The 139,831-nt window shown below is 59.1% G+C and overlaps 2 protein-coding genes across 2 annotated transcripts; one reads left to right on the forward strand and one right to left on the reverse strand.

Moving 5' to 3' along the window:
- The first annotated feature begins 19,557 nt into the window (after nt 1–19,557).
- SLC29A4 (solute carrier family 29 member 4) lies at nt 19,558–31,245 on the forward strand. The gene is made up of 10 exons (XM_052635788.1): nt 19,558–19,831; nt 22,834–22,959; nt 23,246–23,359; nt 23,816–23,944; nt 26,419–26,493; nt 27,887–28,134; nt 28,819–28,954; nt 29,059–29,246; nt 29,892–30,132; nt 31,103–31,245. Exons 1-10 carry the CDS (start codon nt 19,558–19,560, stop codon nt 31,243–31,245), a joined length of 1,674 nt encoding a protein of 557 aa, XP_052491748.1.
- Nucleotides 31,246–35,058: 3,813 nt separating this feature from the next.
- Nucleotides 35,059–113,789, reverse strand: TNRC18 (trinucleotide repeat containing 18). The gene is made up of 29 exons (XM_052655233.1): nt 113,603–113,789; nt 94,616–94,771; nt 92,082–92,207; nt 89,896–91,632; nt 82,445–82,547; nt 81,996–82,201; nt 81,319–81,465; nt 80,682–80,872; nt 79,004–79,433; nt 76,500–77,489; nt 70,329–70,504; nt 69,769–69,905; nt 69,468–69,596; nt 67,849–68,020; nt 65,999–66,359; nt 62,429–62,704; nt 57,932–58,174; nt 51,758–52,176; nt 48,022–48,174; nt 47,635–47,776; nt 45,859–45,976; nt 45,361–45,436; nt 45,064–45,172; nt 42,448–42,564; nt 42,005–42,169; nt 40,368–41,674; nt 36,967–37,203; nt 36,788–36,862; nt 35,059–36,458 (listed from the first exon to the last, which is right to left on the reverse strand). The coding sequence occupies exons 1-29, from the start codon at nt 113,787–113,789 to the stop codon at nt 36,252–36,254; spliced, it is 8,892 nt and encodes a 2,963-aa protein (XP_052511193.1). The 3' UTR covers nt 35,059–36,251.
- Between the last annotated feature and the right edge of the window lie 26,042 nt (nt 113,790–139,831).

Below are 139,831 nucleotides of genomic sequence, written 5' to 3' on the forward strand. Positions count from 1 at the left end.
TCCACGTTGTCATGGCGTTGACAGTACAGATAAGAATCAAAGCAACCAGAACAGACTGGAAGGGCTCTGTTATAACTCGAAGACGCCTCAGGCTCTCTCCTCTCTCTACAGAATATTCTAGATGAGACCCCCACCACTCTGAATGCACCCTCTCAAGTCCTGAAAGAGCGTCCCTTCTTGAGGTGAGCCTCCAGCTCCCCCAGCGTTGTGTCTGACCGTCTGACTGCCCCCTGGCAGCCCTGTGACCCGCGCTGGGCCAACCAGGATTCTCCCCTGACTTGGCCCAGGGGAACGGGCAAGGGTCAGGCGTCTTGGGAGGGGACAGTGGTGGCCGTGAGCCGGAAGCTGTGGGCGGCCAGAGATGGACCCTCACCCTTGCTGCCAGGATTCTTGTCCCTGATTCCAACCGCTTCCAAGGCCCAGCTCCACCCACCCTGGCCCCGGCCCCGGTTTGATTACATGAGCTGGGCTGACATCCCCTGAAACTTCCCGAGTTCTGATCTGGGCCCCCAGCTCGGCCCAGCCCAGCCTGCCCCGTGCAGCCGGAGGTGAGGTGTCCCTTCCACACACTGACCCATTTCCTGGCTTCAGCGTCACCTCCTTAGGAGTCTTCCCTGAACGCCAGTCCACGAACCGACTCCAGCATCCTCCACCGTGTTTAGTGGAAGTTGTCACCACAGAAGAGAGAGACCCACTTGTGTTCATCTGCTCCCTGTTACTGCGAAAGCCACGAGGGCAGAGGCCTCGTCTGTCTGCATTGATCGGGACCCCTGGCGCTGCACATTTCAGAAACCCAGTTCCAGCTGCCTTGAGCAAGACAGCGAACGCATGGTTTGGTAGCTGGGGCATCTCCAGAGATGTCGCCAGGCCTCTGGGGCTCTGTCCATCCATCAGCCTCTCTGTGCAGCCCTTTCACGCTTGCAGCCGGGGTACAGTGGTCACAGAGGCCACGGAACAATCTCCCCAGGCAGGGAGCCCTCTCCCACATCCACGTGACCGGGCTCAGAGGGGCTTCAGTCTCCTGGTCACTGCTGAGTGAGTCACCACAGCTTGGGGTTGGAGCATCATGGTTGACCCGCTGTCACGGGACTGGTTCAGTGGAAAGACATAAGGTCACTTAGGGGCTCCTCCAGCTGAAGGACAGCCGTCGTATTCTCTACAATGACCATGTGACTCTCCAGCGCCCACACCGGCTGCATAGGTTTGGCCCACATGTGCACTGGACTGACTGCGTCCTCCTAGACTCAGCGGAAACCCTAACCCCGGGTGTGATGGTGTCAGGAGGTGGGGCCTCTGCGGCCATCAGGTCACGAGGGTGGCGCCCTTGTGAATGGGACTTGTTGTTGTTTTTGTTTAATCGCTCAGTCGGGTCCGACTCTTTGCGACCCCATGGACTGTAGCCCGCCAGGCTCCTCTGTCCATGGGATTTCCTATGCAAGAATACTGGAGTGGCTGGCCATTTCCTTCTCCAGGGGATCTTCCCCACCCAGGGCCTGAACCTGAGTCTCCTGCGTTGGCAGGCAGATTCTTTACCACTGAGCCACCTGGGAAGGCTCCAAGAATGGGATTAGTGCCCTTATGAAAGGGACCCCAAAAGAACCCCAGAGGGCCCCCTCACCCCTTCCCGCACGTGGGACTCAGGGAGAAGCCATCGTCTATGAACCAAGAGCAGACACGGGACAAGCCGCCCGCACCCTGACCTTGGACTTCAGCCTCCAGAACCGCAAGATATACATCTCTGTTGCTTAAGCCTCCCAGCCTGTGTGATCCTGTTAGAGCCGCCTGAGCGTCTGTGACTGATTGGAAGGCGGGTAAAGGAGTGAACACATAGCTGGCTCCTCCTTGCCCACCTCCAGCTCTCAGGGAGGCCTCGGGGGACCCGCAGACCTGCTCCGCTGTGACCCGGGACGCAGGGCTCAGCCCCCGCTTACCAGCGGGAGAACCCGAGCCCAGTTAGCGGAGGTCATGTCTGTCCTGGTCTGGACGCGGGTTGGAAGAGAATCTCCAGACCCAGAGTATTTCAGAAAGGAGTGAGTTTATTAAGAACTGAGAGCAGAGATAATGAGGGCACCGTCAGCTGACCTCCCACCAGTCCCGGGAGAGCCGACCTCCTTCATGGGTTAGTAGCCGATGTTTACAGTCTCAGGACAAAGAAAATTTCTGTCGGAAGGGTGGCATCAGGAGATGAGTGAGGGTGGGTGTTTTTACCTAATACAGGGTTAGGAAGCTGGCCAGATTCGATCAGGGGAGCCCATGGCAACGGTTGCTATGGGGCTCAGTCAGATCCAGAGGCGACCCTGGTGTGGGGCTTTGCACCTGTGACCTCGGCACAGGGCCCCACAGCGCTGTCAGCACTCCAGGGCCCGTGGCCTTGCATGCCTTCCCAGAGCTGGAAAGAAAGCCAGGCCGGGGCTGGGGGCTGGGGTCGCCGACCTCCGGGGCCATCAGTGCAGGAGGTCACAGGAGAGAGCACAACTGGGAAAGAAGCCGGGGGCTCCGCTCCAAGGGGACGTGTCCTGCGATGCTCAGGCAGGGGAGGGGGAGCCAGCAAACCCAGAGCGGAGCGCGCAGGCAGAGACGACGGCCCAGGGCAGGCCTGGAGAGGTGTCTGGGCATGGGGAGCTGGGGGTGGAAGGCCTGCTGGGAGAAGACGGGGTGCGGGGCGGGCTGACCATGGCTACGCCCAGAGGGGACTCCAGATGGTGCCCGAGCAGCTTGTGGCCCGTAAGATGGTAAGATAGCCCTGGCTGGTGGTTCAGAGGATCAAGACTCCACCCGCCCTGGCCCCGACAGCCCACTGTCTCATGGGTGCAACGACCAAGGCCGGGGTCAAGGCGTGACCTGCCCACGATCACAGGCTGCGAAGCTGAGAGAGAGAGCGCCCCAGAGACCCTCCTGGGCGGCTGCCACCTCCCCTCAAACTGGAGAAGCCACAGCTCCCTGGGCCCCCGGGGGCTCGGAAGGCAGCCACCGCCATCAATTATTAAACATCCCTTAAAAGCCCAAGAAAACTGAGAGGGGCTGAGACAGGGCAGGCTGGAAGCGATCAGACCCCACGCGGCCTTCGGCTAAAAAGGGAAAATTAGGCCCGTGTTGGGGTGTGGCGTCAACCCACAAACCTCAGAAGCTGGGAGCTCCCAGGTTTGAGCCTCCCTGGGCGAAGGACAAACCTGCTGAGAATGGAATTTTGCAAACCATGGGAGGGTGTCCGGGTTTCCTGCGTCCCTGTGACACCCTGAGACCAAGGTGCTGTGACATGTGACCCCCATGTCAGCCACATGGGTTGGCGGGTGGGCGGAGGCCTTGTCTGAATCCTCCGCCCTCTTGGGCTCCACAGACAAATGCCCGAGGACCCAGAGATGAATGTTTGGTCAAGGTCAGGGCTTGCTCTTTCTTTTTCCTTATTTTTTGGCTGCTCCACGGTAAAGAATCAGCCTGCCACGCAGAAGCTGCTGGAGAGGTGGGTTCAATCCCTGGGTCAGGAAGATCCCCCTGGAGGAGGACACGGCAACCCGCTCCAGTAAGTTTCTCTGCCTGGGAAATCCCACGGACAGAGGAGCCTGGCGGGCCACAGTCCATGGGGATGCAAAGAGTTGGACAGGACTGAGCAACTGAGCACTCACACACATGAGGTCGTGAAAGTGGGCCATCAGGAGAGAGATCCTTCGAGAAGGAGGAGGTTAGGGCAGACACACGGAAGCATGACCCGGTGAGGACCCAGGGAGAAGACAGCCGTGGGCAGCCAAGGAGAGAGGTCTCAGGGGAGACTGACCCTGCTGACACCTTGATCTTGGACTCAGCCTCCAGAAGTGTGAGATCACAAGCTTTGTTGTTTAAGCTGCCCGAACTGTAGTACTTGGTCACAGCGGCTCTAGGACACAAATGCACAGCAGACATCTATTGTCTGTCCCGAGGAAGGCTCTGGTGGGCCAGACTCAGGCCATATGCCCGTCCCCACCCAACCACCGTGCTCCAGTGGGTGCTGTCTGTGACCGGCCCCCTGCTGTGTGACCAGGGGCAGTGGGACGGGGAAGCTCTCTGAACCAACACACACTGTGGCAACCCCAGCCCACCCCCAACATTTCAGGGCCTGCAGACCACCATCGACCCCTTCCTTTACAGGCGGATGAATGGAGACACAGATCAAGGTCACCCAGAGAGTCAAGGACAAGTCTGGGCTTTCTCTGGGAAAGCCTGAATCCTATTAAGTCCTTAAACGCATTATCAGGGGACCTACGTGCATTGAGTTCCTTAATCCTCCAAGAGGGTTAGGAGAATTCAGCCAAGATAAGCTCCTTCCAGGGACAAAACACCGCCCTCCCCCAGCACTTGCTTCTGGGAGCTGGCACCAGCCCCTGGAGGATAGAGGCCCTGCCGCAAACACCCCTGGGCCTAAGGATGCTACCGCCCATAATAAGAGCCACCACAAACAGCAGAGGTGTTCTGAGCCCACCAAGCCTTCCCCAAGGACAAGGCGTTCTGGGCTGGGAACCCACGAAAGAAGGTGTGGAGTCCGTAATTCCCAGTCAGACCTGCTCCTCAATGTGCAGGGACTGAGGCAGGGGTCAACTAGGGGAAACAGAGCCAGCGTAAGGCAGACGTCTCCAACTTCGTAAGGACCTGGAAGGCCAGGTATGAGTGGAGCTCCCTGCCAGGATGTGGGTGGGCAGGTGGCACTGTGTTGACCTCCAACCTCTGGACCCTGATCCTGGCCAACCCCAGCGGGTGAAACACGACACGTGTGTGAAACCAGGCATCGCAGGCTGTGTGCACACACACGCAGGGGTCCCCTGGGTCCCCCCCAGGTCTCAGGGTCCACACACCATCCATGCGGCCGATCATCAGGGGCCTAGGACTGCTCAGACAGGGGGAGCCAGGGAGTGGCCTGGGTCAGGGGTCCCTGACCGGAGCTTAGGAGAGGTTCTCCTTGGCAGTGTCCGCCTGGCAGAATCTGGGAGTGAAGAGTGAGGTGGATGGAGCTGGTGGCGGCCAGCCCTAAGGACCTCGAGAGCCTGGCTAAGGAGCTTGGGTTTGTCCTGAGGGCAGGTGGGAGCCATAGAAGGCTCTGGAGCCATGAGTAGCACAGTCAGCTTTATGCTGGGAGGGACGCCACAGGCAGAAGAGACGGGGGTGCAGAGCAGTGGCCAGGGGCCAAGGAGACGGATGGAGAGGGGACCCCGGGCTGGAGTCCAGGGCTCAGGAGTCAGGGATGTGTTGAGGGACCCTCAGAGGAGAGGACTGTAAGACCCTAGACGTGGGGTGGGGGTGGGAGGGAAAGAGCGGTGTGCTGGGACACCTTAACAACTGGCTCTCTGGGGTGACAAGCCCTGACCTGTAGCCTCTGCCAACGCACCCGCCTGGGCCGATTTCAGGGCACCCACACGCCGTCATGGAAAAGAGTCGGCAAGAGCAATGCGGTAACCCACCTGGACGTTCCCGCCGTCCAGATATAGTGGACATGGTCTCAGAAGCTTGCTGTTGTTGCTGTGCGGTCGCTAAGTTGTGTCTGACTCTTTTGAGACCCCACAGGGTGCAGCCCGCCAGGCTTCTCTGTCCATGAGATTCTCCAGGCAAGAATACAGAGTGGGTTGCCGTTCTCTCCTCCAGAGGATCTTCCCAACCCAGAGATCGCACCCACGCCTCTGGCGTCTCCTGCGCTAGCAGGTGGATTCTTTACCACCGAGCCGTCTCTGGCATCTCCTGCACTGGCAGGTGGATTCCTTACCACCGAGCCGTCTCTGGCGTCTCCTGCGCTGGCAGGTGGATTCTTTACCACCGAGCCCCTGGGAAGCCCCGAGGGTGTGGTGCCTTGATGGTTGTTGTTCCCTTGCTCAGTCATGTCCGACTCTTTGTGACACCATGGACTGCAGCACGCCAGGCTTCCCTGTCCTTCACCATTACCCGGGGTTTACTCAAACTCAAGTCCATCGAGTCAGTGATGCCATCCAACCATTTCATCCTCTGTCACCCCCTTCTCCTCCTGCCCTCAATCTTTCCCAGCATCAGGGCTTTTTCCCAGTGAGTCAGCTCTTCTCATCAGGTGGCCGAAGTATTGGCGCTTCAGCTTCAGCACCGTTTAATTAATTTTTAACAATGGCTGAGTTCAACAACCGTCGAGCAGAATTTCCTAAGAAGGTAATTGTCGGCTTGCAGAGCTGCCAGGAGCACCTCCAGCACGGCGCTGGGAAGCTGGAGTGTGCAACCTAGAAGTTTCCCTCACTAAGTTATTGGTGGGGTAGGGGGTGGGGGTATGGAGGACTGTGCCCATTGCCCTCCAAGGACCACCTCCAGCCTCGTCCCCTGCCTGAGGGACCGCCTGGCCCCAGATGCCAACCACGCCCACAGATGCAGATGCGCGCCCCTGGTGGAGACCCCGCAGCCCAGCCCACACCCCCTACGTGCTCTGAGAGCCCCAGCGGCTCCTCTCCCCACCTGCTGCACCGCAAGGGGAGGGGGACCCCCAGCTTCAGTCTGCCCTGGCTGTGGTCCCCCCACCCTGCAGGCTGAATATTCTCCAATTGCCCAGGGGGAGGGGTATCTGCCACCACCAGACCACGCCAGACACTGGTCAGCTGTCACAAGCCCTCTGCGCTGAAGCTGTTACCCTCAACAAAGCAGCCCCAGGGAAACGAACTGGACTTGGACAGACTTGGACACAAGTCTGCCCCGGGAGGGACAGCCCAGCCTCACCAAGGAGTCCTGCTCACCTGGCGCCGGCTTCGTGCAATCTGTTGTTTTATTGTTGGTTCTGCAGATCATGGTCAAGAGCCCCAGTGGCAGGCTTGACGGCCGTCACAGGTGACTAGCGCAGTTAGCTGCGGTGACACAGATACTGCTGCCAGCCCATTTTACAGACGGGGCACAGAGCTCAGCTCAGCAAGGCTAAGGAATGTCACAGGTCCCACGGCTGGGAGGTGGAAGACTCAGGTCAAACCCAGATTTGTCTGATGGCAAGGCTCAAACCCAGGCTTCACAGGTGGCTCAGAGGTAAAGAATCTGCCTGCCAGTACAGGAGACATGAGACACAGGTTCGATCCCTGGGTCGGGAAGATCCCCTGGAGGAGGGCATGGCGACCCACCCCAGGATTCCCGCCTGGAGAATCCCATGGACAGAGGAGCCCGGTGGGCTACAGTCCAGGGGGTCGCAAAGAGTTGGACACGACTGAACGACTTAGCACGCATACACACAAAAGCTCAAATCTAGCCTCTCTGCTCTCCCGAGCAGGGGCAATGACAAGGCATGGCGGGGCGCCGCGTGCCGCAGGCCACGGTCTCTGGGGATCTTAACAAGCAGCGAAACTGTCCGGGGATGAGGCGGGTATTGATAAGTCCCTCCCTCTCTCTGTCTGCATCCCCATCTCTATTGCCATCTCTGAAACATCCTAGTCAATGACCTCACCCCCCTTACAGGGACCCCCGCCCCCTCCAACACTGCTTAGAGAGCGGTCTAGACAGATGCTCTCCTGGATGGATAATCCATCCATCCAAGGAGAGGTGTACCTTGCTTGGTTGACTTTTCTGGATCAGTGAATTACCATCTTTATAATCAGAGGAGACAATAAAGCTATTTTCAGCTCGGGAACAAATGAGTGCAGTGGCAAATCCAACCCCAAAGTCTGGTGCCGGGGAGGCCGACTCTGTCCTCGTGGCTGGCAGCCTCCCCCTGCCGGGGAGGGGCCCGTCTACACGGCGAGGACGAGCGAGGCAGGCAGGAAGCCTTCAGGAGTGCCAAGGCTGGATGGGCCCCCCTCAACGTTACCGGGGCAGGTCCTGAGAGGGTGGGGGCGCAGCAGCCTGCAGGGCCCCAGGGCACCCTGCACGGCTCTGCTGGGTACGGAAGCCCCGGAGACTGACTGCTCGGGTGTTTTCTCAGCACATGGGAACAGATGGCTCCAACTCCCACCCACGGAAGCCAAACATTTCCCTGGTTACCCTGCTAATTTGCTCACAAGGCTCCTCTTGTAAATAGAGAGTACAAAGGCTCCTTCGCGCCGCGTGTCTGACGAGCAAATTCTGACTCCACGGGGGAGAGGCCTCAGAGAGAGCACAGCAAAGTCCCAGGTAAGCCCCAGGTAAGGCCAGGCGTGGGCCAGGTGTGGTCCAGGCGTGGCCAGGAGCGTTGGCCATTCAGGGCCATTTTCCTGCCACTCCCCAGAGCCTGGCTGGGAAAACTTGGGCCAGCCTGTGGCACATGTTTCCTCATCTGATCTGTGAAATGGGCGTGTTGATGGCAAGGGACCCGGATGCAAGCCATCACGGGTGCTCCAGGAATCCGAGGATCCGGGAGTCTGGTCGCCCTGCCTGCCTTCCTCTGGGGTCAGCTTGGTGGCCCCAGGGTCCAGTGTCACTCTGTCCCCAACCCCAGTGGTAGCTGGTTCATCCAGACCCTTTTACTGACCGAGACCTTCTCCAAACCCAGCCCCGAGGCTCAGAGACGGGCTGACTCCTTGAGGCGTCTCAGCTTGGGCAAATGTTCGACCCTGGGCAAACGCCTTCCCTCCCCTGGGCCTCACCCCCATCTGTATACTCGGGAGTCCTCAAGCCTCCTTCAGAGGCCATGAGGGTCCAGTGATCCCCAGTGAGTGCCCAGGGTCACCCCCAATATGCCCAAGCCAGGGGGAGGCTCCGGGCGCAAGGAACAGTGGTGCTGAGCCTTTGTGGGTGGATAGCAGTTGGCGGGATGGGGAGGGTTGTGTGGACGGGGGTGGAGGGAACTAGGTGGGCAAAAGCTTGGGCAAAGAGTCGCCTTGTTGTTGGGGGAGGGGAAGCCTCAGGAAATTGGGTGTGGCTGGGACCTCAAGGGAGGAGCTGGGGGGTGGGCGGGAGCGTCATGGCGAGTGGCTCAGAGCTGCAGGAGGCAGAGATCAGAGCTTGGGGTGCAGCAGCCAGCCCAGGGTCCGCCAAGGCTTCCATCCCCCACCGTCCTCAGTGGCTGTAATGAAGAGCTCTTCCAGCTAAAAGCTCCTGGAGCCTGGCCAGCAGCTGCTGCCGCCCTGGCCAGCCTCCAGCAGGGCCCCAGGGAGCCTTTATGCCTGCTCACTGCCTGGCCTGAGGTGTCCTGAGGGGCGGACCCCAAGATGCCACTGATGGCTTGGGGCCCTGGTCCCGGAAGCCTGGCCCCCAGGGCGCCTCCCTCTGATCTCCAACCCCAGGGGTCTGGGGGGGCTCTGGGGAGCAGTGTGCCCCCACCCAGGACAGACAGGGGTGGCTGAGAAGGGACAGCATCTGCCTGGCCTTGCTGTGTGACTTGAGCAAGGCAACTGGCCTCGCTGAGCCAGGCCCCTCCCCTCCTAGACTCACTGTGAGGATCTGAGCAATGACCTTGGCCCAGGACCGGCTCCTAGTGCTATCAGTGCCAACCTCCCCCGACCCCGCCAACCCTGTCCTGCTCACCACCACACACGCCATCCCTGCCCTCCTAGGAGAGAATCCTGGGGGTTTATTTATTCAAGTTGCCTTTTTAGCCCAGAGGGTTGGGTCTCATTTTCTCTAAGTTGACACCACGATGCTCAAAGGCAGAGCACAGCCAGGGATGAGCTGAAGGCGCGCGTCCCAGCCTGCAAGGCTCGGGCGGGGGGTCCCGGCCAGCCCAGGGGGCCTTTCTGCCCAGGTCAGAAGCCTGGTGCCGGGGCCTGCCCTGAGGTGACCGACACCACCCATGTCCTGGGGTCACTGTGAGCGTGGAATCCGGCTCGTGTATGGCATGACTGTGCAAAGACACCCTGTTCCCTCACCCCCACCTCCCCACTGCCCCACTGGCTTCCCCAGCTCTCAAAGGGGGCTCCCGGGCCCCTGCACAAATTAGAGGAGGTGAGAGGGGAGGTGCCCCGGGGGGAGACCCTCGCCCCTCCGCCGTCTGTGGAGGCCTGGCCCTGCCCAGCATGGCAGCTGGTGGGCCCGGGTCAGCGCCCAGCCTCTGTCTGGGGGACCTTCTGTCTGCCTCTCCCTCCCCAGCCCTTCTCACCGGTCTCTGCCTGACTCTTGGCTGCATGTCCCAGTCAATGGGAAGATTCTAATGGGCTTTAAGTTAATAAGTTGAAAATAAATTAGGTTTGGGCTCTGCGGGAAGCAGATGGACTGGAAGAGCCCTGGCAGGGGTGGGGCGGGGTGGGGAAGGGGCGTGGCGGGGCGCACCACGGGGGGGGGCCCCTTCTCCTCCCCCGCCGGCATCCCAGTGCATCACTGAAAATATTCTCAACATAAGGAAGAGGCGGAAGAATCATGCTGGGGCCCCCCAGCGGCCCCCCAGAGGAGCCTGCCTGGACCCCACTCTATTTCTGAGAGTACAACTCTCCACCCCCTCTCCACCCAGCAACCCACCTTCCTTCAACGCAGTCCAAAGCCAACTGCAGACACCGGGACACTTCGCCCCCACACCTGCAGAGCGGTAGCTAGAGGTCAATATTTGGGGATTTTTCAGACAAAATTTACCAACAGTGGAAGGCACGAATCTAAAGTGAACATTTGCTGAGTTTTGACAGATGGACATGTTGGAGTAGCCAAATCTCTATCAAAATAGAGAGCATGGCTCACCCTGATGCCTCCCCCTCCCCAAGGGTAAGCCTCGACTGGATCACTGGGCATTCATCTTGTCTATTCTAGAATTTCATGTGAATGGAGCCACACGACGGAGCTCTGCACCTATCTTTCCTGTGTCTGTCTTTTCCATTCAGCATAACTGCTCCTGATGTCATCCGGTTACTGGGGGGAGCAGCAGCGTGCCCCTTTTCATTCCTGAGTAGGAGCCCATGGTAGGGCTGGACCACAGCCTATTTAACCATCTTCCCTTGCAAGGCCCCGGACTGTTCGCAGTTTTCTACTATTATGCATAAAATGTGTATCTGCCTTTTTGTGGACATTTATTTTTGAGATTACCTTGAGTCCGTCCCTCCCTCCAAAAAAACCAAGCCCACTCTGTAGCCGGAGGGGACAGGAAAATACCCCAATACACCTGCTGGTCTTTGGGTTGAGCACATCCCCGCAACACGGAGTCCCACTGGGGGGCCATGGTGGTCTAGGAGGCACCTACTCCCTGGGAAGGGATGGACAGTGAGTGGGCAGGCTTGGTAGCTGTTGTCACTGCAAAGGTGGGAGTTATTCTAAAACATCCACCTTGGGCCCAAAGTGCGTCCCCCGAGATTCATGCACAAGGGCACCCACCTGGAGGGTTGGTTAGATAGGCCACCAGCAGGAACAAACCCAAGAGCCTCCAGGAAAGCCATCACCCTAGGGAAAGATCAAATGTAGAGTATTGCCAACAAAACACGGTCTTGGGTCAAGCAAAATCTCAAAGTACCATTGTCAGGGGTAAACGATGTGGTTAAGAAATATTTAAGGGGACTTCCCTGGTGGTTCAGTGGCTGAGACTCGGTACTCCCAAGGCAGAGGGCCCCAGTTCGATCCCTAGTCAGGGAACTAGATCATACATGCTGCCACTGAGATCAAAGATACTGTATGTCTCAACTAAGACCTAAATATTTAAGGTAGCGGCTTGAGATGTTCTCAGTTAGATGAAAAAGCTTCTAAGAATCCTAAAAGCAGGCACCTCAGACTTTCTCTGTTAGACTAGAGAGCTTCTAAAAATGGTGGGGACCTTGTTCCTCAGCCTAGCACTGAGAGATATGTGGGTGTGGCTTTTACCTATTAATAGTGGAACGGATTACAATTTGATACATAGGAAGCCCACAGCATTTTTTTTTTATATCAGACTGGGCTGAGCAGCTGAGCCAAATCTCTGCTTCTGGGACAGAGCCCACTAGCCTACCCACCTTCCCACCCATTCGTGACGTGTGGGGAAGGTTACAGGGTGGGCTCTGGGTGTTACCCCTGCAGACCCTGAGGGATCCTGGGAGAGTCAGTACGAGCAGGTCAGCTTTCAGGAAGCTCGCTCTGTCCGTCTCGCGAGCTGGGTCGGAGGGCACAGTGGGGGAGGCCAGGAGACCAGGGAGGAGGCCCTGGTAGCATTCCCCTGACAGGTGACTTTGCAAGGAGCTCTCGAGGCCGCTGAGAGCAGCTCCCAGCGCTTGTCGAGCGCAGGCCGGGCAGGGGCCTTGGTCCCCAGCGGTGGCAGCTGCTGGTCACTCTGGGGCATGAAGCAGACCCCACCCCGGCCTCTCCCTGCGCCAACTCGCGCCTTCACGAGCCTGGGTGACAGCACAGGGGTGACGGCGGCCCCTCCCTCAGCCCCTGCCACAGCCCGTCACCTGCTTGTTCCAGGAGGCCTTAATTGGCTGCGTTTTTCAGCCTGGCAGATGGCGTTTCTCCAAGGGAAGGCTACTCACAGGGATGGGAGGACAGGCATCGACGAGCAGGGTCTTTGCTGCCGTCAGCGAGGCTGGGGTGTCGTCGGCAGTGACAGCGGGCCAGGCCCTGGGGCTCACCCAGCCTGGCACCCCCACAGAGAACACTTTCCTGGGTCCTGCCACTCACCCCCGAACCCTCAGGAGGCACAGCCAAAGACTCGGCTCTGACCCGATGGCTGGGGGCCTCTCTGGGCCTCAGTCTGCCCGCGGGTAGGATGGAGATGGCTCAGGGGTCCCCGGCACAGGGCAGCTGGCGGGGAGGGGGAAGGAGGTCTGTGAGTGTGCACTGAGGTCTCAGCAAGTGTCGGTGCCCCCTCCCTGGTGCAGCGTGTTGGGTATTTCACTCCTCACAATCGTCCTTCCAGTTCTCCTTTTCCAGGTGAGACACAGAGAGGGGCGGTGCGTGGCCTCAGGCCACTCAGCAGGGAGGCTGAGCTCTCGCCAGCTGCTGAGGGCTGGGGGTCCCCGTGGGGGAAATGAAGTCTTCCTATCTTCCTCAGAGGGTGAAGCAAGGTCCTTGGGCATGAGACCCACGGCATGGTGCACAGCAAGGAGGCATTCAAGAGCAGGGCAGAGGGCGCAGCGCGAGCCAGTGTATCAGTTATCACAGCCACAGCCATGCCGCGTAACAAACACCCTCCAGAGGCCAGTGGCGTAGACAGGAGGTGTGTGTGGGCTTCACATGAGCCCTACGGAGCTTGTGGCTGGACTGACCCTGAGGAAGGGTCCTGATATGGCAAGCTGTGGGAGTGGCCTGGCCCCACTCAATCCCGAGCCCTATTCAAATGCATCCGCCTCTCCCAGGCCCACTGGAGCCCCCACAACACAGCCCTGACCACCCCCACAATATCACCAGCTCCTGCTAAGGTCCTCTGGACACGAGCAACATCAGTCAACCTCCCAGACCTTGGCCCTCATCTAAACCCTGAAGTCTCTCCCCTGTCTTAGCAAACTGAAACTTCTCTTAGCAAATAGAAAAGGCAGGGGACTTTCCTGAAGAGCCAGTGGTTAGGACTCCAGGGTTCCACCCACAGGGAACCTGGTCAGGGAACTAAGATCCTGCATGCCCTGCAGCCTAACCAAAAACAAAGTCAGGAATATAAAGATGGTGATGCCTCTCCAGTCCCCACATTCAGTGGCGACTACGGTTTAACATTCTGCTGCGTCTCCTTCTAGTCTGTCCTCTATGCAGAATACATATACTGTGTGCAAACCGTGTATCGGGCTTGTCCAAATAATGTGAAAAATTCAGTGTACAAGAGGGGACAGTAAAAAAATCAGTGTTCTTTCTCTGATCCCGCCCCCCACCATCTCCTTTCTCAGAAGCAATCGCTATTTGGTAATATTTTATTACGGTGTTATGCTGATATTCACAGGTGAGGCTCGCCTATTATTTTCTTAGAGAACCGTGTTCTTCAGGTTCACCAGGCTCTTTCTTTTCTCCTGTGCTCTGAAAGGATGACGTCGCACTGTGGCTCTCCTTTCTTTAAAAGTTGGGTGGAATTCCGTAATTTTGTGAAACTGCCCACACCTGGGGTTTGGGAGCAGAGAAGACATAGTTCTTTAACAAAATTCTCTATTTCTTCTCCAGTAAATGTTCTATTTAGATCTGATTTCTCATTTGATGGCAGCTTGTCTGCTCATTTTTATTTTCCCAGAAAATCATTTTATCCAGTTTTTCTAATCTGGGCCACAAAGTGCCAAGTATCTTTTGTATTTCTTCCCACTTCCTGTTTATATGTCACTTGCTTTCACATGGCCAGTTTCCACACTAAACGGTACATCCTAGTGGTGACAAATTATTCCACTAGTTTTCTTGTCTTGTTTTCAAATGTAACAATCATGTCATCTGTCTTCTCCATGATGAATAATCTTTATCTTCTCTTCTTGGATAACAAGACTATTTGCAATGTCTGGCTATTATGGCGAATGTTTTTGTTTAGAAAGCCTTTTCTGTATTTTTAGAATTATTTCCTTAGGCTAGATTTTCCAAATCAAAGGCATCTTTTTAAAGGCAATTTACTTTCTGGGAGGATTGTTCCAATTCACACACCCCTACCCCAGGAATCTAGGCTTAAAAACCTTCTCCGACTAAAACACTCCAGGGACTTTCCTGGCAGTCCCGCGGTTAGGACTCCTTGCTTCCACTGCAGGGGATATGGGTTTGATACCTGATCAGGAACTAAGATCCCACATGCGGCTCAGTGTGGCCAAAATAAAGAAATAAGACACGCCAGGGGCTCCAACAGAACCCCCCCTCAGGCTGGTTTCTGCCCTCTGCCCCTCTTCTTCCCCCCCGGAGTGGCTTCTCACTTTCTCTGTTCCAGGTACACTGACCTTCTTTCTGTTCTTGAATAGAATGAGGTTTTCTGGCCTCGGGCTGTGCACTGGCTGTTCCCTCTGCCCAGAGCACCCTTCCCGCAAACCTTCCCCCCAGAGGCAAGTCTCTCCCACCCAGTGTCACCTTCTCAGAGCGGCCTTCACTGACCTCTAGACAATAACGCCCACCCACCCCCGTAGGCACATGCCGCTGTCTCCCCCACCACTGTCTCTCTGTCTTCCAGGCATTTGGAGCTTCCAGAAATGATTGCACCTGCTTATTGCCTGTGAAACCCCATGGAGGCAGGGACCCTGATGGGTTCCCTGCACCTGGAACAATGTCTCACAGGCACCAAATAATTTTTCCTTGCACCAGGGCAGCTCCACCAGGGCCTCCTGCATTGGCCCTTTCAAAGCTCGAGAGCCCTGGGAGACACCAGGCTCATTAACTCTGAGATTAACGACTTTGAACAACTGGCCCTGTCTCCCAGCCCACCCTCTGCTCACCAGAGGTGGGTCACCAGACAGGAGGAGAGGCTAGTCTGGTGGGGAGTGAGGGAATGGCATCCAGGTAGGAACTTGGCATGGTCTCTGCCAGGCACCTGTGTGGATCCCTCCTGGGGGGCTCAGCCCTGAGTGGAGGGCTTCCCACGGGCAGGTTCATCCACCTCCCACCTCTCCTCCCCTTGAGGTTGGACGCCTCTCCTGACAAGGAATTTTCCCTCCCTTCTCCCGGCATGCTGGGCTCCTCCCAGGTCACAAATGAGCAAACCGAGGCTCCCAGAGAGGTGCGCACAGAGACCAACAGCCCTGGGGGGGTTGTAAGTCCATCCACCTGGGAGGAAACTGAGGCTCCGAGATGGGAAGCCGCCTCCGCAGCGCCTGATCCCAAGCAAGCGAGCAGGAGGACCCCAGGGCAGGAGTGGGGACGGAGGCTGCAGAAGCCCTAGACCTGCTTGGAATGCACAGGGCCTCCTGCTCGCGGACTCCTACTCATCCTTCAAAACTTGAATCTGGTCACCGGGTGACCTGTCCCACCCACTCTTCAAGCACCACAGGCCTCCCACGTGAGGGACCCAAGTTGGGGTGGTGAAGGGGGAAGAGGGGATGGGGAGCGGAGTGGGCCTGGGCACCCAGGCAGGGAGGTGGGCACGGGCAGTGGTAGCTAGATCAGCCGCAGGTCACCCCGAGGTCGCCGGGGCGGGGGTGCCCCCAGACCTCAGTCTCCGCCCCTCCTCCTCCCCGCGGGCTCGGAGGGCGTGGGGGAGGGAGGAGGGGAAGGGGCGGGGCTCCGTGCGGGGGGCGGGCCGGGGCGGAGCGCGGGGTCCCCCGCTGTGCTCGCCGCGGCCGCTGCGCCCCCCGGACGCGCTCGCCGCCGACCCGGGGGCGGCGGACCGGGACCCGCGGAGGACGCCGGCCGCGCCGGGCCCGAGGCGGGGTGCGGGGAGCGGGACGCAGCGGGCTGGGGCGCGGGCGCCCAGGGGTCCCGGCGCGGGGGCGTCGGGCGCGGGCGGGGCCGGGCTCCCCGAGGACCCCCCCCACCCCCAGACCGGACCGGACCGAGGTAAGCGGCCATCGCGAGGGCGGCGGGCTGGGCGCGGGCCGGCCGGGACGCAGGGACCTGTCGGAGCCTTTGTCTGAGGCGCGCGCGGCCCGGCTCCGTGCTTCCCCCCCACTCCGCGCCGGCTCCGGCCGCCGAGTCCAGGGGCGCGGACCCCGGGCACCCCGGGCACCCCGGGACCCTCATCCTCCCACCTCATCCCGGGATGAGCGGGCTCCCACGCGCACCCTGTCCAGCCTCCGGACCGGGCCAACCCGCCACCAGCCCCTCTAGGAGCGCAGGACCCAGACCCGGGAAGCGGAGAGTGGCCGGCGGCTCCAGGCCCTGCCCGGCCGGGCGCCACGTCCTCCCCGGGCACATCCCAGCATCCTTCCAGCTGAAGTTCCTCCCTGGAAGTTCCTCTGCCCTACCGCGCCCCTACCCCTGCCCGCCCCCTCCCAGCTCTTAGGAGAGCGGCTGAAAGAGGTGGGGCCTGCGCCCAGAGGTCACCTCCCAGGGGTCCTACCGTCTGTCCTTCGCCCAGGAGCGCCGGCCTGCGAAGCGACTGCGTTGCTGTGGGGCTGGTCTCGCCGAGGGAGCCGGGGCTGGGGGCACTGCAGCACCAAGGCCAGGGGCCAGGGGCGGGGCCAGGCACCCCGGACCGGCTGGCGCCTGTGGCCGGTTGGCCAATGCATTTGCGCCAGCCTCCTACTCTGCTCCAGGTAGGGGGTGGCCCGAGGGCCTGGAAACCCACTTTCCTGTGGGCAGAACCACCAGGGAGGACTTTGGGCCAGTCTGGAAGGCTTGGCTGTGGAAAGAGCAGTAGAGAACTCACAGGCTGGCTCAGATAGGGGGTCTGGGTCCAGGGCCAGGCAAGGGCGTCCAGCTAGCCAGGGCCAGGGGCTCACAGGAGCCTGAGGCCCCAGGGAGACTAGCCGGCTGGCTTTCCAAGCAGATCCCAGGCTCCCTGTGCCCTCTGGCTGGAGCGCAGCCCCTGAGGGGGGTCGGCCTGGCCTTGGGGTTCACACACCCAGAGCCTTCACAGTGCCCTGGGGGCACAGTTAGAACTCAGTTGCCTCTGAAATGGGGGGAGCCAAAGGCTGTCGGCCTGGCAGGGCTCCAGAACACGCTGTGTGGCCCCTGGACCTGGCTCTCTGTGCCTCAGCCTCTCTTTCTGCGAAGTGGGGGCCTTCAGGTCTGCTGGGGTGTGGAGAAGACCCCTGTGCCCCTGTGCCTGTCCATAAAGTTTAAAGCGGGACCCAAGGAGGAGGGGCCGGGGGAAGAGCTAGGCTCAGGCCTGCCTGTGTGGGGTGGAGCTGGGTATGGGGGGGGTCTGGGGGGACGGCTTGGAGACTTGCAGCCCAGGAGAGGGAGGGGCAGCCCCCTCCAGCCAACCCCCCTTGCCCTGCCAACATGAGAGGTCATATCGGGGGTCCTGGAGCCACTGAGCACCTCCCAGGAGGGGGCCTGGAGGAGCACAAGGGCACAGTGGCCCAGGCAATGTGAGTGGCGGCTGCCCGTCTCGCCTGCAGAGCGTCTGGGAGCAGTGGGGTGGCCTCCTGGCTCCATGCGGAGCACGTCCGCCTCCCGGGTGGTGTGGCTTCTCGGCCAGGCTGAAACCTCAGCACAGAGGCCGGGCGTGTCCCGGGCGCCACGTCTGTCTCAGGAACACAGGCCAGGGCGTCGGAAGCGGACATCCTCCAAGGCTGGAGGGAGAGGTGCTTGTCGTTGCAGACCCTGTCCTGGGCCCACCTGGGAGGCTGGGTGGCTGGGGGACCCAGGGTGTCCAAGCCTCCAGGGCAAGACCCTGCCCAGAGCCACAGCCTTTCACTCCCAGACTGAGCTCCATCCTGAGTCCTGTTCGGCTCCCCAGCTCCGGATGTGGCAGGAGGTCCAGGGCTGAGCCTGGAGGGGGGTCACGCCTGGCTTCCCGGGTCCCCCAACACACATTGCTCCTGGGTGCCCATCTGCCGGTCAGCCTCCAGCCGGCAGGGACAGAATTTCCCCAAGCCCCACCTGGAAGCAAAGAAGGCTCCAGACTCTGAGACCCCAGCTAAAACTCTCTATGGGGAGCAAAGAAGCGGGGGGAGCCCACCGGAGGCTGGGGAGCAGGTAGGCAGGCGGGGCTGCTGGAGGAAAGGAGATGAACCAGGCAGAGGCGGGGATGGGCGTGGCTATGGGCCAAGCTCAGAGAGAGTCAGAGCAGCCGTGGGCACATGGGGTCCCTCGGGGAGCGGTCCCTCTCCCCGCTGCTTCTGTGGGTGCCCTGACCCATGGGGGAGGGAATCAGGAAGTAGGGGCGCCACACTCAGTGCCCAATGCTGCCACATCCCATCTCTGTCTCCGGTTCCCTACAATGAGTGTGTATCCTCTTCACAATCAGATAAATGATTAAAGGTTGTTACAAAAACAAACTGGTCAGTATTTTAGGGAAAAAAGCTAGACACCGAACTTCTCCAATGGTGCTGGAGAAGACTCTTGAGAGTCCCTTGGACAGCAAGGAGTTCAAACCAGTCCATCCTAAAGGAAATGAGTCTTGAATATTCTTTGGAAGGACTGATGCTGAAGCTGAAACTTCAACCCTTTGGCCACCTGATGGGAAGAACCGACTGATTGGAAAAGATCCTGATGCTGGGAAAGATTGAAGGCGGGAGGAAAAGGGGGCGACAGAGGATGAGATGGTTGGCTGGCATCACTGATGTGATGGACATGAGTTTGAACAAACTCTGGGAGATGGTGAAGGACAGGGGAGCCTGGCATGCTGCAGTCCATGGGGTCACAAAGAGTCGGACTCGACTGAGCGGCTGAACAACAACGTCCATTGAGGATCAGTTAGCTCCTTTCCTCCAAAGATACAGATTTGAACTGAGGCAAGAGCCAGAGAGGAAGGGCTTCCCGCCACCCCACGGGGCTGGCCCCACAGCTGCCTGTGAGACTGGGGTGGCGGGACAGAGGAGCTGTTCACCCAGGAACGTTCATTTTCATCAGCTATCAAATGAGTGGATGTTGGAACCTCCTCCCAGAAGGCAGTGGTTCATGGTACACACGAGCGCCGCACTGGCACACAGAGTGCTCGAACCACCCCTCCCCCCCCACCGCATCTGTTTCCCTCTCAACCGTACCCGCCGCCGCCGCCGCCCTCATGCAGTCCTCCAGTCTTGTTCCCTGCTGCAGCCGGGGAGCATCTTAAGACACAAGTTACGTGACATCACGTGTCCGCTTAGGTTTGCGTCCAGCACACTGTTTCAAGATGGGCGGGATAAGGACTCTGCAGTTTCAGTACTGAGGGCCCAGGTTCAGTCCCTGGGCGGGGAGCTAAGATCACATAAGCCATGTGGCATGGCAAAAAAAGGAAAGAGAGAGAGAAAAAAAAAAAGAGATGAATAGAGAGGACAGATGGCCCTGGGGGGCGCGGGCCTGGCAGCAGGGCAGTGGGGCAGTGGTCCTCTCCTGGGCTCCCCATCCGGCCTCCTTTGCTTTCTCTGCAGAGCAGCCACCAGGGACTCGGTGGGTAGCCAGCGCCCCCGGGAGGCCAGCATGGCGAGCACGCCGCACGGGAGCGTGGTGATGAGCTTCAGCTTCGACAGTGGCCACCTGGAGGAAGCGGCGGCCGGGGCCACCCAGGCCCAGGGTGGTAGGACCAGGAGCATCCCGATTTTCACGGACTCTGGTGAGTGAGGGGCAGCGGAGGGTCGGCCTTGGGAGTCCTCCCGAGCCTTCCTGGGATGGGGAGCCTCGGTGGGGGGGGGTCACTGAGCCCGGGGGCGCACTGGTCTGGATGGATTAGACCTGCTGCAGTGACAAAGGAGCCCACGGTCCCGGTGCCTTCACCAGCGCCGTGTGTCCAGGCGTGTTCAGGGAAGCCTCCGTCTTAATGTGGGCTTCCACGGGGGCAGGTGCACTGACCCGTGTGCAGACTTCTGTCTGCAGGCGACGTATGTTGTGTTGGCCACGTTCATTAGCCAGAGCCAGCCTTGCTTCACTTCAGCGAAGTACCCAAAAAGACTGATGTGAGATGCCAGGAGCCTGTTTACTCCCTGAATGTGTGTCCTAGGGCAAAGACCTCAACCTCTCTGAGCCTCGGGTTCCCTCGGTGGAGGGAATAGGCAGACTTGCAGAGTGGGCAGCATGCGGGTCTGGAGGCAAGCAGATTTGGGTTCCAAAGAGCTCCCGTCTCTTTGTCTGCTCAGGGACCTTAGGCAAGTCATGAAAACACACTAACCCTTTCCCCAGAGGCTGCAAAGTCCTGGTGCGTTGATGTTCACACCTTTTCTTTGCTCCCCGAAACTTAAATACTGAGATGCAGAGTTAACTGTTACGAGCACACCTTATGTTGGATGATACAGGGGTGAGAAAGTGAATAAAATAAGAGCATTTGACTACTGTAGCCTGCCAGGCTCCTCTGTCCATGGAATTCTCCAGGCACGAACACTGGAGTGGGCAGCCATTCTCTTCTCCAGGGGATCTTCCCGACCCAGGAATCGAACCCAGGTCTCCCACGTTGCAGGCGGGTGCTTTACCGTCTGTGCCACCAGGGAAGCCCTAACACGCATACACACACGTGCTCAGATCAGAATGAGGAAGAAATGCCTGAGCAGCCAGTCCTGTCTGCCTAGTCACACGACTGTAGCCGGTATTTATAACTCCTTTCTCCCACCCCCCACCCCGTATTCCCTGTGCCCTCCAGCAGCACCTTAGCCAGTCAGGGCTCTTTTCCTGAAGGCTCTGGAGCGCTAGCAGTCCTGCTAGACTTGGGTTGGTGTCGTTTTCCATGGACTGTATCACGTAGAGTGGACATCCTGAGAGAGGCCGTAAGGAATCTCCCGTCTTCCAGACCCACACATCTGGGAGCACCCGGATGTCCCGGACGGTCAGGATCAGCCCCCCTGCCCCCAGTGGGCACAGCAGTTCTGTCCTCTGCAGGATCACTGTGTCTTGGGGTGGAGCCATCCCGCCCTTTAGAAGGAAGCCCCCTGCGCCAGTGGAGCCTGGAGACATGGGGTGGGGAGCGAGCGTTCTGCTGTTGTTCAGTCCCTCAGTCGTGTCCGGCTCTTTGCGACCCCATGGACTTCAGCACACCAGGTTTCCCTGTCTTTCATCATCTCTCAGAGTCTGCTCAAACTCATGTCCATCAAGTCAGTGATACCATCCAACCGTCTCATCCTCTGTCGCCGCCTTCTCTTCCTTCCCTCAATCTTTCCCAACATCAGGGTCTTTTCCAGTGAGTCAGCTCTTTGCATCAGATTGCCAAAGGATTGGAGCTTCAGCTTCCGCGTCAGTCCTTCCAATGAATATTCAGGACTGATTTCCTTTAGGATTGGCTGGTTTGATCTCCTTGCAGTCCAAGGGGCTCTCAAAACTCTTTCCAGCACTGCAGTTTGACAGCATCAATATCACTAGTTAGGGGACCTCTGCAGGTTGTAGTGATTCCGCCTGCTCTAACTTCCACCGTGGTTCGTGGGTATGAGAACACTAACTCTAGGAGAGCCAGCCCCATATATTGGACACGGACTTAGAGTGTAGACAGCCTCCCAGAGAACACTGTCTCAGCCCCACTAGTTCTTGACACCCAGCTGGCCCTGTCCTGAGTCCGCAAAAAGCCATTTCAGCATTCTGTCCAGCTAGGCGCTTCGGCGGCCACGATGATGAGGGTTACGGAGGCGGAGAGGGTCGCGGAGACGGTGGTGAGGGTCAGGGGGGTCGGGAGGGTCACGGAGGCGGAGAGGGTCGTGGAGGCGGTCAGGGTCGTGGAGGCGGTTGGGGTTGCGGAGGTGGTGGGGGTCGTGGCAGCGGTCAGAGTCGCGGAGGCGGTAGCCTCTTGGTGCCGGCGGCGGTGGGGGTCGTGGAGGCAGCGGGGGTCGCGGAGGTGGCGGTGGGGGTCGTGGAGGCAGCGGGGTCACGGAGGTGGAGAGGGTCACAGAGGCGGAGAGGGTCACGGTGGCGGCGTGGGTCACGGTGGCGGCGGGGTTCGCGGAGGTGGCGGGGGTCGCGGAGGCGGCGGGGGGTCGCGGAGGCGGCGGGGGTCGGGAGGTGGTGGCCTCTTGGTGCTGGGCGGTGGCGTGGTGAGGGCTGCTCTGGCCTGGCGTGGGTGGTTGTGGATCTGGTGGCTGCGATGGTGATGACTCTGGCGACAGCGGCCGTGAGGGTGGACAGTGGCCCGGTGACCGTGGCCCTGGCTCTAGTGGCTGTGAGGTGATGCCAGCAGCCGTGATGCACAGCTGGCTCTGCCAGCCTCGGCCCTGGGATGGAGAGCCATGGCGACTGCCGCCCGGGTGAGGAGGGACCACGGTACAGTGGTGGTGGTGGTGGTGGTCCGATGGTGGCAGCAGCCACAGTGTTTTGTGACTTTCGATACTGGCCGTGCTGGCAGGGGTGTGGGCGGCCGCGGCCACAGGGATGGAGAGTGCCCACCGTCGGCGTGGCTTCAGGGGCTGAATGCGGCAGGCGTGGCCATGCTGATGGCGGTCACGGTGGCGGCTTCGGTGGCAGGGACACCAGATGGTGGGATGCCGCATCTGCGTTCGGTGACACTGAGTGGCTACGGCTGTGCTGGTCACAGAGGGGGGTGGCGTGGTTCACCGTGCCCGTGGCGGCGGCCTGCAGCCCAGCCTGGTGGCCACTGCCACGCACGGGCCTGTCCGCCTCTCGCCCGAAGTCTGGGTTTGTTGGCAGAGGAGCCGGTGCCTGACGACCGCTACCACGCCATCTACTTCGCGATGCTGCTGGCTGGCGTGGGCTTCCTGCTGCCCTACAACAGCTTCATCACCGACGTGGACTACCTGCATCACAAGTACCCAGGTGGGCCCCAGCTGCGCCCTGCCGTCCCCGCTGCCCTGCTCGCTCGGCTCGGGCCTGCTGCCTCCAGAAACCCTCAGGCAGCACCCTGCTCTGGGGGCCCATTGTCTTCAAACTCTAGCTCGGCTGTGAATTGCTTGCTGTGTGACCCCAGGGCAGCCCCTCGCCCTCTCTGGGCCGTTAGCCCCTTTGGGGCAGAGGGAGGAAGCAGTGCTCTGTGGGGGCAGGTGCAGTGGGCGGGGCTCCTTTGAGCCCCGGCTGCCCCCCCAGCGCCCCCCACCGCCCGCAGGAACCTCGATTGTGTTTGACATGAGCCTCACCTACATCCTGGTGGCGCTGGTGGCCGTGCTCCTGAACAACGCGCTGGTGGAGAGACTGAGCTTGCACACGAGGATCACCGCGGGTACGCTGCCCGCTGCCCACCGGCTCCCAGCCTCCCCTCTGGCCACCACGCGCCCCTCCATTCCCTGCGCCTCACTCTCCTTGTCAGTCAGATGGGTGCGCCTCCTCCTAGGAAAGGAAAACCAGGTTGGGCTCGTGGGGTGCAGCGCATGCTGGCATGATGCCCGTACCTGGGGAGGCTGCTGTGTGCCCCACATGTGTTCTGGGGCCCTTGCTCTCCCTTGCTTTTTCTCTACCATTTGTCTCCATGGTAACATTCAGCTTCAAAGTCCAGCTCAAAAGGCGCCTCCTCCAGGAAGTCTTCCAGGTGCCCCTCTGAGAGCTCTAAGATGTCCTGCCCTCGCAGTCCTAAGGGGAACAGCAGAGAGAGAGCACTCAGACCTGGCCCTGTGTGGGGGTGAGGGGGCTCCCCCAGCCCACTGCTCACTGCTCTTCGCTCTGGCCTCTCCCCACCCAGGTTACCTCTTAGCCCTGGGCCCCCTCCTCTTTATCAGCATCTGCGACGTTTGGCTGCAGCTCTTCTCTAGGGACCAGGCTTACGCCATCAACTTGGCCGCTGTGGGCACCGTGGCCTTCGGCTGCACAGGTAGGGCCAGGGGGCTGAGGTGGGTTGAGTTGTGTGCTGGGGGAGTGTTATACAGGGTGAGCCAGGCTCAGGGCTGGTGTGTGTTCACATGCACACGGGTGTGTCCACTTTCACACATCACACACTGCACACTCACAGGGCTGTGTGCGCTGGGCACGCAGTGTCGGAGCACCCGTGCCGCGCACATGTCCACACGCCCAAGTCTTATGTGGGCATTAAGGCACCTCCCTGGTTTTCTCAGGCATCAGCTGTGCTTCACAAACTCTCAGGCATATATTTCCGTGTCAGTGTTTCTCTTGGGCAGTAGCTTTCCAATTTTTTTTTAAAAAAAGCTTTTTATTTTGAAACTATTTCACACTTGTGAAAAGTTGCAAGAATAATATAACGAGTTCGCATATACCTTTCACCTTATTGTTGTTCAGTTGCTAAGTCACGTCCAACTCTTTGCGATCCCGTTGAGGGCAGCAGGCCAGGCTTCCCTGCCCTTCACTATCGCCTCGATTCACCAGTCGTTAATATTTTGCCACAAATGCTTTCTTTCCTTCTCTGGCTTTCTCTGTCTCTCCCCACTTCTAAAGTAGCTGTTATGTATAAATTTCCCCGTTCAGTTCAGTTCAGTCGCTGAGTCGTGTCCAACTCTTTGCAACCCCATGAATTGCAGCACGCCAGGCCTCCCAGTCCATCACCAACTCCCAGAGTTTACCCAAACTCACGTCCATCGAGTCGGTGATGCCATCCAGCCATCTCATCCTCTGTCGTCCCCTTCTCCTCCTGCCCCCAATCCCTCCCAGCATCAGGGTCTTTTCCAGTGAGTCAACTCTTCGCGTGAGGTGGCCAAAGTATTGGAGTTTCAGCTTTAGCATCAGTCCTTCCAAAGAACACCCAGGAGTGATCTTTAGAATGGACTGGTTGGATCTCCTTGCAGTCCAAGGGACTCTTAAAGAGTCTTCTCCAACACCACAGTTCCAAAGCATCAATTCTTCGGCGCTCAGCTTTCTTCACAGTCCAACTCTCTCACATCCATACATGACCACTGGAAAAACCATAGCCTTGACTAGACAGACCTTTGTTGGCAAAGTAGTGTCTCTGCTTTTGAATATGCTATCTAGGTTGGTCATAACTTTCCTTCCAAGGAGTAAGAGTCTTTTAATTTCATGGCTGCAATCACCGTACATATATATAAATGTAAAATAATGAACGTTTTCTCTTTAAACCATTCAGGAGTTACTCCAGACGTCATCACACTTTTTGCCATAATACTAACAGTTCAGGGTGTTTCACTATAGTAACAGTAAACCTAAGACGTTTCCCCTAGAACCGTGCCTACAATTGCCCAAATCAGGACACTGCACACTGACACCACACTGTCATCGAATCTATAACCCATGTTCAGATTTCACAGGCTGTCCCTATAATGTCCTCTATAAGTTTTGTCTTTCTGGCCCAGGACCACGTGCTGCATTACTGGTCTTTAATCCAAGTGGCCTTCAGTCTTCCTCTTTTACGGCAGCAATGTTTGCAAAGGTCCAGGCCAGTAGTTTTGTTGATCACGACTTCCATGAAGAAATGCATTTCACATTATGACTCAGCAAACGTGTGTGTGTGTGTGTGTGTGTGTTTATAAATGGAATCAAGGCTTTGTGAAATCATATTCTCAATCCAGGTTTTGTACACAGGTCTGCTCTATTTTTAAAAAAATCCTGGTGACAACCACGAGATCCTAGGTTGCCAGTCCTGCTCCGGGGCTTCCTTCTAGACGTGGAGTCATTAGACTGTAGGGTGTGAGCCAGGGTGGCTTTATCATCCCCAGAGGCTGCTGCAGTTCTGTCTTCAAATATATATATACTTGCTTGCACCGGGTCTTAGTTGTGGTGGGTGGGTTCTCTTAATAGTTCCCTGACCAGGAATTGAACCCAGGCCCCCTGGATTGGGAGCGTGGAGTCTTAGCCACTGGACCACCAGGGAAGTCCCTGCACTTGTGTCTTATTGGTCAGGATGAGAGAGGTTATGCTTGGTAACAAATGAGCCCAGAAATCTCAGTGGCTTCGCAGAGCCAGTCTTACTCCTGACTCTTGCTACACATCCAGCCTGTCCCTGGGGGACCTTCCACACTCGCTGGTACTGACGGTGGCGCTCCATTTGTAACACGTGGCCTTGTCTGTAGCTGCCCCTGAGGGGAAGAAAAAAAGACTGGAAGGCCAGGTGGGCTTTTCCTGCCTGGTCCCGGAGTGATGTGTGTCATTTCTGCTTGGCTTTCAGTGATCAGAGGAGGTGGGGGAGCCTGGCTCGCCCAGGGTGGGGACACGGAAGGCAGGCAGTGCTGTTCCCGCCACCCTGCACAGTGGCTGGGCCACATCCCTCTGCCCCCAGCGGTGTTCATGTCCTTTCCCTGCCCCTGCCAATACAAGTGTTCTTGAACTTCTGAACAGGGGATAAGTGGTGTCTCATGGTGACCGCTTTCTCTCTCTCTCAAGTGCAGCAATCCAGCTTCTACGGGTACACAGGGATGCTGCCCAAGAGGTACACGCAGGGGGTGATGACAGGGGAGAGTGAGTATCTGCAGACCCCAGGAGTGGGCGCTGGGCTTTCTGGGCTCTGAGACCCTCTCCCTGGGACTGAGGTGGGGCTCAGGAGCCCTGGGCACATGGGGCAGGGACGCCTGGCTGGAAGCAGGAGCGGGGCTCCCAGACGAGGAATGTGGCTGTGACGGGCATGGCCTCCTTGGTGTGCGGTCCTCCGGGACGTGAGGCAGAGGTGGGTCTAGAGTTTCTCGGAGCGCCTGTGTGAGGCATGCGCTTTGTGTCTGTGTGTGCATGTGTGTGTGCGTGTGTGGGGTCAGCCCATCCACACACGTGATGTCAAGTGCCGTCCCTCAGCACCAGGCTCTCCTCGTAGCCCCAGACCCGTGAGCCACCGCCGCTTGGCATCTCAGACTCACTACCCCAAGCCCACCGTGTCATTTCCCAGGGCCTCAGTGAACTGCACCCCCACACTCAAACCTGAAAGTTACTCAGCACCCCATGCTTCTGCAAGTTGTGTGGGCCTGCCTGCCTGCCCTCCGGCTGAGCCCTTCTCTCCAGCCCCCGGTCCAGGCAGCTGACCCCCTCATGCGGTGCCCCCCTTCCGCACAGCTGCAGCTCCACCCTCCACCCAGCCCCAAGCAGCAGGGGCCCCCAGGAAGGTACCTGGCCTGCTGTGACTCCCCACCCACCTGGTTCCAAGCCCACAACTTCCTTTCAGCTCCTCAAATAGAAACACGCAGAGCTCATGCCAGCCCCCTGCCAGGGATGCTCGCCCTGCCCTCTTCCCCCATCTGTACCCCCAAATCCTGGTGTTCTTCTATGCGACCTTGGGGTCTCTCCCCTCCAGCCTCATAAGGAAAGGGCCTGTGTGCACCGTCCCCACTGTGTCCTCAGGGCGGGGCGGTACTAGGCACACAGCAGGCACTCCATCTATGCTTCCAGTCGGGCGGGAGAGGGTGTGAGCAGGCGGCGGGCTGGGGAGGGGCGGTCTGCGTGGATGCATCCTGTGGGCAAGTCTTAGGGCTGCGGTTTAGCTTGTGGGGCGGGGCCGAGCGGGAGGGCGGGGCCGGGCGGCGGGGCGGGGGCCGGGCGGGGCCGGGCGGGGCCGGGCCGGGCCGGGCGGGGCCGGGGCCGGGCGGGAGGGCGGGGGCGGGGCCGGGCGGGAGGGCGGGGGCGGGGCCGGGCGGGAGGGCGGGGGCGGGGCCGGGCGGGAGGGCGGGGCCGGGGCCGGGCGGGAGGGCGGGGCCGGGCGGGAGGGCGGGGGCGGGGCCGGGCGGGAGGGCGGGGGCGGGGCCGGGCGGGAGGGCGGGGGCGGGGCCGGGCGGGAGGGCGGGGGCGGGGCCGGGCGGGAGGGCGGGGGCGGGGCCGGGCGGGAGGGCGGGGGCGGGGCCGGGCGGGTGTCACGGCCCCTCCTCCGCAGGCACGGCGGGAGTGATGGTCTCGCTGAGCCGCATCCTCACCAAGCTGCTGCTGCCGGACGAGCGGGCCGGCACGCTCATCTTCTTCCTGGTCTCCGCGGGCCTGGAGCTGCTCTGCTTCCTGCTGCACCTGCTGGTGCGGGGCAGCCGCTTCGTGCTCTACCACACGGCGCGGCCCCGCCACTGCCGCCCGAGCCGCAGGGCCGGCTACCGCGTGCACCACGACGTGGCCGCCGAGGACGTGCACTTTGTAAGTCGCAAGGTCGGGGTCTGGGGGCTCCGGGCACGGCCGCCACCCTGTCCCAGCCGCGGCTCCCCTCCCGCTGTCGTCTCAAGCTCCAACTCCTTCTGTGGCCTGAGGCCCTTTCTCACGGGCCCTCCTTCCTCACGTGGACCACGGTTCCAGTCCCCGGCGGCACACATGTCTGGGTCCTGAGCCCCCTCTGGCTATGACAGCCCACCCCTGAGGCCCTAACACTTCCCCCCACCCCACCCCGCCCACGCCGGCTGTGATGTGGACCACACCTGCGGCCTGAGGTCCGTGCAGAGCCGTCCTGGGGGCTGGGGCGCGCTCTGGTGGCGGCAGGGCCGCCTAGCCCGTAGAGGGCCCAGGGATGGCAGGTGTGGGGGCTAGGCACAGGGGAGCCGGGGAGCCGCCCAGGAGGAGGGCAGGGCAAGGGGAGCCAGAATGTTCTCAAAGGAGTTGTTCCCGCGAGTCGCCCTCACTGGGCCCTGGGCTGGGGACACAACAGTGAGCCAGAGACCGGCCCACTGGAGGCCCCCCTGATGGTCAGGGAGGTTCCCCAGATGGCTCTGGGCTGGGACCTGACCCGTGCGGCCGGAAGGGCGTGGGGGGTGGAGGGGAGCACAGACCCAGAGGCTCGGAGGCGGGGACCCGCACGCAAATCCCGTCCCCCTTCCGTCCTCCCTCCAGGAGCACCAGGGCCCAGCGCTGGCCAACGGCGGGTCCCCGAAGGACAGCCCGGCCCACGAGGTGACGGGCGGGTGCGCCTACACGCGCTTCGACGTGCCTCGGCCAAGGATCAGGCGCAGCTGGCCCTCCTTCCGAGGTGGGCGGGCCGGGCCCGGTGTCGGGTCTGCGCGCGGGGCGGGGCGGCTGCTCCGGCGGGTGCTCCTGGACTCAACGCCCTCTAACCCCGCCGGCCGCCAACAGCCCTGCTCCTGCATCGCTACGTGGTGGCCCGCATCATCTGGGCGGACATGCTCTCCATCGCCGTGACCTACTTCATCACGCTGTGCCTGTTCCCGGGTCTCGAGTCTGAGATCCGCCACTGCATCCTGGGCGAGTGGCTGCCCATCCTCCTGATGGCAGTGTTCAACCTCTCTGACTTCGTGGGCAAGGTGGGCGCCGCCCCGGGGGAGGGGAGGGTGCCCCCAGTTGAAGATGCACGTGGCTCCGGGTGGGGAGGGTGGGAGCAAGCCATGGACCAGACCAGGGGCAAGAGGAGGGGCAGGTGGCACTGGCCCCGGGCTCACTGGTGAGGGGTCTCTGGTAGCACAGGTGTGGACACACGCAAGGGGGCAGGAGCACCCAGAACTGGCTAGCCTGTCATTGGGCTTTTCTAGAGGAACACAAGGCTCAGAGAGGGAGAGCCATCTGCCCGCAGTCACACAGCGGGGAGGTCTGAGAAACTCTGAGCCAAGCTTAGGTAGCGGGTCCAGCTGCCGCTGCTTCCTGCAAAGTGATACAGGTGGGCCTGACTCCTTGGGCTGCTGTGTCCTTGTTTCTCAAACGGGGTCACGAGCTCACCTGGTGAGGGCGCTGTGAGAACTGACGCCAGGACACGACTCGTGTTTAGCTGGGTGCTGAGCACACTGAGCACACCGCAAGGCCTGTGTGTCGCCATAGTGAGGGGTTTGGTTGGTTTCTGGAGGCAAAAATGGGAAAGGACAGGGACACGGCCTGAGCCGGGAGCGTCCAGGGACAGGAGTGGGTCTGGAGAGGCGAGGGCAGAGACTGGGGCCCACAGGTCCGTCTCCCTGCAGATCCTGGCGGCGCTGCCCATGGACTGGCGGGGCACCCACCTGCTGGCCTGCTCCTGCCTCCGCGTGGTCTTCATCCCCCTCTTCATCCTCTGCGTCTATCCCAGCGGCACACCCGCCCTCCGCCACCCGGCCTGGCCCTGCGTCCTCTCCCTCCTCATGGGCATCAGCAATGGCTACTTTGGCAGCGTGCCCATGATCCTGGCGGCGGGCAAAGTGGGCCCCAAGCAGCGGGAGCTGGCAGGTAAGGCGCCCCCCTCGGCCCACTTCCTGTGAGACTGTCCACCGCCAGGCAGGGAAACCCAGGCCGGTAGAAGTCAAGGCCACACCGCAAGCAGTTGTGTTTGGGTCCCAGCGACGAGTCAGCTCGCAGCGCGTAGGCTGGGACGTTCGTCAGCCCCCTTCCTCATCTGTCCCATGACGGCTCCGTGAGCCCCTGCCTCGAGGCAGGCACTGTCCTAGGCTCCAGGGACACAGCGACGATAGACGCAGTCCCTGTGCTGATGGGTTGACCGTGAGAGCCGACAGAGCACACAAAGATGCGCTGTGCTGGAGGAACGCAAAGCAGTGATGGGACGGAGGAGTCGGGGTCGGGCCTCACGGTGGAAGCAGGGCAGTCTGGCAAGGCATCACTGGGGAGGCGGCTTGAACAGAGCCCTGGAGGAAGGCGTGAGGGGCCAGCCACGTGAAGGTGCAAAGGAAGTGGCGGGACTAGTATGTGCAAAGGCCCCCGGGGGCCAGGGACGTGGCGGGAAGAGGTGGGGGGAGCCTGGAAGGAAGCGCTGGTTCTGGGATCTGTTTTGACTGTAGGGCCTGCAGGGCCAGCTGACTGACTGGGAGATGGAGCATGAGAAGGGGGCGGGGGTGTGGTCAAGAAGGACTCCCAAGTTTGGGCCTGTTTCCAAGGGCAGGAAGGCTGGACGGTTGTCAAGTGAGACAGAGAGGGGGCTGAGTGGGGAAGGGGCACTGGAGGTGGGTTCTGGTCAGGGTACCTGTGGGAAGCCCGGTGGACACTCCAGGTCATCCTTGACAAGGTGGGAGGCTGGAGAGGAGGTGCAGGCCAGGCTGGGCTGCCCAGCACATTCCGTCAAGGTGGGGCAGCCCTTGGGCGGCAGGAGCTGGCCGTGGTCACCAAATCACCCCCTGAGGAGCAGGGCTTCGGCTCCAGCGCGGGCTCTGGCCCCCCACCCGCTGAGGCCCGGTCCTGCCCGCAGGGAACACCATGACCGTGTCCTACATGACGGGGCTGACGCTGGGCTCGGCCGTGGCCTACTGCACCTACAGCCTCACGAGGGACGCCCACCGGAGCTGCCTGCGCCCCTCCGCCGCCAACGCCTCCTTCCCGGCCGGCCTCTGAGCCCCACCCGGGAAGGGCCGCCGGGACTCCCCCCATCCCTGCCTGTAGTGCCTGGGGGCGCCCAGCCGCCTCCCTGTGCCGAAGCCACCACCTTCTCCTGGCGCTCCGGCCCCAGGGCTCCGCCCGGCTCTCGGACATGCTGCCCCGGGTGCGGCTGTGCTCCGCGCTCCGTCTCACACCTGCCCCCGCCCCCCACCCGTCTGGCGGGCCCTGCTCTGTGGGGTTACTCACAGCCATCCCCGCCCGGGAGAGCAGACCGCCAGCCCGTGTCCCCTCCTGGGTCCGCTCTGAGGGCCCCACAGCCCTGACCCCACTGTCCGCGGCACCTCCTCCTCCACTGGGGACCCCGCTCCCACAGGCTTCCCCCCACACCCCCGCTACAAGGGAGCTGCAGCCTGGGTGCGCCCACCCCGCGCCAGCACCACCCAGGCACCCTGGTACCCCCCTGACGCCACAGGCCTAGGGGTCTGTCTGCCCAGGGAGCCCGGTCGACCTCCCTGTTTCCTCCAGCCACCTGTGGTACAGGAGGGGACAGTTTGAGAGCCACAAGCAGGGCCCACAGCCTGGCTGGAGTCACATCCCCTGACCTAGGCCTTGAGCCCTGTCCAGAGAGGGACAGATGTGCCCAGGGGTCCCTGGCAAATAGAAGGGGGGCTGTCCCTCCAGAACCAGGCTGGCTCAGCGCCCCTAGCTGGGGGGATTCCCTGGGCATCCTGGCAGCAGCGGGCTTCTCCAGGGGCAGGACAGGCGCCCTCCCACCCCCTCCGGGTCCCGTCCACCTGTCAGTCCACTGACTGTACCGCACTGGCCATTAAAGATGAAGGCAGAGCCTCTGCCCCACCACCGCCTCCAAGTCACGTCTGTGCTGCTGCCGTCTCTGCCCGCCGGGGGGGAGGAGGGGTCCTGGTGGGGCAAGGCTGGCAGCGACTGGGACCAGTCTTCCCCGCACGCACGTGGCGGGCCCAGGGTGGATCTGTGAGGAGGGGCGCAGACAGGATGCACCCTGCGCTTTCAAGGGCGCTTGGTGCCCTTTAGCCCCAGGGTGGTCAGAGGGGGCGGCTGGCGCCCACTGGAAACGGGGGCGGAGAAGGCCCGGCAGCTCGGCCGTCGTCCGGGGTCAGAGCGAGGAAGCGGGCGGGGGGCGTTCTGGGGTCAGGCCTCGGCTCTGTCGCTGACAGACTGTGCCTGGAGCAGATTCCTCCGCTGTTCTGTGTCTGTCTCCCCAGAGCCGGGTCGGGCTACTCTCTGACGTGGGCGCATGGGAGGAGGGTTGGGGAGGCGGGGACCCGGCCGAGCCCACGCGGGGCGATGCCACAGGGTCTGCTCCTCAGGGCTCCGGGGAGGGGAGGAGGAGGAGGGATGGGGGATGGGGGAGCGCGCACCAGCCCATGACTGTTTCTCTAAAGCGCGAGGACCATCCTGGATGGAGGAGCCCATCCCCGGCTCTGCAGACGCTGAGCTCGCCGCCTTCGCCATCGGCGCACCATACTCTCCACGCATCGCCCTCAAACAGCAGAGCCATCCGTGTCCCATGCACGTCCGGTGCGCTGGGGCGCTGGGCGGGGGCCCGTGGGGTCCAGCCTGAGCTGCCCAGGGCCGGGTGGGGGGGCGCCGGGGTCAGCGGCAAGACCCTGGCCCAGCCTCCCGTGAACCTGGCAAGAATGCGGCCTCTCCATCTCGCGCTGGCGCAGGGCCCCGCAGAGCGCCAGCGCCCTCGCTCTCTCTTCCAGAGTGGCTGCAGCTGGGAGCACTCAGCTCCATAGGTTTTTGGGTTTTTTGGCTGCGCGGGTCGTCGTTGCAGTTCAGGGTCTCCGTTGCTGCGCGTGGAGACCTACAGTTGCAGGGCCTACTCTCTAGGTGCAGTGCGCAGGTTGCTTGGTGCAGAGCACGGGCTCATTAGTTGCGGAGCGTGGGCTTAGTTGCCCCGAGGCATGTGGGATCTAGTTCCCTGGGCAGGGATCGAAACTGCGTCCCTTGAATTGCAAGGTGGATTTTTAACCACTGGGCCAACAGGGAAGTCCCTAAGGTAATTATCGCTATTTTCTTATAGCCCTCTTGCTAATTGCCTGGGAGTTGCATTTTATAGGTCTCTTTTTTAAACTTCTTTTGTTGTGATTTGATGCTTGTTTTTAATGTTTGTATTCCTTTTTGTGTGTGTATTATAGATTTTGGGTGCTTTTTTTCAGCTTTAACATTTTTATTGAAGTATAGTTGACTTGCAGTGTGTTAATTTCTGCTGTACAGCAAAGCAATTCAGTGAATATCTTTTAACATTCTTCCCATTATAATCACAGAATACTGCAGTTACCTGTGCTGTACAGTAGGACCTTGTCACTTATCCATTCTCTATGTAAAAGCTTACGTCTGCCAACCCTAACCTGCCACTCGGCAACCATCAGTCTGTTCTCTATGTCTATGACTGTTTCACAGTTTCATTTGTCATATTTCAGATTCCATGTGATATCATGACATTTCGCTACAAATGGCATTACTTCATTCTTTTTTACGCGTGAGCAGCATTCCATTGCATGTGTGGACCACATCGTTATTCATTCATCTGGCGATGGACATTTAGCTTGTCCCCATGTCCTGCCTGTTGTGAACAGTGCTATGAACATAGGCGTGCATGTGCCTTTGAGTTCTAGAGTTTTGTCTGAATCCATGCCCGGGAGTGGAATTGCTGCATGTGTGGCGTGTGCCCCCTGCTGGGTGAGGCTGGCCCGAGGCTGCAGCCAGCTTCCTGGAGGGCAGGGCCAGAGGCTGGCGCCCAGGAGCTGGGCTCTGCTGGCCTCAGGTCCGCAGGCCACCTGTCCGCTGATGGGCCGGGCTGCGTCCCCCACCCAGTTAGTTGTTCAGGAGGCGGTGTCCTAGCACTGGGGTGTGCAGACTGTTGGGTAGGACCAGCTCTTGGAGGGGGTGCCCCACGGCTGTGCGCACCAGCATCCACGTGGTTGGAGTGCCCAAGAATGGCTGCTGCCCGTGTCTGTGTCCCCAGGGTGAGCCATAGCTGCCCACCCCCTGCCTCCCCAGGAGACCTGCCCCCCGCCAAGATGTGGGAGACCTGGCCAATCTCCCGTCAAGGTATGGCTTTCTCCCCCAAAGCCTGGAGCACAACAGATTCCGTGTGTGCCCTTTAAGGGTGAAGTTTCTCCCCCTAGCCTGTGGAACTCCCAAAATTAAGCCTTGCTGGCCTTCAAAGCCAGATGCTGGGGGACGTGTCTGCCCGGTGTAGGACCCCGAGCAGGGGAGCCTGGTGTGCAGCTCAGAGGCTCACTCCTGCAGGGGTCTTTCTTCTCCAGTGCATGGCTCAGCCCCTGGCGGTGTGGAGTGGGCTGTAGTGCACATCCACCCCTCCTGCCTGTCTCACTGGGGTTCCTTCTTTGCATCTTCAGTTGCAGATCTTTCTGGCAGGTCCTGGTCCTTTTCACTGATGACTGTCCCGCAGAGTTGTGATGTTGGTGTGCTCACGGGTTATGCTCTGCCATTTTGGCCCACTCCAGCCTGGCCGGGAGAACTCTGCACTGACGGACGCAGGCCAGCCTCCGCCCGGTAGCCACTGACCGTGTCTGCTGACCAGCGTCAGCGAGGACAGCGTCGGTGCGGCTCAGGAACTTTCCATCTCCACTAGACTGTCGCTCGCCAACAGTCGCAGGCGGCCGGTGGCTGCTCTCCTCCTCCTGGAAATGTCAGCCTCCCTCCAGGAGCTGCATCCCAATGCCAGGCCCACCCCAGGCCCTGAAATGAACCACGCCAGACAACCGTACTTTTCCAATTATAGCTTTTTCTTTTTTCTTTTTTTTTTTTTTTATGAAAAAGATCACACAGAATTCGCCAACAAACAAAATTCCAAAAGAAACTTAAAAAAAATGGAAAACAATAATTCCCCCAAAAAACAAAACCGAAGTCTGGCTTTTCCTTCCCTTAAGATTGTCTGGACGAGGCCTCCCGTCCCCTGGAAGGCGCGGGGGCTGCTAAGTGCTTTCGTGGGCTGAACGGGGCGTCTCCCCTCTCAGCCTCTGCTCTCCCTAGGTCCTTCTCTATCGTGGGGGCAAGTACAGTACAACTGGGCCGGGGGCGGGTGGGGGGTGTGCTTGGGACAGGAGGGGGGCCCGTGAAGCAGGGTGCTAGACACTCACAATCTAACAGGAAATAAAAAATAATATTCTGCACGTCAGAATGTGTTCGCTTTTTTTTTTTATAATTTCGTAGCTATTTTTTCACAGTTTTAAAAAGTTTATATTTATATATATTTATATATATTTATCTTTATATATATAATTAAAAAGTTGACTCCATTTAAAGGCGTATGATACAGGGGAGAGTCTCTTGGTACAATAAAACTGTACAGGCTAAGAACTGCCGCCTCCCTGCGGGCATGGGGACGAGGCTTCAGCACCATGGGCTTGTCTGTAGTGTGAGGGTCTGGACCGGTGGGTGGGCCCTCCCCGGGGCCTCAGGGCATGCAGCCCCCTCCCCCTGGCGCCTGGCCAATGCTGCTGGACCACCCCCCCATCTGGCTCTACTCCCCGAGTCCAGGCCATCCTGAGAGGGTGGAGGGTGGAGGCTGGACCCCAGGCAGGCCCGGCCAGGTCAGTGAGGCTGGGGGCAGGAGGCCAGCCCGGCCCCGCGGTGGGAGGCTCAGGGTAGGCGCTGTGCTGAGGGGGCTGGGCACCAGGAGGACCCACCAGTGGTGGGAACCTCCGAGCAAGCATGAGTCTGGTTGCTCAGACACCCCCTCCCACCAAATCCCCAGCTGGCATCGGCCTGAGGGTCCTGGGGCCTGGCCTGGCCAAGTGCTTACAAGGTGCTGGGGGGCCCCGAGGGGCCAGCAGAGCCATACCCTGATTGCTGAGAGGGGAGGGGGTCTGGACGTGTGCACATGTGAGCACGCACGTGCATGCATACGGGCACACACATGTACACACTTACGCGCTGGGGAGTCCACGGGCACCCCTGCATGCACACAGCCTGCGCACGCGGCCGCCAAGCCCGGGCGGGCCGCCGGCTCAGCAGAGCACGGGCACGCCGTCGGTGGAGAAGATCATGCCAGTGGTGGGCTCGTAGGTGCCCGCCAGGTAGTACAGGCCCTCGCTGTCCTGGTGCTTCTTGGTCTGGAGCATTTGCTCATACTGCTCCAGGCCCACCACCAGGCACTTGTGCGACACCGTCTGCACGTCGTTCTCGTCCACGTGCGAGGACTGGTACAGGGCGCGCTGTGGGCACACGGCGGCATCAGGGGGCGGCGGGCGAGAGGGGAGCCCCGGAGAGAACCCAAGAAACACGGCGGGCGTAGGAGGAAGGCGGCCGGAGACCCAGAGAGAGCCCCTGGGACAGGGACACAGGCAGAGGCGGAGAGCGCCCCAGAGACGGACAGAGAGATACAGAGACTGAGATATCAGGGAAGGGACAGACGCACAGAGACCCAGGGACCTGAGGAAGACGACAGCAAGGGCGACAGAGGCGGAGACCGGACAGCAGTCAGAGAAGCGGGTGGGAGCCCGAGTGGGCGGGGTCACGGGAGGCCCCACCCCCGCGCTCCTACCTCCATGAAGTCCTTCCTCTGGCTGGAGGCCCGCAGGGAGGCAGGGAGGCTGCGGCCGGACTTCTGGTCCCAGGGCTGTGTGCACAGACAAGGGGCTGCTGTGAGCCTGGGCCCGGCCTTGCCTGACCCCTGGCCCCTAACCCGGCCCCCAGGCCCCAGAGCGGGGCAGCCCGGCCCACCTGGCCCTCGTGGAGGCGCTTGCCCGGGCTGGTCTCCTCGGGGTGGTAGAACCACTTGACGCGGACCACCATGTTGCTGCCCCAGGACTCCCACATGCTCTGGATGCGGCCGATGTAGGGCAGGTTGGGGCGGCCGGCCGACAGGAAGACGGCGCAGTCCCCGATGCGGATCATCTCCTTGCCACGCACAATGGCCTTGTAGAAGAGCTTGCGGGCCTTGCCCTTCATGCCGCGGCGCTGCAGGCGGGCAGGTGGGTCAGGGCGGGTGCGCCACCCCCACCCCAGGCCCTGGGTTCTGCAGTGGCAGTGCAGGGCGAGAGGCCCCTGCCTGCCCTGTTCGGGAGCCCTGGCTCACCCCCGCGGCAGAGTGGGCCTCCAAAGGGACTTTACGTGAACTAAGACTCCGTGCTAAGAGCCGGGTCGGCGGAGGGCCCCAGGATGCACCCCCCCCCCCCCCCCCCCACGAGCTACAGCGCTGCAGACACCACACCTACTGCTGAGTCCCAGCAGGACCCCCACTCCTCCCGCGGGGTCCTGACACCAGCCTCTGAGGCAGAGCCGGCCCCTGCTGACCTCCAACTTTCAGACAGGGATGGGGAGGTCGCCCCAGCCCCGTGCTCTCTGCTCCACTGGACACAGATTCCACTCAACACTCCCAGAGCTCATCACCCTCCGGGCAGCCTCAACCTGCATACACCACCCTGAGCAGCGAGCAGTGCCGGGTCTCTGCACCAGTGGGCTCTACCAAGAGCCAGGGAGGGAGGCCTGGGCAGTGTCAACTTCCAGGCACAGCCGACTGCCCCCCACATTACCCCAGGAAAGCCACTGACAGAGATCATACCTTGGCCAACAGGATCCAGCCCTGGGCTGGTGGCTGGACTGGATTTCTCTTAATTCTCTCAACAAACACTCCCTGACGCCCTCTCAGCGCTCCTGCTGGGACAGGCCAGTGTGCCCCCAGCTCCAGCGCTGGGACAGGCCGGTATGCAGGCTCCAAGGAGTCAGCAGACCGGCCATCGGAGCCCAAACTCTGCCCCAGGCAGCCCCGCGACCAGTCACTGGCCCCAGGCCAACGCTGCCCAGAAGCCAGGCCGGCGCAGCTCTGCTCTGCCCTCCAGTGGAGCCCGCGCGCCTTCCCTTCAAACCGAGTCGTAAAACCCGCCTGTCCCTTCTCGGATTGGCCACTAGGCGGCGCCAAAGGTGTGGGGTTTTTTTGTGTGTGTGTGTAAACAAGGAAAACCTGCATCCTAGTTTCCTACCTCACGGGGCTGGCCCTTTTCTATTTTTAATTCACTGAGTCCCTGGTGAGACTTTTTTGTTTGTTTGTTTAGCCACATAACAGCATGTGAGATCTTTGTCCTCGACCAAGGATCGAAGCTGTGCACCCTGCGGTGGAAGCAGGGAGTCCTAACCACGGGACGAGGAGGGAAGCCCCTGGCAGACTTTCTTACCTGTTCTGTAAACCGCTCAAAGTGTTTTCAGCTCAAGGCATGTTACAAACTGATTCAAGGTGAGATGGATGGCTAAGACCTCTAAGCCGGCTCATCTCTGACGGCAAGTATGTCAGGCCTCCATGGCTACCTTCTTCAGACTCAGCGATGCCCCCTTGATCCATGGAGTGCCTAGTGGGGCTGACCCCGCCCCTGTGGCCAACACGGGACCTGATCTGGCCAATCCAAACAGCCCACCCTCCTTCTGGCCACTGTGATTGGCTCGGAGTGTGCTCAGGCCCTAAGCCAAAGAGGCTCCACCCACTTTCCCTGGAACCCTAATTTTTAAAAAAAGATCCTTCCTTCCCACTGTCACTTCTGAGCTAGCAGGTCAGCTGAAAGCTACGGGGCTGACTACTGCCAAGAGGAGAGGAGCTGCCGGAGAAGGAGAGCAGGACAGAGAGAGAAGGGAGCACAGGTCTGAGAGGGATCTGAAGACAGCCTTTGGGCTGCTGGATCTAGCTGGACCTGAAGCTGGAAACCGCAGACTTTTCTATTGCGTTTGGCCCTGTGCTCAGACCTCTGCAGCAGTAAGTGCACTCAGTAACAGTGACACTGGAATGTGCAGAGAACAGATACTAAGACAGGGAAGTGGCCAGTCGCCCTGGGGACAGGGTGGTGAGGGTGGGCCTGTCCTTGGCTCAGAAACCACCGCTCCTTGTTAAGTCCCTGGATAAAGTGCCTGCCTGGATCAGGGCTCTGGCGGGCCTGGTCAGGAATGTCTGAGTGTGGCTCATCAGCAAAGACCCTAAAAGAATCCCTATATCCCAGTTTGCTGTCTCGAGTAGTGGCCTTGCCAAGAGAGGCGCTTTCAGCCTGGAGCCCGCAATCCAGTGTGGATGAAAGTCAGATAGCTCACGCCCTGCAGGGTCAAGAAGCAGATCTTCTGCCCCAGATGACCCCAGGTGACGAATCAAAGGCAAGGATGTTGGAAGGAGAGCACGAGCTGAGGGAGTGGGAGGACATCCCCTTGTTTGACAAAGGGATCCCCCACCCTATCCTACACAGTCTTTGGGGGTGCAGCCTGGGGCCAGGTGGAGCTGTCTGCCCCACACCAGGGGATCCAACCACCCCTGGCTGGCACAGTGGCTAGCCCTAAAAGGCTGCTGCCAAGACAGAAACCCCCAAGTGAGTCTCGATACATCACCATAGAACCGAACCCCTAAAGCCTGCCTGCCTGGCAGCACTGGCGTTACGGAGGCCCACACCCAGCAGGGCACCTGGCTCCCACGTGGCCTCAGAGGACCCTGGCTCAGGGCAGTGGATGCTGTGGGCAAACCTGACCTGACTGGCTATAACCATGGACCAGGAGCCCGGCTCTTCCTGCCCAGGGGCGTGGGGCAGACTGGTGGCCTCTGGGCTGTTCCCCTTCTACATATAGAAGCTTCACGTATGTGCGTGCATATGCAGGTGCGTGCGTGTGTGTACAAGTGTGTCTGTGTGTGCACAAGGCACAGGGTGGGCCAGGAGGGGTCCTTCTGCAGAACTGACCCCCACCCACTCCAGGGGCGGCCACGAACGCTGGGCCTTCTGGGCCACCCTGACTAGCTCAGGGCGGGCAGGGACCCAGCCAGGCCCAGGAGACTCAGCCCTGGACTTCGACCTGCAAAGAGGGAAAGAAGTGCCTCTGCTAAACTGCTAACCTGGCCAGCCAGAGAGTGAAGACCAAGAAACTCAGGACACGTGGCCATGTGGCTTTGAGACCAGCTGCCCGGTCACTACAAGCCTGCCACAGGAATGTGTGGGTCAACCGGGTGCCTCCAAGGTGGGCCTAGGTCCCCGGGACCAGGGGGGCAGCGCTGCTCTGGGACGGGTGGGACTCGGGAGTCACATGGACTCCACGGCCGTGACCCAACCCTCCACCGTGGGGCTGCTGGGACGACAGGAAAGACGACCCCTCGCCGCACCTACCTGGGTGGGCTTGCCGAACCACTTCCAGAGCTGCCGGGCGGGCAGGAAGGCGGCTATCTTGGGCCGGTTCTCCACGGACGGCAGGCGCTGCCGCTTGGCCAGCTCCTTGGTAGTGGGGAGGTGGACGCCCTCTCTCTTCTTGGGCCGGCTCTTGGCCCCGGCCTGGGCCTTGGGCGGCAGAGGCGGCGTGGGCTGTGGCGGGGGAGCCTGGGCCGCGGGCGCCGGCGCCTTCTTGCCGGGGGAGTGGGCCGAGGAGCGGGCTTTGCCCGCCTGCTTGGGCGCCTTGCTGGGGAGGGCCGGCGGGGCAGAGGGACCGGCCGTGGGGGCAGGGGCGGCCTCGTCATCCGAGCTGCAGGAGGAGTCGTCTGTGGTGGAGGAGGAGGAGGAGGAGGAGGAGGAGGACGACGAAGATGAGGAGGAGGAGGACGAAGACGAGGAGGAGGAGGAAGACGAAGACGAGGACGAGGAGGACGAGGACGAGGAGGAGGAGGAGGAGGACGACGACGACGACGAGGAGGAGGAGGAGGAGGAGGAGGAGGAGGACGAGGCCCTAGAGCTGGAGGCGCTGCAGTTCCGCCCACCGCCGCCGCGGCCGTCCTCCTCGCCCTCCGTCTCGGAGCTGCTGCTGCTGCTGCCGCTGTCGCTGCTGCCGCTGCCGCTGCTGCTGCCGCTCTCCGACTCCTCGGCCCCGTCCTGCTCGGCCTGGCCCTTGTCCGGGCTCTTGGGGGTCCCCGAGTCCTCGAACGCAAGCCCGACCGCGGGCTCCTGGGCCAGGTCGCCATCCGCAGCCTTGGGCCGGGCGGCCTTGGGCTCAGGGCTCCCGGCTGTCGGCGCATAGCTGCCCAGGCCTAGCAGGCCCTTGGGCTCCTCCCGCAGAAGCAGGGCCTCCTTGGCCTTCTTGCTCTTGGGTGACGTCACGCCCTCGTGGTCCAGCTTGACCAGCAGCTCGGCCTCCTCCCCCGGCCTCCGGGCACCCTTGCTGGCTGACTCTTCCGCAGCCCGGGCCTTCTTGGGCTTGGGGCGGGTGGCGGGCATGGCGATGGGCACGGTCACGAGGGGGGCAGGGGCCAGGGCTGCCGCAGGGGCTGGCAGCTCCCCAAAGGGCTCGGGAGCCGGGCAGCTGGCAAAGGTGGATGGTGCTGGGCTAGGCTGTGGGGGCGCCGGGCGAGCCTTGGGGGTCTTGGCCCGCTTGTCCACGGGTTCTGGGGGGCTCTTCTTGGAACCTGGGGTGCTGACGGGCTCCAGGGCCAGTGGGGTACTGGGGACGCCATCTGCTGAGCCCCCCTCCTCCAGGACGGCAGCTCTGTCTGCAAGAGAGGAGGAGCAGCCCCGTGAGTCGGGGCGGGGGGTCCAGCGGGCCCATTTCCCTCCTGGCCCTGCAGGGCCGGGCAGAGCTGGGGGGCCTCTCAGGTCCTCGGGATGAGCGACTCTCACACCGCCACTGCCCTGGGCACCCTGCACTGGATTCTGGAAGAACACGCCTGCCTGGACCTCGGCTCAGCCTCTGCAAGATCCACAAGTGACCTGAGCCTGCTTCCTGTCAGCGTTCCCGCACAGGCGGGCAGCGGGGTCTCTGTGCAGACATCCCAAGAGTGCGGCAGACCCCACGTGCCGGCGGGCCGGCCCTCAAAACGCACCGCTCTTGGCTTTGGTGCTGGGTTTCCGCCCACGACCCCGAGCCTTGGCGCTGGGCTCCTCGGACGCCGGCGCGGCCCCGTCCTTGTTCTCCCCGGCGTCTTTGCTGGTCTTCCGGCTGCGGCGCTTGGCGCTTGGCACCAGGAGTGCTGGGGACGGCTCCGCACCTGCGGGGCAGGACAGACAGCGGCTCAGGCCCGGCCTCCGCCCCCCACTGCTGCTGGAGCATCACTCGTCATGGGCAGAGGGGTGGAAGGGAATCGGACGTTGCAGCGTGGCCTGGACCAGCTACTGGTCAGGCCGGAGGCCCGTCTGCAGGGACGCAGCTCAGGGGTCTGCACCTGCATGCAGTGGGGCTTCCTTGAGCTGGGATGAGGCCTCTCCCCTCCGAAGCCCGGGTTTCCTACTGGTCAAGGGGTAGGGGGGGTCCCAGACCACCACTCACACTGGATCTTGTAGTCAGGCGGCAGGAGGCGGATGTGCGAGAGGGGGATCCTCCCGGTGTCCCCGTCGTCGAACTCCACGGTGATGAGGTCCCCGTCATCTTCCAGGCCCAGCAAGCCTGTTGGAGGACGGCAGGGTCAGGGGAGGCCCACAGACCTGGGCCCCCGGCAGACGCGGGGCAAAGGGGAGCAGACACCAGCCACTGAGCAGCCCCGGGCGGACGACGCGTGAGGGCAGGTGGGCAGTGGAGCAGGACGTGGGCTTTGAGCCGGGCAGTCCCAGGAGTGTGGGCTCCCTGGGTCCAGCCAGGCACGTGGCCATGTCCACCTATCCAAGGCCCTCCCCAGAGTGATGAAGGAACAGCGAGCGTGGGACCACACAGCAGAGGGAGCAGGCCGGAGGAAAGCAGCTGCAAGAATGCAGCCTCTCGGAAGATGACACCCGAGTGGACGAGCAGGACTCCTCCATGCTGGGCCCACTGCACCAAAGGGAAGGAAGCCAGCTTTCACAGGGGAGCCCCGGGGTCCCCTCTCCTGAGTGCCGAGCGCCTCTGCAGGCAGGGATGCAGGGGTCACTGGGCAGACTAGGGGTCACACGACAGCTGCAAGCTTCCCGCCAGGACACTGGGCACAGCGGAGGAGGGTGGTGGGCACCACACCAACCCGGGCGACAGGGAAGTCCAAACACTGAATGGTGACCCCCAGCCCCACTCCTAGGTGCCGGACACGGAGCTCCAAGTCCCGAAGGACGGCGCCACAGGAGGGCTGGCGGGCGAGGAGCCACCGGTGCTCGTACTTGGCACCCCCGTCGTCAGGCCCTGCCCACACACAGCTTCCAGTCCCCTTGCTGAGCACCGCCAGGGATGAAAGAACAGCCTCCAGCAAAAAACAGCAGAAGGACAGAGGTACAGACCGGAGCCCACAGAGAGAGGGGAGGGGACTGGAGAAGAAAACAGAGCTGAAGAAACCTCAAATGGAAACACGATGGCCTCAGGGAAAAAAGGGATCCAGGAAACAAAGAGAGAGAGCTAAACACAGGAAAACTCAAAGAGTAAGAAAGAACCTTTAGGAATGTTATAAACAATAGCAGACACATCAAAAGGGCAACAGAATAGAAGGACCAGAAGGCAGGGGTGAGGAAATCTCCCACAAAGTAGAACAAAAAAATAAAGAAAAAGATGGGCAAAAGACAGCAGGAGAGGGCCACCAGACTAGTGTGAGACCCAGGGAAAGAGGGTAAATGAGGGGGGAGACTCTCCAAGGAGAGAGATGAGAGAAATCTCCAGGAACTGGAAATCTACTTCCAAACCAAAGCGCCCTTCCCCCAAATACCCAACAAAATACACACAGAGAGACAGAGACACACAGAAAGAGACAGAAAGAGAGAGACAGACAGACAGACAGACACAGAGGAGAGAGAGAAAGACAGACAGACAGACACAGAGGAGAGAGACAAAGAAACAGAGAGAGAGAGACAGACAGACCACATGAGACTCCAGATCTGGGAATAGGGTCGGCGCCAAGTCTCCCATGACGATTCAGGAATAACTCTGGTGTAGGATACCTCCGACATCACAGTCCAGATAAAATAGAACGCTGACTTCAGAAAAAGTGAGGGAAGGTGATTTCCAATGTAGAATTTATACCCAGATGAACTACCTCTAAAGACTGGGGGAGAACAAGGAGGCTCAGACATGTGTGTACTTGAGGAGTTTCCCTCCTGTGGACGCTTTCTCTCCGGAAGCCGTGAGAAGGTCCTCTGCCACAAGGAGGGAAAGAGACAGGAAGAGACAGACACGAGACGCGGCACAGGCGAGAGGTGGGGTTCTCAGCAGGACTGCAAGGGCAGGTCCCAGCCGCCAGCTCGTGGGGCTCGGGAGGCTGGAGCCCCAGGAGAGCTGGATGGGGAGGCAGGGCTCCCTTTGTCAGGGGACTCTGGCCCAGCGCTCCGTCCCCATCTCCTGGGCACATACAGGTGACCTAGGTGGCCGACAGGTGGACTCCCTTTGCCCCGGGCTTGACTTGGGCTGTAACACACGCCCAGACTCCTGGCTCCCAGATGCACTGGCTCTGCACCAGCTCAGTGTCCACCGCCTGCCCACCTGCTAGCTCCGTCTGCATCCACACCCATGTCTGTGGGCTACTGTTTCCCTGTGTCTGCCCAGCTGTCAACCGCTTATTTTGCTCACGGGGGTCAGATTCCCTAGAGAAGCCGCCTTCCCGGCTCTTCCAGCCACAGGCAAAACCCGGAAGCTGCCTCACTCCCTAGCAAGGACGAGCGCAAGACACGTAAGCCAAGTGACCCAGGCCAGGTCAGTGCAACTCCATCCTGGGACTCAGATGGGAAAGCGGGGCATTCCATGAGGACAGGGTCTGTTCAGAAGGTGAGAGAGTCCTCGGGCGTAGGGAGTGAAGCCAGCACAGCTGAGAGCATGGCTGACGGACACAGGGACCCTGAGTTCTGATGAGCCCGGCGGACAGTCCCCGCGCCAATCACGCTCAACGCCGATAAAACTCAATGCTTAAGTCTGTCTGAGCTGGCCTTCAGGAACCAAATGGATCCATGCTGACACGCTGAGAAATGGGGGTGCCATGAGGGTCTTGGGGGCGGGTCTCACCTCGGACCACCGTGCCAGGGTAGAGGCAGCGGTACTGCTGGCTCCAATAGGCCGCGATCCTGGTCCCTTGCGGCAAGTAGCGTGTGGAGGCCGGCCTCACGTCGATGATCTGGGGAGGGGAGGAGTGAGCACCAGGCTGGCTGTGGCGCTGCCCGCCACCCGCCCCCCTGCCCTCACCGCCTCCTGCAGCAGCCCTGCAGCCCCGCCCTCACCCCGCTGCCCGCCCCCTGCCCTCACCGCCTCCTGCAGCAGCCCTGCAGCCCCGCCCTCACCCCGCTGCCCGCCCCCTGCCCTCACCGCCTCCTGCAGCAGCTGCTCCAGGCAGTAGATGTGGGGCCGGTTCCCGCGCTCACCCTCCACCACCACTCGGTATCTGCAAAGATGGGGCGAGATGTGAGGTCCCCTCGGGCACCCCCGCTCCAGCCCACGGCCACCTCTACCTCCGCGGCCACCAGGATGGGGTGTGCAAGCCGGGGGGTTCCTGACTTGCCGCACAAGCTTGGGGCAGGTCTCCCCACTCTGGGCCCATCTCCTCCACATGACCAGGCAGGGTCGCAGACGCAGGCAAGGCCAGCATGCCCTCTCCTGCTCCCTCTCACTGAGCCCTGTCCACCTGAGGGCCACCTGGGAGTCTGCCCTGCCCCCTGGCCCGCCCACAGAGTGTGCCCCCATCCTATGGGGGGAGCGGGGAAGCCACAGCTCAGAAAGCTGAAGCAAGGCGCCCACAGCGGCCCAGCAAGGCTCTGGGTGGGGGTCTGAGGCTCTGCGTGGGGCGGCCCGCCCACCCCCACTCACATGTCTGGTGAATGCAGGGTCTGCACATGCCCTGCGTACAGCAGCTTGTCGTCCATGGGGATGAGCACGCGCAGGCCGTCCTTCAGTTCATCCTTGTCGATGATGCAGGAGCGAGGAGCTGCGGGCGGGCGGTGAGACGGGGCTGGAGCAGGGGCCAGCCTGGCCACCCCAACACCCACCCCTCTCTGCAGTGTGCCTGCGCGCACACATGCCCACTGCGCACAGGCCCCCGTCCCAGCGTCTGCAAAGACCCCAGGCAGGTAGGAACCCGGCTGACGCCCATGCAAGGACCAGCGCTCGCTGAGCCTCAGCCGGAGGGTCCGTGCCATCAGATCCCACTGCCGCCCTTCAGCCGCAGTCCCCGGCCTTCCCCACCGGGAGCGCTGTCTACTCTGGCAGCAACACCCCCACGGCTGAGCTCCCTCTTCCCCTCCATTCTCCCCCAGGCCCACCCACGCTGCTTCAGCCTCCTGGACCCAGTCTTCTTCTCTGTAGGACCCTGGACGCAGTCCCTCACTGCCCTCACCTCACTCAGAGAAACCCGGATCGCTGGGTGGGATGGATGGAGTGACGGGCCCAGGTCTCGGTCCCTGCCTGCACCCACACCCCTGCCACAGCCTCAGCGTGGGTACAATGGACTTCTCACCTCTTGACCTTGGGCATGGCCATGTGACCTGCTTTAGCCAGTGGTTAAGGGGAGAAGCACTTGAATCTGAAGGGAGGCCTCCCTCCAGGGCCTTCCGGTCCCTCTCAAGCCTCTGGTAGCAGGGCCATGAGAGAAACCGCCCTGAGCAGCCCAGCAGCCCAGGTGGGGCAGACCTGTCCCTGGTGTCAGGGGACTGCTAGCCATCCCATTATCACCAGCGCAAGCCCAGCTGAGGTCACCCCGCCGCCCTGCTGGCAGCCTGTTCCACCCATCACTGAGTCTGCGTGCTTGGTCCTTACACAGCGGTAGCTGACAAACACACTCCTCAGTAGGTGACAAAGCTCCTCGGGGCTGGCCCCGCTCTTCTCACTGTACTCCCCCACCAATTCACAGTCTTTAATCTCAAGCTCCAGACCCCCAGGTCCAAGTGCCTACTAGAAGTCATCTCCCTGGGATGTCACCTCCCTGGGATGTCCTCCAGGCACCCCAAACCCCAGCCACCAAAGCCCAGCGGCTCCCTCTGTGACCCACCTTGATGACAGCTGCCCCCACCTGCCAACAGCCGTCCACAGGTCTTGCCTCCCCACATCTGCTCACACAGCCCCCGAACGCTCCATCCCGCCGTGTGCCCCTAGCTCCCCCCACAGGGGTCCCACCCCCCTGGACCCACTCCCCGGCCCGCCGCTCCCTCGGATCCCCCAGCAGTCTGCTAGCTCAGTTTCCTGGTGCCCAGTCCCTGCCCCAGCCCTCCAGTTCCCGGTCTACACACCAGCCAAAGAGCTCACCATGAAACCGCCCTGACCTCCGCCTTACTGTTTTCAGGGCAAAGTCCAAACCCCCACCAAGGCCCTCGAGACAGGGGTTCTGCTCTGCCTGCCGCCAGTCCAAGGCCGCTCACCCGCCCTGACTGACCAGCTCAGACTCACGCTGGCCTTGCTGCATCTTACTTCGGGCACTGCCATGCTCCCGTCCAACCGTGGGGCCTCTGCACACACCATCCCCACCGTCACCCTGTCCCCTCTGTGCAAGCCCGGCCTGGCCCACTTGGGCCCTGCTGGCAGCCGCCTCCGGGGAACCCCCTGCACACCCATACTCCAGGCCTGAGCCGACGCGGCACAGCGGGCGCTCACCTGGGGTCAGCGGCCGCTCCGCCGCCCCGCCTCGGGGCAGGTGCTCATCCTCAGAGAAGCTCGAGTCCTGGTTGGGCTCAAAGTCCTCCTCAGCGGCCATACTCTCCATCAGCTTGCTCACGGCTCCCCCCTTGCCCCGGTTCTGAGAACAGAGCAGGACAGACCGACGGCTGAGGCCAGGCTGGACCCCGGGGTCACCGTCAGGCTGCCATGCAGCGTGGCACAGAGAGTAGCCCGATCCCACCTGAGCGCCAGGAGGAGGACAAGACGTGCTGAGGGAGCACCTCCAGCTGCACACAGATCTTGGGGTGGGGGCACCTAGGGTAACCCGCATCTGTCAACCTAACAAAGCAACTCTGCCGTGCCTGGGCCCCCGGGGAACCTCACCTCCTTCTTCACCTCCTTGCCCTTGGCCTTGGCCTTGCTCCTCTTGGCGGAGGCCGGGGAGCTGGTATGAGGGGCCCGGGCCTCGGTGGGCAGGGCAGGAACGCGGGGCGGTGGCAGCGAGGCTCCAGATCCAGCCTCCTTGCCCTTCTTCTTCTGGGGATGAAGCCAGAGAGTGGCTGTCAGAGGGCAGAGCGGGCCCAGGGCCCACACTCACCCTCCTGCCCCCGGCAAGCATTTCTGGTTTTAATCTTGTTTTATTACCACTATATATTACTTGTTATAAAAAAAAAAAAATCGACGTGCATGTAACTGAGTTCCTCTCCAATGATCCCACCAAGTGCAGAGGTGACTAGAGGGAATGATAACAGCGTGGCGTGTCCTTTCCAGAACTTTCCCCAACCACACACAACCATGTAAACTCACAGGCTACGCAAACACATTTGTGCATACACAGTACTTTTTTTCCCTTAAACATGGATGGGAATTTACCGAAAATTCCGCTGTGCAGCCTCCGTCCCCCCACCCTCTGCCAAGTGTATCTGGCAGACACGGAGGAGAGGCCTCCCTTTTTACTGTGACCAGCCGGCCGAGGTGCCTTGGCGTGGAGACCTGAAATTCATCTGGCTGCCTGCCTGCTTGTCCCTCTGCTGAATGAGGCCAAGAATGACGACAGCGTCGCTCGGCGAGGCAGGCACATTCCTGGCAGGAGCGTGCAGAACCGTGCCCCCACTGCCCGGGGCACTTCTGGGGACCAGCGGTTACGTTCCTCTCGCCCCAGCAGTGGGGGACACCTAGCTCAAAGCCCCCAAGGTGGATCTGGGATGCTCCCTCCCCTGGGGGCATGGAAAGCAGGCCAGCGCACGGGGACTGTGCGAGGCTCCACTGATCAGAGCAAAGGAGTGGGGACACCCTAGATGCCCAGCCACCCGGTGTACCCACAGATATAGCTACAAGCTTCTATCCCAGGGGCCAAGGTCCAGCATGGGAAGCACACGTGACGATATTCGGGGCAGGAAGCCGGCTCAGACCATATAGGTGACGGGAGGCAAGGGTGGGGGTCACACTGTGCATTTTAGAAGAAACGTGCCTGATACCAATGACCGAGTCATGGGCCAGGGGAGACGGAAATTAAGACAGAAAAAAAGGAGACTGGGCAAATGCTACCAAGACAGCAGCAGAAGTCACAGCTTCCACAGGAGATGGGCGAGCGCCAAAGCCAACAGTGTTAAAGGACAAAGTGGCGAATGTTACACGGACAAATGCGTCCGCTTTAATCTCTATTTGGGGGGAGAAATATATATACACAACTTTATATATGCTGAAGCAACTTGGCGCGCGCGCACACACACACACACGCACACACGCGCGCGCACACACACACACTGTATTTTCTTATTTCTGACGCGTCTTGTAATCCTGTTCCCATTTCTGAAACCAGAAGGCATCTTGCGGGTGGAAAGGCAGTTTTTCACGTGGCTGTGTCTCCTTTCCCACCTGACTTCTATTACTGAACAGTCAGCCTGTCTTACGGGGCATGTCTTTGCAGTTGCACACTCAGGAGGGAAGGGAAATCGACAGCAAAAAAAAAAAAGTAATCGCTGCAGGAAATCTAATTTTCTTCCTTTTCTTTATCATCCAATTACTGTTACAATCAGATAAAACTGGTAACTCTGTCTTTCCCACGAACCAGAAAGCCCATTTCTAAGAAACATTTCTTCTTTTAAAAGGAGAAAAGAATTCCAAAGGTGACAGGTTCTGTACACAGAGCAGAATGTTCATTGCTGGGATGAGTGCCATGGCCAAACACCGTCCGCAACCAGATCACCGGTGGCCAGCACGGCTGCTGGCAGCAGGTGTGAAAACCACGGGGTGGCCAGATGGTGGGGTGCTGTTCCTTCACTTGGAGAGCGAGTTTAAAAAAGAAAGAAAGAAGAGTGAACTGAAAAGCTCATGGCACACAGGAATGCCTGAGACCTAGCTCCAGATCTAGAAAGCAGGACCCGAGAGTGCGTCTCACAGACGGCGAACTCTGTTTGGCCCTGGAGCGGTTTCCTTCGTGTCTGACGTCTTAGACAGTTAATCTGTTCCACCCGCCTCTGACTGTATCGTCAGCAGGCTGGGATCAGGTGAGCCCCTGGTCCTCTCCTAACGGAAGCTGCCTTTCGGGGAAAGGCTCAGAGGGGCTGGGAGCCCTGTGGTTAAGGGCTCGGGCAGCAGGCCTCCAGTGCTCTAAGTTCAGCTCTGATAATCATTAGCCGCTGGGCTGACTGTGACGGTTCCGGGGCTGCCTGCGAGGCGCAGTCTGTAAGACTTCCTTACGTGGTTTGTAAAACCCTCCTTACACGGCCTGTGATGTCAAAAGCAGCATGTACTCGGTCTCTCCCCGCCCCCTGCTGCGTTCCCGATACAGCGCTCCTACGGCGCCCTGGCACTGCTGGGCCCACAGGCGCATCCTCTGTTCTACGAAGGGGACGCGTGACGAGCCCGTGGATGGCCTCAGGATGGGGCCTGGTCTGCAGAAAGACCAGCCACGACCCAAGCTTGACACTTCGGCCTCATCCCCATTCTTGGGAGAGGAGCAAGGGGCTGGACGGAACCTGAGCGACTGCTCTCCATCGTGCCTCTGTGATGAAGCGGCCACGAGAAACCCTCAGCGCTGGGGCTCCAACCACCGGAGGGCTGGTCCACACACCGAGGCATGCTGGAAGGGGCACGGGGCTCGGCGCCCCTTCACACACGCCCTGCCCCACACGTCTCCACCTGGCTGCTCCCAAGATGCACTTTTACGAGAAACTGGACCAGTAAATCAAGTGTCTTCCCGAGTTGTCATTTATTGACCTGAGGGGGGCAGGGTGGAGTCATGAAAATCCTTGATTTACAGCCAGGTGGATAGAGAGCACAGGGAACCACCTAGGACTTGCGCCTGGCCTCGGGGGTTGGGGCAGGGGCTCCACCTGTGGGGTCTGCGCCAGCTCAGGGGAGCTGGAGTCAGACGTGTTTCAGCAGACAACATGCGCATCCCTCCACCAGCACATGCAGCATCCATGCAGAGCGGTGAGGACATGCCTCGCCCCCACCGTGGACCCCCCCGATACAGTCATCATCATTATGTATTATTCCAGCATCTTCTCTCCAGGGACCAGAAAAACCCGGGGTGGCTTTGGCCGTGAGGGGTCAAGAATGAGGGGTCCCTGTGGATGCCGCTCAAACGCAGCCCCTGTCTTACTACCGGCTGACGCCGAGTCCCATCTCTGTTGGTGGCTTTCTCGAGAATGACACTGTGGTGTGGGGGACGTGGGGCAGAGGGGTCTGAGCCAGAGACCAGTGTTGTGAGCTGGCTATGCGGTTATGAGTGCAGCCACCCAAAGCTGGAAGGGCAGCAGGCCTCATCAGTACAGACTTCTCACAGAGTTCTCAAAAGGTAGGTGTTCCCTCGGACCGGGGAAAAAAAAAATCCCACCTCCATTTTCACTAACTTCTCAACAAACGAGGTTTTCCTTGTGGTGAGCCTTCGTCACCGACAGCAGTCACTGCCGGGAGCATGCGATAGTTCCCACAGAGGCCTTGGAACACCGCCTGAGCCCACGTTTCACACAACGGCACTTACTAGCCCAGCTGCCGGGTGTCCTCAACAAAGACGCCCGTCGAGGGGGCACCCAGAGGAGTGCCCAGCACCAATGGAGCTCTCAGCATCGCGCTGCCCCCCGGCCTCCCGGCCTCCCCGCCCCGGACCTACCTTCCTGGGGTCCTTCCTGTCCCTGGCACGGCCGGCGTCCTTGCGCGGACTGGGCAGGCCGGCCTTGGCACAGCGGCCGGGCTTGGTGGCGGGTGCGGCGCTGCTGGGTGCGGGGGGCGCCGAGGCGTCGTGCAGGAAGATCCGCTCGCTGCGCCGGCGCGTCCACAGGTCGTCGTCGCTGGCCTCGGGGCCCGCCTCCGGGCCTGGCTCCTTGGGGCCCCGCGACTTGCGGGCCTTGCGCCCCTTCTCGGCCACCAGCTTGGCCTTGTCGGGGCTGCTGGGGCCAGGGGCACGCGCACCAGGCGCGGCCAGGGCAGGACCTGGCTCCCCCAGCCCCTTTTTGGGCCGCAGCAGCCCGGCGGGTGACCGCTTCCGCACCTTGACCTCGCTCTCTGAGTCGGTGTACTCGAACTCTGTGCCTGCGTGCAGGTGAGGGGGGCGGCTGTGGACCGGGTGCTCTGCGGCTCTCCACTTCCCACCCTGGCCACCCCACCCCTGCTGCAGGGACGAGGCCGCCCAGGGAGGCTTCTGCCGCTTCCGGGGAGGAACCCGAGGCCCAAGATCAGGAGGCCTATGGCCCACTCCCATCCCGAATCCCCCCAGGCTGCCCAGACTCTGCTCCGGAACCTTCGCCCCGAAGCACCGTCTGGGAATGTGGCGTCTCCTGCCTGGGCACGTGTAAGCTTCCCAGCTCTTCCTGGGCCTCCTCGGGAATCCCGGAGCCCTGGGAGGGTGAGCCGGGGAGGGCCCCACACCTGCACGGCAGCAGCTCTAAGGGAGGCGGGCGGGAAAATCCACACAAAATCCCCGAGCCCCATTAGGACCTCGCCTCTCAAAGTTGGGGGGGTCCTAGACACCCACTCCCCTTTCAAGAGGACAGGATTCCCCAGAACCCAAACAGATCTGAGACCCAGCTCCTCCCCACAGCCAGGGGGCTACCTCCCTCTGCTGCAGGGCAGCCCCCAGCTTCCGCCCAGCTCCTGGGCTCCTTGAACGCACAGCCTCTCCCCAGCATCCGCTGTCCTCCGTCCTTGTAAGCCCCCCGGTCTTCGCTCCTTCTGGCTCCTCTGCCCAGAGCACCATCTCTCCCTGCCCTCTGCCTGGATGACTGCAGCCTCCTTTCTGAGAAGACCCACTCCACGCCCTGGGGAGTCCTCGGGCCACCCCTCCTCACCACAGGTACACGGCACGCTGCAGAGGTCCCGAATGTGTTTGTCTATCTTGGTGCGCTCCGCCCCCAGAAATAGATCCCCGCCTCCTCCTGAAGCCCCCAGCGTTGTACAGCACAGAGCTTGGCCCAGAGCTGGTGGCCAGGAAAAGACTCTGCACGGGGGTGAGTGGTGCTTCTCCCCATCAGGGGAATGAAGAGGGCCTGCCTCCTCCAGGCAGACCCCAGGGACGAGATGTCTGCGACAGTCCTGGGCGGACCGCCCTAGAGAAGGACTTGCCCCGGGTCAGCTGAGAAGCCAGGGCTGAACCTCAGGCCTACTGACCCTTGGGCAGCCAGCAGCCTGGCCACAAAGGCTCTTGCGGGAGGCTGAGACCCATCACCCCAACAGATGCAGCCTCGGCGGCAAGGGCAGGGCCAGGGGAGGGGCCACACTCCAGGAGAAGGAACCGCTTGCAAAGAATGAGGATCCTATTAATTCATCTTTTGTTAACAGACTTCCTGCTGCAGGGGAGATGGCTGGGGCTTTCTTGGCTGATTAGGGTGCAGGCCATAAGACACTCTTGGCCTGTGAGCTCTGCTTCTGGGCATGAGGGAATGAGACCCCACCTGATGACAGGTCCCTTGCAGAAAGCCACCTGAAATCCTAGACATACACAGGACACTGCAGGCTCACTGCACAGGGAGCCGGGGCGGGACAGGGTGGCGACCAGGACTGGACACTCGCCTGGGAGAGCAGAGGTTGGAGCCTGTTGCTCATGGTAAGATTGGGTAGGAAGATAACAGTTAAGAGCCTTTGGAGCAGCACAAGCTGTGCCTGGAACAGAGGACGCAGTCTCGCCAGGGCCCCGCGGTGAGGACAAGCACAAGGCCCTCAGAGACGGAAGCAGGGATCAGAACCCCCACCCTTGATTCCCAGCCAGCATCCAGAGAAACGTCTCCTCCCCAAAGAAACAGGCAGAAAGGAGGAACAAAGGCACAGGCCGAGAAAACAGAGAGAAAATAGTAGAGAAGAAAATACGACAAAAATAGGCTGAAAGCCAAGGGATTAAAAAAGATGTACCATACAAACAGTAACCAAAATTGAGCTGCAGTGGCTGCAGACAAGCCTCACTTCACTGTGAAGCTGCACCTTTTTACCAACTCGAGATCGGCGGCAACCCTGCGTCGAGCAAGTCTGTGGACGATAGACTTGTTCCCTCTATGCCTCTCTGTCACATTTTGGTAATTCTCACAAGATTTCAATTTTCTCATCATTATACTATATCATCATGCTTGTTATATCTGTGACCAGCGATCTCTGATGTTACTACTGCAACTCACTGAAGGCTCAGAAGACGGTTGTCAATTTTTAGCAATAAAATATTTTTTACCTGAGGCATGTGCTTTTTTTCTTAAAACATAATACTATTGCACCTTTACGACTGCAGTAAGGTATAAACATAACTTTTATCCGCATCGGGAAGCCAAAACATTCGCGTGGCTCACTGTACTACAATATTGGCTAAATGCAACATTGCGTTGGTCTGGCATTAAACCCACATGATCTCTGAGGTATGTCTCTACTGTTATCAGACAAAATAGGTTTGAAGACAAAAATCGAGAAATAAAGAAGGACGTTTCGCAATGATAAAATGATCAATCCATCAAGAAGACATAATTATAAACAAACGTAAACATAACGCAGAAACGGACAGAAAGGATTATACACCATGACCAAGGGAGACGCAGGCCAGGAATGCAAGGTCGGTTTGACACCCTTTACAAAATCAAGATAATATACCATATTAATCGGATGAAACATAAAAACCACATGAACAGCACATTAACAGACGCAGAAAAAGCAACTGACAAAACCTAGTACCCTTTTGTGATAAAATCACTCAACAAATGAGAAACAGAAGGAAACTTCCGTAACTTGATAAATGGGAAAAAAAAAACACTGTTAACATTATATTTGGGGTTCCCAGATGGCTCAGTGGTGAAGAATCCACCTGCCAAGCAGACCACTTGGGTTCAAGGAAGAGATCCTGGGTCAGGAAGATCCCCTGGAGAAGGAAGTGGGAACCCACTCCAGTATTCTTGTTTGGGAAATTCCGTCGACAGAGGAGCCTGGCAGGCTACAGTCTATGGGGTCGTAAAGAGTTGGACGTGACTTAGCAACTAAACAACAACATCATACTTAATAGAAGAAGTATGAAAGCGTTCTCACAAAGAAATCTATGGAGCAGGGAAGCCAGGAAAAAAAAAAAATCTATTCTCATCGCTTCTGTTCAGTATTGCATGCAAGATCTAGCCAGAGCAAGCAAGCAAAGAAAACAGAGGGAATATTCATTGGAAAGGAAAACATAAAACTATCTCTATTTGTAGATGACATGATCTTATATACAGAAAATCCTAAGGCATTTATTTTTAAAAAATTATTCGAACAAATGAGTTTAGCAAGGATGCAAGATAGAAGATCAATTTACAAAGATCAGTTGCATTTCTATACATTAGCAGCAAACACTGCAAAAATGAACAGAATTCCATTTATAATACCATCCAAAAGGACTTCCCCCTGGTGGTACAGTGGATAAGAATCTTTCCTATATACCAGCTATGAACAAGTGGGAATCTGAAATTTAAAACATGGTAATACTTACACTAACAATCCCCAAAATGAAGTAAGTTAAATTTAACAAAATATGTAAAAGATCCAAATGAGGAAAACTACTAAAAAAAAAATCTGATGAAAGAAATCAAAGCTATTCCATTGTCACGGACAGGAAGAATTGATACTGGTAAAGTGTCATTTCTTTCCAAATTGATCTATGGATTCAACGTAATAAACCCAATAAAAAATGCAGCAAGTTGTTTTATAGATATCAATTCTAAAGTTTGCATATTGAGGCAAAAGGCCCACAACAGCCAACTCAATATTTAAAGATAAGAACAAAGTCAGAGGACAGAAGGTAACTCATTTCAAGACTTACTGTAAAGGTGGAGTAATCAAGACAGGGAGATACTGGCAAAAAAACAGACAAACAGGTCAATGGGTCAGCATAGAGAGCCCAGACACAGACTACCGTACAACCCGTCAGATAATGTTTGACAAAGGAGTAAAGGCGATACAATGGAAAAGAGAGAATCTTTCCAACAAACGGTGCTAGAGCCAGCGGACATCCACATGCAAAAAAAACAGAACCTGGACGCAGACCTTACACCCTTCGCAAAAATTAATTCATGCCAGACCACAGGCCTAAACTTGCACTGCAAAAATACAAGACTTCTAGATGACGATGCAGGACAAAGTCCAGATGGCCTCTGGTATGGCAGTAAATTTTTAGATGCAAAACCAAAGGCACAATCCATTAAAAAAAAGAGAGAGAGAACTGATAAGCTGGATTCCAGTAAAATTAAAATTTTCTGCTTTGTGAAAAGCACTGTCAAGAGAATGAAAAGATGAGACCTAGTGAGAAAATATTTGCAAAAGACACATTATGACTGTTATCTGAAATACAAAAGGAACCCTTAAAGCTCAGTGCTAAGATTTAAATTAAATAACCCAATTTAAGAACGGGACAAAAACCTTAACAGACCCTTCACCAAAGAAGATATGCAGATAGCAAGTAATAAGCATATGAAAAGATGCTCCACAGCATATCATTAGGAAAAATGCAAATTAAAACAATGAGAATGTCCAGAATCCAAAACACTAACACCAAACGCTGGTGAGGATGCTGAGCCACAGGAATTCGCGTTCACTGCTGGCGGGACTGCAAATTGGTGCAGTTAACTTCGAAAGACAGTCTGGCAGTTTCTTAAAAAACTAAGCGCGATCTTAACATATGCATATAATCTAGTGATCACACTCCTTGGTATTTACCCAAAGGAGCTGAAAACATGTCCAGACAAAAGCTTGCACACAGAAGTCTAGAGAAGCTTCCGTGAAAGCTGCCAGAACTAGGGTGCCACCCAGGTGTCCTTCGAAGCCCTTGAGCAGGTGAACGAAGAAACCAACTGTGGTCCGTCCTGACAGTGGAGTGTTTCTCAGCATAGAAAGCACTGGGCCATCCAGCCCTGAACAGACGTGGTCCCGGGAGGCGGTGCGGGCCACTGGGAATGCGCTCTGGGGTGCGTGAAGTCAGGGCAGCTGGGAGAGGCCAGGGGGTCAGGGTGGCAGGGTAGCAAGCAGGGCCCATTTCCCATGGCCCAGCCCCTGCCAGGAGGGCCCAATGTGTACCACCAAGGCTCAGAAAAGGGCAAGGGGAGCTGACACCCCAAACACATGTGGAGCCATCTTGGTTTCAAACACCAACCCCTGGTGAAGGTCCCAAGGTGTCTGTCTGTCCCAAGAAGACAGAGATACGACTGGAGACGCAGAAAGAAGAGGGACGTGAGGCCGGGACACGGCTGGGCCTCCTGCCCAAGTGTTGGTACCCGCTGCCTCTGTGTGCCCAGCTGGGCAGCGGGATGGTAAGCTGGCACCACTAATGACCTCCGCTGGGTTGCAACCCCAGGCCCACAAAATTTGCCCTGTGTGGGCCAACTCATCTCACTGAATAAACCGCCTACTGCCCTAAGTGTCAAGAGCTTCTCCTTCTTCCAGACCTTTGTGCGGCCTATTCCTTCCACGTGCACCTCGATTTCGCCTACATCACCTTAGCCAGCTCCCATTTTTCTCTCCTGGCTCAGCCTGGGTGTCGCCAACCTGCAGTGGTCTCCCTTACCCCTGGGCTGAGCCAGGGGCCTCCGGTGGGCTCCCACAGCCCCCAACGTGCAGATCTGAGGCCTCTGCAGACCCCAGAGCTGCCTCTGGGTGCCGAGGTCCTGTTTGCTGGGAGCATCACCAATGAAGGTCATGGCACAGCTCTGGAGACCCCTCCCCAGGGAGCGGCAGGCCGGGGGTCCCCCATCACCAGGGCCGTCCGCCCAGGCCTGGCCCGGCCCTGCAGGTAGAGTTCCCGTCCTTCTCTTGAGCCCCTCCTGCAGGCGGGGCAGTGGGACCCACCGCTGGGACTCACCCATCAGGCTCTGCCGCTCCTCCTTCTTGCGGGCCTTCTGCTTGGCCTCCAGCTGCACCACAGACAGGGATGGCCCCATGGTGGGGCTGGGCAGGGCGCTGGCTGCAAAGCGCGCCAGCAGGCCCAGCCCGCTCTCCTCCAGGCCCGGCGACAGGGCCCGCTCCCGGGCGCCCAGCCTACAGCCGCCCGTAGCCTCGTCCTCCTCCAGCTCATCGTCCTCGTCCTCCTCCTCGGAGCTCTCATCTGGCGTGCAGAAAACAGGGAACGAGTCAGAGCCTTGGCCAGGGCCGGCGCCGCCCCCCCGCGCCGCCGCAGCGCCAGCGAGGGGGCCGCGGCTCCAGCCCACGCGCCTCCCGCCCCCAGCCGCCCCCAGCCTTCAAAGCCAGCCCAAGACCTGGGCGTCCTGGGCAGCCCAGAGGTGGGCGGCGGCTTTGGGAGTCGAGTGTTCCTGCAGGGGAGCACCAACATGCACCTGTGCTGTGGGGGGCGGGGACGGACACACGGACGAGGACTGGAGACAGCGCTCTCCACGGTCTCACGCGCACACACGCGCACACACAACCCAACACACACGTGAAAGCTGGGGGAGGAGGCAGGAGGAGGAGGAGGAGGAGGGAGGCGAGGGCAGGCAGGGGGCAGGGGGGCGGGAGGACCGTGAGGGCGCAGGCCGGGCGCTGGCCCCAGGGTGTGTGGGGGCGGGCAGGGGGCAGTCTTGCCCGTGGGAGGCCTGGGGGTCGGCTGGCAGCAGGAGAAGGTGGAGTTCGGTCTCACCTCGGAGTGGGTAGGGGGCTCCCATGATGGCAACCCTCAACGGGCTCTGGGGTCCACAGCTGAGGCCCAGCACCCTGGGGAAGCCTGAGGCAAATCCACAGTCCTCTCTGAGCTACTGTTTCCTTATCTGTGAGAATCTCAGCTCAGCTCAGCCAAGGGGGCCACAGCCCTGCTACACCTCCAGGGCCGGGAAGCGGGAAGGGAGCCGCAGGGCCGGTCGGCCCACTCTGCTCTGCACAGTCAGGTGCTCAGGCGGCAGAGCAGGACTCGAACCCGGGGCTGGCAGCTCACCGCCCACGGCCTAGTGGGAAAGAGACTCTGGGGGAGCCCCAGCCCACCTCGCTGGGTGGTGAGACAGAAAGGCGCTTCTCCCCAAAAACTGGCCCAGCTCGGACCATCAGCACAAAGGCGGGGCGGGCAGTGCAGCTGGAGGCCGAACCAGGGAAGGTGACCTTCCGTGCATGTGAATTAAGTCCTCCGCCAGAAAGAGAGACGGCCTGGAGGTGCAGGCCAGCTTCCCCGCTCAGCTGACCCCACCAGGGCGGTGGGTGGGAGGGCACCCGGCCTGTCTGCCCATGAGGTGCTGTGGCCAAGGAGGTGCCTGTCTGCCCGGGCCGCTGGGAGCCTGGAGAGGACTCACCAACAAGAAGAGGAAGGAGGACTATGAGCTACTGCCTCTCTGCACTGTCTGGGGGCCGGGAGTCAGGGTCCAGGGGCGGGTGAGCCCTAGATGGTGGCCAACTCCACATTCTCCTGCCAACGCCCCCAAGCCGCCTACTTGCTGTGCTGCAGCGAGCGGCCCAAAGAGGCGGCCTCGGGGGTGCCAGGGAGGACGGGGGGTGGGGTGGGGGGGTCTGGTCTGCCTGTCCCAGCCGAGGGAGCCCTCGGTGAGGGAGGCGGACGAGAGCTTGAGGGAGGCCCGGAAGGGGCTGAGAAAGGGAGGCAGAGAGAGAGGCGGGCTGTTAGGAGGGGTAAGCGGACGGAGACCCGGCTCCCTGAGAGATGGGGGCAGCGGGATGGAGGCTGGCGGGGCGGGCAGGCGGCAGGCAGGCAGTGCACACTTGCGATCCATTCACATTGCGGACGTCACATGGTTCTGTCTCCGCCCAGTGGGCCACAGCGGCAAAGCAGGCTAAGTGTAGGCAGACTTTTGGCAGCGCCTGGGTCCCCCGCTTCGGGCAGGCCCCCCTCCACCTTGGGGCTTGGCCAATCTGAGCAGGGTGGCGGGCAGGGGGCTGGCTGGGCGGGGGGGAGGGGCATGGGGTGGGACGTGGGGCTGCTCAGGTGTGGAGACTCCGGCTCTCTCCCACCCAGGGTTCTCGCTCTGGCTCTGGGTTTCTGAATGTCTGGAATGTCTGCATTGGATCCCAGAAAGCCAGGAGTGGCCTGAACCCGGCACTGCGAGATGGAAGAATGTTTGGAAAGCAAAAAGCCAAAAGAAAGGGCATGTCTCCCACAAAAGAAGTGCCGCCTGGGTCACTCTGGTCTCCCGAGACCCTTTCCCATCTCCTGCTTCCGCGAGCCTGCGGGCCCGCCCTGGCTCCCTCCCAGGGTGGCCAGCCTGCTCAGGCCAGAGCCCAAGGAGGTAGGGGAAGCTGAGAGAGGAAAGGTGTCTCGGGACCAAGGAGCCTTTCTGGAGTTATCCACACCTGAGGCGACAGAGCTTGCCAAGGGCAGGGGGAGGGAAAAGTCCCAACAAAGAAACCTGAGGAAATGCAGAAAAACTTTTTTTTTCCCCAGGGGAAAAAAAAAACACCTGTTGGCTCAATATGTGGGGGTTGGCTCTTGTCACTTGGTTTTTCAAAACCCGATCCGTAAATGCCAAAGTGATCCACTGCTGCCATAGCCGATGGGGGCAAACCCCGAGGGGTGGGGGGTGCAGAGGGGACACAGAGAAAGGGGTTGTGCCTACCTACGGAGCAACGAGCCCGGCTCGCACCCAAGCTCAGTGACCCGCTGCGCGTCTGCCCTACTCCCAGCCTTCGCTGTGCGTCCAGAGTGCAGCGTGAGAGCAAATGCGAGAGACCAAAACAGACATTCAAAGCGTCATGGGGAGGGGTCAAGGGTGAAGGTATGGCCAAGCTGCTGGGGGGAGAAAGCAGACACACCAGAGAAGCCAAGCCAGTTAGGTGTTTTAGTACCAGGCGTCAGGAAGGCCCTATTACCCAAATATCCCTTTGGAGACCTGACCAGCGGTCTGGGTGCAGCGGAGACCCGCCTGCCCCCTGCACGGGCTCTGTCTGATGCTGGGTCTGGTTCTGGTGGGTGGGCCCCTGGCTACCAGATCTGGGATGCTGCCTGCTTCTCTGTGGGCTCTGGGCTAGGGCGGGAGAGCTCCAAACCTTGGAAGCTGGAACTCTGGCCTCTGAAGGGGAGGAGGCGTGGGGACCCAGCCCCGGGAAGGCGAGAGGGGAATAGGGAACCAGCCAGACGTGTCCACAGAGGCCTCACAAGACGAGGCCAGCGGGAGACCTACGGCCCAGGCTGTGCTCGCTCAGGTGTGGCGGCCGCGCAGGGAGCCTGAGCCCCGAGGCCCTGGCTCCATCCTCTCCTGATCATCCAACAGTCAGGCTCAGACCCCCAAGGCACTGCAATCCCCGCCCAGCTCTGGGGTCCCTGAAAGGGGTCTGCCCTGAAGCAAACCCTAACCCCCACCTCAGGACATTTGGGAGTGGAGGTTCTGGAAGACTGAGACCAGTCAGTCTACCAGGGAGCTCACAGGGTCGCTGAAACCAACCCTCTCTGCCTAAGTGAGGCCGGGGGGCAGACCAGCCTGGGACTCCTGGGGCTCCTCTGAGCTCTGCCCCTAATAAGGCAATGAAGCCTTGAGATTTCACAACAAAACTCGGGGACGCAGAGTGCTCTTGATCCTGCACTGCCTATATGCCCTCCCAAGCAGAAACACGTGTTAGAAAATGAGCGTTTGCAAGTATTTTTTAACCACTGTTGCATAAAAAGCTTTAAGAAAACAAAAGACAAACAAGCAGCTTAAAAAAAAAAAAAAAAGATGAAGCTTGAGGTGAAAGCAGCTGACTTTAAACCTGGGAAATGAAAGGCATGCCGACAGCTCCCAGGGATATTTGAATAATAGAGAACGCAGACTGCGATGTTCCATCTACCCCCTTCTGGGGTGGGGGGGGGTGGGGGGGGTGGGGGGGGAGAGGGGGGAGGGGGGAACAAATGAGGGAAGCGGCAACCTAATGGTCCAGTCAGGACACAGCAAGAGAGACAAGGCACACGGGTTTAGTTAAAAATGAACTCGGTATGTTTAATAAAGCTTGGTATTACCAAAATCGCGGTACAAACATCAAGTCACACGCCCACACGACAGAATTCCATTTACAAAACGTCCCCTGGGAGGCCTCCGCAGCCACGGCCACGCCAGGAGGACCCACCCAGGCCTGCGGTCCAGGGGGTGGGAAGGCGAGGGTAGGGGGGCGGGCGGGCGGAGGTGGGAGAGGGAAGAAGACTAAAAACAGTCCATATAAAAGCTCAAAAAGAGCCAGCCAGTGGTATTATCACAATGATACAGGTACAGATAAAAACAAAAATAAAAGGACCCAGGCTGATACAGCAGGCTACGCTGCCAAGGCCCGGACGGCCACCTGGCCGGGCCACCCCAGCGGCTCCCGGCCGCCCTCCCTGCGCTCGCGCTCCGCTCTCGCTCTCGCACTCACTCGCTCGATAGGAAACATGGAAGGTTATTGTGTGTTTGGAGCTAGTAACCTTGGTCAAATGAGTCCTCCGAGGAATCGCTGAAGGAGGAACGGGGCTCGACCTCTTGAAGCAGCAAACAAAACGGCTGCTTCCTGCCGGCGGCCGGCTTGGGCTTCAGAGTCCGGGCGCCCGCCAGGGCCCTCTTGGTCAGCTTGGGGCCGCCGGCTGGCTTGCTATTCTTCGCCACCATGCCGCACAGGAGGGAAGGTGTCAGTTTGGAGCCGGAGGGGCCCTGGGCAGCCCACTCGTCCTTCAGGAATTCCTCCTCTTCCTCTGAATCCGTATCTGCAGTCAAAGTAGTTTTTAATAAAGATAAGTCACAGAGCCAGGGGAGGGAGGGGGCTAGGGTCTCTTCCAATAGCCTCGGCGCCTTTGAGGACACTCTGCCACGTGCCGGAACCAAGGTCCAAACGCCCACCGGCCATGGAACCGGCAGAGTTCCACCACCTGGCGTGCTCTTCCCCATCTGGCCTCATCTCTCACCTGGGAGGCCTCTGAGCCGCAGGCCCCACACAACCCATCTTGCATGGTTTGGACCCAGGCCCTGGCTGGGCCGTCGCCGCTGCCAGCACCACCCACCACACGGCCACAGGGCGAGCAGTCTTTCCCGGCCCTGCAGGAGGCGGGAGCCCCACTCTCAGGAAGGTCTCTGCCCTGCGCGGGGAGGTCACTGCCGAGTCCAGTCCACCCCACAGGACTGCAGCCAGCTCCTTGTGGGGAGGGAAGCAGCCTAAAAAGGGAAGGACTCAGGTAAAGCCCTTCTTTCCCAGAACACCAGCTCGCAGTAGTATTCGGGGCAAGCGTGTAAAGACTCACAACCCAGCTTCCTGCTCAGCAGTCAGCACAGTGGCGTCTGACGAATGACACTGCGGCTCCCAGCCCTACCCCGTTTCTTTTCTTATCAGAGCCGGGTGACCAGCACGCTGGTTCTGGCCTCCCACACGTCTCCAGCCTTGGAGCTGCATGAAGCTTTGGGGAGGGGGCTGTCAAGTGGGCACAGCTCTGGCCCCTTCCAATCCCTCCCCAGGCAGACTCACACCACTTTCGTCTGTTCTACACACGAGGTTGGTGAGCAAGATTCCATCAGACAGAAAGGATCTGAAGCCAAAGGCTATAATCCCTTCACCTCGTCAAATCCGTTCCAAAGATGGGGAGCGTTAAAGAACACATCTGCCCTCCCCAAGTCCAAGAGAAGGAGGGAGTGAGACAGAGACAGAGAGAGAGAGAGAGTGTGTGTGTGTGCACGTGTGTGCATTCTGGGGGGCAGGGTTCTCTGGCTGCCTCCTCCAACATCTATGCTTTCCACTCAACACCCAACTGCAGGGTGGTCTGGCAACTCTGGGTGGGACGAGGACACGCCTCTGCCCGTCGCCCAGCCACAGCTCTCCCTCCCGTGTGCTCCATCCTGTCCTTCTTGAAGCCACTTGCCGGGCTGGACAAGTCCATGCGTGACAAGGACCAACTTGGCTTCCCACCAGAACCCACCAAGCAAGCCACCAGATCCCTACAACCCCCAGTGAAAGCGCAGGAGGGCGACGTTCTCTCTGCCCATCTCCTCCTGGTACAGCATCTCAAAGCTAGAAACACCTTGACCTCTTTGTGACCCTGCTTGCACGCATTTACCGGAAAGGCAAAAAGACTCATGTGAAAAACAGAAGAGACGCACTCTCTCCACAGCCAGCCACTCTCTCCACTCTCTCACGTCATAGCCACCAGCTAACTGCAGACAGGCCTTTTGACCACCCTGTGGCAGCATTAACCCACTTCTCTCAACTGAACAGTGCAGTTTTAGACAAGAGAGTAACAGGGATGAGCAATCTGAACACTGCTTTGCATGCCTACACATACCTGCCACAGTGGACTTGGCAGCCTAGAGTCCCCCCTCCCCCCTGCAAAGACCTCAGCTTATCTCTGGACTCTAGCCTGAACCCCACCTCATCCCCCTGTAAGCGAGAGAGAAGACATCCTTCCACCACCAGGCAGGCCACACCCACTGAAATATCAAAGGAAAAGCAATCCCTGCTCTCTCTGTGATATTCCAGAACAAGCAAAGGAGAGCCCTTCCCTTCTCCTTCGGAGCGACAAGTCTCTAGAACTGGTGCGAGGCGGCCAGGGGCCTGGGCAGTGCCGCTCAGCTCACACCCACCTGAATCTGAGGCATTTCAGCCAACGAGCCCACCCAGGGGACATTAGGCACAAAAGTAGATCCTCGCCCCCACAGCCATGAGCATCAAGGCTGGAGACCAAGGGCAACCAAAACCAGAAACGTTAGAATCCAAAGACACCAGCAGCAGCTTCATCTCGTGCCAGATGCCTTCTCCCAGCTGTTCATCCACCCAGGGAGCTCACTTAGGGCTCTGGATAGCGCTCGGGGGGAGGGGGGGGGGGGGCGGGGGGGGGGGAAGGCCATGGTATCTTAACTCTATACTTTCTTTCCTTAAGAACACACACCATTTCTTGCCCTTAACAGTCATCACGTACCCCTCCCCGCCCCGACCCCATGAACTAGGCATAGGCAGAGCCGATCAAAGGCCCAGTCACACAGACGCACGCAGTCACCAAACAGAGAGCTTTCTACCCCAGTCACGGCCTGGGGTCCCCCTCGAAGAAACCCGCGGACAGATGCCTGGAGGCAAACAGCGCCTCCCCGGCCTTGCTGCGGCGGCCACAGCCCTCGGCACCCACGCATCCTGGCATTACGCGTTTCGCCCAGGTACTTACTGAGCACCCATTAGGTGCCAGGCGGCGGGCTCTGGGCCAGCGGACGGGCGTCGGGGATGGGGGTGGGGACAAGGCCGTCCGGGCTCCGGAAACCCACGCTCCCCCAGTTCTCAGACAAGAAGAGCCAAGGCCGCAGGCTCCGCGTAAACTCGGCCCCTCAGCGCGACCAGCTGTTACGTTTCAGGGGCCCGAAAGCAGCATGGGGAGGGCGGCTGCCGCCCAGGCAGCAAATAGGCAGCGCCCATCGCGACGGGCCATCCCGAGCCGCTGAATCTGATGGGCTGGGCCCTGCCTCAGCATCTATCCTCAGAAACAAACCCGGTAACCACGTGGAAGGGCCATCCCGAGCCGCTGAAGCATCTATCCTCAGAAACAAACCCGGTAACCACGTGGAGGGCCGTCGCAAAGACAACAGGAGAGGCCGCCCTGGTGTGCGCTCCACAGACGCTTTCCCCACTAACACGGACCTCAAGGATTGGCAGCTGCCTGAGGGCGCGAGCGACCCCGCCAGCTCTATGGTTTTCACGAGCGACCGCTCTAGGCTGAGCAACCGCCAACTCTGTAGCACAAGGCCTCCACACCGATGGCCTTAGCGCTGACCAACAGAAGGCGGGTACAGGGGGGCTGGCGGACTTCCGCTCCCACCCGCCTGCCAATCACGAGTACCCACCAATCACAGGTGGCCGCCCAAAGAACAGTGCCCAGGCATCTCAACCACCTCCGTTTCCGGCCTGGTACCGGCGCCAAAGCGGAAAAAGAGACCATCACTAGAGACCATCGAGCTTTCGAGGCAGAAAGCGGAGGAAAGGAAGGAAAGGGAGGAAGAACAGCCCTGAGGCGGCGCGGCCCACTACTTACTGTAGGAGTAACTGCTCACTTCCGAGGCGAAGGGGGAGTGGGTCGACTTGGGCTGGCCTCTGGCCTTGAAGCCCACCTCCATCTTCCCGGCTTTGGCGGCCCTTTTGTGTTTACCTTCTCGCGAGGCTTTCAGAGACAGGCTGAGGCCTTTGGCCAGCGCCTTCCTGTCCTTGCCCAGCAGGCTGTCGTAGGGCGTCAAGTACCTGCCACAGCCCCCGCTCGCTTTTGACTTCCCCCCAGAACCATCGGAGAACTTGAAGGGCGACTTCAACTTGTCCTGCTTTGTGAGGGAGAGGGCTTTATCTAGCTTGCTTGCCAACTGCTCCTGGTCGCTAGCCATCTTCTTCTTCTTAATCTTTAGCTGGAAAGGGAAGTTGGGAAGTCGTGGGGTTAAGACATTTGACACCCACAGTGGGTCTCAGTGCACGAGCTCAGACGAACCTGGCCTCCTTCTCCCCGCCTCTGTAGCTTTCTGACACGCTGCTAAATTCCTCTTAGCCTCAATTCCTCTACTCTGTAAAATGGGGGTGATTAGGCACAGGCAGCACTGGGTTGTGCTGAAGATGAACTGGGAAAAGGCACGTGAAGCACTTATTAAAGAGCTGTTACTGTGGTTACAGTTATCTTCGCCACCGGCTGGCTCTGGTGCTGTGCTTCCTAGCGGGGAGCGCCTAAAACAAACAGCGCTGCCAGGGAGCCAAGGGGGAGAAGGTGGCTGGATTAAGGGAGGAGGAATGAACCCAAAGATGGAAAACCAGATCACAGCACAGCTGATCTGCTTATCTCAGCTGCCTAAAGCAGGTGATGAAGATGGCCTCACAGCCTAAACCAGGCCATCCAGCTAAATGGGCTGAAGCTGCCAAGAAAATGCCTTGAGTGTGCCTTGGACGCCTGAAGCAGAAAGAATGATTAGAGATTTCACAGATAAATTCCTGCTTGCGCGCCTCCCATCAGCTGGAGTCATTTGCTGTTGAAACATGCAGCTTCAATGGCCCTCATTTGAACATTTCATCGCTATTTTCTCTCTAATCAGGTAACATTTCATAAGGAGCGAAAAAGTTGGGATAGTGTCAATTAGACAACAAGAGTGCCCTTCACGGTTCGAGAGTACAAAGGGTGCTGACGTACGGACTACAAACTGGCTCTCTTCCCCTCCCCACGGACCCACTCTCTCCCCTATGTAGGTCCTTCTCTCTGACGCCTGAATCAACCATAACAGCCCCTCCCACAGGGCTTTTCTGGGAGGGACGACAAGGTATGTTAGTATTCAGCAATAAGGGCCTTCAAGTGGGTGATTTCAGTGCTCTGCAGAAACAAGAAAATTCAAGGCGTTGGCACTCGCCCCTTTACCTCAGGAGAGTTCCCAGAGGAAATTACAATGGCATCAAGCCCTTGTTTCTTCAAACTCCAGAATGGTGAAGCTGCTCATTAAATAATTATACATGAAACAACTGAATAATTGCACTATTGGGGTGAGAACTTGCAGTCTCTCCTCTGCGCTTCAGCAGAGGGTCACGAAGCACACACACAGGACGGGCTTTCAGCCTCAGCGCCACCTGGGGCTGTGTTACTTTGCCAGCTCTCTGACCTCCCCTGGGCCTTACTTTCCTGCTCTGCCCAATGACCAGGATTGGAGGAGTGGCTCTGGCACTAAGGCAACCACCCTCAACAAGTGTTTGCACCTAGGTTACTATTCCATTTTATCCATAGTGATTCCACAGATCAGTGTATCCCAAAAGTGTCTGTGCAACAGGGCCAGGAGACCTGCAAAGGGGGTGTGTGAGCCCCAGCAGCCCTGCCAGACCCTCTGCCCCAAACCAACAGCACACCTGAAGGACGAGGCGACCAACCTGACTCACAAAGTCTGACGAGGTTTCGTGCTCGTCCCAAGGCTGGTTCCTCCCCCGGGCTTTCCCCGCTCCGCCGAGGGCGTCGTGGTCCTCCTCAGGCCCCTTGTGTCTCTTCCTCATCCCCGCTCCCAGCTCGTAGTCGTCTGAGGTCAGCAGGGGCTTGCTGCTCAGCCTGAAACCCAGACATGGAAGTGGTCAGCGCCCCGGCCAGGCAGCATTCGGGCCGGGGATCCGCCCTTATGGCCCTGAAGGGTGGGCTCTGGATGCTGAAGCAGACTGTGATGCAGACTGACGGGTCTGAAGCACTGTGGTGCCAGGACTCTGGGACACTTGTGAAGGAGGCAGAATGAGCGTTTAATGGGGGGAAAAAAAAAGAAGAACTTCTTGAAAGCAGTGTCTCTGCCGGCCCCTTTCTCTCTCATACTCCTCCACGTACACACACACACATCTTGTCACAGTCAGAGACCTCTGTACCCAAGCATGCCAAGAACACGGATCAGAAATGCCATGGACATCCACCAGGATGGGGCAGGGGTTGCGATCAAGAGCTGCTGTGAAGGAGGAGCGACTTGCTGTGCTATACCCGAGCAGCACAAGCGGTCAGGCCACGGTCCCGGTGGCCAGCTTTACACTAAAGCCTCACAAGCAACAATAAGATAGAAGTAACTTTTACCTGGTCTTTACTGTGTGCCTCACTCCACGTCTGTGCTTTGTATTTTAACTATAAAACAACACTTGGTTCCACATACTGCTCTTTATAGAGGAAGGCGCTCACCTAGAAGAGCTAACGCCAGGCCCAAGGTCGCAAGGCGCACAGACCTGGCACTCGGCAGAAGGCGCACCCACCTCCGGGGTCTGCGCTCCTACCCAGCAGCCCCACGTGCGGGCAGCCCCAGCCTCCGCTCGCTCCTCCAGGAGCAGCTTTCCCTACCCGCCTGTGGCTGCTAACAGGGTATTTCTCTCTGCCTCCTCTGGTCAGTCAGGGACATCCAAGCTTAAATGCAAGACGGGGGGCTCTTGGGGCGATCTTCTCCTGAGAAGACCACGGCCTCTCCTGCGGCTGTGAAGGTGCCCCTTGGCCCCTCTGTTTCCTCACCCAAGCCCTGCTGGCTGCCAGCCCTGCTGGCCCTGGCTGAGGCGTGCTCCGGAGGCCCAGGGAAACCACAGCACCGTTCCTCTATCCACAGCTAACCCAGAGGAAACGCTCTCACTCCGGCCACATGTGGCTCCAAGGAGCCTCTCCCCAGCGTGCATGGAGGCGGAGGCCCCGGTCACAGGGAGCACCCCGGGCACAATGCGCCAGGAGCCCGGCAGTGACACCGCCCAGCACGGAGGGAAGCAGGCCCTCGCCGCGGAAGATGCTGGAGCAGCAGGGAGACGGGCCTGACTCTGGGGTGACGCTCGACTTGCTGGATGGGGTGAGTGTGCCTGTCCGCTCCACGCTCGCCCTCCTGGCCGGCCCAGGGCAGCGCGCCGTGCTGCCCGCGAGCGGCCGATCCCGGCGGGTCAGAGCCTGAGGGACGCCAGGTCCCCGGCGCCGACACAGGCCCCGCGTGGGCCCGCGCGCCTCCCCTCCGAGCTCTGTGCCAGTCCCCGACCCACCGAGGGGCCAGCCTTACTTTCCGCTATGGATGCGGCTCTTCCCTCTCTTGCGGGGGGGCGACAGGGCGCTCAGGGCGTGGGTCCGTTTCCGCGGCCTGCCAGGGCCTCTGCGTGCCAAGCTTCTATGGGGTTCCTCGCGCCTGTCCCTTAAAGAGAATCACACGCTGGGCTGTGAACCCGGGGGTGGGGGGGGCGCGGAGAAGGGGGCGCATGGAGCGCACACGTCACTCGGGGCCACGCACACCTGGCGGCCTGCACGGCGGACCTCCTGAGCGCGGCGCCTACAGAGCCCGGGCCGCGGGCGGCGGGCGCACTCACTCGGAATCACGACGCCGCTGCAGCTTCACCAGCTCGCGCTGCTTTTCCTTGTACTGGCGCTGCACCTCCGCCAGCCGCATCCGGAAGTCCAGCTCCATGGCGTCCATGCTCTCCAGGGAGGACTTCATGGCGTACATCTGCGGGGAGTGGCGGGTAAGCGCGGGGTCTTGCAGCAGGGATGCCACCCTCACCCTCACCAAGACTCCCCGTGTGCACGCCAGGGACCGGAAAGCCAACCCTGCGGGGCCGTGTCCAGGCCGAGGTGGCCCGCAAGCACCACTCGGGCAGGGCCGGCATCTGTCATGCACACATCTGCTCTCCCCGAACCCCCAAGCTGCTGCCCACGGGACACACCCTTGACACGTGATTACGTGGTACACGGAGGCCGGGTAGAGAAGACAACTTGCTGGGGACCGCCCCGCAAGGTGGTAGCAGAATCTGGGCCTGCAACTGTTTCCCCCAGGCGTGCAGCCTGCCAAGGCCCAGGCCAGGCAGCCTCTCTGGGCGCACCTCGTCCTCCCCCGAGCCCGCTCCCCCAAGCCACACCCGGGACGCCTCACCCGCTCATCCTTCTTCTGCATCCAGCTGTACTTCTTGTTGGGGTTCAGCTCGCGCGGAAGCCTCAGGTTCTTGAGTGGATCCACGAAGGGGCCGTCCAGCACCTCCTTCAGCACGTGGCTGCTGGCCACCAGGAGGCTCTCCAGCGAGGGCCGCACGGGTGGGCCCCGCTCTGCGCCTGCGGGAGGAGGCAAATGAGCCCACGCTCTGGGGGCCGGGCTCACAGGCACCTCGGCGACCTGCCTCAGACCCCCACCTGGGAAGAGGACACGGGCCAGAGTCCCGTCCTTCACAGCACATCCGCTCACAGACGCGCAGGCAGTCACCCGAGAACGGCAGAGCCGCACTCTAACAAGGCGACTCTTTCTGCTTATCTGTCCTGAAAATCTTCCACAAGGACTATGCGTGGTTTTCACCATGAGAAAAAAAATAACCCCACGATAAGTTCTGTAAATTGCGAAAGTCACATGTGCACACGACAGAAACCACAGACCAAGCAGAGAAGTGTCCTGAAACGTGTCCTGAAACACAAGACTCCTTCCTCCCACCACCTGGGCCCTTCCCCGGAGGATGCCTCTGCCGACACTGCGTGGCAGGTGGTTCCAGAAACTTTTACACACATTCAAGCATGGGTAACGCCCAGGCATCCTTCACAAGCAGAAATCGGCGCCCATCAGTACACACCACAGCACACACCACAGCACACTCTGCTCGTTGCTCCTCAACGTGTCTCCGCATTAGCACAAAAATATGCATTCATACTGTAGCTTGAACCCAGACAGAAAGTGCCATTTCTGTAAGTCAGAACCACTAGAACATCAGCAATTTTACGCAGCAAAACCGAGGAACAACAGCCGAGTTTTCTCTCGGATCAATAAGCTTTTAATTTGCCTTAACAATCCCCCACTGATGGCATTCAGGTGGCTCCAGATTTTTTGGGGTTTTTTTGGTAGTGAACAGATAGGCACCATCTCCGGAAAATTCTGTCTGTGCAATTACCATGATCAAGGTATGTATGTTCATCTTTTATTAATATTCCGACTGCCCTTCAGAAACGCTGTAGCAACTCAGGATCTCAGCGGTGGTCCCTGAGAACCTATTTCTCCACAGTCTTTTTAAAATAATATGAGTTTTCATTTTCCAACTGATGTTTCCTTTGTGATCTAACATATGATCAATTTTTGAGAACGGTCCGTGTGTATCTGAGGGGAAAAGTACATTCTCTTTTTAAAGTTTTTAAAAGTATTTATTAATTTAGCTGCACTGGTCTTAGCTGTGGCACGCAGAACCTTTAGCTGTGGGCATGTGGGATCTACCTCCCTGTCCAGGAATCAAACGCGGTCCCCCTGCACTGGGAGCGTGGAGTCTTAGCCACTGGACCACCTGGGAAGTGCCGGTAAAGTATATTGTTTACAACCAACGTGCAGAATTCCCTAACGTCGACATTAGCAAGTGTATCGCCCAGATCAGGGCTTCTGAACCCTGGCGCCATTCACATGGCCGTGGGCTCGAATGTCTGCTGCAGACGTCCTCGCCTCCACCACTAGGCGTCAGCAGTGCCCCCCTCAAGTCACAACCACATGTCACCAGCGGCGAGTTGGGACAGACACTGCGGCCACAAAGCAGTGAACCCCACCAGCCTCAAGCAGTTGGCACTAGACTGAAGCACGTGGCCCACACCCCAGGTGGCACACCCCACCCCAATCCCTTCGAGGTCCTCCGAGCTGTAAGTTTCTCAGTCGCTGGGTAAGGCAGGGCAGAGCTGCACCATCAGACCACACAGTGACTCCATCAGCTGCTTTACCCTCCAACGCACCAGCCTCGCTGGGGTCCCCAGGACACAGGGGCAGCCTGGTGGCCCAAGGGCAGCAGCTGCGTGCCCCCAAGTCCGCATGGAAAGCCCTAACGCCATCACAGCTCAGAAGGCAGAGCCTTTAAAGAGGGAACCAAGTTAACGTGAGGTTGCCAGGGTGGGCTCTGTCTGATCCAGCGAGACTGCATCATCATAAAAGGGGATGTTTGGCTACACAGACACACATGGAACAATTCCACAGGGAAAGGATAGCTGTCCACAGGTCTGCTGAGGAGAGATGCCTCAGGAGGAACCAACCCAACCCTGCTGAGACCTGGATCTAGAACGCCCAACCTCTAGAGTCAGGAGAACACATGCTCGTTACTCAAGACTCGTCCCCCCGCCCCACCCCACTGCGCGTGTATATTACAGCAGCCTGAGCTAATACCCCAGCCCTGCGGCTGTACCAACGCGAGGTGACTTGGGAACCGGCCCGACATGCACTGGAACCTCCGCGGGACCAGGCGTCCATCAGAGACTACGGTGATGGAGGGAGAGAAGGACGGCCGCTCGCCTTGGGACACCCATGCTTGCTGCCCACGGGCGGCTGCGTGGGGCAGGAGTGGGGAAGCGGGAGGGCCAGTGGCGCCAGGAAGTGACCAGGACCACTTGCAGCCCAGGCCTGCAGGCCCTCTGCAGAGCACCAACACTCAGGGTCCGTCCGTGACCGTCTGAGTCAAAGGGCCCCTAGGCCCTCCCCTGCATGCCGGTGCCCCCAAGCGCCCGCTCCAGCCTGACGCCGCCCCCCACCCCAGGATCACAGAGCCTACGCTCAGGCCACCAGACCTGCACTGCAGAGTGCCCGGGGCACCGCAGGGCACCACCAGGAGCATCTGAGTCCACGCCGGCCGCCAGGCTCCCCCTGAATGCACCCCTCCCACTGCTTCCCCGCCTCAGAAACCTTTCTTCTCTTCCAGCAATTCGGGTCAAAACCCTCAGCCTCGTCCTTACACACCCAACTGCAGTCCCTTCACAAAGCCTGCTGGCTCCGACTTCCACCCAGAACCCACCTGCCCGCACCTGTGCACCCCTCACCACCCTGGGCCTGGATGCAGACGGGAGCTTCTACTGGGTCTCCCCACCCCGGCCCTCACCCCAGCATCAGCCCCCCACACAGCCCCCAAAGAGACCGCAGTGAGGTCTGATCCTATCAGTGCAACTCAAATCCTCCTCATTTCACGCCAAGTGAATAAAAGATGACCCCCTCCCCAACAGTGATCCCACTTCCCGGCAACCACTCTCCCCTCTGGGCTCCCCTCCAGTCCCTGGCCTCACCTTTGTTCTACCCTGGGCCAAACAGTCACCCCAGGGCCTTTGCACGTGTTCTTCCTTGAGCCTGGCATGGTTTTCCCCCAAAGAATCTCCCTCCCCCACCTATTGAGAGGGGCTTCCCTGGCCATCTGCTATGGGAGACCACCTTCCCACCCCTGCCCTGACCCCTCCCACTGTTTGGGCCTCCCGCTTGTCACCACAACAGTGCTGAGGGCTGCACGCGGATAGCCTGGTTCCCTGCTGGTACCCAATATTGCCGGGCATACAGGAAGGAGCTAAATGAATCCATGAAATCAGGCAGCAGCGAGAAGACGGGCCAGAGCAGGCAGAGGCCCCCAAACTTGGTGACCCACCCTCAGCCCTCTCCTTCGCAGAGGCCCCTTGGCCTGTGTGGTCCCCACTGAAAACCCACCAGTTGTCAGGATCAAGAGAGGTTTGTCTTCTTGGGTGGGGGGGTGGGAATTTGTACTGAACTATTTACATGAAAGAAAAGAAACAATGACCTTGAACAACAGGACTCCCCTGGTGATCTAGTGGTTAAGAATCCACCTGCCGATGCAGGGGACACAGGTTCGATCCCTGGCCCAGGAAGATGCCACGTGCTGCAGAGCAGCTAGGCCCGTGCGGCACCATTACTGAAGCCTGTTCGCCTAGAGCTCGTGCTCGACATCGAGAGAGGACACTGCAGCGAGAAGCCCCCCACCCCCTGCAACGAGAGAAAAGCCCGAGCACAGCAACCAAGAAAAGAAAAGAACCCACAAGACAACAGACACCTGCGGGGAAGGAGGTGTCACTCGTCCGAGCTTCTAGGAAAGGGGGCACTGGACCCTGATGATGAAAATGATCTGGTTCTGGACCAGCAATTCCAGCCCTGGGAACAAACCCCTAGGAAAGCAGAGGTGCAGACAAAGATTTTTCTCCAAGAGTAATCATCACGTTACTCACAGCAGCAAAAGGAAGGGAGGAAAATTATAGAATAGAAGGTGAATTAAAATGCCTGACAGTTGAGGATTGGGACAACTGAAGTCTGGGGGCCTCCACTGGGCAGAAAACTGCGTAGTTCCAAAAAAATGTTTAAGAACGCACAGTTCCTGAAAATGTTTAATAAAGGATATACTAAGGGAAAAAAGGCTGAGCGCCGAAGAACTGATGCTGGAGAAGACTTGAGAGTGCTTGAGAGCCCCCTGGATGGCAAGGAGATCAAACCAGTCCATCCTAAAGGAAGTCAACCCTGAATACTCATTGGAAGGACTGATGCTGAAGCTGAAGGTCCAATACTTTGGCCACCTGATTCAAAGAGCTGACTCATTGGAAAAGACCCTGATGCTGGGAAAGACTGAAGGCAGGAAGAGAAGGGGACGACAGAGGATGAGATGGTTGGATGACATCACCGACTCGATGGACATGAGTTTGAGCAAGCTCTGGGAGTTGGTGATGGACAGGGAGGCCTGGCCTGCTGCAGTCCACGGTGTTACAATGAATTGGACAAAGAATCGGACATGACGTAGCAACTGAACAACAATAAAGTGGAAAAGGCAGGTAACAAAACATTGCTTACAAAATGATCTTAATTTTAGAAACTTGTGCAAGTGTAGAAAAAGTTCTAAAGGAAATACAGCTGAACACCCGGCACTGCTCTTATGACCTCCCCCCAGCTGTGCAGCACCCCCAACCCCACGAGTGTTCTGGCTGGAGTGCAAACTGGCAAGGCTGCGCCTGACTCTGGCTCTTTACATATTTCTTGGAGCACTTCAATTTCTATGCTGAACATCAGTGGTTTTGTGCCAGCCCAGAATTCACTGAAGACACTTTCTTTTCTGCTGAAGGCACTCCATTACTTCTGAGGATGACCAGCCACCGACACACACACCTACGTCCTGGAAGTGACCACTCCCCCATCCAGGGCTGGGCAGGATCAGCCCAGTCCATCCCATCTCCTGGGATACAGGCTTTACTTCTGCAAAAACCATGAACCACAGCCAGCCAGCTAATGAGTGAATCACAGCATCTTCGCCAGAGCTACTAGGAGAGAGGTGGCCTCTTCTGTGTGTCTGCTGGCTACAGTCCACGGGCCCGAGGGCTTGGGGAGAAGTATCAGTGACCCCCATGAGGAAAGTGGACCCACCCTGAATGAAGCCAATAGAAAGCAGTGAAGCTATGAGAGGGAGGGACAGGGAAGAGGGAAAAAAGAATTGGACTTGACTTGGTTTGAGCACCTGGATCCAGCCATACCTGAAACATTACCTCATTACTGACAAATTGTGATTCCACAAGCCAATGAAATTTTCCCCGACTTTTTCTAAGCCAGTGAGTCTTGGCTGCTCCCAGTGCAGACTCCTGCTAATTCACCACTGACAGAACAAAGAGAGACTTCACACTAAGAAACCCATAAGCTGGTCTCACGGCAATGTGACTACATACCACCTCCCTGTGCGTTTAAAAATGGTTAAGGCGGGGCTTCCCTGGTGGCTCGGTGGTAAAGAATCTGCCTGCCAGTGCAGGAGACACGGGGTCCATTCCTGATCCAAGAAGATCCCACATGCCCCGGAGTAACTAGGCCCGTCCAACTAGAGAGCCTGGAGCTGCAGCTGCTGAAGGCCAAGCACCCTGGATCCGTGCTCTGCAGCAAGAGAGGCCACTGCAATAAGAAGGCCACGCTCTGCAGCTAGAGAGCAGTCCCCGCTTGCTGTGACTAGAAAACACCCAGGCACTGGAAACCCAGCACAGCCAAAACAGAGCAAACAAACCAGTGAAACTCACGACAAGTGTATTCTACCACAATGTTTAAAAATTAACTCACAAAGGGAAGAACGTGAAGAGAAGTAAACCATATTCTAGAGATTCTGAAACTTTGAAAACCCCACTTAACAAAATATATGTATTTTTTTTACAGGAAGGGAAAAAGCAGGAATCTCCCAGTGGCCTAGTGGTTATGATTCTGTGTTCTGGTCGGGGAACTGAGATCCCAACAAGCCTGGTGGCACAGCCAAAAATAAATAACAATTAAAAAAGAGGCCAAGGAGGGGAAAGCAACCCCCAGAAGCCTCACCTGCTGCCTCCTGGCTCCTCTTTTCCAGCTCCAGCTCGGCGATCTCGCTCAGCAAGGTGATGCCGTGCAGGAAGCTCTGCTCCAGGACGAGGCTCTGCGCGGCCTCCAGCGTCTCCAGGACCGGGGCTCCAGTGCCCGGGGAGGGCAGGGGCCGGGCCTGGGGCAGTTCTGCAGCGGCCGCCAGGGCGTTCATGCCGGCCAGTGGGTCCTCCAGGCTGGGCAGAAACTCCTCGGAGCCCACCTCCTCCAGGAAGCAGGTGTTGCCGGGCACAGGGCCGGCCTCGGGGGCCTCCAGGCTTGGGAACTCGCCCTTCCCAGCAGGCACGTCACAGTCCGGCAGTTCCAAGCTGGGTCGGGGCTCACTCGGGGCCGCCTGGGCCAGGTCCTCCTCGCCGGGCACTGCCTCCGCCAAGGGCACAGCCACAGGCACATCCACGGGCACCTCCACTGGCTCCTCCTTGGCCTCCACCAGCGGCTCCGGCGTCAGCCGCGGCCCCAGGTCCCGGGCAGCCGCACAGGACTCTGTCAGGCCTGGTGAATCGACCCGCGCCTCGGCCCCCTCGGCAAAGTCTGGGCACCCGGGGGGCTCCTCGGGCCCCTGGCCGCCGGCACTCAGCGCCTGGGCCTCCAGCAGGCCGCCTGCCGGGCTCGGGGCCGCCAGGGCATCCTCGGGGGGCAGCGTCAGCGGGGACCCCAGGGAGGGCAGCTGCGCGGGCTCTTCGTCCATGTCCTCCACCTCCGCCTTCACCTCCCGCTCCACCAGAGGCTCTTCGTCCGGGACCTCACGCAGTGGCTCTGGGACCTTGGACGGGGACAGGCGCAGGGGCTTGTCCTCAGGGGAGAGCGCCAGGCGCTCGGGCCGGTCGGCTGGGAGCGGCACGTCGGGGGCCAGGCCATCGGCGTCAGCAGCCGCCGTGGGCTGCAGCAGGAACGGGTAGGGCCTCCCATAGTGCGGTGGCAGGGCTTGAAACGGGTACCGGGCTGGGATATCTGCAGAGAACACACGGGTCAGTGGGGGCCCCTCCGGCCCTGTGCAACAACTGTGTCCCCGTCAACAACCCACCTGCCCGCCACCCTCTCTCCTCAGCCGCCCTGCAGGGCTGGAGGCCGTTCCCAACGGCACCTGACGAACCCCAGGGTGTCTCTGCACATCTGGGCCCCAGAGAGGAAAAAAAAAAAAGACCACCCTGCAGTCCCCAAGGGTCTTCGGGTCTCAAAGGCAGAACCCTTGGTCTCTGGTGCCCCTAACCTCAGCGTCTGGTGCAAAGCTGGACCAGAAGAACCTGGTAATAAGATCCTAAACAGGGGGCTTCCCTGGTGACTTAGTGGTAAAGAAACCACCTGCTGGTGCAGGAGACACGGGTTCGATCCCTGGTCTGGGAAGACCTCACATGACACAGAGCAACTAAGTCCGTGGACCACAACTACCGATCCGAACTCCAGGGCAGGGGAGCCGGAACAAAGCCCACGCGCCCTAGGGCCCATGCTCCTCAATGAGGGAAGCCACCGCAATGAGAAGCGTGTGCACCACAACAGAGTAGCCCCCGCTCCCCAGAACTGGGGCAAAGCCCTGCGCAGCAACGAAGACCCAGCACAGCCAGAACAAATAAAGTTATTAAAAAGAAAAAAGACCCTAAGTTGTCCCCACCCAGCCCGGCGGACTCTGCCGTCCGCCCCACAAGAATCCACCAGCCCCACCTCTTCCTCCGCAGCGTTGGGACGTTCAAGTTGTTCAAAAACTGACAGTAACACTGGGCCACCCCCACCTTTTTACCTCCGACCTCCCCCCACCCGGAGAGCAGGGTGGCATGCAGCTGACTGCAGCATCAGGCCCCGTCCGGGGGGGCGGGTGGGGGGCACAAGCAGTAAGGGCTGAACAGGAACCAACGAGGGGAGACAGATACACGTAGCACCCCCACCCCGCGCCACAGCCTGGCCCGTGCACCACCCTCGACTCGACTGTTAGCAAGACATCGGCTCTCCCAAGAGAGGGACGCCACCAGCCCAAGACCACACACAGCATCCCAGAGGCCGAAATCTGAACTCTGGAATTCGAACTCACGTCCTCCCATGGGACGAGGAACACAAGCCTCAGGCCCCGTCGAGGCCACCCGCTGCGTGTCCCCATGGGCACAGGACATGTGCATGCCACCCATGGGCGGGGGCACGACCCGGAAGACACGGCCCCTGCGGGCCAGGCATCGTGGTGCCAAACACCTCGCGGACGTTGCTCTGCTCCGCGCTCAGAACAAGGCCTCCTGAGCTCAGGACCTGCTTCTAACATTGCACCCGTTTCCCCTGACCCTCCAGGGGAGGGCAGACCAGAAAGGTGATGGCGGACGGTTCGTTCCAGAGCTTGGCAGCAGGCCACGTACTGGTTTGGCCAAAACACCGGAAGGAACTTCCTGGCGGAGCCAACATGGCAGGCACTCAACGGGGAAAGGAAGGAACGGCTGAACCGACGAGTGAGTGGCGCCCGGGACACCCGTCTCACTGGCTCTTACCTGAGAACAAGGCCTGGAAGGGGCTGGGGGCTTCCTTCTCCAGCTCTAAGTCCTTCTTCTCCACGACGTTCTCGGGGGCCTCCTCCTTGCGGGCGATCCCCGGGGTGGGCGGCGGGGAGGCGGGCGGTGGGCTGCTGGGGTGGGAGCTGGGCGTGGCAGGGTATGCGTAGGCGGGCGGCTTAGACACGTCCTCCAGCTTCTGAATGACCTTGGCCTTCAGGGCAGCCACGGGGGACGCACGGGGAGAAGGCGGCGGGCTCATGGCCTTGCCGTAGGTGCCTGTGGGGCCGGTGCTCAGGCCAGGGGGCTTCCGTGGCAGCAGCCCCGGGCCTGCAGCGCCCAGGCCGGCCTTGCCCGCAGCCTCCAGGCTGCGCTTGCTCACCTTCTCCTCCATCTCCGCCCGCTGTTCCTGGGCCTTCAGCCGCTCCTGCTGCAGAGAGGGGGGGCAGGCAGGGTCAGCGCGGCAGGACCCATCACCCAGCACCGGCTCTGTCCTCCCAGGCTCCCCCCAGCCCACGGAGAACACCAGGCAGGGTCGGGGCCTGCAGGACCCTGCCTGAGACAGACATTCCGTCCCGGCTCGCATAACAAGCACAGCATTCCTTGTAGAATTCCAGCACCCGGGGGTGGGGGAAACTCTGGTCTAGACCCTGACCCTCCCCTAGGAGCCCCAGAGACAGAGCATGGGGGGCCAGGCAGGGGTGGGAGACCTCTGAAGATGCAGGACTGTCCCACCCCCCGCTCCACCATGGGCTGAGGACAGCTGCCTGCACGGAGGACTCACTACCTGAGAACCCTCTCCTGCTTTACCACAGTGAGGTCTCAAACACCTCCGACAGTGAGCCCTTCCTAGGCTGTGAGGAAACGGCTCAAAATCAGCCCGGGCCCAGCAGGCTGTCCGCACACAAAAACACCGTTCAGAAGGGCTCCGAGCCCCCAACCCCCACCACTGTGAAATCTCAATGAAGAGCTCGATGACACAGAAATTAACAGCCGCTCCATTTCCACAGGAGGAAACCTGGAGCCCAGAGAGGTGAATTCACTCGCCCGAAGGCACTCAGCCAGGCACAGCAGAACTAAATAAAAGGTTCAAAACCAGGGCCCCTTTCTCTGTATGTCATCTCTGTTGACTCCTTCAGAGTGGCTGCCACACGAAAAAAGAGGGACGCGGCCGGGCAGAGGACAAGCGTCCAGGAACACCTTCAAGAAGGCAGGAGGGCGTGGGCTTTGGGGAATCCACCCACACAGGAGGACACCAAGTGTCGCCCATCTTATGGGACCAGGCCACGTGGGTGGAGGCCAGCCCTGGCCCAAGCTGGGCCAGGCGGGGCTCAGGAAACGGCAGGAGCCCACTGGGATCCCTTCAGCTCCCAGGCAAACACCTCCCATCCACAGGAGGGGCCACCTCTCCTGCCTCGGTTTCCCCATGGCTCCCCAACCCCGCCAGGCTCTGTCTGCCTCTCGGGCTTGCTCACCCCATCCCCTCTGCCCAGAGGGCTCCTCCACAACTGACTTCTTCAGGTCTCTGGACAGACACCACCTCCTCCGGGGGGCCCTCCCTGACCTCCCATTTCTCCCTCCCCGTCCAGAACTGGACTGTCTGCCGGCTGACCCCTCTGCCGCGCCGTCAGTGGGAGGGGGCTCTGGGAAGGGTCTCCACGGCCCCACCCCAACTCACCACCAGCTGGGCGCTCCTCTGCAGCTCCAGGGCCTGGGCCGCCTGCTGCTGCAGGTAGAGGAATTCCTGCTGCCGCAGGAAGTGCTGCTGCGAGAAGAGCTGCAGCTGCTGGGCGTGGTGCAGGGAGCTGCGGCCCGGCGGGTACAGGGCGGGCCAGAGGGGCGGCACGGCAGCCCGCTCCATCAGCTCCGCTGCGGGCGAGAAGACCGTGAGGCTGAACCCAGCTCCCGACTCCCGTCACCCCGCTTCACAGCCGAGGCCCAGAGAGGGACCGCGCGCTCACACAGCAGCAGAACGGGCTCAGCTGGGCCTCCGGGTGCTTCCTGGGGGCCCCGGAGGCCACACAGCGGGAGTGGCCGACGCGGCGACTCCACACCTCCTCCCACTACACCCAGTGTGCCGCAAACTGGATTCCCAAGGGCTGGGGGCACCGCGGCGGAGGCCAGGCCCCCCACCCGGGCAGCCCTGCCTGGGTTCTCCACATGGGCGTTCTGGGTAGGAACTCATCAGAACAAGGACCCTTGTGGCTCTGTGACACCCCCACCCCTCCCCACCACAGGAGGCCCATGGCCTTTGGGACAGTCTCACTGTATGAGGCCATCACAGCCCCTGCCCCCAACCATGGACCACCACTTACCAAAGTGAGGCAGGTGGTCGCTGGGAATGACCACCAGCTGGCCTGACTGGGGGTCCCTGACAAACTGGTAGGCTGAAGGCAGGGAGCCCCCCAGGCCAGGCGGAAAGGCAGGCGTCATGCCCTGGTGCAGAGAAGGGGGGCCCAAGCCTAGGAGAGACCCGGGCCCAAGTCAGTGCTGGGGGCCACTCCCTACTTCCCCTCCCTTCCGGGGTCTTCACAGAGGAAGCCGAGGATAAGGGCTGGCTGGCTGTGAACCCTCCCGTCACCCCTTCTGACCACTGTCCACCAACAGGCCTGGCAGAGGAACCCCACGAGGCTGCAACCATCAATAATGACCCTGCTTGGGCATCCCTGGTGGTTCAAATGGCAAAGAATCTGCCTGCAATGCAGGAGACCTGGGTTCAATCCCTAGGTCGGGAAGATCCCCCAGAGAACGAAATCACAACCCCATTCCCGTATTTTTGCCCGAGAAATCCCATGGACAAGGGAGCCTGGAGGACTACGGTCCACAGGGTCGCAAGAGGAGGACACGACTGGGCGACTAGCACTTTTCCACTTCGGACAAGGGAGAGAGGTGAGCTAGGGGGATGGGAGGAGGGGTCCTGCCCCACACGAGCCCCCGGCACAGTGCTCTGGCGGAAACACTCAGGCCTCCACTATCCCCAGCCCCCACTCACCGTAGGGGTGTCCGGCGAGCCACATGGACGTGCTACCCGAGCGCGGCAGCCAGGGATGAGTGGCCAGGTGGGCCGCAGGGTCGGCGGACCAGCGACCAGAGCCCGCCAGCGCCGGGCCCCCGGTCACCATGAGGTTGGGGTTCAGGCCATTAGCAGCACAGCTGGTGGGGTGCAGGCGGGCCAGATCCGCCAGCTCCTTGCTTTCTCTGGAAGGGGAGCAGAGGCGTCGGTGAGTCTGGGATGGCCCCGGGACGAGGGGGAGAAAAAAAGGGGCGTCCCAAGGGACCGGTGGACACCAAGCCACTGCTCAGCACCCGGGGGCAGAAGAGCCAGCTGGGGCTCACCATAGGGGCCCCAGGCCTTCCTCGGGAGAGGTCCCACTCGCTCAGGACCACCCCGCACCCACGCAGGGCCACCCACCCTGCCCCGGGGGGCCCCCCAGACCTCACCTGAGCAGCTTCTCCTGGTCTCGGTCCAGCCGCGCCCCCAGCAGCCTCTCCTCCCGGTGCCTGGCCCGGTCATCGCCACAGTCCTCGTCGGCTCGGCCATGCCCTAGGCGGGCAGGAGGGCAGGAAGTGAGCCCCACTCAGAGCCCCCAACAAGCTCTCAGCATCTGAGGGGGTCCCTCACCCTGGCCAGTGCCCAGAAACGACCCTCCACTGCCCTCAAGAGCCCACATGTAACTCTCCCAGGTAAGCGGGAAGCTGCAGGAACGCATAAAAGAGATGGCGCCGCAACCCAGGATGAACGGAGCGGCACTCGGGGCGGGGTTCCCTCCTTTAGTGCCGGAAAGGCAGGTGCTGGGGGCGGGTCAAGACGAGGGAAAACCACAACCCAAAACAGCAGTTGCCATGCAGACGTGGAGCCAAGCCCGGGTCACGGGGGAGCCAGCCCGGGTCACTGGGGAGCCAGCCGCCACCCTGAGGCCCTGCCATGGTTCCGGCGGTTGCACACGTGTGGCTGATCTCTTCAAAATCAAGACGGAAAACTGAAACCAGAGAACCCGATGCGCGTGGGGTTGAGGGGGGGAAACTGGAGGGTGTGGGGCTGCCCCCCAGCTGGCCTATCTAGGCCCTGGTGCCCAGGAGGCACCCCCAGCCCCCCACAGCTGGTCCCGCTGCACCTCCCCTGGGCTCCCCGCCCCTCCCAAAGCCCTGACCGACTGCACGGGAGCTCAGCCCTCCTCGCTCGCCACCTTCCTCAGCCCCTCAGCCCCTCAGCCCCTCAGCCCCGGGTTATCTTCTACACTGTGAGCCAAAATTTAGAGCGTGCACGGTTGCCGAGGCAGGCCAGGGCCCAGGAGGCGGGTACGGCCACTGGTGGCAGAGACCACTCAGCCAGCAGCCAAGACTTTTCTCAAAAGAGAAACCAAGGACTTTGCTGGTGGTTCAGAGGGGAAGAATCCACCTGTCAACGCGGGGGACATGGGTTTGATCCCTGGGCTGGGCAGATCCCACACGCCACCGGGCAGCGAAGCTCGCGCACCATAGCTGCTGAGCCCTTATGCTCCAGAGCCTGGAGGCCCCAACTACCGAGCCCCCGTGCGCACTAGAGTCCGTGCTCTGCGACAAGAGAGGCGACAGCAATGAGAAGTCAGTGCGCGCAGCTAGAGAGACACCCCAGTAGCAGCAACTCGAGAAAGTCCACGCGCAGCAACCAAAACCAAAAGAGAAACCCACTGAGGCTGGACCAATTCCTTCCCCGGGATCAGCCGCCCCGGGGCCAGTGTCCACCCACCTGGAGCTGCAGAGATGCGCTCAGGGAGGAAGGCGCCCCCGGCCCGCCCGCACATGGACCTTGTCAATTACTACTCCGCTGCAGACTAGTGTCCCAGTCCCCTCTCCAGGGTCCACCAGCAGGCCCCCCACCCCGACATGGCCCCCGGGGGGATCCAACACGGCATGCTGCCATCGGCCTCTCCCTCATTTCTTCCCTCCTGCACCCCCAACACCAGGAGCTCCCAAAGACCTCCTGAGAACTGTTCCCCAGGAGAGGCTTTCCTTTCAGGAAGGTGGGAGCCCACCATCGGGAACAGGAGGCGACCACGCAGGGAGGGACAGCCATGAGCCCATACACCCGATGGACTAAGCAGGTCGGGGAAGGGATACCCCTCAAAAGACAGCTGGAGACGGGCTAGGGGGCAACCAGGGGCAGGCCCAGGAGGTTCCAGAAGCCCCTGGGGCAACGAGGAAGCAACATGCACGGTTAAGCAGAGAAGAACCAGTGAGCTGGGGCACCGGGCAGGCGGGGTGAGAATGGGTGAAGAAGTCTTTCCCACCTCGCCCCTGTGGGTCACAGAGCTGAGTCCCAGGCCGCCCGCCACCTCACTCCACGCGGGGCCAGAGCAGACCCTCTTGTTTGTGCCAGCGCCCAGGCCCCATGACTGTGCCCAGCTCGTGGTAGGAGGCCGGGTAGCACAGGGGAATGGTGGGCAGTGGGAGAGAAGGTGGGACCCAGCCAGGGTACCCAGGCCGCCAGAGTCAGTGCTGTTCCCAAGTCAAAGGGTAGCCTGCACCCACCCTCCCGCCCACCCCCTTCACCAAGGGCTGGAAGGGGCCCTCCTCACAGGCCCCACCTCAGGAATGAGGCCCTAAAGGGCGGCCACACTTCTGGGCAGGGCCACTCAGAGTCCTGCAGCTGGACCGAGACACCAGGGCACACGCCTTCTCTCGGGGGAGAGCCTCCCAGGCCCACAGAAACCCCAAGGGCCCTCCATGCATGGGGCCATGCTGCCCTGGGGGAGAGGCTTTGGCAAAGAGCTCCTGGTGCTCCCAGAAGGGTCACGTGCCTGGAGTGTGGCCTGTCCCCAGGAGCTCAGTCCTCAGGCCTGACTCCTCTCCACCGCCCTGGTTGCCACTGCACAGGCCTCAGGGGCTTCCCACTGCAGGCCCCACTAGAAGCCTGCACGCAGGCTAGCCCAGCTTGGAGAAGCCACCACCTGCAGGGTCCCTTAGTCCAGAGCCCCAGACCGCTCCCTCTAAATTCAGCTGTCCAAAGAAATGTGACATGCCCTCCACCACCGTGGCCCGGGCACCACCCCAACCTCCTGCCTCAACCTGTTCCCGCTAGCCCCTGCTCACCCTGTCCCTCCTAGAGTGCCAGGCCGCCCAGCTGTCCTGTCCAGTGCACCCCCAGTCGCACTCAGGGCCACACACACTGCTCCCTCCACCTAGAGTGCTCGTGCCCGGCCCCTGTAGCAGTCTCCCCAGTAAGACGTCGGCCCATATGCTGCCTCCTCCAGGAAGCCCTCCCAGAGCACCTCTCCTCTATCATGCTCCCTTGTTTGTCTCCCTCACTGCATTGAGCACATCACACTCTGCCTGTTGTTTATTCACCGTCCGCCTCCTCCATCAGACGGTGCACTGCTCTGGCTTGAGCAATCCCACTCCGAGGAATCCACCTCTCCCCTTATACAACGCCTGGCACAGGAAGGTGCTCAGCACATCATGGGAGTGCGAATGAAAGAATTCGTGAGGACATCCAGAGGGCGATGCAGAGAGAACAAGCAGCAGGTGCAAAGGCCCTGGGGCAGGAGTGTGCCTGCCTCACCAGGGTGAGAATGCCGAGGAAGGAAGCAGGCAGGGGAAGGGCAGGGTGCAGACTGCATTCAGGGTCTTGCAGGCCGTGGAAGGGAATGTGGTTGAGATTCCGTCCAAGGTGAAAGGAGAAGCCAGAGGAAGTGCTGAGCAGGGATGAGACGTGATCTGACTAAGGCTTTGAAAACTGCCTGCGAACAAGCAAACCAAGAGGGCCCTTAGCTTGTCTCTGCTGAGCTCAGGTTGGCGGGGGGCCAGTTCCTCCAGGAGGCACATGTGTGGGGTAGAAGGGAGCCAAGCCCAAAGTCCCACACACACAGAGAAGACCCCCTCCTCCTCAGCCCTGGAGGCATGAGCAGGGTCCGAGGGCCGCTCCGTGCACACGTTCATCCAGTGGCCGTCAACCCAGGAGAGGAGTCCCCCCCCCACCCCAGCCGCCCCAGATGAGGAGACCAAGGCACAGACAGGCAGAGGCACTGCCCAGGTCACACTCCTGACTGCCGAGGAGGCGCCCAGCTGGCATCAGGGTCTGCATGAGCTGTCCAGCCGCCCCCGACACAGGTGCAGGGCCCCCAAGCAGAGAGCCTGCACAGGGTGAGCACCGGGGAAACGGCAGCCCCACAGCCACTGCCTGTCTGCAGCCCCGCCCCGGGCCCGCGTCCCCAGCAGTGACAGCTTCTCTGTGGGTCACAGCCTCTAATCCCAGCCATTATTGCCCAGGCTGAGGCCCGCTTCCCATGGCAACCTCCTCCTGGACTCCCATCTGCACATTTCCACGGCTCCGGCTAACTCCGCGCTCGTTCGAGTCTGGGGTCAACGCCTCGGCTTACAGCCAGTGCAACCCCGGCTCTGCCGGGTGATACAGACAGTGGAGCAGGGTTCGGGGGGCACATCACAGCCCCCCAGATCTGGTCCCCAGTTTTACGCCACCACAGAGTTGACAACGGGCAAAGGGGAGAGGTGGGAGGCACAGCCCTGGGCTTCAGGTTCAAGCTCAGCCCGCCTGTTCTAGCCTGCGTGACCCAGGGCATGTCACTCCACTTCCATAGGCACTGCTCTCCCGTCTGGAAGCTGGGGGATGAACAGATCCTCCGCTGGGGGGCTGCGGGAGGAGACGCTGGCCAGGGCTATGTGGGGCTGCCTGCACCCGCCCCCAGCTAAATGGCAGGGACAGTGCTGGTCTGCTGGCCTCTCGAGCATCGGCACCACTGCCTGGGGGCTCACAGGCATACACAAGGCCCATCCTTCATCCATCTCAGGGTCTGAGATCCCGGTAGCCAGACCAGACCCTGAGTGAGCCCCCTCGAGACATTTCTCAAAAAAGATCTCAGGCTTAGGGCAGAAACTCTGAGCCCTGAAGACTCTGAATGTGAGCACAGAAAAGGGAGGCCTGTGTATGAAGCACCTGCTGCCCATCAGCCCACCTGGCGCCAGGGAATGAGGCAGCCCTCCCAGCGCCACGCAGTGAACGTGGACACCACGGCTCAGGGGGCTTAGGCCTCTGGTTCAAGAGCACACCGCTGCAAGAGGCAGAGCCTAGACTTGAACCCACTGCCAGGGAAAGGGCTCACTCCCCAGGAGGAGCCAGGAGGCTGGGAGGGCCCAGCAGCGCCAGTCAGGGTGGTGCCAGGTCCTTCCTCCCTTGAGGCCATCCAGAGTAGGGGAAAGCCCACTTCTTATGGGGACTTCTTTTTAAGGAAAGGTGGCGGCTCAGTCAGTAAAAAAAAATCTGCCTGCGGTGCAGGAGACCCTGGTTCCACCCCGGGTCAGGAATGGCCACCCAAACCAGTGTTCCTGCTGGAGAACCCTATAGACAGAGGAGCCTGGTGGGCTATACAGTCCATGGGGTCGCAAAGAGTCAGACACGACTGAGCGATCAACACTTTCACCTTTTTTCACGTCAAGGTTCCAAACACCTACTTTCCAACTGTCGTCAGCAAACAGGAAAACAGCCTCAGCCCCAAGATTCCTGAAGGCCGTGTCCCCAGACTGTCCCCTCCTTGCTTTCAGCTCCCACTCTCTCTTACACACACACACACACACACACTTAAACACACACATTCTCACCTACACTGTCTTACACACACAATTTCTTCATACACGTTCTCACACACACACATTTCTTCATACACATTCTCTCACACACACACACACACACATTCTCACCTACACTCTTACACATTCTCACCTATACTCTTACACACATTCCCTCATACACATTCTCACACACACATACACGCACATTCTCATCTACACTCACACACATTCTCAGCTATACGCTCTTACACACACAAACCCTCAGACACATTCTCACCTACACTCTCTGACACACACACACATTCCCTCATACATTCTCACACACCTTCATACACACACAGGCCCCCATACACACATTCCCTCATACACATTCTCTCTCACACACACATTTCCTCACACACATTCTCACATTCACATTTCCTCATACACATTCTCTCTCTCACACACACGTTCCCTCATACACAAACATTCTCACATACACACACTTAAACACACACATTCTCACCTATACTCTTACACAAACACACATTCCCTCAGACACATTCTCACACACACACAACCACAGACACAGATCCCTGGGACAGAGACAGGTAAGCTAGGTATCAGGAAGTGATCCCAGCAGGAGGGCCATATCGCTTCTCATGAGCATTCTTCTACAAAAAGGACCTCCAAAAGGTCTTTTCTCTCCCAGAAGGATCTACCTAGTAAGAGGGCTTATCCACTACCCACCCAGCCACCTCCAAGCAAAGGGCTGATACCCAGACTTTCAATTGCAAACTAAGTAAGGCAAGGCCTCAGTGAGCTTCTAGGATCTGAAGGCAGGCCTCTCTGGCTCCAGGCAGGGTGCTCCACACAGAACCATGGCTTCAGTCGGTGATTTAATAAAGCTTCCCTAAGCATCACTGGCTCTGAGCCTTCCAGGGCTCCGACCCCAGCCAGCCACGCCCACACCTCCACACACTAACACACCTGGGGCAGCAGAGGGCCTTCGGCGCCCAGCCTGCAGGTGGGGCCTTTGGCTCAATGCTGGGCTCTCTCTTTGCGTCCCTGGTAGCTCAGATGGTAAAGCACCTGCCCACAATGCGGGAGACCTGATTTCGATCCCTGGGTTGGGAAGATCCCCTGGAGATGGAAACAGCAACGCACTCCAGGACCCTTGTCTGGAAAATCCCACGGACAGAGGAGCCTGGTAGGCTACAGTCCGTGGGGTTGCAGAGAGTCGGACACGACTGAGTGACTTCACTTTCACTTGGGCTCTCTCTGGGCAGCCGAAGCCCAGAGTTCCAACCAAAATGCCATAAGTATCAACTATGTAAAATTCCAGGAAGGAATCCAACTGGGAAAATATGCAAGGGACAAAACTAAATATAACCAATCAACCCCCTTCGGACAAGATATTCAACTTCACCAGTAATTAAAAGAAATGTACCATTACTGCCTACCCAGCTTAACATTTGTTTTTTTAATAAAACACAACTCTGAGTAGTCTAAAATGAAACAGACTGCAAACAAGCATATAAAATCCCTAACTACCTAAGAAGTCACAAAGGCATCCATTGTCGAGACCACACGGACGCCAGGGGGCCCTGGCTTCAAACGGTCACGCTCAGTTACTCATTCCCCCACTTATCAGACACCTACTATGCACCAGGCCCCACGCTAGGTATTGGGAACACAGAACTAGGTAAGTAAGGCACGATTACCTCCCTCAAGGACTTAGAATTGAAAGCTTAAAGCTAATCTATTCGTCGGAATCTATTCTTAGAAAATGACTCAAAATATCAGGGAGGCGCAATGCACAAAAATATTCAGAGCCACTTCCTAAACACAAAAACATCAGAGCGAAAGCTGAAACGCCACTAGGGAATGGCGAAGGTAGCTATGGTGAGTGCTCTGGACGGAACAACAGAGGCCATCAAAACTGCTACTTATAAAGAGTTTGCAAAAGCAAGAGCCTACCTACCTGGGCAAAAAAAAAAAAAGCAGAACCCAAGATCACAGCGCACTGGGAGCTCTGCAGATCGGATGGGAAAATGAATCTGGCAGAAGACCTCTAGGTGTTCAGGGTCACGGAAACAAACCTAGCGGTCCCTTTACTTCCCTCTCCTTTCCTGCAGTTTACACATTCTTCTACGTGCATAACAGAAGAAGCAATAAACCCTAAGTAGCAGTCATAGCCCACAAGGGGGATAAAGGACAAAAAGAACCAGGACGGTTTCGAAAGAAGGGTGTGGAAGGGGGCGGTGGGCAGGGAGAAAGGAGCGCAGAGGTAGGGAGGTGAAGGGGAATTAAAGGTGCAGGGGGCAGAGGTGGGACCCAGGACTCACCTTTGACGTTGCTCAGCGACAGGGACCGCTCCTGCTCCGCCAGCCCAGGTGCCAGCCGGCCATTGCCGCCACTGTCCTTCTGCCGGGCCACGGCCACGGCAATGCCCACAGGCGGGTGTCGCACTTCCGCCTCACCCTGGGCCCCGGAGCCCTCACGGCCGAAGGCCTTGGCACTCTCGGGCCTCTCCGGGTCCCGCTTCAGCTGTCGGCCACTGGATGCTGCAGGGCCCCCGGGGTGCGGGAGGCGCGTCTGGGCGCGCGGGGTAGCTGTGGGTGCCGGCTCGGGTTTCATGGTGCCCAGGCCTCCGAAGGGGCTCTTCTTGCCGCAGCCGCCCGGGCGCACGGTCACAGCCTCGCGGGCGAAGCTGCCGCTGTACTTGATGAGGCTCTGCATGGCGGAGGCCTCTCCGGGCCCGTGGGCCGCGGCATGGATGTCGGCACCTGGCCTGGCACAGGTCGCGGCGCGGGGCAGCGCACCCCCGGGGTCCAGGTAGGCCTTCTTGGAGGCGGCGGCAGCGGCCTCCTCCTCGGCGCGGCTGGCGTGGTGGTGCTGCGCGGCCAGCACAGCCATCTGCGTGGTGGCGAAGTTGCCCAACTCGAAAGGTTTCCACTTATGCTCAGGGCCGGCGGGCGGGGGCGGCCGCCCGGGCTCCAGGCCGAAAAGCTTGGCGGCCTGCTGGGAGGCGGCGGTGGCAGCGGGGCCGCGGAGGGCGCGCTCGCAGGGCCGGGGCTCCGCCTCGGGCTTGAGCAGCTCCTTGGCGGGGAGGTAGGCCCGGGGGTCCGGGGAGGCGCGCGCGGCCCGCGCCGGTGGGGCCTCGGCGGGCGGCGGCCGCTTGAGCGAGCGGATCACGGAGCTCTTCTCGCGGAGGCTCTCAGGCCGGTCCGGGGGTGGCCGCGGAGACCCGGGTGGGCCCTGCAGGACCCCGGGCCGGCCCACCTCGCGCTCCCGAGCCCGGGAGTCACGCGCCTGCGACGCGATTTGGATGGGCCCCGGGCGCTCGTCGAAGGCCTCCACAGAAGGCACGAAGGTGGGTGCCACCACGCGGTGCTCGCGGCCCGGCTCCCGCGCAGCCGCCGCGGGGAAGATGGTGTAGACGCCGGTGGGAGCGGGTTGCGGTGCGGCGAAGGCCCCGGAGGCGGCGGGGGGCGCAGGCGGACCCTTGCTTGGCGGCGGTGGCGGCGGCGCGAGTGGCGAGGGGCAGGGGCAGGGCCCGGGCAGCAGGGCCTCTGCGCGCCGCAGCCGCGAGCTCTCGTCCTGGCGCGCAATGTCCTTGGTGCCGCGGGCCCCCTCGGCCACTAGTGCGGGGAGCCCCACGTCCCCGGTGCCGGTGCCGTTGCAGAGGCTCAGCGGCAGCGGTGGCGGCGGGTTTTTGCCCTTCGACTCGGCGGTGGTCGAACCCGGCGCTCGCAGGTGCCCCGGCTCGGCCAGGAAGGGGGACAGGCGCTCGAGGAGGCGTGGGGGCCCTCGGTCCTGGCGGCCTTCCGCCCTTGCCTCTTGGGTCAGGTCCACCACGCCGCGCAGCCCAGCCGCCTCTTCCCGGGCCCTCGGGTCCTTCTTGCCGAATAGTGGGGGCGGCTCCCCGCTTCGGCCCGTTCGCTCTTTGGCTGGACCTTCGCGAGAAGAGCCTTTGGTCGAGGCGCCGGAGGAGTGGCCGCCAGGGGTTCTGGAAGAGGCCGTATGAGAGTGCAGGGCGCCCGGGGCGCCCGGAGCCCCCGGGGCAGGCAGGTAGAAGCCATCTGCAAAGAAAGAGCACAAACGTGAGCCAGTGCCCCCACTGCCTGGTCCAGAGCCAAGGGGAGGCCGGGACAGGTGCCCTGGACCCCGGGGCACACAGGAGGAACACGCATTGCTTGCAGTGTGGCTTGGGACAGGACAGCTCTGGAAATGGATGAAAAACAAGTTGAAACCTCATCTCGGCCACCTACTAACCTTTCTGAGCCTGTTTCCTCATCTGTGAATGGGGGAGAGGCCAGAATTTAGAGCTGCACAGAGGGCCCAATAGGATTGGATGAGGACCCAGTAGCTAGCAGGTCCCAGAAGGCTATGGGTGGGCCCCGGGAGCCTCTCGGGGCTGGAGTCTTGGGAAACACAGCCAGGGTGCAGTCTGGAGTGCTGGGGTAGTGGTTCCCCCCAACCCCTCTCCACAGCCCACCCCCAAGTCTCCCCACCACTCCTCCCCTCTGACCTTTCTGGGTATCGAAAATGCTGGGCTGACCCAGCTGGCTGAGGAGGGGGCTCCCGCTGCTGGGGGGCTCCAGGTGGCTCAGGTGGAGATAGGGTGGGTACAGCCCGCTGGGCAGGTGGGAGAAGCCTGCAAGAGAGAAGACGCGGCTGAGACCCCTGCGCCTCCCCCAGGGGGCTCCCCCAACTCTCTCTGCTTCTCGTGGCTGTCAGGCCCCGCCCCCTGGTTCTGGAAGCCCAGGTTTAGCACCAGCTCCCCAGAGCGGGGATGGGCCCCTCCCAGTCCTGGCACGCCAAGCCTCCTTCCGGTCCCAGGCAGCCCCTGGGACTCCTGAATCCCCAGGGAAGGGAATCAAATTGGGTCCAGGGGAGGGCAATGACGACGATGATGCAGACGGCAGTTCTCGTCAGAGGCCAAGCCCTTCAACTGCTTTGCCTATGTTCAATTCACATTCACATTTCAGAGAGAAAAAGAAAAAATTCTATCAGGCAGCTACTCTTCATATCCCCATTTTACAGATGAGAAAACTGAGGCTCAGAAAGGCCCACTTGCCCAAGGCCCCCTCCGCACCCCACCCCTAACAGAGGAGCCTGCCTTTGAACTGAGGTCACCAGGGCTCTTAACCTCAGCCCAACATGGACCTTGTTTGAAAGGTGGACTGGTTTAACTCCTCTGCTGTGTAACCCCAGCAGGTCCCTTGCCTTCTCTGAACTTCAGCCTACCCAGCATAATCTCCAGTTGCTGGGTCTCCCAGGCAGGTGTTGCTAAGAAGGAACTCTTCCTGCAGGGGATCCTCCTAACCTCTCGAGCCCCCTCCACTCCCACCCATGATGCCCAGAACCAGGGCTGTAAGTTACAGGGCACAGAAGACAGGAAAGAGTGGCCACAGAGAAAGAAACAAGAGGCTGAAAAGGGTACAAAGAGGAGAAGGCCCGGGAGGCCCGGGAGACAGGGAGGCCTGGGGCCCTAGGGGCAGCCTCTCAGCCTGGGCTGTGGGTGACACAGGACCCCGGGCCCACTGGCACCCCCTTGCCACGCCCTCCGAGGCCAGGAAGGCAAGACTATCCCCGGCCACACTGGGCCCACCTCTCCTCCCACAGCCCCAACTGCAAGGACACTGACGACCATCACAAAACAATGAGGAACATGATATGCGTCATTTCATCACTGAAACAGCGCTTGGTCCTGCTGCTTTTGCATCTGTAAAATGGGCATGACGGTCCCTCCCTCACAGCTTGTTCTGAAGATGAAGAGTTCTACTGCGGCGCGCTCCATGCAGCGGAAGCACACTGCGTGTTCAATATTGTTGCTATGGTTACTGGTATTTGTTGGCAAAGGAGAAAAGGGAGTCAAGGAAGGCAGAGCTCAGTTGCTTCAGTTGTATCCGACCCTTTTCAACCCTCTGGACTGTATGTAGCCTGCTAGGCTCCTCTGTCCATGAGATTCTCCAGGCAAGAACACTGGAGTGGGTTGCCATGCCCTCCTCCAAGGGATCTTCCCTACCGAGGTATTGAACCCGTGTCTCTTATGTCGCCTGCACTGGCAGGTGGGTTCTTTACCACTAGCGCCATTTGGGAAGCCCCAGGGAAAGCAGGGGGCAAGCAGATAGCACAAGGCACCAGAGGTAGCCCCTACCTCACCCCACCCTCCCAGGGCTGGTGGAAGCAGGAAGCTCAGATGGGACTCCAGCCCAGAAGGACTGCCCAGCGTCCCAGACCCAGAGGTGGATGGCCCCCTCTGTGTGGGACACCCACGAGTCAGGACAGTGACGGAAATGCTCCGTGACAAGGCACAGAGGAGGAAGCGGGGAGACAGCAGGCGGTGAAAGGCCCAGGAAAGCCTGAACCTGCAGCAGCTGCTCCTAAGACCCCGATCTTCTGGGAGCCGGGCACACACCCCAGGACGCCCAAAGAGGCACCAGGTGCCAGTGAGCACCCAGCATGTAAATCCACCAGAGCCCCAGGGCCGGGAGGAACACGGCGACCCCCAGGCCCATCCCTTCAGGGACAGAGGGGAAACTGAGGCTTCAGGGAGGCCCAACAGGAAGCCAACCGGCAGACCCCCCGCCCACATTTAGGAGTGCCACTGCAGAACGGCAGCAAGAGAGCCCTGCAGTGCCTGGCCCCACTGCTCCCACAATTACAGTTACTGTTGAGCTAAGCGCCAGGGGGACGGCGGTGAACGGAACAAACTAGGCCTGGCCCTCAGAGCTCGGCCCACTGGGAAGACAGGTATTTCATGAAAAAACACACAGATAAAATGTGTGGTCACAAGCATGCAGGAGAATGCACGCAGGGGAGGTGAGCCAAGCCCTGGAGACAGCCCGTGAGCTGGGGTGAGGGGCTGCAAGGGAACAGCATGTGTGAAGCCTTCAAGTCGCCGAGCGCTTGAAGCACAGAGCGGAGGCCGGAGGCTCAGGGCTGGGCCCCGCAGGCCACACGCAGCATGGAGGGGTGACCGTGGGGCGAAGGGGAGAGGGCAGGCTGAGAAGTGCTGGGGACAGCGGCCCGGGCCCGCCCGCCCGGCTCGCTCCTTACCTTCGTGGGCGTGCGCGGCCCACAGCTGCACCATGGGCAGGTTGCTGGGGGTGGGGGAGCGGAAGGAGAGGTCAGAGGGCAGGGGCACCGGGCTCCCATGGGATGAGGCCGCTGGCCCCATCCCGCCAGCCACAAAGCTGCCCAAGAAGGCCTCGCCTGCAGAGAGAAGGGGGCCGTCAGGCAGCCAGCAGGCCCCCGCCGCCCAGCCCACCGCCCCAATTCCCCGCCTCCGCCCTGCCCCACCCCAGTGCCTTGGACTTTAGGAACAGCCTGGGTCAATGCAGCAAGACTCCAGGCTGGAGAAAGAGACCCCAGGTGCCTCCACAGCACCCAGCACTCTTGGCAGACTGGCGTTATTTTCCCTATACCGGAGGGAGTGTGGTTCTCCCCATCTGCAGCTGAAAGCTGAGGCTGGGGAGGGGGAGTGGGAGCAGGGACCTCCAGAGGACACAGAATGAAGAGGTGGCAGAGGACTCAGGTTCTGAGTGCCTGGACCTGGGGGAACCCCTGGTTCAGTTGGAGAAGGACCTCCGAGGACCCCACAGCAACCCTGGACAGGCGCCGGGATCAACTCTCAGCCAACCCTGTGCGGGAGGAACAGTGTGCCCATTTAACAGATGAGGATGCTGAGGCTCAGAGATGGGACGTGCCTGACCCCCACGACCTGTGAGCAGGGACTCTGAAGGCAACCCAGAACCACAGGAATGAGCCAGTGAGCCGGGGAAGGAATGAGAGCAGCAGGCAAGGGAGCCCCGGGGGTCCCTCCTCTGGGGTCTCTCCAGGGGAGGCAGGCAAGACAGCCCGCCTGCACCGGTGGAAACCACACCCACCCCGGCCACGCCCCTGTCGGCCAGGCCCCGGCCACAGGGAGGCCTCCTCCTTCCTGCCCCACACCCACCCTTAGGGGGAGACCCTGGCAGGGGCCCTGCTCACAGCCCAGGGGGATGCCTACAAGACCTGGGCAGGGGGCTTCCCTTCCCTGGCCTTTGCTCCTCAACAAAATGGAGAGAATAAGACCTCCCTTGATAAGTGTAGTGAAGCCAGAAGGGTGCACTTAACGATAATAAACTTCAGCACTGCCACGGAGGGCACCAAGTGCCAGCTCTGGCTGTCCGAGAGGAGCGCTCCCCGTGTGCCCCCCAGGTAACCTCTCCAAGCCCGCTGTTTACATCGGCCCAGAGCGAAGTGGCCGTGGGGACGCAGGCAACATAAGACTCGGGTTAGCCAGGGGGCCCCAGCCCAGCCCTCGGGGGCCTGCAGACCCCACCCGACCTGAGCCCTCAACCCACCCTGAGGGCCTGCAGACCCTCCTCAGCACCTCCTGGGGGGCACAGGGCACCCTGAACGGCCACTGCGTCCCCCCAGGATGCAAGGGGCAGGGCCTTCTCCCTGTCTCCCAGAGCTATGGGAGGACACCTTCTGGCCACACGTGGCGTTCACCACCGCCCCGTCGGTGCCCCCCAGTGCCAGCCCCGCCGGCCCCCTCACCGGACTCCAGCGCCAAGCCCTCGGGCCCCAGGGCCATGGTGGCTGGTCTGGCGGCCCGTGTGGCCCCAGCCTGGGCAGCGGGGCCTCGGGGCGCCCAGGCCCCGGCTTCCTCCTTGGCAGGCAGGCGGGCGGCCGGCTCCGGAAGGGGTTTGCGCAAGGGCTTACATCAGCCCCCGGCTCTTCCTGCCCTGGGCCTGCCCCTGCCCCGGCTTGTGAAACCCGCCCAGCGGCACCCCAGGCCCGGCAGGGCGTTGGGGCCCGGATGCCACCAACGGCTCCCGCCTGCCACAGTGTTCAACGGCGCCCCAAACTGCCTCCCCTGGGGGCCCCTGGCCTGGAGACGCAGGCGAGCCTGTGTCCCCCACTCCCCCGGAGCAGCATGCAACTCTGTAAGACGGGCTCGCCAGCCCCAGGACGCTGGCGTTTATTTGCACAACTGCAGTGTCCCCACCCGCTTCCCCAGTGACACCCCTGAAGCAGAGGATCAGATCTCAGAGCCCACAGGAGATAATCCCAGCCGCCGCCTCCTTTTCCACCTGGACCCTCCGCTCATTCCCACCTCAGGGGGCCTCCCCGGGGTCTCAGAGAAGCCCTCTGCCCAGGACAACCTGGCAATGGAGATGCCATGACCCCAGAGGAGGATGCCCTCCCTGCGAGCGGGGCTGTGGGCTCTCCAGGGGCGCCCAAGGCCTGGCACAGAGCAGGCGTCAACTCTTGGCCTAAAGGGGCTGCGTTGTATGTAATCTGCTCAGGGCCAAAGCAGACGGACCCATGTCAGGGTTGGGAGGGGAGGCACACACAGCCCAGACCCCCAAGGATACACGTGCCAGCCCAGGCCTCCCGCCTGGTCCCCCTGGGGTGGGAGTTGGGCAGCTGACCCCCACCCCAGCCCCACGAGCGTCTCCAGACTGCCTCTGAGCTCTGCACACACACCCCCAGCGCTACCTTCAGCTCTCCTGAGAGTCTAGGCACGCGTCTTCCACTCCTCACATCCACCACTGGGGATACAGCCATAGCCTCCTGGGTTCCCCGGAAAGGGTGAAGGGCCCCCCAGGGCTCCGGAGCGGGGGCAGTGAGAGTCAAACAAGAGCCCACCGACTCCACGAGAAATCCTCCAGCACAGCCTGCAGTGGGGGGCTGGGGGCAGTCTCCACCCCTCTCACCACAGAGTGAGGTTGAGGGGGGCCTGGTCCCCCTGCCTGGTCCCCGGCCTCTGTGCCACCTGCCCACCCACGCAAGCATCTTAACTCCAGGCCCATGGAACACACAGGGCACCCATCATGAAGAATCATCATTCACAATCAGAAAGGGAAACCCAACCCAACTCCAGCAGACCCCAGGCTTCACGAAGAGGCTCAGAGTCTCCTCCCAGGCCTTCCACGGGGCACAGAGCCCTGGGCCGGGGGCAGAGCCAGGGCTGAACCGGAGCCCTGCAGCCCACACCCCCTCCTACAGGGCGGCCACCAGGACCCCCATGGTAGAGCCTTCCCGCTAGCCGGCTCGCCACCCTGGACAGACCAGGGCCTGGCCAACCAGTGACACCCGCCGGCCGGTGACCCGCAGGACCTGCGCCTGTTTTGGATCTTTGCTGGACACTCAGGAGCCACCGAGCCCTCGAAACACGTGGCTGATGAGACTGAAGAACTTCATCTTCAATTTTATTAAATTTTAATTAATTTAGACTTAATTTAGCCACAGCCTGGGTGGAAGGCTTCCTCCTTGCCGGAACCCGGAGCAGGCCAGGCCCCCACCAGAACAGGGCATGATAGCGGGGCCCCCAGGAGACACTGAAAGACAAACCCTGGCCCCCACGCCCAGGGCTTTGGGACTCTGCCTTTACCCCCCCCCCAAGGCTGAAGAGCAGGGTGACAGGAATCTCGCCCCCTCCAAGGGGGGGGATGCAGACTAAATGAGTTCATATTTGCAGAATACTTTCATGAAGCGCCTCATTATTTATAGTTACACAACCTGTGGCGCTTTAGAACTGTGGTGTTGGAGAAGACCCTTGAGAGTCCCTTGGACTGCAAGGAGATCCAACCCGCCAATCCTAAAGAATCAGTCCTGAATACTCATTGGAAGGACTGATACTGAAGCTGAAGCTCCAATGGTTTGGCCACCTGATGCGAAGATCTGACTCACTGGCAAAGACCCTGATGCTGGGAAAGACTGAAGGCGGGAGGAGAAGGAGACGACAGAGGATGAGATGGTTGGATGGTATCACTGAGTAGATGGGCATGAGTCTGAGCAAGCTCTGGGAGTTGGTGATGGACAGGGAAGCCTGGTGTGCTGCAGCCCATGGGGTCACAAAGAATCAGACTTAGCAGCTGAAGAGCAACAACCTGGGGTTCAGAGAAGGCCAGCAACTGCTCAAGGTCAGGGTCTGGGGACTTCCCTAATGGTCCAGTGGTGAAGACTCAGTGTTCCCAAGGCGGGGAGGCCCAGGCTGCATCCCTAGTCAGATAACTAGGTCCCACATGCCGCAACTAAGACCCAGAGCAGCCAAACAAACATTAAAACAAAAAGCTCAGGGTCTGAGCAGAACCACCACCTCTACCCAAATTCCATCTGTCATTCCTTAAAATAAAATTTTAATTCTGAAACTCAAGAGAACTGGTGATTGCCCCTTACGAATGCACCAACCAACTGCCACAAAGGCTTCCCCGGTGGCGCAATGGTAAAGAGCCCGCCTGCCGATGCAGGAGATGCAAGAGACGCGCTGTTCAGTCCCTGGGCCGGGAAGATCCCCTGGAGGAGGAAATAGCAGCCCACACCAGTATTCTTGCCTGGAGAATCCCATGGACAGGGGAGCCTGGCGGGCTGCCGTCCACAGGGTCGCAGAGTCGAACATGACTGAAGGACTGAACACACACACAGCTGCCACTGAACCACATGCTCTCAAGTCACGAACTGCATACTGTGTGAATTTCACCTCAATTTTGAAACACACACAAGCAAGCTCCTTCTCTCTGCCTCTGAATCCCTCCCTGGGTCTCCCCGACCCCACTGCCCAGGGTGCCTCGAGGCTCAGGGTTCCCCAGACGGGCACCTTTCCACCCTGGCACACCCTCCCACAGACCTGAAAGTACAGGAATCTCATTACACCCATTTTACAGACTAAGAAACTGAGGCTCAGAGAGATGATCCAGCATCACCAAGCCTGAGCAATCAAGTCCCGCGGGTGATGCTGCAAGCACTCCGCACACCAAGGCCTCAGCTCAGGAGTCCCTCCCAGCTGCACCCTGTGGGAGGAAGCCCCCCACACACGCGCAGGGCCTGGCCCTCGGAGGTCTTCTCTTGTCCCCAGTGAGAGAGGAGGACATCCCGGGGGCGAGAAAGGAGACACCGAGGCCTGGCTATGGGGCAAAGCGCTCCTGCCGCTGCCTGGGGAAGGGGTCTGGGGTCCCTCTGGAATGTGAGCAGCAGGGAGCTGGGCACTCCATCCAGCCTCAGTGCCCCCAACCCCATCTGTGTGCCCTCCAGCCCTGAGCTAACAGGCCCGCCCCTCGCTGGGACCCACCACCATCCCAGCCCTTCCCACCCCAGGCCATGCCCCATGGGAACACAGCAGAGAGCCACGAGTAGGGGGTGCGGGCCAGCCTGTTCTCCGCCATCGCGACCCCCTGTTTATCGACACCCTGAACACAGGGCGGGCTTCAGGGCTTTGCAAGTCCAAGGCTGGCCCAGGTCACCAGGAGACAGAACTCGAATCCTGAAAAGATGCTTTCTTCCTCCCATCACAGCTCAGGCAGGGCGGCTCCTGGATGCTCAGGGCTGGGGAACAAGACCACCAGGATGCACCCCTTAAGGGGCTGCACGGTGCTCACCTGCCAGCAGTCCCCAGAGAGGACGCCGGTGAGGCCACCTGAGCCGGCCAGTGGGACCGTGCCCCTGAGATGCATGGAGTCCCTGGGGATCCTTCCAGAAGCTGACTATATCAGCATCTGACTATGTAAGTGACTATAAGCTGACTATGTAAGTGACTATTCAGGCCCCTGAAGTCCTGGCTGGTGGGGGCAGGGAGGGGACTCAATGAGATCATGGTGGGTACAAAGGTCTGGGAAACAGAGCTGGGCTCAGAGGACTTTATCATAGCCTAGACTGGAACATGGACCAGCAAAGCCCCACGGCCCCAGGGCCTTTGCACAGCAGCCTGGAATCCATTCCTCCTTCCAGATAGAGTCATCTGTTTACTCCCATCTGTACACACATCATCCCTTCTCTTACAGTCTAGGTGATGCGGCGGCCTTCCCTAACCAGGGCTGTCTTGAACTGCAACCCACCGCGCCCCCTCCACGCCCTTTCCTGAATTATTTTTTCCACCATGCTTATCACCACTTATCAGACCACATCCAAGCTGGCTCCTTCTTTACTGTAGTCCCTTGTTTATTGTCCCTCTCCACCCACTGAACAGGAGTGGAAAAGCAGGCTTTTTCTTGAAAGGGCCAGATAACTAAAACTTCAGGCATTGCAGGCCTATTCTGCCTGCCTGACAATACTTAAAAGGACTGGGCTTTGTCCCAATAAAACTTTATTTACAAAAACCAGGAGATGGGCTGGATTTGGCTGCAGTTTGCAGACCCATGCATTACAGTGAAGGTTTACTCCATCCTGGAACCCCCTCCGGGTCCCCCCCCAACTGTACACAGTAGGTGCTCAATTAATATTTATGGGTGGGAGGGATGGGCAAGGTCATGATAAGCAAGGACTGAATGAAGGACGCAGAGACTTTCTCGGGTCCCACTTTACAGACAGAGGACAGTTTCCACCCTTCATTTCATTCTCTCTCTGAGCCACCCCCCAACCCTACCATCAACTCTGGGGGGTGGGGAGGATTCTTATCCCTTTTATAGAGGAAGAAATAGGCTCTGACCTGGAAAGCCATACCACCCAGACTCAAGACCCTGTTTTCATCTTTTTACTCATCAAGAACCCTCCCCAACCAAACAAAGAACAAACATGTTTTTCTTCCCCCTTCCTATCTTAAAAGGTTTTGGCCTCAAAAAGGAAACTACATCCCTTAAAGATGTCACCAAAGGCTATCAGAACATCTCATGAGCACAATCCGATCAGGGTTATCACCCAAAAAAAAGAGTCCATTCTAGCCCAGAGCATGGACATGTGACTTAGCCGTTTCTATGACAGCGCGGAAAATAGTTCAAGGACCCTCTGGATAAAACGACCTTCAGACTCCCATTCACTCCAAGAGACTTCTGGAATATCTAGGCGGGAGAAAGGGTTAATGCTCCGTCTTATAAAGAGCCTTATCATTCAGTAAGAACCCCGAGCAACTCACAGATGAAGAACAATAAATAACATCAGAATTCAGGTAAAAGTATCGCTATCGAGACAGGATGACATCATATTTATGTACCAAATCAGCATATTTTTGGTTCAGTTGTGGGGAGGGTGAGGGTGGAGGGGAGCAACCCAGGGGCAGTAAGGAGGGAGCCAACATCCTCAGCTTTCGGAAATAAATCAACAAATTACCAAAAGCCCGGACCCATTTCAGGGGGTCCCTCCTGAGAATGCCCACTGCAGCCAAACTGACCCAGCGATCTAAAGCAATCCCGACCCACATCTCAGCGGGCAAGAGGGGTGTGCCGGGTGGGGAAGGATGGAAACTGGACACCTGTCTCCAAAGTGACACAGGAATTAAAAGCGGGGTGAAGACTTGTACAGATTCCTGCATACCCATGTTTATAGGAACATTACTCATAACAGCCAAAAGGTGGAAGCAACTCAAGGGTCTATCAGATTAAAAATTTTTTTAATGTTAAAAATGTGCTCTATCTTTATTCAGCCTTAAAAACAATGCAAATTCTGACACCTGAAGCAAGGTGGATGAACCCTGAAGACAGGATGCTAAGCGAAATAAGTCAGACACAGAAGGGCAAATATTGTTACAATGATTGCACGTCTAGGAGGTCCCTGGAGGAGTCAAACTCACGGAGACAGGAAGTCGAAGGGTGGGTGCCAGGCGCTGGGGGAGGCAGCCTGGGAGTTAGCGTTTAAGGGACGAGAATGCCCTAGAGATGGATGGGGTGACGGTCATTCAACGGTGTGAAAGCACTTAATGCCACCAAACTGTCCACTTAAAAATGGTTAGAATGCGACGCGTACGTTACATGCGTTTTACTAGTTAAAAGAGAAAGTGACACAGAGACACACAGTCAAGAGCCAAGGCCACGCTGCCTTCCAGATGAAGAAAACGGGGGAGGGCTTCTTGCTCATTCGCTCAGTCGTGTCCAACTCTGCGACCCCAAGGAGAATCAGGTTATCAGACGCCAACAATGCAGCCGTTGCAGCGTGGGCGTGTGGGTAGGGAGAAACAGGACCAGGGCGACAGGAAACAGGCCCACGAGGTGGAGAAAGGTAGTCTTTTCAATAAACACTGCTGGGCCCCTTGGCCACCCATCGGGAAAAGCCTTGAATCCCGACACCCTCCTTCACACCATACATAAAAACCCACTCCAGGAGCACTGCAGACCTACACAGGAAGGGCACAAGCTTCAGAAGAAAACACTGGGAAACTCCTTCGTGGATCAAGGGCAACCAAGGCTTTGTTAAAGACCCCATAGAAAGCAGAGACCATGAAGATAAGACCAATAATACTGAAGTATATGAAAATTAGGAACATCTATTCGTCACGTCACACTACTGGATGAATGAAAACGTGAACCACCTCGTGGAAAAAGACCTGTGCCCTGGGATTTCCCCTGTGGTCCAGTGGTTAAGACTTCACCTCCAATGCAGAGGGTACAGGTTCGATCCCTGGTTGGGGAACTAAGATCCCTCATACCTCTTGGCCAAAAAACCAGGACATAAAACAGAAGCAATTATTATAACAAATTCCATAAAGACTTTAATAATTGTCCACATTAAAAAAAAAAAAGACCTGTGCCCCCAAGGAAGGGCTTGTATATATAAAGAGCACCTGCAAATCAATAAGCAAAAGACAGACAACTCAATGTAAAAACTGGCAAGATTCAACAAGAGGATGGCAAATAAGGACGTCCAAGTTAGCAATAACTCCTCAAGGTACTCAGCCTCTTAAACCATGGAGGACGTGTAAACGAAAACTTCTACATACCCACCAGAAGAGTTAATATGTCAGAAAAGTTAAAATGGACAGACAACATTAAAAATACACAACCTGAGGGGACATAAATTATTAGTACAACCATTCTCAAATAGTTTGGCAGACTCTAGACACCTTTCTGACGCAGTAACGCCCTCGCAGGTATGTGGAGAAAAGATTGCAAGTTGGAATTCAGAGATCTTCCCCACTAGTAATCGCCAAAACTGGGAAATAACCCAAATTCCAACGATGAGCTGGATAAACTGTGACAATGTCATAGGAGGGAACCCGTTCAGTGAGAGAAGGCACTACAGCGACCAGGGCAGGATAAAGCTCGTGACCTCACACAGACGAGAACACACTATATGCTTCCACAAATGTGAAGGGCACCGAGACACAACTCGGAGAGCTGGAGATTTCAGGCACAGTAAGGGTCACCTTGGGACTGGGTGACGGGGCAGGACGCCTGGGTTTCTTCCTTAATCTGGTTCCGTCGGTGAAAAAACTAACTGAAATGTACGTTTATGATCTCTGCTTATTTCTATGTCCCTTAAGCCCCAATTTAAAAATATCCTTTAAAAAATGGAGGGCAGAGGGCGGATCTGAACACAAGTGTGCAAAGTGTTACACTCTGAGTAATTTCCATGGAACTCTGACATGGACAGAACTTGCAAAATCCAAAATAAATAAATAAAAATGACCCCCAAAAGGAAAAGGGGAAGTGAAAGAAAAAATTTTTTCATACCCGCCACCTCTGCTAAGCCCCTGGCTCTCTGGCCAGAGAGCTCAGGTCTGGCCCCCAGATCCCACACTTCCTGGCTGTGTGACCTTGGGGAGGGGACACAACCTCTCTGAACCAAACTTTCCTCCAAAGTAAAACAGGGAGTCCCCCTGTGGACTAGTGGCTCCAGGCGGTCACTGCCGGCCTGGGTTCAATCCCAGGTCTGGACACAGATCTCGCAAGTTGTGTAGTGTGGTTAACAATAATCGTGCAAAGCTCTCCCCTTTAAAACATGAAATTAAAAGTAAAGCAGGACGGGCAGGCAGGAAAGGAAGGGATCTGTGACAGGCCATGCCTGTCTCCTCTATTTGCTGTCATCCCCTTTCCTGGAGGAAGGTGACCCCAGACAGACCAGCAAGGCTAGGGTCAGTAGTAGTGGGGTGCTTACCTTGCACATTCTTGCCCCTGTGACTGGCCCACAGGACCTGTGGCCACGGTCGACGTCCCCAGGCTCCCATCCCTACAGTAACCGGCTGAGAATTGTGTTTCTCCTCTAACCCAAGCAGAGGCTCAGAAGCCACGAGATCAACCTGCCCCGCCCCCTCTAGCTGGGGAGGGGTCCGGCTGGGCCTGAGGGCTGGCCTGAGGGAGACAGGGCTTTATTCATCCAGCTCCCCGGATCCAGCCTCCCTCCCCTCCAGCTGGAGCCCGCCACGACCCCCTGACGGTCAGATCCCGACAGGCACCTTTTAGTCACCTAAGACCTCCCAGCCCTTCGCCAGCAAGAGAAGGGCGATCTGGGTGTAACCGCAGCCCCTCCCCCAGCCCAGAACCAGCCCCCGACCCCTGGAGGCTAGGCCTTTGCCTAGCTCCCACCAGATGCCCAAAGTAGAGGCTCAAATCTAAATAAAGGGAATCCCCAGGCAGGCCGGAGTGGTCAAGGTCTCAGCCCGGCCAATGATATGCAAATGAATCCACCCCAGCCTCACCCCAGGGCTCCAGACGTTCCCAATTCGAAAGCAATTACAGAGGATTTCCCCATTGATTTCTCTTCCCACCACCACCCCCCACCCCACTCAAATGGAGAGGAAGGAAGGGTAGGAATAGAGGGAAGGCGTTCTAGGAACCGTGGGGGCGTCTGTCCCCGCGGGGAAGGCGGAGACAGAGAGGGACTGGGTCTCTTGGGCACCCAGGACAGGGGGCTGGCTCCCACAGAGACCGAGCAAGACAAATTCTGTCCCAGGCTCTTCCCTGGCCATCCAGTAGTTAGGATTTCCGCACTTCTCCAGCAGGAGGCAGGGATTCAGTATCAGGTTGGGGAACCGAGATCCCTCAAGCTGCACAGCACAGCGCTCCCACCTCGCAAAAAAAAAAAAAAAAAAAAATCCCCTCTCGAATGCTGGAAGGTCACAAAAATAACAGTAACACGGTTTAAAAAAGGGAACGTGTTGATCACTAGGGAGCCCTTGAGGGGCCTGGCTAGATTCTCAGGACTGGTATGGGGACCAAAACGCAAACGCAACCAGAGTACAACCCTTTATCCTTGAAATATACACTCAGTTCTTGGAAGAGGGGCGGCCAGTGTTAAATTCCCTGCAGCCAGTTAGGGCTCCTGCCTGGGAGACGGAGAAAGACAAAAGTTCCACAAAGGTCAACAAGTCCCACACTTGGATCCCAATCCATCAGCTTGTTAGCATTGCTTCCTTTTTTAAGATGTACGCTTTCTAAAATATTTTGTTTATGTGGCTCTTCCGGGACTTAAGTTACCAGAATTGTCTATCTTCATTGTGCCGTGCAGGATCTAGTCCCCTGATCCGGGATCAAACCCAGACCCCCTGCATTGGGAGCTCAGAGTGTTGACCAATGGACCACCAGGGAAGCCTGGAGCCCATGTGCTTGACTATTATGTGGTTCTAAAAGATTTTAAGTACTTGTAAAAGGGAAGACTAAAAGTTCACATACAAAGAACAAGAATCAAAATAACATCACACCCTCAAAAAGCTGCACTGGAATTTAGGAGGTGGCACTGTAATTCCTTCAAATAATCTCCAAACTGCCAGTCAAGTGTGAAGGTAGAGTAAAGGCATTTTCAGGTATATGAGGCCTCAATAAAATGTGCATTCCGTGTACCCTTTCATAGAATGCTACTGCAAGATATGCTCCAGCAAAACAAGGAAATAAAGCAGAAAGGGAGGAATGAAAATCAGGAAACAGGAGATGCAACACGGCACAAAGGGACAAGGAGCTTGAACAGACCTAAGCCCCAGGCAAATGAGACTAGAGCAGAAAGAAAAAGTGCAGAAAGGAAATCCCCAAGAAAAGAGGCAGTTCATCCAACAGATTTAACCAAATGAAAAGTACACCAAGAAATGCGAAGACAGAGATTCTAAGAAATCCCTGCAAATGAGGGGTTTGGGGGGGTGGGTGCAATTAATAACTCAAGGAAATAAAGAAATGAATTTTATTATACCACTTGACTCAAATACCAACAATATTTACAAACCCAAAGCCGTAATAATAACACTGCTGCTGCTGCTGCTAAGTCGCTTCAAGTCCTATCCAACTCTATGCGACCCCAGAGACGGCAGCACACCAGGCTCCCACGTCCCTGGGATTCTCCAGGCAAGAACACTGGAGTGGGTTGCCATTTCCTTCTCCAGTGCATGAAAGTGAAAAGTGAAAGTGAAGTCGCTCAGTCGTGTCCGACTCCTAGTGACCCCATGGACTGCAGCCCACCAGGCTCCTCCATCCATGAGATTTTTCAAGCAAGAGTGCTGGAGTGGGGTGCCATTGCCTTCTCCGAATAATAACACTGGTTTAAACAAAACTGTATTTCACAAATATTGAGAGGAGAAAGGAAGCAGAAATGGAGGTGGGGAGAGGACGAGGCAACAAAACAATAGACATTTACTATGTGCTTATTATTTCCCAGATACTGTTCTAATGCTTTACAGGTATTAACGATTCATGATGCAGATACTAATTATTATCCTCATTTCACAGATGAGAAAACCAAGGCAGGAGAGGCAAAGAAACTCGACTTTGGTCTCATGCCAATATTAATAAATGGGAGTCCGAAAAGAAACTTAAGACAGTCTATGCAAAATCCTCATCTTCCATAGGAGTCAGTAAAGAACCTCAAACTCTAAAAAACAACCAGCAGTAGAAGCAGGTTATTACACAGAAATATGGATGAAAAGGCCAAAAGAAATAGCCAAGAGAATTAAAAGGGGGCACCAGGAACGGAGAGACAGGAGGCAAGAGACTGCTGGTTCTCTTTATAATCCTAACAACACTATATGACTTTTTTTTTCAGTATTTATTTATTTGGCTGCACCAGGTCTTAGCTGCAGGACTCAGGATGTTCGCTCTTCTCTGAGGCATGAGGGACCTTTCTAGTTACGTCATACCAATTCCTAGTTGCGCAACACAGGATCTTAGTTCCCTGAACAGGGATCAAACCCCAGCCCCCTGCATTGGGAGGACAAAGTCTTAACCGCGGGACCACCACGGAAATTCCCCCATCTGACTTTTAAAAGGACACCTAACCTTTACTCTACAGTTTATAACAAGCATAATGCAGAAGTATATGCTTCTCCTGGGTGAATTTTATACGATGCAAAGTATTCCTCAATACAAATACAAGGAAAAAAAAAAAACAATTTAAGATACATGCACAATTAGATACTACTACTGACTCACCAGAATGAACAGAATTTAAAGCAACTGACAGTCTCACGGGCTGGGAAGACAGGGAATGGACTGTACAACGGTGCAACCACTGGAAAGCTCACCAATACAAAAGCTGAAGCTACACACTCTGACTCACCAATTCCAGGTCTAGATACTATATATATATATATATCTCCAAAGAAATGTGCACCTACATGGGCTAAAAGACCATGCTCATACAATACCAGCACTATTCATAGTAAATGGTGCAAAGAAAATAAATGTCCATCAACAGAGGAGTGAGTGAACTTCGCTGTATCCACGTAGTGGGATACTATGTAATAACCAGAAATCAGTGACTGCCTCACGCCGCAGATATGGGCGACTCTTACACACCCAGTGTGAGTGAAAAGAGACAGAGATCAAAAGGTCAGATTTCATCTACAGCAAGTTCAAACACAGGTAAAACTAAGGTACAGAAATGAGCCTGGGGGTTGGGGTGGGTAGTGGCCGGAAGAGCACAGAGGGAACCCTCTGAATATAGGAACCTTGAGCTGGCTGGTGGTGACGTCACCCATTTGTAGGATTTGTGAAAGAACACGTACTGACCTTTCGAGACTGAAGCGTTTTCAGAATGTTCACTACACCCAAAGATGAGAATAACAACAATGATGGGCTCCAGATGGGACCCTGGAGTCTAAGGAGCCTATGGACCATCCAGAGGGGCCAACAACATCCTAGAGGCCCTCAGAGAGGACCAGACTAGAGCCAGGGATTCACGGTGAATGACGTATTTTAATTGCAGCAATCACTTCTACTGCCAGTTCTGCAGAGGGCTATTTGTGTGCTAGACACTTCAGGGCCACTAAATGAACCCATTTCATAGATAAGAAAACCGAGGCTTAGAGTCATCACCCAGCAGTCCCTAGGCCCTCCAGCCTTCAGCAGTTATCTGGAGATTGCGGACAGAGCCCCAGCTGGTGTATGGAGACCCAGCCCATAACACAATTATTCATGACAGTGTGCAAAGCAGGTTTTTCACTCTGAGCTAAGGGTCCATCTCTTCGTTACCTGGGATGCAGATGGTAAATGCATTCGCAGCCTGCAGAGGCAGTGAGCTTTTATGATCCCCACTAAATGGCCTTGACTTCCTCCAAAGTCAAATGCCAGGCCTCTGCGAGCAGCTGGTGCAGCAAGGACCCTAGCCCTGGGGGAGCCAAGGCTGACCACTGGCCAGGGCCCCCCTGCCCCGAAGCCCCTGGGCAGGCCTACGGCCTGTGCCCTCCAAAGTTGGGCGGGGAAGAGAAGGACAGGGGAGGTTCATGACAAGACCCCAAGTGACCAAAGAGAGGGCTTAAGGGACCTGGTGGCAGGTCAGTAAGATCAGACTGCAGACTGGTCCACACCAGGAGCCAAGCGCGCCCCGAGCTGGCCACATTCAAATCAAGAATGCTCCATCACCGCCATCTCCTCAAATCCGCTCCCCTCAATTCCTGCCAGAGGAGCACCGACCAAAAACCCCCTCTGTTGTCCTCCTTACCAGCCCCTCCACATCTATCTCCGAGGCCCCGCCTTCCCAAGGAACCCCACCCCAGCCCTCCCCTCCAGCCCCCCTCCCGGGTGTCCATCATCATCCTGATAGCCTCCTCATCACTGACAAGTCCCCAGCTTCTCTCCCTTCTACCAGCCTCCAGCAATCCAGACTAACTTTGTTAAACGCCTCCCTGGAAACAATTTCAAAGGAAAATCTGAAGTAGTACAGAGAGCAAACAGTCCAACTGCCCTGTGACCTCCCTGAAGTTCAGCAACTGTGAATCGCTTTCTCACCCGACGTCGACGTGTTATCTGAAGTCATCTGACTTATCATCTCCCACATCTAAACATTTTAGATGGTTTTTTTTTCCTCTTCCTGAGCCATTCCTGAGCCTAAGCTGCAGACCTCACACCCCCTGCCCCTGAAAGTCTCCCCTCTGAAGAGCAAGGCCGCTCTCTTATATAATCACGGTACGACTTCATGAAACGTGATCCTGACTGGGTGCCATCAGCTAATCTACAGTTTATATTCCAATTTCGTCAACTGCCCCAGTGATGTCCTTTAGAGCAATTTCTTCCCTGATCCAAGATCCAATCGAGGGCCACACAGGGCCTCCTGCTGTCAGTTTTTTTTCGCCTCCTCTAACCAGGAACAGTCCTCAGCCTTCATCTTGCCGTCCACAACGTGTTTTGTTTAAGAGTCCAGACTGGTTCCATAAAATGTCCCTCAATTTGAGTCACTCCCTCCATTTAAAACCCTCCACTGCCTTCTCACTCCTCACAGTTTGAAATTCCAAGACCTCATTACTGGTCTTCAGGGACCTGCAGGGTCCCATCCCCTCCCCTTCCCCTCCTCCCACCCCTACCCCCCCACCCCCCCGCCAAGCTCCGGCTCTTCTCAGGGCTCCAGCCAGTCACCACTCTGGCCAAAAAGAGACCCTTGGCATTTCCCTTCCTTCACAGCCTCTATCTCTCATTAAAATGACTTCCTTGGCGGACTTATGTTTACCGCCTGGCCCCCGCACACTAAGACGGGAGATCCAATGACACCAAAGACTTCTGTGTTCGGTCACCACGGAGCCCCAGGGCCAGAGCTGTGCCTGGCACGAAGAAGGCCCTTGGAAATCCCTCTGCAGAACAAATGAACAAGTGCAGAAAGAAGAAAGCGTGGGGTTGAGAGCTAAAGAACCAGGAGGCTCAGAGAGCGGGAGGGGAGGGCTGCAGAGGCCCTTCCAGATTTTAGAACCTCCCTCGGGCCTCCCTTGGGCCTCTGCCCAGAGGAGGATGCACCCAGCAAATCTCCCTTATCTTGGGGATCGCATCACTCCACCAGCCAGTCCCACTGATTAAGCTTTTTAAATCAATCCCAGTAGGCCGACAGGCTGGATTCCAGAGATAGAGCTGATCAGACCCTGGAGAAGGCCCACGCCAGCTATTGTCCACCAGTCAGTCCGAAGTGCAGGACCTGACGCTGGGTTCCTACCTTCACATTCACACAGCCTCCAGGGGCCCGGCCCGGGTGTGGGGGCAGGGAGAATAAACATCCAAACACAAAATCCTGCTAACAGCTCTTTAATTGCAATGGTGAGGAGGACTGAATCCAGGCCTCCCAAACCCAGAGCAGAGGGGCTCGCGGACCAGGTGCTTGTCACTTACTTGTCCATTTCACCAACTGCTGCGAACATTTCAGGGCTCACACACCTCACAATACTCAAGGATATGGGGAAGAGAACTGGGACTCTTCATCCCAAGCCCCATCTATTCCTGATTTCACCTCTTCTTGAGCAGAACAAGGAGTCATCCCTCTCCCCCCAGACATCATCGCCTCCCTGAAGACCCTCACTCGACACAACCCCCTGTCACTACCTGCCTGAATGGGGCCCCCGCCACCACCACCTCCTCAGCCAGGGGGCCCTTCCAGCTCTGAGCTCTCCCCACTCGGCCAGCTCCCTCTTGCCTTGGAAAGCTGGATCTACCCAGGAGTTCCCACCCACACTGGAGTCCAGAGGTAATTGGGCCTCTCTGGCTGTGTGACCCCGGGCAAATAGCTCAGCCTCTCCAGGCTTCCCAGTACAAAAATAAACAAAGATGAGGCAGATAACGCTGGCGAGACTTGGAGAGCTGACAGCCAAGAAGGTGATGCGCCCGTTGAAAGAGAAAATTTAGCACCTGCACCCCGCAAGAAGGGCGGGGACGTTCCCGGTGAAGGAATTTGTAATCCGGCCCCACCCCAAACAGTGAATGGGGAGCCGCTCCCCACTGCTGGCTAATGGGATTAGCCCTGGGCTCGCTCTGGGCATTGGCCTGGGGTCCCTAGGTTTCTGGGGTCCCTAGGTCTCAGTACGGCCACCGTACTGAGAAGGTGCGGGAACGAGAGCCAGCGCAGCCAGCCTTCCCTCCTCGGCCGCACCAGCCTGAGCGGCGGCCCCCGCGCCCTGCCGGGGTGGCGCTTCCCGCGCCAGGCTGTTTCCTCCATGACCTCAGCCGCCGAGCACGCAGAACTCAGGCCGCTCCTAACGTACAAGGCGCCGGCACAGGCCTCTGCGGCCACCTCCCGCTGCACTTCCCCGTCCTGCCTGCCCCTTCACCAAGCCTCTTCGCCCCGTGCCTCAGTCTCCTCATCTATCTAATGGGTCTGGCTGCTGCTGCTGCTGGGCTCAGCGCGCCGGCCTCGTGTTCGCACTCAGGGGACCCCTGGAGCAGCGGCTGTTTTCCCCCGGCGTCTGGTTAGAAGACTTGGCGGCTGCCAATCCAGGCCCAGACTGGAGACCAGAGGCTTGCGGCGCCCTTTCCCAAGCCTCTTGGAAGGCGAGGGAAGGCCCCGCCCGTCAGAAAGACCCCGAGGTCTGATTCCAGCAGCCTTGCCACCTCCCCAGGCCGGGCCAAGCAACCCCTGGAGCGCAGACACAAAAATGACCGCGGCTTCTGGGGGCGCGCGCAAAGGGGGGCAGCCCCGGCCCTTCCTCTGGCTAGGGTCTCCGGCACCCCTCCCTGGCCCGCAGTGCACCACTTGGGAGAAAACCCTGGCCCTCACTGTGGCAGCTCTTGGGGGACACGCGCGCCCCAAGGCCACAACCCGGTTCCTTGCCCACTCCCCCCCACACAGACACACGCCCCCGCAGGCAGGGATCTTTGCGCGCGCGCCCCTCCCCCGCCCGGTGCCTCACAAAGGCCCTTTGTCCCGCCGAGCCCTGGAACTCAGGTTCCTGAAAAGTTTCAACAGAAAAATCAAAGAAAGAGGGAAAAAAAAAAAAAGGCGAGCGCAGCGGAGGGGGCAGGGTCGGTGGGGCAAGGCCACGGCGGCGGCTGCAGCCGGAGGTGTCCCTTCCAAGACCCCAAGGCCAAGGGAGCGTCAGGGGGTCCCGAAGAACTCACAAGAGTCCTAGATTACACTTGGTGGTGGGAGAGGTGGGTTTTTGTTTTTTTGTTTTTTAAGCCAGGCACTGAAGCTGGAGGCAGCCGGAGAGCGGGGTCTGGATTTCCTGCAGCGGCCAAAGGCAGGTCTGGGGTCCCGGCCTCTGGGAGTGCCCCCACCAGACTGCAGCGGCCCCGGCAGGCTTCCCCCTCTCCCGTTCGGTCCCCACCGAGCCTGGGCAGCCCCGCTGGGGAAACGGCAGGATCCAGCGGGCCTTCTCCGCCGCGCTTCCATGTCAGACCCAGGGTGTTCCCGCCGCGGATCGTGCCGGGTCGATCGGCTCCCGCGCCGCTTCCGTCCCCGAGCTTCGGGATGGCGGCCGCCCAATATCTGCGTCCCTGCGGCGGGGCCCGCCAGCCTTGCTGCCAGAGAATAAGGGGTCCCCATGGCCCGTGGTGCTACCCTCCTCCCGGGGTACGGGTCCTGCCACCGTTCCCCGGGGACGCGGGGTCTTCTCAAGGGCAGCCGGCCGCCCACTGAAGGCCGAGTTCCTAGTGTTGGGGGTCTCTGTTCTCTTGCCCACCACCCCCCCCCCCACACACACACACATACACCAAGGGCCTCGACTAGCTGGAGACCCCACACGAGAGACTAGAAGCTAAGGACCGACTCCTGACGCCGGGCGCCTGAAAGGACGTTTGCCAAGAAAACCATTGCAGCTCTGGTGCAGACGTCTCCAAAGGCTGTGGAGCGGGGTTTGTTCTTTTCTCGCCCAGATTTTGAAAACTCCAGCCCAGGCTCCAACTGCAGGAGCCCCGGGTTTGGAATCGCCCCTGGTGGCTCCGATTTCGGCCGACTGGAGCGCCTCGGGAGAGCCGGACGCGCGGGGGAAGGCTACAGAGTCGAGCGCCCCTGTCCGTTAGGGCCTCCAGACTGGCCTCTGCCCCTGGCGGAGAGACCCCCTGGGCCTGACCGTACCCCGCGGTCACCCAGTGTGTCCGGGTCGGGGGAGAAGGAGGGGCCGAATCCCCAGTGCGAGCTCGGGGATGGGAGATCAGACCTGGTAGTTTCCCCGGGGCCGGCCTCCCCCGCAGGATCCCGAGGGTACAAGAGGGGGCGGGCACTGCGCTGGGCACTTACCCGGGTGCGGGTGCAGGTTGAGGCCGGCCATGTACTTTCCCGGCGGCAGCGGACCCGGCAAGCCTGAAGCGGGCAGGCGTCCGGCCGTGGCCGCGCCCACGCGGTGGCTGTCCATGGCCAGGCCGGACAGCAGCGGCGGCGGGGGGCCGTGCACGGACCGCGGGGGCCCGAAGTCTCGGCCATCCATCCTCCGCGGGAGTGCCGCGGCCAGCCCCCCACCCGGCCCGCGGGCCTCGTTCAGTGGGACCTAAAAGTTCGGCGTCGGCGTAGTCCCAGAGTCCTCTGGCGGCGGGGGCTCCGCGGCGTGCATGGCGGCGGCGGCGGCCAGCGGGGCTTGCGCTCGGCTGCGGGCCCGCGGCCCGAGGCGCACGGCCGGCCGGCGGTGGGGCCCCTCCGGGCGGCCAGGCGGAGCGGCGCGAGGCGGCGCACAAGGCGTCTTGGCGGGGAGAGGAGACGGGCCGCGGAAGAAACAGAAGGGAGGAGAAAAGAAAAAGGAGGGGGGGAAAAAAGAAACAAAGTTCAGAAAGTCGTCTTGCCGTTCGGGACCAGGGGCTGCCGAAGAGGCAAGAAATGAAACCGGGAGGAACCCCTTTTCCATAAAAAGTTCAATTCCATGCTCCTCCCTTCGGCGGCTTCAGGCTCCTGTACACCCGGCTCAAAAAGTGGCCAGCCCGGACTCTACTTTGGCTGCTCACGGGTGCTCCAGAAACTGAGGAAGGCCCCTCGGCCGCGCCCGGAGCGCGTCAGTACAAACCTCCGAAGTGTGTTGGATTCCTGGGCGTCACATGCTCCAGGGTTTCAAATCGTGAAACCTTCCCGTGAGCGGTGCGAAATCGCTCCCTAAACACTATGTCACTATCTGATCCGAAAAGTTTAATATTTAACCTTTGGGGGCCCTTGTCTTCCTTATCTGAGTTTGGCTTCCCTGAGCTCGCCCCGAGCCGCGGGATTAGTTTTTTTCACGACAGAGGGTACTAAGTGGGTTTCCTATTTTTAAAGAGATTAATCGCCCCCTCTCGCCACCCCACTCGGGCCACTATGAGTCGTACAGTCTAAGTCCGAGGACCCGAGACGTGGCATTCTCGGCTGAGGACTGGAAAGAATCCTTCAAAACAAGCTTTGGTTTCATTTTCCAATGCCCTGGCCTGGGAATCTTGCGGCCCGAGGACGTGGCCTAGCGCGGGGGATTTGGGGGGCATCAGAGAGGAAGGGAGGCACTCAGGGGTCTCGCTCCTACCCTAGCTTGCCCCCGACCCCAAAAATAACCTACAAAGAAAACCTTGGCGGCGCCGGCCGACCGAGGGGCGCCTCCCCCAGCGTTGGGCAAATCCCCGCGTAGTTCCAGTATAAAGCTGTTTGTTTAAAAGATTTGCCGATTCCCGTGGGGGCGGAAGGGGGGTCTGGGAGGCAACCCTGCCCTCGCCCTCCGTCTGCCCTCGGCAGCTCGGATTCCTGATTCCAAGTGGCCGGGACGCTCCTACAGCGGCCGATCTCGCCAAAGCCACCGGGCTCACGGCTGCCCGCCCTGCGCCCCGCGACCGGCTGCCTCCCAGGCCCCAGATCTGCAGACCCTCTCAGCCACAACACCCCGCCCCGGGGTCCTCCAGACTCCCTCCCCAAGTTTGCTAAGGGTGCTTATTTTAACCCGGTCTTGGTTACAAACACCCGCTCCCTCCCTCGCTGCCTCCCATCAGGCTCTGGTTACCAGATCCGCGTTTACTTTGGAAAAAATCTAAGATCGCCACATCCGAAGATACATGTCTTAAGGAGGCGATGAGCTTTCCGTGATTTTTTTTTAAATGTTCTTTGTGTAGCTTTCCTTTAAAAGCCAGCGTTTCGGGGCATACCCCAGCGCCCCACTTTGGGGAAATCGGGGTGAAGCCCCCCGCAACACCCTTGCTCTGGTAGAGAAGCTGGTTCGGCCATCTGCGGGCTCTGCTGCGTTCTCCCTACTTTTCTCCCCCTCTTAAATGCAGTTAAAATGGCTGAATTCCGGCTTTTAATTAAAAACAGCCTATAATCGAAAACGTCTAGGCGTCCCTGGCTCCCCCGCCGCCTGCCGGGAACCGAGAAGGGAACCGACGCCCCTCGGCCGGGCTGGGCGGGCTAGAGCAAGGCTGGGGGCTCAGGCGGGTGGCCCAGGGTTCAGGGACTCGCCCCCACCCCTCCCAGGGCGCCCCACCATGCCGGCCCTGGTCCCCCCGATTCTGTTCTCCAGAGCTGGGGAGCTGCGGGAATCCCCGGCGCACCCCGAGGGAGAGGTGGGGTGGGGGCCATCTGGATAAGTTTGGAGACCATCGTGCCCGGCCAGGGGGCAGGCGGACGGCCCGGCGGCGTACCTGGCGCGGCGGGGCTTCCAGATCCGGGCTCCGGCGACGGTGACTCCGGTGGCGGCCCCGGCTCCCGGCGCAGCTAGGCGCCCGTGCTGCCCGCCATCCCGCGGCCGCAGCTCCCCTTCGCCACCCGCAGCCGCCTCACACTTTTTGCCCGCCTTTCCTTTTTTTGGTAGAAAACCGCTCCCCGGGCCGAGCGCTCGGCGCGCCAACTCCTCCGCCCTCCCGCGGCCGGGCTCCCGCAGCCCCCGGAAAAGCCAGCTTTCCTCCCGCCGAGCTCCCCGCTTTTTAATAAAATCCAGGTAGCGCCGGTTTAAAGAATCCCAAATCTCCATATACAGCCCGGGATTGGAAAAGGTACATTACACAACCCCCCTTTCAAGTTCCTCTCGCTGGATCTAAAAAAAAAAAAAAAAAAAACCAGCGGGGGGGGAGGGGTGACTGGGGGAGGGGAACACTCTCCGGCGAAGAAACACGCATTGTTCCCGGGTGCCCGCCTCCCCGCAGGCCGGCCCCCGGCCGCCACCCATTGGCCGCGCGCGCCGCCCATCACGCGCATGTAAACACCCTGGCCCTCGGCCATTCCTATAAAACCAATTACGGACCAAGGGGCTCCAGCAGTTTCCAGGCTCCCCTCAGCGGGGCTGAATGATCAAAACTGGTGGTGAGAATTTTTCCCGGCCGTTTCTAGGCAGCCCTCCCCCTCCACCAGCTCGGATCCCCCCCTTCCTCCTCCTCCCTTTTCCTCCCCCCACCCCCAGCGTCTGGGCTGAGTGATCCGAAGAGAGGAAGATGGTTGTCGCCGCAATCCTGGGCTTTGCAAGGCGCGGTTTAATGGGCCGCCTGTCAGCTTCCTGCTCGCGGGAGGAGGTGACAAGCCAAGCGAGCCGGCAAGGGCCGAGGGCCCGGCGGGCTTCGCCCCGCGCCCGGGGCCCCCCGACTCCCCACCTCCCCCAAGGCGCGCTTTCTAGAACGCGCGGTGGAAGACGCCAAAACGGACAAGGGCGGCTTTTTCCCTCCTCCCCCCACCTCGCTTTAAAACAAAGCAGCGATTCATTCCCTCTCCCCGAACAGCGCGGTTGGGTGGGATGGGCAGGCGAGAAGGCCGTTTTCCTAGCCCTGGTCTGCGGGTTCCTCCCTGAAACGCGGTGTCAGATGGTTACTGATTAATATTTTGGAGAGGCCGCGGCGGCGGGCAGCGGGTGAGTTTCTAATCTTCTAAAAGGGGTTCCTATAGAAACGCGGGCCAGGGCGCGCCCCCCGCTCGCCCCGGCCGGGGCTGCGGCGCTTTGCCTCGCGCCCCTCCCCAAAGGCTCTCTTTGCGTGGGCGCTCCCCTCCCTTTCTCTCTCCCCCCGACCAAAAAGAAAAAAAATCAGAGCAGAAAAAAGGATTAGATCGGCTGAGCGCGAACTGACTCCCTCTCCATTCTGACATTTCAGCCTATTAGCATTTCTCCACGGGGCCTTCTGAAACCTATTAAAGTGTAATATTAAAAACCTCTTGGCTGGGGGCCTCTCTCGCCTTCCATCCGCCGCGCCCCCTCCAGGGAGGGCGAGACCGGGAAAAAAAAAAAAAAATGTTGAGCTCAGAGGAAGCAGCAGCCAAGCCCAAAAAGTGCTTGGCTGGCCGCAGCGGCCGAAGGGGGAGGGGAGCCCCAATCCCCCAGACTTTGTACTTTTATTTTGCGCTTTCAGCAAAATCCTTTCTGGGTTGAGTAGCCGGGAGCTGCCCGCGGCAACCTACTTGGCTGCGGGCGCGAGGAGTGCGGACATGGTCGTAGGGGCCGTCCTGGGCGCCCGCACCCTCCGCAGCCCCGCAGGAACCCGTGCCCAGCTAGGCATTACCTACCCTTGAAAGGAAGCTTGGAGGGGCAGAAATCCTTTCCGATCCTGCCTCAGAGACCGACCGTGGTGATTAGATTTTAATTAAAACAAGAGGAGCCCGCTCTTTCGCCCCTCGCTGCGGACTCAGCGTTTTTGCATCGTTCGTTCTGTTTTTTTTTCCCAATCCATTTTTAAGGCAACTTTTCTGGAGGAGGGGGATAATGAGCTTGTTAGCGCCCATTCGTTCTATTTTCTTTACTCCACTTTTAGAAAAAGAAGGGGGTAGGCTTGGAGAGCCAACTGGGGGTGTCTTAATTTAATTCCAGTATAAATTTTTGGGGAAAAAAAAGTTCAGCCTCCTGAGGGCAGTTTCAAGTTGCCCTTCCTGGAGCCTCCTGCGCTGGTTTCTAGGCTGCCCTCTTTTGGAAGCTGGAGCTCTGCGTGCGCGGGGGGAGGAGGGGAGAGAAGGAAAGAAAGCCTCGAAAATAGCCGGAGCCGAGGGGAAGGAGTGGCGGAGCAGGGCAAGCAGGTCTCAGTGGCGGCCGGAGGCTCCCGGTGCAGCCCCGGGACGCCCGGGAGCACAGACCGAGAGGAGAGGGGGGTTAGAGAAAGGAGGTATTGTGTTGTGTGCCTTGGGGGAGGGGGGGTGACTGCAGAAGTAAAGTGAATGCAGCTGAGCCGCGCGAGGCTGCTGGAAGCCAAAGCCGGAGAAGGGGCCCTGCGTGGGGGCGCAGCCCGGGTGGGCGCCGAGTGTCTCCAGTCTTATCCAGAGGCCTTTGTGGGTTCCTAGTAAACCCTCCCACTCCCGAGCGCCCATCGCTCAGTATTCAGACCCCAAACACTGATCCCCCATCCCAACACCCCCACCCGGGATCTGGAATGTTTTTCTTTGTTTTAATATAGCTCAAGAAAGAAAAAATGTCGAGAGAGTTGGGGTGGGGAATACAAAGGGCTTACGGGGGTGGAAAAAAACAAAAGCCTATTTTTGTAAATGTTTAATGTTTTCACCCCTGGATGCTCCAAGACGCCGTAATTGTGCCGGCGCGGTATGTGTGCCATAAATCATTTAGTTGCTAATAAAAATTGTGCCTGTTTGCCCTGGATTTGCCAATGGCGTCTGCATTTTCCAAGTGTGCGCCTGGTCGGCGTGGCGAACCAAGCCTGCATTTCATTAGGGCCAAGGTTTGGGGGGTAAGCGTAGGCCCCCTCCCCTCCCCATACCCCGGACCGCTGTGGGCTGCAGCCCCCTTGGCCGCCCTCCCCGCGCATAGCCGCGGCCCGCAGAGCCCCTGGTGTAGGGCCTGGGAACCCAGAGGTGGCGGCGGCGGTTTCTCCTGCTAGCCAGACGGGCAGTGCCGGGTCTCCGAGCTACAGCGCGGGTCGGGGTGCGGGCCGACCTGCGTGCGCCCGGATCTCTGCCCCTCTCCGCCGGCGCGCCGCCGCCCGCACTCGCCGGGTAAACAGGCGGCCGGGAGCCATCTTAAGGGCGGGGGACGGATCCCAAATGGAGAGGTGGGCGCAGTCCAGGCTGCTTTTAAGACCCCCCGCCATTCGTAGGGGGCCTCGGGGGCGCCCCCGGCCGGCCCTCGCGGTCTGGGGAAACACGCTGCCCGCTCTGGTGGCCACAACTCAACGTAAACCCGGGCCTGGGCGCCCCGCGCGGAGCGGGCCACAGCGCGCGGGCTCCGCAGCCCTCCCGGGTCCAGCCGCCATCTTCCACCCCTCCCCCCGCATACTTGTGTTTACTCGGCGGGATCCGTGGCCAGAAAAGAGTGTGTTGACGCAGTGTGTGTGTGTTCTGTACTGGCTGGGCGGAAAATCGGCTGAAGCGGGGAACCTCCTCGCAACCCCAAACCTCAGTCTCCGGAGAACCCGCCCAGGCCCGCGCTGTTGTCCGCGGTCATCTCCGGGGCCGCCAGAGCCGAGGCCTTTTGTACGTTCCCGGGTCTCCAGTTCGGTGGACGCAGCCCGACTGACAATATTCTTTCGCTTTGTTTTAAAACCAAAGGACAGGCCAACCTTGGACTCAGCGCTCCCTGGCCGCGCCTTTGTCGCGGCGCGGGCTGAGCGTTCCGCGCTTTGGGGCAATCCTGCCCAATTCAGGGTCAAACCCTGCACTCCCCAGAATGCTGGTGTGGCTGGCCGCAGGGACGGCATTCTCCCCCAACCCCTTTCCCCACCCCACCCCCCCGAAAAGAAACCATCGCTTCCTAGGCCCGAGCCACCTCCACCACTTGCCCCAAGCCGCCTTGGGCAGCGGGACCGAAATCCCCGCGCTCCACCAGCCTCTCCATGAAGGCAGCCCCGGGAATTCGCCGGCCTCCGCTGCCCGCTTGGGAAGCTGTGTCGCAGTCTTTTAAGCGCCTGTTTTCAGGTTCCAGATCCGACGACCAGGGAGCTCCTGGCCCGGGTGCTGCTAAAACCCGGAGAGGCCCCGCCCGGGAAAGCCAGGCTCGCCATCCCCTTGCCGGGACTGGCCCAGTCACGACTCGGTGCCGAGCCGAGGTTCGACCAGCCCCGCCGAAATCAGTCTCGACCCGCCAGGAAGCCTAAGGACGCCTCGCCAGAGCCCGGAAAGCCGCAGGGGCCAGGACGCACTGCACCCACAGCCGACACCCCGGAGCGTCTGGCCGTCCGGCCGGTCCCGCAGATCCCTGCGGCGCTCGGCTCCGCCTCCAGCCCTGGCCTCTTCCCCAGGCCGGGTCGGGTCTTCCACTCGACTGTTTGGCTCTAAGGGGACGGAGACAGTCTCCGGCGCTGGGGGCCGGCTGGGGCCATAAATCTGGGCGCGGGGGGAGGGAGGCCTTCCCACTGCCTGGGCCGGTATTCCCGGTGAGGCCGGCGTCTGGACCGCACCAGACACCCTATCCTCCAGGTCAGGGCGTGGGGGCCCTGAGATTAAGCACGGAGTCCAGTCAGAACTTTCCTTGTTGGCCAGAGGGAACGAACAGCCTTGTCCAATCGGCACCACCAGCTTCCATCCCTGTGGCCGCGGGACCCTGAGGGGGCCTGGGCCTCCCCTGACCGCTCCCTGGGGTAGGGGCGCCCAGCGACGCGCTTACTACTTGGAAGGCAAGGTGAGGGTGCAGTGGACGTGCACCGCCACCTGCCTGAGCCCAGTTCGAGCTCTGTGCGTGCCATCCTGGGGCGACGACTGGGTCACAGTGGCTTCTCAGAACTCAGCCTTGCAGCGCGGACTCTGCGGCCGTTCTGGGCCACGCTTCTGCCCTTGGAGCGCTGTGGGTGCACCATGTGGGGAGGGGGACTTTTGTGTGCATCGAGGAGCTAACAGGGTCTCCAGGCGCCTCACCTGTAGGCAAAGGGCTCGTCTGGTTCCCCACCCGGTGCCAGCCCCATCTCCTCTCTGCTGTTCCCTCTCTGGACCCAGTTCGGCCCTCTCGTCAGCCACCCTCTTTGTCGAAAACAGGCAAACCAGCGGGAAAGCAGAGTGGGTCCAGCGCTGGAGACAGCCTGGCAGGGGTGGCAGTCTTTCTACCCCATGCAGGAGCAGGGCGGGTAGAGGGGGCCTGATCCAGATGGGGCGGATTTGCCATAATAACACTCAATGTCACCAGCTTTGCGTGTCTCTTTGCCAGAGGGGGGGCGAACGGGCCTTCGCACCAGTACTCTGCGTCCGGCCGACAAGCAGGCAGTGCAGCTGTTCATCAGGACAGCCACCTCCAGACAGCCTCCTGGACTTTGGTGGGGACAGCCGCTGAAGGGGGAGCCGTTCACACACACACACACACACCACTTACACATTCACCGTGCCTCCTGGGATCCTCCCTGTGCCAGTGCCACGACAGCAAACTGGCACGTGGAAGATGCCAGAGGCGGAGGGTTTGGAAACCTCGCTGCGAGATACTCACCCAGGGAGCTTCGGCTCCTTCCTAGAATTTCTAAAAGCACAAGTGAAGGGACCGAGGCCTCCAGGCCGAGCCCAGAAGAATTTGAGCGCTCCCCTCGGCGGCGGGAACGCAGCCTGAGAGTGGAGAGGCGGCTGAGCCGCATTCCAGCCGCGCCTCCCCCGGCCCCAGCCCCGCGGCGCCCCAGGAAGCGCCTCTGAAAACAAAGCGCTGCGGTTTCAGCCCAAGGTTAAAGTCCACCGCGAGCATTTCCCCCCACCCCCAGAATCCGAGAGCGATAGTGTTTCTCCAAATAAACCGCCAATAAATCAGGCCGGGGGCCGCCTGCTAAGGAGCTCTGCTGACCTTGGGGACTGGGTCTTCTGCTAGACCCGTCGGGGGAGAGACACCGGGAGGGGCCCCGTGTGCCAGCCGAGCCCCCCTCCCGCTCCGCAGAGGAGCAGAAGGACTGGCCAAGCGCATTCAGGGGCGCTTATTGGGGTGCTAGTGTTCCAGGGGATGGGACAGCTGTGGTTATTTGCGGGGGGCTGGGGGCTGGCAGGATCTGGAGGGTGAAGCTGACCACGTGGCCACTGAGCGCCTAGGGTCCCTGCACTGTCCTAGGCACCCAGGGAAGGAACATGGGGCACAGCAAGGCCTCTGTGGGGGCCTTCTTTGTCTGGGTGTGCCTGGGTGTGCTCCACAAGCCTGTGTGTGCGCCTATGACTAATGGGATTTATGTATGTCAGCGGCCAGGGTGACTAATGGAAGGCTTGGCAGTCCGTGTGCTTGTTGGGGGGCTGCCAGGGGAGGGGTGCTGCACCTCTCGATGGGGAGTCAGGGCCCCCCAGGGCCCTCGATGGGGAGTCAGTGCCCTCCAGGTCCTCTTCTGCTACCGGTTGGCAGCTCCATTTGGGCCTCTGAACCCCCGCCCGGCAGGCCTGTGCATGCTGAGAGCTCCGGAGTAAATTCCGAGGGCAGCCTGGCCCCCCAGAGGCGTCTCCGCCCCTGCCCGCCGCCCTGCCCCACGTGGCCCCTGCACACCCAGCCCAGCCCACCTCCATCCACAGCAGGACGCTCGGGCTTCCTCTCCCGTCTGAAAATTCCTTCTGATGCGAACCTCTGCTCCGTGCAGGCTTGGACAGTCCTCTGACATGGGTGCTGTTGGGCTCATTTAACAGACCAGAAACCCAAGGTGCAGAAAGCAGCGGTGGGCCCACCCGGGCGCGGGGCGATGGGGGATACCATTGGGGAGTCCCAGCGCCCCTGGGAGCTCCCAGCCTGACCATGGCTAGCTGAGAGAAGGTTCACAGCCGGCTGCACTGACCCAGCCTGCCACCCGCCTCCTGCCTTGCCTCGTCCACCCTCTCCACCTCCTGGGGCCTCTTCTGCCCTCGCCTGGGACGGGGAGGCAACAGGGGTCAGAGGTTAATGGGAGCCCCTTTGGCCCGGGCCTGGTAGGGGCAGGGTAAGGTCAGGCTAACTGAAGGAGCCTCGCCCCCGTTCCCGGCTGGGAGGGCTCTTTGGTCAGGAGTTCAGGGGGCCTGGGGCTCCCTGTACCTGGAGGAGCTTGGGCTCAGCACATCCTTGGAGAATCCCACCTCCCGTCTCCCTAGGGGTCTCCTGGTCTGACATACCACCCCAGTCTGGGCATTCCTCCAGGTATTCATTCTGCTCCTTACACACACCTTCTGTTGCACACGTCTGTGCCCCTCTTAGAGACACACTCATCCAAGGGGTTCCCGGGAGCCACAGAAGTGAGATGCCTTCCTAAGACCACCCAGTCTGGGTGACAACAAGCAAGCCAGACAGGTTTCAACCCAGCTCTGCATCTTCGTGCTCCTCACCGGTCCTCCGAGGCCCGTGGTGGCCTCTCTAGGGAGGGGATGGCAGGACCAAACCCTGCTTCCCAGGCCTCCCAGGAGCCTCCTACCCCCACAGGCTTCCAGGATGTGTATGCATGTGTGTGTGTGTGTGTGTGTGTGTGTGTGTGTGTGTGTGTGTGTGTGTGTGTGTGTGTGTGTGTGTGTGTGTGTGTGTGTGTGTGTGTCAGTCACACAGGAGCCTCTCTCACTCTCTTCACCCCCTCCCTCCGTTTTTTTTTAATCCTTCTTTGGCATTTTTCTTTCAAGCAGAAAATAAAAACATTTCCCATGGCTACAGCTTTGAAAGCTTCCCTCGCCTTCCTGCCTCTTTCTCACCCCTACCCCTGTCAGTCCATTTCCAGAGTCAGCAGAAAGTCAAACCCACAAAGATCAAGCCTCACAGCCACCACCCCCCACCCCCCCCCACCCCGCCACCGCCGCCTTCCCGTGTCCCTCCGCTTTCTCTGCCTGTCTTGGTCTGTCTCCACCCGGAGTGGAGGGAGAGGCAGCCCCACCCCCACACACGTGCACGCACGCACTCACATACTTCATGCAGCCGCAGGGAGTCTCTTAAGAACCTTCTAGAGCCACCCTGCCAGAAAGGCCTGCTTACGCTGTTTCTCCTGCTGGAAATATGTGGCTTCTCCCCCACCCTCCTCTGTCCAGCCCAGCTCCCCTGGCCCAGCTCCCCTGGGCCTTCCTCGTGGAGCCCCTCTGCCATGTGTTGAATACCTCCCCCCCCAAATTCATGTGTTCAAGTCCTGACCCCCAATACCTCCAAGTGTAACATTACTTGGAAAAAGGGTCGTTCTACCTAGTGACGATGAGATCATACTGGAGGAGGGCTGGTGTCCTAATACGAACAGGACGTAGACAGAGGCAGAGGCCAGGAAGACATCCTGCCCCTTAGTCCAGAAGGAACTGACGCCACCCACACCTTGACCTTGGGCTTCCCGCCTTCAGAACTGAGAGAGAATCCATTTCTGTGGCTTCAGTCAATGGCCTTTTGTTATACCAGCCTTAGCAAACCAATATACCAGCCCAGTTTTTCTTTTTCTTTTTCTTTTTTTTGAAGGATCTTGGTTCCCAAACCAGGGATTGAACACACAGCCTTGGCAGAGGAAGCACAGAGTCCTAACCACTGGACTGCCAGGGAATTCCCATACTATCCCAAGAGTCAGGCCTGAAACAGATGAACAGAAGTGGCACAGCATCTAGAGGGTCGAACGGGTTGCAGTCTAGCCAGTAGTCCGCAGGGAGTCAGGTCTCCTCTTGTTCATGGTGCATTGTCAGAATCGGCTAGGTTATGTGGCAGTGACAAAAATCCCCAATATCTCAGTAGTTCAACACAGCTCATACGAATGCGTTCTCCCCAGCACGTGGTCTGCTCTGAGCCTGGGCAACCCTCCAGGGCAGCTGAACTCCATGTGGTGACTCAGCATCCCAGGCCACTTAGATTTCCTGAGTTGTCCACCTCCATGTAAGGTTATCCTGGGGAAGAGAGGATCATCACAGAGGACTCTCACTGCCAGAGCATTTATCATTCCTTGTATTTATTCCCTTGTGTTTGTTTAACAAATACGTACACGTCAGGATCTGTGCTAGGGCCTGATGATAAAGTGAGCACAATGAACCAGAATTCCCCTCCCTGTGGGGATTCCAGGCCAGGGAAGGGGACAGCTGGTTAACAGAGAGCCCTGCGCGTGGTGAGCACTGCCAAGGAAAAAGCCCAGGAGCAGGAGGAGGAGCCACGCCACCCGGGGCCTCCACCTAAAACAAGAAAGAGAGGTGGTAAGTGGGCCCCAGGGACTTCCCCGGCGGCTCCCGCGATAAGAATCTGCCTGCAATGCGGAATACCTGGGTTCGATCCCTGGGTTGGGAAGATGCCCCGGAGAAGGGAATGGAAACCCACTCTGGTACTCTTGCCTGGAAAATCCCCACAGACAGAGGAGCCTGGCGGACTACCGTCCGTGGGGTCCCAAGCGGCTGAGCGAGTAAGCACAGGGACTCCCCTGACCCAGAGATGAAGAATCCACCTTCCAGTGCCCCGGATGTAGGTTCAATCCCTGGTCAGAGAACTAAGATCTCACATGCTTCGAGGCAACTAAGGCCACACGCCTTACCTACTAAGGCCACACGCGGCAATGAAGGTCCCTCCTGCTTTCAACTAAGAACCGACGCGGCCAAAAATAAATAAATTGATATTTCTGTTTTAGTAAAAAGGGGGCTTCCCAGGTGGCTCAGTGGTAAAGAATCCACCTGCCAATGCAAGAGACACAGGTTCCATCCCTGATCCAGGAAGATCCCACGTGCCACGGAGCAGCGAACCCCGTGCACCCCAACTATTGAGCCTGCGCTCTAGAGCCCAGCTTGTGCTCTAACAGCCTGGAAGCCACAGCCACCGAGTCCGCGTGCCTCAACTACTGAAGCCCGAATGCCCTAGGTGGGTCAAGGACGCCCTCCCTCCCCCTCAGGTTTTAATTATCTTTCCATTGGCCCCATCCTCTCCTGCGAACCTCCATTTTCTCTACGTGGTAGGCTACGGCCACATGCAGCAGGAAAGAGGCAACTCCCCAGCAGCTTATCCGGAAAGATGGAGACGCTGGACAGAAAACAGACTGCCAGTGAGCTGTCTTCCCATCACACTCTTCTCTAAGGGCAAGATCTAATCAGACCTGAGGAATGACTGATGGATGAGATTTTTCCACAAAGACTTGCCCAGAGGCAGAGCTTCACCAGGGGCGGGGCTTGTACCAGCCGCAAACCTGGAGGCTTTCTCCGGTCCCCCCCCTGCCTTGGCCTCCCTCTTCTCCTCTTTCTCCTCCTCCTCCTCCCTGGTTCTCTCTCTGCCAGTCCCTCGCCACACCCCACCCACACCGGGTCACCAGGTCACAGTTCCAGCTCCAGACGATAAAATGCCACAGCTGCAGGGGCCTGGGGCCAGGCCCCTCAAGGGGCTGTCATGACACATTGTATCCTCCAAGGATGTGTCCCCTTTCTATGCTGTGACCTTGACATTTCTCCCAGTGGAGGTGGAATCTTGCGTCTCTATCCAGACACGGGAAGTGATACCGTGACTTCCAGAGCAAGGTCAGAAAAAGAAGCCGCGGTGTCATCCCTTCCGTGGTGGGGTTTGAACTCAATGCTGTCTGTCCCTAGCCAGGCTGCCTGTGCTGGGGGTGCTGATGGAATGACCCTGGAAGGAAGCAGGAGGGATCTGAGGAGCCAGCCGACCTGGGTTCAAGCCCGATTCTGCCATTCACTTGGTATGTGACGTTCACAAGCCGTTTCCCCTCTCCGAGCCTCACTTTACTGGGCTGTAAAGTGGAGCTCCTTTCCTGAGAGCAAGCAGGAGGGCTGTGCTTACAATGACCATGCAGCTGGGCCTGAGATGCACACGGTTCTGAACGCTCGCAGGCACCCAGGTAGCCAGGGGGCACAGAAGCCCCATGCTCCGGGTAGCCACCACCTCACTCCCTCTACTACCAGCTGGGTACTGAGCAGGTGCTCAGGAAAGGACGTGTTCCCAGCTAGCACTGTGTGGACTGTGGTCAGCCCTGTCCCCAGGTCACTGCCCCGGCACTTTTTGACCAGGACACAACTGAAGTCAACTCTATTGCTGGCCTGGGGCCGCCATGCCAGCGGCCACAAACTAGGTGGCTGTTGCTGTTGTTCAGGTGCTATGTCATGTCTGACTCTTTGCGACCCCATAGACTGCAGCATGCCAGGCTTCCCTGTCCTAAACCATCTCCCAGAGCTTGCGCAAACTCATGTCCCTTGAGTCAATGATGCCGTGCAGTCGTCACCCTCTGTCACCCAGACAGCAGAAATTTACTCTCTCACGGTTCAAGCCAGAAGTTCAAAGTCAAGGTGTCAGCAGAGCTGGTTCCGTCTCCGGGGCCGCGATGGAGAATCTGCTCTGGGCCTCCCTTCCAGCTTCTGGCAGCGGCCAACGTTCTTGGCATTTCTTGGCTTAAAAAGCCGCTTTACTCTGACCTCTGCCCCCATCATCCAAGGCCGCCCGCCCTCTGTCTGTGTGGCCTCACCTGGCAACCCTCTCTGAGCGGTTCTGTCTCTGGGTTTCTTCTATTTGTTTATTTTGGCCGCACTGGGTCTTCCTGGCTGTGCACCGGCTTTCTCTGGTTGCGGTGAGTGGGGCCTCCTCTCTGGTTGCTGCTTGGACTTACGGTGGTGGCTTCCCTTATTCCAGACCACAGGCCCCAGGTGCACGGGCTCCAGGAGCGGCAGCTCGTGGGGCTCTGGAGCACAAGCCCAGGAGCTTCGGGCACGGCCTTCGTTGCCCCGAGGCATGTGGACTCTCCTGAACCAGTGATGGAACCCATGTCCTGGCATTGACAGACGCATTCGTAACCACTGAACTGCCAGGGAATCCTTGCCTCCTCTTTTTTTATTATTTTATTTATTTTTGGCTGGGCTTTTGCTGCCGCACATGGGCTTTCTCCAGTTGTGGTGAGTGGGGGCCGCTCTTTGCTGCCGTGTCCGCAGGCTTCTCATCACGGAGCTGGCTTCTCTCGTCTAAGCTCGCAGGTGCGGTAGGTGTGGAGCACGGGCTGAGTCGCTATCCAGCACGTGGGATCTTCCCAGAGCAGGGGTCGAAGCCATGTCCCCTGCACTGGCAGGTGGCTTCTTAATTACTGGGCCGCCAGGGAGTCCTCATCTCCTCTTCTCACAAGGCCACCAGTCGCACTGGATTAAAGGCCCACCCTACTCCAGTGTGACCCCCTCTCTTAACTGACGACATCAGCAATGACCCTCTGTCTCAATAAGGCCGCATACCGAGGTTCCAGAGCGCAGGACTTGAACACATCTTTGTGGGACACAGAATCCCACCCACAACACCAACCTTGGGCCTTTGACCCCCACCTTATCCCAGAGCCAGGACACAATTGGAAGCTCCTCCCACAGGAGGACTGGGGTCCTCCAGCTAGCTGCGAGACGGGAGAGGAGGCTGACGTCCCATAGTGTAGGGGCAGCGCACACATTCCCTCCTAACGGGAAGGTCTGCAATCAGAAGCTGCCATGACCCGGAGGGCTTCCCTCGGTCAGGGCAGGTGGGAGGGGCAGGAAGTCGTTGCCCACCCAGCAGCCCTTGACTAGAGTGAGGGCATCCACGCCCCCTGCCAGGTTCTACACGGTCTCCAGGGTCCCCGGCATGCTGAGCCCTGGTGGGGGGAGGGAGAGATGGACTGAGAGTTTGGGGCTGGTTGGTGGATGCAAACAGTCTGATTTAGAATGGATAAACAAGGTCCTCCTGGACAGCACGGGGAACTATATCCAATCTCCAGACAGAAACCACAATGGAAGAGACTATTAGAAAGAAGAATGAGGACGTCCCTGGTGGTCTTGCCTCTCACACGGCTACAGATAACACTGGCTAAGATGCTGCCAATGCAGGGGGGCCCGGTTCGATCGATCCCTGATCAGGCAATCAGCATCCCACATGCTGCACCCAAGATCCGGCACCACCAAATAAGCGAAAATAAATATTAAAGAAATAAATTACCACCCTTGGGAAAAAAAATGTATATATGTGTGTAACTGAGTCACTTGGCTATACAACAGAGATTGGCACAACATTGTAAATCAACTATACTCCAATTTTTTAAAAAATGATAAAGGATTTCCTGGTGGTACAGTGGTTAAGAATCCACCTGCCAATGCGGAGGACACAGGTTCGATCCCTGGTCTGGGAAGATTCCACGAGCCTCGGAACAGCTAAGCCCATGTGCCACAAGGACAGAGCCCGCGTTCCGCAACTGTTGACGCCGCGCACCCTAGAGCCCGTGCTCCGCAGCCAGAAACGCCACTGCAGTGAGAAGCCCGCAAGTCGCAACTAATGACTGCGTGCAGCAGCAAAGACCCAGAGCAACCCGAAAACTAAAAGTAATAAGCGAATAGGCGATTTTTAATGATCAAAACCCAGTTGCAGACCTTGTTCTGGCTGTGTTTCCTTGCCTATGCCACTCCCCTATCTTTCTTGGGCAGCCCCCCAAATAAACTGCTGGTGCCCACATCCTGAATGCAGGATCCGCCTCTGGGGTCCCTTCCTATGGCCACCTGCTGCTGACGCTGCTTCAGTCACATCGTCTCCACCTCCAAGAGGCCAACAGGGGCTCAGAAAGGGCCACCTCTTCCTGGGTCACTGAGGCTGCAGCTAGCAGGCAGAGGTCCTCCTGCACAGCCTTTGCTGGTCTCCCTGGGTGTGGTGTGGGCGGCCGCACTGCTATGCCTTAGAATCTTGTTACGACTTGGAGACAGAGGCCCAGGTTGGGGAAGGGATGCGTCCAAGGTCCCGGGGTGGAATGGTGATAGACGATGGAGGAGGGACTTGAACTCGGATCTCTCGGGAGCTCCAGTCAAGATGAGAGAATAGGGCCTTCCCTCACGGCCCAGTGGTTAAGACTCCACCTGCCAACGTAGAGGGTGTGGGTTTGATCCCCAGTCCAGGAGCGAAGACCCCTACATGCCTTGCGATCAAAAAAACCAAAACATAAAACAGAAACAATATCCACACTTTTAATTATTAAAAAAAAAAAATCTTAAAAAAAAAAAGATGGCGGAGTAGGAGGAAGTGAGTTCCACATGGACTCACCTTCTCTCACAAATCCATCAAGAATACATTTATGAATGAAGCAGTTCTCACAGAACGCATTCTGAACACGCAAAGATGACCTCAAACACCTAAAGGACAAGGAGGATCTCTACATAACCAGGCAGGACGAAAGGCAGGGCGGGGATAAAGAGGAAGCAGGATGCGACCCGCGCCCCTGAGAGGGAGCTGAGAAACAGGTCCCTGACCGTCTTGTTCCCTCCCAGCGGCCCCCACCATCCCTCCTGCAACTGTCTGCAAGCCTGAGACTGCTTCAGTCCCCCTGGGCCGCCACAACAGACATTTGTGCTAAATCACTCCAGTCGCGTCCTACTCTTTGCGGCCCTGTGCACCCTATGGAGCCCGCCAGGCCCCTCTGTCCATAGGATTCTCCAGGCAAGAATACTGGAGTGGGTTGCCATACCCTCCTCCGGGGGATCTTCCCAACTCAGGGATCCAACCCGAGTCTCTTTCGTCTCCTACATTGGCAGGCAGGTTCTTTACCACCTGGGAAGCCCCACAACAAAGACAGGGCGACTGAAACCACAGAAGCGTATTCGTCACGCTTCTGGGGGCCCGACGTCCGAGGCGTCAGCAGGGTTGGTTTCCTCTGAGGCCTCTCTCCTTGGTTTGCAGGCAGCCATCTTCTCCCTGCATCTTCACACGGTCGTTCCCCTGTGCATGTTTGTGTCCTGATCTCTTCTCGTAAGGACACCAATCCTGTTGGCTTAGGGCTCACCCCAATGACCTCATTTTAATTTAATTGCCTCTTTAAAGTTCCCTTCTCTTGCAACTTCCCTGGGGGTGCAGTGGTTAAGACCCTGCCCTTCCACTGTCGGGGCAGGGGGCACAGGTTGAATCCCTGGTTGGGGAACTGAGATCCTACACGCCATGTGGTGCAGCCAAGATAATAAATAAATAAAGGTGCCGTCTCCAAAGACAGGGCTTCCCTGGTGGCTCAGACAGTAAAGAATCTGCCTGTAATGCAGGAGATCTGGGTTCAATCTCTGGGTCAGGAAGATCCCCCAGAGAAGGGAATGGCAACCCACTGCAGTATTCTTGCCTGAGAAATCCCAAGGACAGAGGAGCCTGGCGGGCTATAGTCCATGGGGTCGCAGAGTGGGACACGACTAAGTGACACACACACACACACACACACACACACACACACTCACACACACACACACACTCCAAGGCACTGGGGCTAGAATTTCAACTTATGGATTATGTGGTGGGGTTGGGGGGAATTCAGCCTGTCTTAGCTCATTTGGGCTGCTGTAACAAAAATACCCTAGATTGGGTGGATTGGAAGGAATGATGCTAAAGCTAAAACTCCAGTACTTTAGCCACCTCATGCAAATAGTTGACTCATTGGAAAAGACTCTGATGCTGGGAAGGATTGGGGGCAGGAGGAGAAGGGGACGACAGAGGATGAGATGCCTGGATGGCATCACTGACTCGATGGATATGAGTCTGAGTGAACTCCGGGAGTTGGTGATGGACAGGGAGGCCTGGCGTGCTGCGATTCATGGGGTCACAAAAGTCAGACACGACTGAGCGACTGAACTGAACTGAACTGAACAAAAATACCATAGATTGGGAGACTTAAACAATAGAAATTTATTTCTCCCTAGAAATAGTTCTAGAGCCTGAAAGTCCAAGATGGAGGCATTGGCAGATTTGGTGTCTGGGAAGGCCTGCGTCCTGGTTCACAGAGGGCTGTTCTTCGCTGTGTCTGCATGTGGGGAAAGGGACTGGGGACTCTCTAGGGTCTCTCTTACAAGACCACTAACCCCATTCGTTTGGGCTCTACCATCGTAACTTCATCAACTCCCTAAGACCCCCACATCCTCATCACCTTTGGGGGTTAGGAGCGCAACATGAATTTGGGGGACCCCACAGACATTCAATCCTTAATGCAGCCCAGGGACTTCCCTGATGGTTCAGTGGGTTCGATCCCTGGTCAGGGAAGTAGATCCCACGTGCCACAACTAAAAGGTCACATGCCGCAACTGGAGACCCCACAGGCTGCAGCAAAGACTCGGCACAGGCAAACAAAGAAAACACGTAGAAATGATACATACAGACACGCATACTATAGCCCATCCCAGAAGCCCTATACTTTAGTATTACTCTCGCCCCCACGCCCAGCCCAGTAGACTGCAGTGAAATGTCCACTCGATGAATGAGGGGAATGACGTCATTCTGGCAGGTTTTCAAGGATGAAGAGACGTTTACTAGGCAGAAAAAGCAGAGACAGGCATTCCAGGCTGGAAGATCAGCCTCTGCTTAGGCCAAAAAGGTCCCAGCAGGGCCTGGGGGAAGGGAGAGAGTCGGGCAAGGCCTCCCGTCCCAGGCAACCGGCTGTCCTGGGCCAGCACAGGCGACGGTGGACCTGCCTGCCCACCGTGGCCCTCCTGACTGCCTGCCCACGAGCCGTGGCCTGTCCCCGGGGAGCAGGACCCTACTGCCTCATCCACAGGAGCCCAGCTCTGATGATCCCAGGCATCTCTTCCCCTTCACGCCTGGGTGGGCTGAGTGTCATTTATTCAAAGGCTCCTTTTGTTGGTGTTCTGTTGAGAACACAGGAATTATTCATGGTGGGTTTCGGGTCTCTTCCGCGACAACCGCGTCTTCGTACTCAAGGTACAAATTACGGTGTCAGCTCAATTCACCATCAGTCAGAGCTGTACCCCGAGCATCAAGCAACAGAGGCTCAGAATATTCTGGAAGCACAGTCTGGCTGGAGGCAGCAAGGGCCTAAGTCAACGGGGACCGGGCTGTGGATGGGTGCAAAGGAGGGTGATGGGGGAACAAGCCCCACCTCCGTCCATTTCTCCTCTGAGAGCCTGGTCAGCCTCAGTCTTCTCATCCGTCAAGTGGACGCTGATGTGAGTGTTTCACACCGGGAGCCTGGCACCCGGGGGGCCCTGCTTTGAGGAAACGGGTGTTCAGTCGCTAAGTCATGTTCAACTCTTGGGAGCCCAAAGACTGAGCTCCTCTGGTTGCCGGCCTTCATCCCCAGGGGTCACCTTGGAGGTGGGCGCCCAGCCCCCGGACACGTCCCAGCAGATGCCACGTCGGGCAGGGCTGAGCTGACCATACTACAGATTCACAAGCGAGATAAATGCCTGTCCTGGTGAGCCAGCAGCACGGGGATGGCTTCTTACCAGGCCACAGATAACCAAAATGTGGGGGCCAGCTGAAAAGGGCTTCTGAGGACAAGCTTCATAAACGCCGCACCGGAGGCCTGCACCCCAGGCCACCCACCTCCCAGACTCGTCCCGTGGGCACCACGGCAGTGGGTGCTAAGGGCTGGTGAGCGCTCAGCACGGGATGAACTGGTTCAGAGTGTCTGCTGATCCCTGTGCCTTCAACACTTCCGACTTTGAGCTGCCACTGAACGCGGACTTGGACAAACATGGGCAGTGACCTACGTTTATGGGGTGTATTTACAGACACAGTAAATGGGAAGAGCCTCAAAAGCATAGCAAAAGGAAATGGTGGGGATTTTCCTGGTGGCCTGCCAAGGCAGGAGACACGGGTTCAATCCCTGAGCCAGGAAGATCCCACTTGCAACCAAGCCTGTGCACCATAGCTACTGAGCTCCAGAGTTGGCAGGCCGCAACAAGGGAAGCCTGTGTGCTTAGCGCCCGTGCTCGGCAACGAGGAGGCCACTGCAATGAGACGCCGGAGTACTGAAACTAGAGAAAGCCCGCACACAGCCACGAGGACACAGCATGGCCCCCAAAAAAACGAAATAAATAAAATTATACAAGAAATAAAAAGAGTAAATTGTCCTAGACTTCCCTGGCAGTCCAGTGGATAAGACTCTGCATTTCCACTGCAGGGGGCACAGGTTCGATCCTTGTCAGGGGAGTTCGGCATGTCTCACTTTGTGGCCAAAGTGGAAAAAAAAAAAAAAGTAAACTGTGGGGAAAGAACTAGAAAGCAATGAGTTCTGAGTCCTCACCATCTTTGTTTTCCATGTAGTTTGTTTAACTGAAAGTTTTTATCTTCTAACTTTCTGGGGGGCGTACGGGCCGTGAGGGACCCTAGTTCCCTGACCAGGGATCGAACCTTCGTCCCCTGCATTGTGAGGTGGATTCATGGATTGCCAGAGAAGCCCCCTAACCTCTTCTTGAAGGATACAGTCATGCTGGGCTAGGGTCCACCCTAAGGACTTCCTCTCACCTTGTGTGTCTGCTGACTCTCTTAGGCGTGTCCGACTCTTTGCGGCCCTGTGGGCTGTAGCCCACCAGGCTCCATGGGATTCTCCAGGAAAGAATACTGGAGCCAGTTGCCATTTCCTCCTCCCGGGGATCTTCCTGACCCAGGTCTTCACCCAGATCCTCCTCCACCGCGCCATCCACCTGGAGGAGCCTGGCATGTGGCCGGGAAGGTAGGCAGGGGCCCAGCCAGCCCCAGAGTGGGGGCCAGTGTGGACAGCCGTCCACATCTGGGGAGGTTCTTTGCGTCCAGTGTCAGCTTCAAAACACGCCCCCACTAAAAGGTGGAACGTGCATCCCCGCTCTGAACCAGGGCAGGCCTGAGACTTCTTTGACCAAAAGAACAGGGCAGAAGCATGGCCTCTGGGGTCCGAGGCTGGGTCAGGAGAGACCACATGTTTCTGCCTGGCTGTCCACGCGTTGGGGACAGGCAAGAGAGGGGTCTGAGGAACTTGGGGCCACCAGGTTGGTTGCAAGGAAGCCCTGGCCACATGGAGAGGCCATAAATCGGGGCCCCAGCCCGGAGCCTCTGCTGGGCCCCCACCTCCGCCAGCATCACCTGCCTGCCCCACCGGCCTTCCTGGGTCCAGCCCGCAGAGCTCTCAGATGACTGCCAGGAACTGCCCAGCATCTTCCTGATTTCTTGACTCACAAAATCCTGAGCCTAGTTAAAGATGGGGCCGCGTGCTACGTTTTGTATTGACTGGTAGCACAGCCATTGCAACCAGAGAGACCACTATGCCCAGGGTGGGATAAGGCTGAAAATGAGGTGAGGGTGGGGCTTCCCTGGTGGTCCACTGGTTGAGACCCTGCACTTCCAAAGCAGGGGGCACAGGTTCAATCCCTACCTGGGGAACGAAGATCCCACATACCACTCAGCCAAGATAACTGGCTGAGGGTGGCCCAGGGGCCAACGCAGGAGACAGAGAGATGTGAGTTCGATCCCTGGGTCGGGAAGATCCTCTGAAGGAGGGCATGCCAACCTATTCCAGCATTCTTGTCTGGAGAATCCCTTGGACAGAGGAGCCTGGTGGGCTATAGTCCACGGGGTCACAAAGAGTGGGACACAGCTGAGCACAAAGATGGCCAGGCTAAGTCAAGAGCCTTTCTGCCACCCTCTGGCTGGGTCAATCTGCACCAGTCTGATTTGCTAGCGTCCTGGAGAGAAAGCCGGCCACAAGGCTGACACCTGCAGGGTGGGGGATCTCTCTTGGGTCTCAGCGGGTGCTGCTCCTGGGAGAACGACCCCACCCTCACCCTAGACAGGGCCTCCGTGGGAGCCAAGGAGCCTGTTGGGCAAGCGACCACTCCGGGTTCTCTCCACGTCTACGCCTACCGCCGCCACACCAACACCCGCCCGGCGCACAGCGTCTCAGACACAGGGCGGTGGGGCCAAGGCAGCCTGGCCAGGGGCCCTGGCTAAAAATAGCCGTCACCAGGCCTTTATTGTGTCTGCAGCGCGGCTCTGCCCACCCGGCTCCTCTCAGGCTGCTTTGATGCTGGTATTTAAACATCACGCGGAGAACCTGAGCCTTCCCAGAGCACGGCTGACACCCGCGTGCACACAGATGCATACACACACCCCCCCACACACCTGCTCCTCCAAGAAGCTGGTAGGGGTCACTCCAGAGCAGCCCCCACCTCTGCCCAGCCACCCTGCACATCTGGGCTGGTGTGCGGGGGCCGTCGTAACTCAGCCCCACACTGGGCAGCTTCGAAGAACAGAAACGAGTTCACTCCCAGTCTGGAGGCCAGGAGTCCGCGATCAAGGAGCCAGCTGGGCCTGCTCCCTCTGAAGCCTGCAGGGGTCCTCCCCGGCCTCTCCCCTGGCTCCTGGGGGCGCCCGGCGCCCCTCCTGAGGCGTGGAGTCGCTCCAGTCTCGGCCCCGGCCACCACCCGGTCTTCCCTTCTGCCTCTTCCTCCTCGTTTAAGGACGCCAGTCACACTGAGTAGGGCCCACCCTAACGAGCTCGTCTTAACTGGATGGTCTCTTTGAGGACCTGACTCCCCAGTAAGGTCACACTCACCTGTAATGGGCAGCAAGTGGGGGTTAGGACTTCACTGGATCTTTTCTGTGGGGGACACAGTTCAACTCACAAAAGCATTTTCCAGGGACTCCCTGGTGGTCCAGTGGTTACGACTTTGCCTTCCAATGAAGGGGATGAGGGTTCAAACCCTGGTCAGGGTGCTGAGATTTCACATGCCTCTCGGCCAAAAAAATAAAACAGAAGCAATATTATAACAAATTCAAAAAAAGACTTCAAAAACTGTCCACATCAACAAAGTGTAAAAAATAATAATAATAATAAAACAGGAAACATTCCTCAGATGGTTCTGAGTCCAGGCTCCCCCTCCTCGGTGGGTGCCTCTTTGTGACTCCTAAGGCCCCTTGATGCCCAATCCCAGCCTCGACTCAGGTGTCCCCTGCCCAATTGTAGGAGTCTTGGGGCAGGAATGGCAGTGTTCCTCTCTGCCTCCAGGTGCTACATGGTACCCAGAAGTGTTCCTGGCAGGGAGTGGGGGTGGGCAGGCAGGTTAGCTCAGTAGCTTATTCACCTCAGACTCTGATGCTCTTCTCTTTTGCCACTGCCTCACAGTTACAATATGGTTGCTGAAGTTCCAGACATTCTATCCCACATCCTCTTACCTTTATCGTTTTGGTGTGCATCACACCAGTTGAACTTTAAACTTCCAGCATCAGTACCTCTGAGGGATTTCTTAGTACCCACAGCTTGACTGTGGGAGAGGATTAACACCCTGACGGATGGGAGTTAGTGGATCAGATCAGTGTTTTGCTGATCTAGCCCTTAGCTGGCAGAGCTCCGAGGTATGTGACCTTTGCTATCTCCCAGGGGGCTTGAATGCTGGTTGCCCATGGTGGCCACCTGCTCACTTACACTCCTTCCCATTCCTATGTCACTTCCCACTTCCCCACAGGGGTTCCCGCACTTTCCCTCAACTCCTTGGCCGCAGTCTGCAGGCTGTCCCTGCAAGGGCCAGCCAGGCTGTGGGGGAAGGGATCTGGGCCTCTGCTCCCCTGGGACCTGGTTTCCTCATCTGTAAAAGGGGACTGAAGGTTCCACCTCTCGAAGGTGATGTCCAGGAACTGACTTGCAGGAAAGGTTGCCGAGACGCAGGGCTTCCGGGGAGCGGGCACGCGGACCCTCTCTTTCTCCACAGGCCCCTGGTGTCAGCTAAGGCTGTAGCAATGTGAGCAAATGAATGACATGCATGAGTTCAACAGCCTGGCCGGTTCCGCCTTCCTTCCCTCCCACCTGCCCAACCTCATACCTGAGAGTTTACTGGGGACGGTGGGGCGGGGGCGAGCAATGGTGACCTAAGAGGGTGGCGAGGGCTTCCCTGGGGGCTCGGTGGGAAAGACTCCACCTACCAACGCAGGAGACTTGGGTTCAAACCCTGGTCCAGGAAGATCCCACACGCCGAGGAGCAACTGAGCCCGTACAGCTATTGAGGTGGTGTGCTAGAGCCTGGGGGCACAGCTACTGAGCCTGCGCGCCCTAGAGCCCACGCTCTGCATGAAGGGAAGCTGCCGCAGTGAGAAGCCTGCTCACCTCAACTAGAGAAAAGGCCCAGCAGCACTCCCCCTCCTCCCCTCCCTCCTCTCCCTCCTCCTTGTCTTCCCTCCTCCTCCTCCTCTTTCCTCCTCACCCCTGCTCCCTCCCCTTCCCCCCTCCCCTCCCTCCCCTTCCCTCCTCCCCTTCCCTCTCCCCTTCCCTCCTCCCCTTCCCTCCTCCCTTCCCTCCTCCCCTTCCCTCCTCCCCTCCCTCCTCTTCCCCCTCCTCCCCTCCCTCCTCTTCCCCCTCCTCCCCTCCCTCCTCTTCCCCCTCCTCCCCTCCCTCCTCCCCCCCTCCTCCCCTCCCTCCTCCCCTTCCTGCCCTTCCCTCCTCCCCTTCCCTCCTCCCTTCCCTCCTCTTCCCTCCTCCTCCCCTCCCTCCTCCCCTTCCTGCCCTTCCCTCCTCCCCTTCCCTCCTCCCTTCCCTCCTCTTCCCCCTCCTCCCCTCCCTCCTCTCCCCTCCTCCTCCTCCTCTTCCCTCCTCACCCCTTCTCCCTCCTCCCCTCCCTCCTCTTCCCCCTCCTCCCCTCCCTCCTCTCCCCCCTCCTCCCCTCCCTCCTCTTCCCCCTCCTCCCCTCCCTCCTCCCCTTCCTGCCCTTCCCTCCTCCCCTCCCTCCTCTCCCCTCCTCCTCCTCCTCTTCCCTCCTCACCCCTTCTCCCTCCTCCCCTCCCTCCTCTTCCCCCTCCTCCCCTCCCTCTTCCCTCCTGCCCCCTCATTCTCCCTCCTCCCCTCCCTCCACTCCCCTCCTCCCCCTCATTCTCCCTCCTCTTCCCTCCTCCTCCTCTTCCCTCCTCACCCCTTCTCCCTCCTCCCCCCCTCCTCTTCCCCCTCCTCCCCTCCCTCTTCCCTCCTGCCCCCTCATTCTCCCTCCTCCCCTCCCTCCACTCCCCTCCTCCCCCTCATTCTCCCTCCTCTTCCCTCCTCCTCTTCTTCCCTCCTCACCGCTTCCCCCTCCTCCCCCACCCTGCCACTCCTCCCCTCCCCACTCCCCCTCCCATCTCTAAAAATGCCTTCCAGCTGCCTCCTCCTGCCTGAAATTCCATCTTGGCTCCATCCCAGGGTCTAAAGCTCTGGCCTCCAGGGCCGCACGGCTCTGAGCTCACTGATTTGCCTGCAAGTCGCCTCACATCTCTGGGCCTCAGTATCCCCATCTGCAAAGTGGGAGCGCCCCAGAGTAAAGGAACTCCCGAGTCAGTCACCCGCAGCAACTGTGTCTCCAGCTCCAGTCCCCATGGGGAGGGGGTGCACTGTGGTGAGCGGGACCCCACAGCTCTCGACCAAGGGGCCTTGATAGGCAGGGAAGAGCCGTGGGATGCTAACAGTCCAGGGGCAGGTGTGTTTGCAGAGGCCTGACACCCCCACCCCACCCCCAGGCCTCCAGGAGGCCACTCCCTGCCCAGGAAGGGAGCCAGCCGGCTCCGTGAGAGGGAGAGGCTGGTTAAAGCTCTGAGGCCTAGACTGTCCAGACCGACCGACCTTTCCCCAGATGAGGCCCACGCCAGGCCACCCTGGCCCCTGACTTGCGTACACTCAGGCACCCTCAGCTCCCCGGCCAGCCCCTGCACAAGACAGGCCAGGGCGAGGCTGTACGCAAAAGCCTGTTTTGTCTGTGACCCAGGGAGGGCAGCCCCCATACCTGGCTCAGGAGACCCCGGAGGTCGGGGGGCCTTTCCAGGGACCTGGCTCCGCCCCGGGGCCGAGCAGCTGCTATAACCTAGGGGCAAAGTGAAAGGGAAGCCGCTCAGTCGTGTCCGACTCTTTGTGACCCCGTGGACTGTAGCCCACCAGGCTGCTCAGTCCATGGGATTTTCCAGGCAAGAGTACTGGAGTGGGTTGCCATTTCCTTCTCCAGGGACCTGACCCAGGGATCCAACCTGGGTCTCCCACACTGGAGGCACCCCTGGCTGGTGGCCTGGACACCCCCACCCTGCCAGGCCTGCAGCTGGCA

Source organism: Budorcas taxicolor, chromosome 2 (assembly GCF_023091745.1).
Source record: "Budorcas taxicolor isolate Tak-1 chromosome 2, Takin1.1, whole genome shotgun sequence".
Taxonomy (NCBI): domain Eukaryota; kingdom Metazoa; phylum Chordata; class Mammalia; order Artiodactyla; family Bovidae; genus Budorcas; species Budorcas taxicolor.

Coding starts and splice junctions, on each gene's coding strand:
- SLC29A4 (XM_052635788.1), top strand. CDS start 19,558: ATGGCCCTGGGGGGCGCGGGCCTGGCAGCAGGGCAGTGGGGCAGTGGT. Junction 22,960..23,245: donor CCTGCATCACAAGTACCCAG/GTGGGCCCCAGC, acceptor CACCGCCCGCAG/GAACCTCGATTGTGTTTGAC. Junction 23,945..26,418: donor CGTGGCCTTCGGCTGCACAG/GTAGGGCCAGGG, acceptor CTCTCTCTCAAG/TGCAGCAATCCAGCTTCTAC.
- TNRC18 (XM_052655233.1), bottom strand. CDS start 113,789: ATGGATGGCCGAGACTTCGGGCCCCCGCGGTCCGTGCACGGCCCCCCG. Junction 94,772..113,602: donor CAACCTGCACCCGCACCCGG/GTAAGTGCCCAG, acceptor TTCTCTCTGCAG/GCGAGGCCTTCTTGGGCAGC. Junction 41,675..42,004: donor CAGCACCAAAGCCAAGAGCG/GTGCGTTTTGAG, acceptor CCTCTCTTGCAG/ACAGAGCTGCCGTCCTGGAG.